Raw genomic sequence first — 144,179 nt, forward strand, 5'->3', positions numbered from 1 at the left:
TATATCTACCTAAGGAAACAAAAGACCTATACATAGAAAACTATAAAACACTGATGAAAGAAATCAAAGAGGACACAAACAGTTGGAGAAACATACCGTGTTCATGGATTGGAAGAATCAATATTGTCAAAATGGCTATTCTACCCAAAGCAATCTATAGATTCAATGCAATCCCTATCAAGCTACCAACGGTATTTTTCACAGAACTAGAACAAATAATTTCACAATTTGTATGGAAATACAAAAAACCTCGAATAGCCAAAGTAATCTTGAGAAAGAAGAATGGAACTGGAGGAATCAACCTGCCTGACTTCAGACTCTACTACAAAGCCACAGTCATCAAGACAGTATGGTACTGGCACAAAGACAGAAATATAGATCAATGGAACAGAATAGAAAGCCCAGAGATAAATCCACGAACCTATGGACACCTCATCTTTGACAAAGGAGGCAAGGATATACAATGGAAAAAAGACAATCTCTTTAACAAGTGGTGCTGGGAAAACTGGTCAACCACTTGTAAAAGAATGAAACTAGAACACTTCCTAACACCATACACAAAAATAAACTCAAAATGGATTAAAGATCTAAATGTAAGACCAGAAACTATAAAACTCCTAGAGGAGAACATAGGCAAAACACTCTCCGACATAAATCACAGCAAGATCTTCTATGACCCACCTCCCAGAATATTGGAAATAAAAGCAAAAATAAACAAATGGGACCTAATGAAAATTAAAAGCTTTTGCACAACAAAGGAAACTATAAGTAAGGTGAAAAGACAGCCCTCAGATTGGGAGAAAATCATAACAAATGAGGAAACAGACAAAGGATTAATCTCAAAAATATACAAGCAACTCCTGAAGCTCAATTCCAGAAAAATAAACGACCCAATCAAAAAATGGGCCAAAGAACTAAACAGACATTTCTCCAAAGAAGACATACAGATGGCTAACAAACACATGAAAAGATGCTCAACATCACTCATCATCAGAGAAATGCAAATCAAAACCACAATGAGGTACCATTACACGCCAGTCAGGATGGCTGCTATCCAAAAGTCTACAAGCAATAAATGCTGGAGAGGGTGTGGAGAAAAGGGAACCCTCTTACACTGTTGGTGGGAATGCAAACTAGTACAGCCACTATGGAAAACAGTGTGGAGATTTCTTAAAAAACTGGAAATAGAACTGCCATATGACCCAGCAATACCACTTCTGGGCATACACACTGAAGAATCCAAATCTGAAAGAGACACGTGCACCCCAATGTTCATCGCAGCACTGTTTATAATAGCCAGGACATGGAAGCAACCCAGATGCCCATCAGCAGATGAATGGATAAGGAAGCTGTGGTACATATACACCATGGAATATTACTCAGCCGTTAAAAAGAATTCATTTGAATCAGTTCTAATGAGATGGATGAAACTGGAGCCCATTATACAGAGTGAAGTAAGCCAGAAAGATAAAGAACATTACAGTATACTAACACATATATACGGAATTTAGATAGATGGTGGCGATAACCCTATATGCAAAACAGAAAAAGAGACACAGAAGTACAGAACAGACTTTTGAACTCTGTGGGAGAAGGGGAGGGTGGGATGTTTTGAAAGAACAGCATGTATATTATCTATGGTGAAACGGACCACCAGCCCAGGTGGGATACATGAGTCAGGTGCTCGGGCCTGGTGCACTGGGAGGACCCTGAGGAGTCGGGTGGGGAGGGAGGTGGGAGGGGGGATCGGGATGGGGAATACGTGTAACTATATGGCTGATTCATGTCAATGTATGACAAAACCCACTGAAATGTTGTAAAGTGATTGGCCTCCAACTAATAAAATAATTAAAAAAAAAAAAAAAAAATCAACAAGATTAACACCAGTATAAATCCGACTGGATTATAGGACACATAAGTAATCTTTTATAAAAAATCTCTATAGAGTGTTATTTTCTTTTAATAAAGGAAAACCTTATGGTAAAAAAAAAAAAAAAATGATATTGCTGTGATTTATGTCAGAGTGTTCTGCCTGTGTTTTCTTCTAAGAGTTTTGTAGTGTCTGGCCTTATATTTAGGTCTTTGAACTACTCATTACAAACTTTTCAAAGGGGGAAATTGAGATTCAAAAGGACTAATCGAGATCTCATACATGTGGGAAGAAATGGAGAGAGGAGAAAGGACTGAAGGGAGGAGGCAAGGGAAGAGACTAGATTTGGGCATGTTGATCAGAAAACGGGCACAATTTTCAAAATGTTGCCAAAACATACTCATGCTGCTAGATCACCATGCTTTCTGCCTGTGCACCCAAACCGGGAAACCCAGAGGGAAGTAAGTCCTTGAAGCCCAGACTTCACTCTGCCTTCTTTCTCTGCAAGTAAGCCGATCCTGCTCATGGTGCCCTGAGACCTCTGACGGCCTGTCTTTCCAGAGGTTCTAAACATGTGATCACAGAAGTCATTTTTGGCTTCAGTTCTAAAAGAATTTTCAACAATGAAATGAACATTTCTGTAGGATAAGAACTTTCAAAGGATTTCATTTCATGTTTATTTTATTTACTCTGCACAATAGTGCGTGCACGCTCAGTCGTGTCTGACTCTTTGTGACCCCATGGACCAACTGTATCCTACCAGCCAGGCTCCTCCGTCCATGGGATTTTCCAGGCAAGAGTACTGGAGTGGGTTGCCATTTCCTCCTCCAGGGGATCTTCCCAATTCAGGAATCAAACCCGCATCTCTTGCATCTCCTACATTGGCAGGCAGATTCTTCACCACTGCGCCATCTGGGAAGCCCAATAACCCTGCCAAAATAAAGAATTATTTCCATTTTTGTAGAAGAGGAATCTGAAACTCTGAGAGATTGAGTAACTGATCCAAGATCACACAGCTTGTGTCAGAACCGGAATTCTAAGCCAGGTTTTTGCCTACATACTCTTTTCACTTAATCATCCTGCTTCAAAGTTACTGAGGTCTATGAATCCCACATATATCACTCTGGCCTTACTTTTGGTTGATCCAAACATTCAGGGTCCATCAGGGGGTACACATTTTGCATGAATCAGTTACCCAATATTGGGCATTTTATTCTTATTTGGCAGATTTAATTTTTCTTTTTTGGGTGGGAGGGGGTGACTGTTGGTGCCCAGATAGCATACTGGCCTCCCTCAAATAAATTAAACTTCCCATCTGTACTGAATCATTTTGCAAGAAGTGGTCCATAGCCAGTGCAAATATAAGAAGAATGCAGGAAAGGGTGGCGGTGGGTGGGGGGGACCTGGGAGAAGTTTATAATGTGTGGAGCAATGAGAGCTTCCCAGGTGGCGCAAGTGGTAAAGAATCTGCCTGCCATTTCAGGAGGCTCAAGAGACCCTGGTTTGATCCCTGGGTGGGGAAGATCCCCTGGAGAAGGAAATGGCAACCCACTCGAGTACTTTTGCCTGGAGAATCCCATGGACAGAGGAGCTTGACAGGCTACAGTCCATAGGGTCTCAGAGAGTCAGACATGACTGACCCAACTTAGCGTGCACACGTTAGTGAAAACGTCTCATCTTTGCCTCCCACTAAAAAAACAGCACTCCCATATCACTGTTCGCCCAAGGGACCATTCAGTCTCTATTTTGAGTCTGTAGCTCCTTAGCGGCCCCAGAGCCAGCACCCCTGCCCCGAGCCTTTGGCAGTCATCCTGGGACTGGGAGTAACTCTATCCTATGGATGTGGCCCAGAGTTCCTGAAAGGAGGATGGATGGTTAACCACAGCCCACAGCTTCCCAGGGGATCTGCCCTTCTGCAAGCCGGCCGGGAGGGGAGGAACCCCGGGCTCCTGGGTCCCGGCAGTGCCCTGAGAGATGGGTGTTAGCACTGCGGAGGGTGGACAAGTCAGAACTGGAGGGAAAGGACCATTCTGGAAGAATACCTAAGAAAAAGGAGCTGTCCTCTCGGGACCCAAGGAGAAGACAGAGGGCCCCCAAAACAATCACACTGACCAGTGCTACCAGGCACTCAAGGAGGTGGGCAGAGGAGGGAGTGGAGAGATGTTATTTCTGGGACAGATGGAACAGCCCTGACAAGCAAATCCCAGAGTCAGTGTCAAAATGGCATTCATCTTCAACCCTTGGTGGTGGAAAAAAAAATGTATATATAGTTTCTCTGAAACAGCACTGAGTTTGAGACCCTCTGCGGTTCAGTGGTAAAGAATCTGTCTGCCAAGCAGGGGATGCGGAAGACGCGGGCTGGATCCGTGGATGGGGATGATCCCCTGGAGAAAGGAATGGTTACCCACTCCGCTGTTCCTAAGCCCAAAGGGTTAGGAAAGATGCTTGGCGTTCTTCCCAGGTCCAGACCTCAAGGAGGAGCCAGGCTTGCGAAGGTTTTTGGAATTCTCTAAGGGGAGGGCCCCGGGTGTGGAGGCCAGTTTCTGCTAGGAGGCGCGCTAAGAGGCTTTGTTCCGGGAGGACGCGCCGCGGCGGGTCTGGGAGAGGGCAGGTTTGGTCCCGCCCAGGAGCAAACACTGTGGCCAGCCTCCAACGATAGTTTTGTTAAAAATCAGGAATGCGGGAACGTGCCAGAGACCATTTATTTTTCTTTGGGGTGGGACCGAGGGAAAGCCGCTCCCTTTCTTGAGCGGGACGGAGTGTTGTCGCTGCTTGCAGCAGAGTGCCACTTCCCAGGTCCCCAGGAGGGAGGCCAGCTGACCACCCGCCCCTTCCCTTCCTTTCCCAGCCGCGAGCATTTTCTCTGGCGCTAAAAAGAGACGCTCAGACTCCCAGGCCCGAAACCCGGATAAACAACCCATACGGCTGCGTGGGTGTTCAGGCTTGGCTGAACTTTGCGACCCCAAGAACTGTAGCCCGCCAGGCTCCTCTGTTCATAGAATGTTCCGGGCAAGAATACTGGAGTGGGTTGCCATTCTCTTTTCCAGGGGATCTTCCTGACCCGGGGATGGAACCCGCGTCTCCTGCATTGGCTGGCAGATTCTTTACCACTGGGCCACCTGGGAAGCCGCTCTTACCCAGCTCTAGTGTCGGAAGATGGAGCGGTGGTTGGTCCCCAGAGCGGGCAATCCTGCGGGTGCTCCCAGAGGAGACACAGACGCACACACAGACACACAGACACACACATACACAGACAGACACACACAGACACACACACACACTTTGGGAAACCCCGCGCCTCCTTGTGGTGCACAGAGCGTCTCCGCTCGAAGGAGGACTCCTGGGTTCGCCGCCCCGGTCTCCGTTTGGGGGTCCTCCGCTGTCTCCAGACGCCTCTTCTATGGCTGGGGCTCGAAAGAGAAGGGGACCGAGGTTTGAGAGGCTTTCTTCCCCGGGATTGCTGTCCCCTGCGCCCGCCTCCAGGTGGCTCTCTCAGCCAGCGCAGGGGACCGAGTCGTAAGGCGACAGCCCCAGTTTGGGATCCTGTCCCAGGCGGCCTCCCTGGTAGCTCAGACCGTGAAGTATCTTCCTGCAATGAGGGGGAAGCGGGTTTGATGCCTGGGTCGGGAAGATCCTCTGGACAGGGGAATGGCGAGCCACTGCAGTATTCTCGTCTGGAGCATCCCAAGGACAGAGGTGCCGGTGGGCTACAGTCCATGGAATTAAGGGGCGATTAACCCTTTCAGCGTTAACACGAGCTTGCAGCGATTAACACGAGTGATGAACACTGTCGGTTTCCCTGCGACGCCCTGGGTGTCCTAGCGCCGCCGGCTGCTCCCGCCACCTCCGCCACCTCCGCCACCCACCCGCTGCCTGCATCTCTGGTGACACTCTTTAGGAGGATGAGCTCACAGAAGTAGACCGAGTGAAGCCGGGGCAGCCAGGTTCCCTCCCGGTGGCCGGATAGGGTCTTTCCTCCCCTCCCAAGGCTGGGCGCCTTTGGGCCTCAGAGGGAAGCTTCAGACTCTTCCCGGAAAGTTGCGCTCGCATCCGTCCAGTTCTGCGTGAACCTCGGGGTCTCCCTGGACCGGCTGACGACCAGGGTGGGGACAGAGAGCAGCCCTGGAGGGCGCGCCGGCGGCCAGAGCGCGGCCCCAGGCTGGCTCGGACGGTAAAGCATCTGCCCGCAATGAGGGAGACCTGGGTTCGATCCCTGGGTCGGGAAGAGTCCCTGGAGGAAGGCATGGCAACCCACCCTAGTATTCTTGCCTGGAGAATCCCCATGAACGGAGGAGCCTGGCGGGCTACGGTCCATGGGGTCGCAAAGAGTTGGACACGACTGAGCAATTTCACATTCACACTCATTCATTCGCCCTCATTGGCTCCTATGCGCGAGACCCGCCGCGGCCTCCGCCCGGGACCCGCCTGGAAAGGCGGCGCGGTGCTCCCGGCGCTGAGCATCCTTTAATCCCGGACGCCGGGAAAGGGAGGCAGCGGCCACACCCGTGCGTCCGCTCGCAGGTGCGGCTCCTCGGAAGCCCGCGGGGAGGCGGGAGCCGGCGAAATTGCTGGAAGACGGTGAGCCCAGAGCGGTGAAGCCGGGTGAATCTCACGTATGGGACAGAGGGCCCGGACTCTCCGCTAACCCATCTGTCCCCACGTGACCAGATCTCCCGTGAGCCCCGTGAGGCGCGTCCTTCCCGAGACCCGTGTCCCCGTCCCCCTCTTCTCTGTGCTGCACCCCCGCTGAAAGACATGCCCTCGGGTTCCCGTGCAGTCCGTCCCGCCTGCACGCGACCTGGGCACGCTTCCCCCGTGGGCTGATTTCACAGCGTCACCGGCAGAGGGCAACCCCATTCCAAGTTCTTGAGGGCCCCCAGCCCTGTTTCTATTCTCCACCGGCCCACGAGGAGGTCTCGCCTGTTCACAGCCGTCCTCATCCGGGTCTCAGAAAATTCGCCCGAGCCGGCCTTCCTCACCCGCAGTAAGGCCGAGAGGAGAGGGCCTCAGCGCGTCCGTGTCTCTAGCACAGTATGAGCTGCCATCTGTCCAGATGACTGTGCTTTTATTCTTCCCCTTGCCTCTTGTGTTTGGGTTTCCTTGGTGACTCAGAGGATTAAAAAAAATCCTGCCTGCAATGCAGGAGACCCAGGTTGTATCCTTGAATGGAGAAGAACCCCTGGAGAGCGGAAATGGCTACCCACTCCAGTATTCTGGAGAATTCCACGGACAGAGGAGCCTGGCGGGCTGCAGTCCATGGGGTCACAAAGAGTGGGACACGGCTGGGCGACTGACACTGCGCCCTGTTTCTGTTTGAAGCAGCCACAGACTGGCCAGCCAAAGGAAAGCAGGCCTGGGAAGGCAGGGAGTGTGGCGGGGTGCGCTTGGGTGTGGGCAGAGAGATAGAGCAGGACGGCTATGCAACCTCTGACAGAGGGTGAGCCAAGGCTTTTCCTGCTTTCTGACATCCCCTCAGTTTCCAGTTTTGTTGGTGTGTGGGAGCCCCTGCTCTGCCCCAGGCGCTCACTTGCACACTCTCTTCCTTAGTGGAACAAGCTCTGGGCTTGGAGCTGTGAGATCTTAACTGGATTCGGGCTCTTTCTTTCCCTATGAATTTCCTTCTAGAGAAGCACCTTTTATCTATTGCACTCCCCCACTGTGCAATTAAGCACATCGGTTTATCCATTCAAGACATACTTCTATGTGCCAATCTATGTCCCCTTGCAGAGCTTGTAGTCAGACAATAAGCAATAAATATAATAATTAGACTGTGTGTGTTAGAAGGGGGCCTGTTGTACAGGGCTTTGCAGACATTTTATGAGTTTTAATGTGAAAGAAGTGGGGAGTCATTCATTCGTTTTGCTCAGCATGTAGGTACTTAGCTCTTTACAAGGATTGCACTTGGCTGTGAATAGGGAGGAACAACAAAATGGGGACCATGGTGGTGATCCGGGGAGCTTCTTTAGGGCCAGAGGTGAAGAGAAGTGCTCAGATTCTGCATGTGGTTTTCAAGGAAGGAGGAAAAAGATTCCTGCCTTCATGTGTCAGATCCCTGGGTGGAGGAGATCCCCTGGAGGAGGGCATGGCAACTCATTCCAGTGTTCTTGCCTGGAGAATCCCATGGACAAAGCCCCTAAGGTCGCTAAGAGTTGGAAATGACTGAAGCAACTTAGCACGCCCCCCTGTGGGATGTGAGGGAAATTGGAGATGACTCCGTGCAGCTGAAGGATAGAGCTGCCGCTGGGACTTGAAGACTGTGGAGAAAAGGAGGAGTAAAGCTCAATTTTCGACATATTCAGGGTGCGGTGTCTGTTAGAAAAGTGAGCGGAAAGGTTGGCTAGGCAGACACTCATGTCCCTGGGTCGAGAAGGTCCCCTGAAGAAGGAAATGGCAACCCACTCCAGTACTCTTGTCTGGAAAATTCCATGGATGAAGGAGCCTGGTAGGCTACAGTCCATGGGGTCACAAAGAGTCGGACATGACTGAGCGACTTCTCTGGTTCACTGGTAGCCTCTCTGACTCTTGCCATCACGCCTCAAATGAACACAAACCTGGGACTCACTTCATAGGGTTTTCCTTGAGAAAAGTTAAATGAGGTAATGAAAGTGAAAATGCCTTACAAGTAGTAGGCACTCCGTGTATTTTAAAGATACAGGTTTGAGGACCTCATCGTCTCTCTTTTTTGTAACTCGGGTTTGTATGAACTTTACGGTTTATATCTCTTGATGGTGTCTTCACAATTATTAATAACTCCTGATGCATGCACGGTAAACATTTGTTACTGTCATTTTATGGATGAGGAATGTAGGTTTGGGGAGGTGGTGACTTCCTGAAGGCTCACCTCTGATAGTGACTCCAGTGGCTAGTGTATCTGGGCATGTCTGTGCAGGCACTGGGTTGCCAATTTTACTTGCATCTTGCAACAACACTCTGAGGTGGGTATTTTATCCTCTTTTGCATATAGGAGCACTGAAGCCTGCAGAGGATGGCGCGCTTAGTCAAGGTCACGTGGTGAGTGGGTGGCAGAAGCCGGGTCATGAAGCAGACCTCCCGGTCCTTGACTTGAATGATCTGTTTGCATCCTCGGAGGTCCTTTTCGTCATTGGCACCTTAGACTCCGACCAGAGCAGGGCCTCGCCGTGGGCAGCAAGAGTGGCCGTCTCCTGGCTTTGGAGTTGGCCAGATCCTCTCTCCTCACACTTCTCTCCTACCAAGCCTGCTGCAGGGTGTGAAAGTTCATTCCCTTCTTGGGAACTTTCTAGAGCAAGCTAGGGCAAAGCATTTTGGTTCATTGCTCCCTCTCTTTGAAATGTTCTTTCACTTCTTCATGTGTGGTCTTTCGAATTCTGGGGGACTCCTGTGTGTTTTTCCAAATCCAGCTCTACCGTGAAGCCTTCTCTGCTTGTACCAGACAGAGTTAGCCCCTTCCTAGTTCTCATGACACTTTGTTCATCCCTGTGTCACAACAGTGAAGAGTCTTCTGTGCATTTGACCGATGCCACTGTAAGATTGTGATCTTACCTTTTTTTTAGGAGAACTTATTTTTTCCTGTCTTTGTATCTGATAGGTCTTTGCTTCTGAAACACATAAATGAAAGAGTTTGACCCTTCAATAATCACCGTCAAAGTGTTTTTCTGGATATCAAATACTGTTTCAGAGGTGAGGAAATAGACTCACAGAAGTGACTGCCCAAAGCCATTCAGCTAATTAAATATTGGAGCCTGAGCTCCAGAGAGCTGATGAGGTTGTGTCTTGTGAAATCTCTTGACAACTGGTGACAATCTCTTGACAAAGTTTCCACACCACCCTTATTTTCTCTTTGTGATGCCATCCAGGGCCCTTGAACTCTGCCTCAGATGATCCTGCAGGTGGCAACAGAAGCTAAGGAAAGGTTCAGTGTCCTGGCCCGAGCTGGCCTGCAGGTGTTTGTAAGGAAGGCAGAGTTTTCTACAGGTGGAGCAACATGACTTGAAGAAATCCAAGCAAGCAAGAACATCTTATGCCCCATCGTGTGGAACTCAGCAGCTGTTTAGACACTTTCAGCAACAGCTCTAGTCCTAACATGGAGAAACATGCAACATGAAGAAAAGGAAAAGGCAAGAGAAATAAAAGGGCATCAAATAACGAAGTGAAACCTTATGTTTAGATGGAAAAGCCTCAGAATCCACCCCAAGTCACAGAAAGTGGGACCCTGAGGGTCAGTTTCAGGACCACTATGCCTTGTTATCTGCAGAGCAGGTTTCTGTCTGGTGGCTGAACTCAGAAGAACCAGGTGTAGGTTTGAGGACATTTGATATGACCCAGAGGCTGTTTGGTCATGAGCTGATGGCCACCTGGACCATCAGAGCTTCTGCCTTGTGAGTCTGTGTCCCCGTCTCTGGCCTTGTCACATTTACCCAAGGCTCACTGAATAGCAGAGGGAAGGTCATCGAGTTTGCCAGGACAGGAAACTCTGAGTCCTGCAGTACCCAGATGGAAGAATGGTCGGGGGGAGCTGGAACAAAGGGACATTTGCCCTGTACTCAGAATAGCTGGGAGCTTCCCAGGTAGCTCAGTGGTAATGAATCTGCCTGCCAGTGCAGGAGCTGCAGGAGATACAGGTTCAATCCCTGGTCAAGAAGATCCCCTGGAGGATGAAATGGCAAACCACTCCAGTATTCTTGCCTGGAGAATTGCATGGCCAGTGGAGTCTAGCGGGCTACAGTTCATGGGGTCGCGAAGAGTCAACCACAGCTGAGCAACTGAGCAGCCAAGCATGCGTGCAAAGTAACTGGAGAAGGGGGCTGCACGGAAGTGGCGAGGCTGGAGCAGTGGTAGATGTGGGGAAGAGCGGGGCTGAGGCCTTTGTGGGAACAACTGCGGTTTATGCGCACTTGTAAGGCACTTTCATGATCTCTCTCCTCTCCACATGCTAGGAGGTGGTGACGGGGAAACTGAGGCTGGGAGCATCTCGTCTACCTATCTGCTTACCGTGGAGCTGTAGTATCGGTTGTTTCTGTGATTGATTATTCTCTGCTTTGGCTCCACATCTTTAACCAGGCTACATGATCTGCTCCTTCTTTTTTCAGAACATTGCACATCTCCAATCTCACCATCTGCCTTAGTATAGGAGCTATTATTATCTGACTCTTTCTGGGACTGTTCAGCCTCTGCATTTGGTCTCACCCTTTCTTTCTCCCTTAGTTTGATATATGCCATAGGAGTAGGGTTGCCAGATTAAGCAAAACACAAACAAACAAAAAGGATGCTCAGTTCAGTTTGAAATTAAGAAAATTAATTTTTATTGTAGGGACATATTAAAATGTTTCTATTTATCTGAAGCTCAAGTTGAACTGGGTGTCTACATTTTATCTGGCAACTCTACATGCAGGTGACTGTCCTGAACACCATTTCCATCATTCTGAAAATGTCCAGTTTCCCAGGGATCCAGAGGGCGGGTGTCACGAGCTCCTCTGGGGCCTGGGCAGGGAACGTCCATGGGTGCACTGGGCGATGAGCAGAAGGAATAGTTGTGGAGCTGAGCTGAAAACTGAAGAGCGGTGTTCTCCCACTCCAGACTTTCAAATTCAGAGTTTCACAATATCATTAAATATTTTAAATAAAACATTAAAGGGAAAAGCAAGCCAGCACGCACACAGGCACACACATGACAATCGGAGTCTGGCTTCTTGAAGCCCGGGCTGGGCTGAACCACCGGGCTGGCCTGGTGGCCCCCGATCATGTGTTCCGCCCTCCCCTTCCTCCCTCCCCGCCTGTCCCCCCTCACCTCCCCATCAGCTACTTCTCGCTCATCACATGCCCCTGGCCGTCTTCCAACCTGCCAACCCCCCTGGCCACTCAGATCCCCAGTGATCTTTCCCTTTCCAAGGTCGAAGTACTCTTCTCCTCCCAGGAACCCTCCCTGCGATCGTATCCAGAGCCAAAGGAGGCCAGGGAGTGGCTTTGAGAGGCCCCCTACCGTATATCAAGACCTGTACATACAGATCTTTGCTTCTGCTTGGTCTCCTGTCCTCTGTAGGATGGGGAATGGCTCGAGAACCGCAACCCCGTGACATCCACCTCTGATTTCTGTATTGCATTTTGATATAAATATGTGCTCAGATTACACTGAGCAATGGGGTCAGGAAGGTACAAACTCGTGTGACCTCAGTAACTGCAGGCTGGAGGCAAGGTCCCAGTGCTTCCCCACCCCCGCATTTCCTCACCACATCCCTGTCCCCTCCCAGTTCTAGTTTCAAGCATTTTTCTAATTTGAGGCTTGCCCAAGTTGAAGCCTTGGCTCATGTATCCATCTTTTACAGAGCTGATGAGGACCTGAATTGGAAAGATATTGATTCTCTTTTTGGCCTCAGTCCAAAAAGGTTAGCTTTATTAGGAAATTAGCCGGAGCATCTTAAAGATCTCCTCTTGTGCATGTTGAACTGAGTCAGATTTGGGGCTTTGAGAGGAATGTTGTTTCATCTTGACAAAGCCCCACCTTTTTGTTTCTAAGAAGGAAAAAGTCCTGAGGAACGTGGGTGACTTGGGGCAAAGGGCCAGTTGGCCCCAGGCATGATCCGCTTCCAATGGGAAAAGGACAGGAATCCTGGAAACGCCTGATTTAGGCTTGGAAAAAGAAAAAAGGCATAAGCACTGGTTGGGCAGCTTTCCAGTCTTCCTAGCTCCAAAGATTTCTCAAAGGTTCTTTCCCCGGGATTCCTGGCCTCCCCACCTGGTGCTGGCTGAGAGGCGCTGAGCTAGGCTGGGGACCCAGGCTGCCGCTGGGGCATGCCTTTGTTGCCAGTGGTGCGCCCTCACAAGCTCCCTCCTAAGACTTGCTCTGGGACCTGCCCTGACAGGGAACTTTCTGGAAGCCTGGTTGCCTTCGAATTCTGTTATTACTAATTTTTAATATATGCTTTTTAAAAATTGGAATATAGTTGCTTTACACTGTTATTGTGTTAGTTTTTTCTGCACATTGTGAATTCTCTTCCTTTCAACAGGAAAAGAGCTCATGACAAAGACTATGTTTTATCATTAGGCTTCAGACCTCTCCATGGGGGGAAAATAGCTGGTTTTCTTTTTTTTTTAAGCTCAATAAACTTGAAGAAGCTCATTATTATTCATTAACTTCAAAGAGACAGTCCTGGGCCCCTTGGACAGGACTCAGAGCAGTTTCCTAATCATGGGCAGAAAGAAAAGGAGACAGGACACATGGGTGAGTTTTCCTGGATTAGTGGTTTTTCCTAAAATAGCCTCTGGTTTGCTGTCGGGGGGTGGGGGTAGACGGGGAGGGGGCGTTTGCACATGCCTGCGTGCCAGCTGCTGCTGGGACCCGGGGTGGCCAAAATGCACGAGGCACAATCCCTGGTCCTCCCTGCCCGCCGGAGAAGATGGGCTTGTGGGGAGAAGCGGGATAGTGCAGTGGTTACTGGCGCCGGCTCTGGGTCAGAAGGCCTGTGTCCTGGCTCGGCTGTTGCTGGGCTGTGTGGCATTGGGCAAGTTGCTTAGCTTCTCTGGGCCTTAGGTTTTGCATCCTAAAATGGGGTTCATTGCAATACCTACATCCGTTGAATGAGCTCAAATAAAGTGCTTCCCCCCAGGGTTTGGTCCTCCTGTTTATTATGATCATTCAGAGGGTGGGGAGGAAGTGTGTGGGAGCGTGGAGGAGCATGCAGCTGACTGCCTGGAGGCGGCAGGGTGGCTTCAAAGAGCAGGTGACATTTGAGCTGCACCCGGAAAGGTGAGGAGGAGTTCGGTAGACCAAGGTGATGCTGGCTGAACCCAGGGAGAGGGGAGCGTGGTCAGAGGCGTGAACTGGCTGGAAGGAGGGCCAGGGGGGCTGGTGGGGCTGTAGCCGAGGACTTGTATCTGGCCTGGGGAGGGAGTGAAAATCACAAAGGGGTCTGGATGGGGTCAGGTTGGATTGGGAAAGGCCTCCAGTTGCATTCATTTGGTTGTTAAGTCCCTGTTACCACGTGTGATGTACTTGAAGTGCTCAATCAATATTAGCACTGTTATTACTATGATGATTTTCAAATCTTCTAGATATTGTCTCTCTGAATTCTCACAAAACCCCTGCAAAGTAGGTTCTATCACCCCCATTCTGTAAAACCAAGAAGGAAGGCAGAAGAAAGTTTCAGAACCTGCCCAGCATCTCTGAACCTGTAGAGTGGAGCCAGCGGATGGTGGAGCTGGACTTTGGACTTGAGTTTGTCTGACCCCAGAGTCTAAGCTCTTCCCCATGTGTTTCTGCTTTTTCAGTGTTTAAGGAGGATGCCTTCAAACAGGGCTTCCCATGTGTGTAGTTAATGGGATTGTACATGAATGAATGGGGCTTCCCAGGTGGTGCAGTAAAGAATCTGCCTGCCAATGCAGGAGGCACAAAAGACATGGGTTCGATTCTTGGGTGGGAAAGATCCCTTGGAGTAGGAAATGGCAACCCACTACAGTATTCTTGCCTGGAGAATCCCATGGACAGAGGAGCCTGGCGGGCTACAGTTCAGAGGGTTGCAAAGAATAGGACACGACCAAGCATACACAAACACGCACACATACAAATAATACTATACTATTTACTTTGAAAGAAATTCAATTAAAGAGATCCAATAGAGGAGTCTGACAGGGGCCTTGAGAGAATAAATGCACCCTTCGGTTGGGGTGTCTTTCAGGCAGCCTTCTCAGGCTGTATCCTCAAGGCCAGGCCCCAAGGCCCTGCCATCTGACCCCTGATGCCTGTAGCCCAAAAATCACCATGGCAACCCCAGTTAGCATTTCTTTGCAGACTACTTGGCAGGGCTGAGTGGTACTTGACACCCTCTGGGGCACTCAGCTTTGAGCCAGGGCTTGGCTCCCTTAGGGGCCAGTGCAGGCCAGGGCATCAATCAGGTCTCCAGGCTCAGACAAGAGCCCAAACATCTTCTGCTTGGCGCAGGGCCTGTGACAGCATCTCTCCCACCCATTCACGGCTGGCCAGGCCTTTGTGTCCGGGGTCACAGTTCTTTGGGGAGACTCTCACTAGGTGAGGACACTTAGTCCCTGGGCCCCTAGCAACCTCAAGGAAGATGCTGGGGAGGAAAGAACATTCTCTAGTGGGGAAGTAAGTGGCAGGCCCCTGGGAATTCCCCTTCCTCTAACCCCTCCCTCATCACTGTTCACTGGTTCCACCAATGCCAAGGCTTTAAGAAATCACAGAGGATCTGGTGACCTTGGCCCTGGGACAGATGCCCCAAATTGACATCCTGTGCAAGTGAGCTAACCTGCATACACGTCACCTCCTCCGAGAACCCTGCCAGACCACAATTCACTCTTGTTCCCTGTCTTTCCCTTGACAACGTTTATTGCAATTTCTAGGCTACGATACTAAGATTTTCTTGCTTGCTGTTCCCTGCCCTCTGCTCCTGACTGTAAAAGTCTTGAAGGCAAGGAGCTCCTGTTTGTTGCCCGCCGCCGGCATTGGAACAGGCTCTGCACATGGCGTGTGGGTCCAGTCTCTGGCAGCTCCTGCCCGCCGCCTTCCCTGGCCTCCTCTGTTGGCTTTGACTGTTGAGTTTCTCAAGGTGGGCTCTTCTGCTGCACAGCCTTTCTGGAAAGCAATTCGGCAATGAAGAGCATTAAGAGTGGTTTTGCCTTCTGGTCGAGAATTTTGCTTTCAGGAATTTCCCCTTCAGGAGGGGTTTGTATCTGGAGTTTATAGTGGGGGGGTTCATTTTCACTGTGGGGAACCCGTCTCTGACACAGCTTCTTCTGGAGGCCTTGGAATTAGCTGCTTTGTTAATATGCAGTCTTCTTTGGTTTCTCTGTCATATACTGAACGTGCAGAGAAGGCTGAAGACAGTCAAACTGGATTTAACACTGTAACTCTGTGTATAAAGTTGTCCACGGGAGGGGGTGTCCCCAAAGATAGATGGTTCTCAAAAGGAGCCTCTTGTGGTGTGGAGTGCATAAAAGTTGTGTAGGGAGCTTGTAAAAAGGAACATTGTATTGGCCCCTTACCTCCCATTCTGATTCAGTAAGTTTGGGTGGTTTCCAGGAATGTCTGTTTTTAAGAAGCTTCCCAGTAAATTTCAGCACAGGGAGGTGATTTGAACACCATTCTTCAAACTTGTAATCCCCCAGAGTCCATTTCGTTTTTAAAGAATTCCCCTAGGCCTTATTTTCATGGGACTATTTTATGTCATACAGGATCTGTGCATTCAATAAATACTGAAATACCAGACAAGCACTCTTACCACAAAGTTAGAGAGAGAGAGAAGAGTTAATTATCAAAGACACCATGTAACTTGTATACCATGCTTTCAAGTGCATATAGAGACAGAGACATCTAGAATGACTTTAGTATGCAAAACTTGCTCTGCTCACAAGCAAGCATGGGCACTTGCCTTCTTTTCCTGGGGTCTTGTGAACTGCTTGTATGTGTCCATGTTCACCACCCATCTCAGCACTTCTAAGACTCTACCATAAAGAGTGATTTTAGAAGGAGCTGGGAATTCCTTTTCACCTTTCCCTAATCTGGCTCCCTTCTCTCCATTCTACCTGGAGGTCGGAAATCAGGCTGCAGTTCTTTCCACTGTTAAGAAGAGGTCTGCGTGGTGGGAGGTGTTATTAATTTCGCCCACTGGTTCTCAAAATGTGCTGGACACTGGAATGACCAGGAGAACTTTTCAAAGCCAAATGTCTTGCATGCACCTCAGACTGACTCCACTAGAACCTCAGGGTAGGATTGGAGTTCTCAGAGATCAGTGTTTTTAAAGTCCTCATGTGATTCTAGGTGCAGCGTGGTTGAGACCTAATAATTTGGCCTAAACTTCCCTTGAGGTAGAAATCAAAGTGGTACAGGAAACTTTATTGAAAAGCCTGGAGAAAAACATTTCTTTTCCTTGTTCCTTATTTATGATTATTTTCTGTGTCCACTTGTCTTCTTGTTGATTGGTTTGCTTTTTTTCTTTTCATAGACTTCAATTATTACCCTGTTGTATGACCCAACCAGTCCGTCCTAAAGGAGATCAGTCCTGGGTGTTCATTGGAAGGACTGATGTTGAAGCTGAAACTCCTATACTTTGGCCACCTCATGTGAAGAGCTGACTCATTTGAAAAGACCCTGATGCTGGGAAAGATTGACGGTAGGAGGAGAAGGGGACGACAGAGGATGAGATGGTTGGATGGCATCACTGACTCAACGGGCATGAGTTTGAGTAAATTCCGGGAGTTGGTGACAGACAGGGAGGCCTGGCGTGCTGTGGTTCATGGGGTCACAAAGAGTCAGACACGACTGAGCGACAAACTGACTGAATCTTGGGTGGGCTGTCTCACATCTTAGCTAGAACCACTGGGGCAATTCAGCTAGCTCCAAGTAGCTCATCCTCTGACAGAGTGGAAATGTGCAAGGCCTCCTAGAACCTGTGCCTGTGACTTGTACATTGTCACTTCTGACACAGTGTCAGTCAACTCAGCTGCCGAAGGAGCCCACATCCAAGAAGGTGGAGAAACAGACCATACCTTTTGACAAGTGACGTTGTCAAGTCATGTTCCAAAGCAGGTGGGCACAAGGACGACCTGTTGGTGCCATTTATGCAAATGCGTTGATCACCGAATCTTCTCCTCTTTAGGCATCACGTGGTTAGAAGGCACCAAGCTCTGAAGCATCTTACATTGGTTCTAGACATCAGAAGCATCTGTGCGCACACAGGTGGGAGGGTAAGGCCGTGCATGCCGACAGTTTGCTTCGAGTGTCTCAGGCTTCACCAGTCATGGCTTGGAGTACATCGCTGAGGGGAATGTGCAAAAGCATTCGAGAAATGACTCAAGGTATTCAGAAAACATCCCAAAGAAGGCTTCACAGTCACCTTGCAGCTCCTGCTTCTATGCATGTGTGCATGCTCAGTCACTTTAGTCATATCTGAGTATTTCTGACCCCATGGACTGTAGCCCACCAGGCTCCTCTGTCCATGAGATTCTCCAGGCAAGAACACTGGGATGGGCCGTCATCCTCCAGGGAGTCTTCGTGACCCAGGGATCGAACCTACATCTCCTGCTCTGCAGGCGGATTCTTCACGGCTAAGCCACCAGGGAGGCCCTTCTGTTTCTACACGGCCCTGAAATTCTGGTCGGGCTCTGGTTGCCAAGGAGATGCTGTTGTTTCAGAATATGGGACAACTCTATGCCAGTGCTAAACACCCATGGAAAATGGCTTCCATCTCCTTTTCCAAATGAATAAATACAAGCTCTTTAGACTGACCTTTCAGACCCTGCACAGTCTGACCAAATTACAGCTTCCAAATCCATCTTCTAATGTAGATCCTGCACATGCACACTCCACGTTGCCATGGACTCTTGTCCCTCTGGCCTCCCTTCCTAAAGGTGTAGCTCCTCAATCACTGCAAATCCAAATCTTAGCAATTCTACCAGCACCTTTTTCAATACTGGCTGCTTGAAAAACTGTCACCATTAACAGCAAACAAAAATGCACAATTCTCCCAAGTAAAGGGCGATCCACTCCAGTATTCTTGCCTGGAGAATCCCAGGGACAGGGGAGCCTGGCGGGTCAGTCCATGGGGTCACAAAAAGTCGGACATGACTGGGTGACTCACTCACACCCACACGTCTCTTTATTTGGCATTGAGGGAAAAGATGAGTGATTGAAGCCAGACAAATCTGAGGATAGTTCTACCGTCCACTTGTTTGGCCTCAGACAAGTTGCTTCATTTTGCTCTGTCTATTTTTAACTCTCTAAAATGGGGAAGAGACCCACTTTCAAGGGGATTCTGATAAAATAATGTATTTAAAGTTCCTAATGTCTAGATAGGATACACGATAACTTGATAAGTGATGGCTCTTTTTACACCACGTTACAAGTTATTATCTTCTATCCTGTGTAGTCTCATGTTGCCTCTCTTACCCACACTTCCCCCCGCTTTTAATGACAAGGACTATGTGTTCCTTCTTATTCCTGTTATCCACATTTATAGATGAGAAAATGGAGGAACCATAAGATCTGGTGATTTGTTCATGGCCAGATGGTTTGCCGTGGTGGAGCCAAGATTTGAATTTATTCTAGGACCTGCCACCTAAACCCCTGCACTGCACTGCCTTATCTTGGTGTGGACTTCCAGGAAGGAAAATCTGAGATTAAAGTTTATTTGAACTTGAGGGGCAGGAGTGGAGGACAGGGGGAGTAAAGTAGGCAAAGGAGGAAAGAGGGGACTGGTACTCAGTTACACTAGGTCCTCTGAATCTCCGAACTGAGGCCCGGCAGATGGAAAGAAGGAAAGAGCCACACTTGGTCTCCAGTTAGTCACTGCGCAGGGGTTGACTGCTAATTCCTCACCCTTGTGGTTGTATGCGAGCAGCATGGAGGTGCCGGAGAAGACTCTGGAGAGTCCCTTGGACACCAAGGAGATCAAACCAGTCACTCCCAAGGGAAATCAACCCTGAATATTCACTAGAAAGACTGAGGCTGAAGCTGAAGCTCCAGTACTTTGGCCACCTGATGGGAAGATTCGGCTTCTTGGAAAAGACCTTGATCCTTGGAAAGATTGAGGGCAGGATAAGGGGATAACAGAGGATGAGATGGTTGGATGGCATCACCGACTCCATGAACATGAGTTTGAACAGGTTCCAGGACACGGTGAAGGACTGGAGTGCTGCAGTCCACGGGGTCACAAAGAGTCGGACACGACTGAGCATCTGAAAGACAACACGGCCCCTCTGGTACCCTCCCACAGGAACTCAGAGCAGCTCCAGGGCAGGAAGCCAGACCTAAAAGGTGCTTTCCCACTGTCTCTGGGAAAACCTGGCCCCGGCCTGCTTGGAGCTAGTGGCCATAGCACAGGGCAGGAGGGGGTTAGCAATGGGCCATGGTGATGGTAGAGTGGTTGGTGTGTGAAGTGGCTGGTGTGTGTGAAGCAGTTGGCACTAACGCCTCAGCAAATAAAGGAAATAGTCAGTGGGTGGTAAGAGTGTAACCAGGAGTCTTCCTGAATTTCATGTTGATATGAGGATGAAGGATTTGTTTATTTTAGAAGTAGGCTAGTGCAAGAGGAATTATTAAGCATTCTTGTCTCAGATCCCTTTAAAGAAATCTATGGGTGAATTAAAATAAAAGAGTTCTAAGGAAAGGTGTGGACTCACCTGTGTTTTGAAACATGTCCAGTATGTGAGATTATGGGAGAAGAGACATTTTTCTGAGACTGACTTTCAATTCACAGTTAGAAAATTACCTGAGTTAGAAACTATGCCTTTGCATTGGTAACTTCCACCACATAGAAAGGTCCTAAAAATTAAAAAAAAAAAAAAAAAAAAGTAACACAGTTTTAAGTTTTTCTGGGTCTTCTTTAAGGATAGTGTCAGTCGCTCTTTGGACCCACATGAACTGTAGCTCGCAAGGCTCCTCTGTCCATGGAATTCTCCAGGCAAGAATCCTGGAGCGGTAGCCAGTCCCTTCTTCAGGGGATCTTCTTGACCCAGGGATCGCAGCTGGGTCTCCTGCACTGCAGGTGGATTCTACTATCTGAGCCACAGGGAAGCCCAAGTCTTCTTTAGGATCAGGCTTATTGTTCTCTTGGGAAAAACTTCCAACCTTGAAGCTGACAGGTGAACCTCCCCCCTAAGTTATCAACTTTTAAATCAAAAGGCTTATTCAGGACTGGAGGGGGAAAAAAATCTATTTTTTTAAATTAAAAAAAAGTTGCAAGTTAGCCAGAAAAGTAAGTTATCTAAACTTTTGTTTGGAAGCACGAACTATTCTTTAATTTTTCAAGCAAGATGTCATGTTGCAAGCATAGTCATTTATATCATTAACCAAGACACTTAGGCTGGATTAAGGTAGTGAAGTTCAGTATAAAAGTGGCGTCAGAAAGATGGAGTTCAACTCCCCACTGTGCTGATTCTAAGGTGCCAACTCTTGGGCAAAGCTCTCAAGACTGTTTCCTCTTGTGTAAAATACAATCAGTTCTTTACAAACTTATTATGAGGATTAAATGAGACCGTGTACATGAAAAGACCAAGTACACTTACATAAGGGGTTTCATTTTACTTTTAAAAATGGCCAAAGTTATTAATCAGTTCCTAGGGAACTAGGGTCAAAAAGCTGGATCTTGAATTGGGAAGAAGTGGAAATTTAGCTGTTGGCGGAGTGTGGTCTGACATGCCCTGTCCTTTATCTCCCCTGCTACTGCTGCTGCTGTTGGGTCCCCAAGTCGTGTCTGACTCTTTGTGACCCTATGGACTGTAGCTCGCCAGGCTGCTCTGTCCATGGGATTTCCCAGGCAAGAATACTGGAGTGGGTTGCCATTTCCATCTCCATGATCTCCCCTAGAGGTCACATATTATTGAAAATGGCAGACTCTAATTAGCAAGAAGCCGGTTTTTGCTGATCTCCCAGAACAGCTGGGGGCTTCCCAGATGGCGCTAGTGGTAAAGAACCCACCTGCCAATGCAGGAGTGGCAGGAGATGCGGGCTCCATCCTGGGTCAGGAAGATCTCCTGGAGGAGGGCACAGCCACCCACCCCAGCCTGCTTGCCTAGAGCATCCTGTGGATGGAGAAGCCTGGTGGGCTACAGCCTCTGGGGTCACAAAGAGATGGACACGACTGAGACAGCTTAGCAGGCATGCGTGCAGCATAGCTGGACATGGGGCACAAAGGGAGAGTTCCTGCCTTTGCTACGAGCTTTTGTGTCATTAGTGAGCTAAGAGAAATAAGAAGTTAGGGCTCTCCTTGGAATACCTTGCACAAAAGACTTTGCACATCCCCTCTAGCTTTCCCAAAGACTACCTTACATTTCTACTTGACAGTCTTACTATCATCTCATTACAGTGTATATTCACCCCCTCCTCCCAAACTCTCCTTCCTAACTCTTTATTTCAATTAGTAGTAGCACTATTCTCTGGGTTTTCTCAGGCATCCAATCAACCTCATCACTGTACTGAGTATTTCAAATCCCTTCTTACACATCAGCAATCTCAAGCAACTATCTCAAGAATACCTGTACCTCAGATTGTGGTACAGAAATCATGGTTCCTAGAAATCAAGTTACTTAAGGTTACAAAGCTTAAGTGGAAAACAATAAGCTTTGAATTCAAGCTCTGACCCCAGGTTCAATGTCCCTTTCCCCATTCTACCTTACTATTTTTGGTAAATAAGAGATAATAGAGAAATTAATTTTCCTATTGCTGAGATCACAATGGACAGTTTCAAAGGTAATAATAACTATATTTTGCACAATTTACACTATTCCATTAATGCAATATTAAGTGATTGTAATAAATGTCACAAGAAAACTGTGGGTCAGGAAGAAATAAGAGGGAAAATGACTCTTACAACAATGCAGATATCCTTCAGAATGCATATCTAATAATTAACACACAAAACCTACACAAGAATACCTCTTGAATATTCAATCAAATATATATATATATAAAAGCAAATAGTCAGTGTTCAGTTTTGCCAATTTTATTGAACCAATAAAATTCCTACTAATAACAATGAAATAAATTTCTGCAAGTATAAATGTGATACAGTTTAACAAAACCCATTGTTCTGTACCTATAAATAGATTTTCAAAATGTCATAAAAAGTGCAGTTATGAATTGTTAACATGTTAATACACAGTTGCTTTATTTCAAATGTGTTTGCCTTGACTCACCAACAGTTCCTTCTGTAGCTGTTCAAATAATATTACCCATCCCTCCAAAAAAAAAAAAAGAGTCATTAAAGCACTAGAATATTACACATAAACTGATCCATTGAGGTCAGCTTTAGTCAGAATTGTAAAATCAGCAACATAAGAAAAATAAAACCTAGTTATACATACGAAAAGCTTTCATGGGTTCTATACTCTTAACTGCTGACTCATGTGGAGGGCATAATAGTTGAAAGGCTTACATGGTTAACTAACTTAGACTACATCTACAGCAGGGTCTGATTTGCCAGAACAAGTTTAAAGTGGCTGTTTATCAAGTTTGTTGTCTTCAGAATTGAAACTATAAATGTAAGATCGCCGTTTGATGCTGAAAATTGTGTGAATCCTAAATTGCATCAATGATCTATTTGATAAAAGCTTATTCTAATTGAAAACCTTATATAGTAAGAGACTGATAGATATATAGCAGTCTTAAAGATCACGTCATCCGCCTCACATTAGTCCAAAGTCACGTGCTTCGTAAAAAAGAAAAAAATTACAGTAACAAAGCACAGGACCACGAAGGCAAAACATCACAGCTTCTGATTACATGGAGTAAAAAGTACCGAGGAACGCAGAGATAACTGTGTTAATACTGATGAAGTGAAGAACTATAACAGACATTTCACAGCATGCTACATATATCACTCACAACTCAAGGATAAAATGATGCCTAAAATTGAAAGATAAGAAGTTGGCAATCTGATTTCGTGTGCAATTCAGCTACAAAGTCTTAATATATACATTCATGATGTAGCTGCCCTGCAAAATCAGGTTCGTTTTAAAAAAGAGAGATTTCAAGTTCAAATCCTATTTCATAAGCTAAAGGATACATCCAGTTCTTCCATGACCAGGAAAGTTATTTTCAGGGTTGAAGGAGCGAATCCAAGTGGCAAGGCCATGTTCCAAGCTGACCTGACAGGGTTCTGTGTAACCTTGCTCCAACTGTGCATGTGGCTGTGAGTATTCTATTAGCATGGAGAAGATGCCAAAGTGGCTTGTGGTTTGCTTTCTGTGTCTACCTTATCTGATTGACAAGAGTAGATGTGAAAAGAGAAAAGAGGAAGGGAAAAAATGGTATTTTCTTTCCAGGGAAGATATATGCATATAAAGGGAATATCTGCACTAGATATAGAGTTGGGATGATGTCCCTTGGTGAACAAGGGTAGCATTGAACTCTTTCCCTTTATTTTAGAGAATCAGTGAAATTGAGGAAGGAGAAAACAAGTCTCAACGTTACAAAGGAAATTTCTTGGTTACCCCACTGAAGAATTTCCTTGATCCTACTTTTTGATCCTTCCTTATCAGATTTGGGAGTCAGTTGACAATTTGTAAAGACTGATTAACTTAAGAAGATGTATAATAAGTTTCATTCAGTAGGTGTCATAATGCATAAACTTAAGCTAATCAGGATTGATAAACAATAGTTTAGCATTAAAGACTAGAGAGTCTCTCTCCTTTTGATTTTTTTTAATGAGATTAAACTGAGGAATGCAAGAAAATAGACTGCTTTAGCAAATTTGTATACCCAAAATTACATTTATCATAGTTAGACTTACTACTATTTGATGTTGTACTATGAGCTGTAAAATAGGGTGTTTGTTCTAATGGCCATTCTATATTATGAATTTCATTACTTCAAAGATTTCCACAAGCATTGAAAAGAATCAGGTATTCATCCCCCCCACCCCTACCACCCTCATATTCCTTCTTTTTCAACTCTGGACCTCATGGTGGTACACTCATAATTAACTTAAACCTAGAAGGAACATTTTATAACGTAGGATTTAATAAAAACTATCCCTTCAGGCTCTATTTATTCAAGTCTCATTTCTTAACTAGGCATATATTCATTCCTGGGCCCTTAAAGGTATTTACTGGACTCTGTTTTCAAGTTGGGGTGTTCACAAATGGGTGTGGAAGGCACCCGGATACCACCTCAGATAATAATATTTTAATCTGTACTCTCAAACAGGGTGGGGTTTGACTTCAGGTCAGACGACCCTCTGCAGATGAACACACCCCAGGTTAGAAATCTGATAGCGTTTGCCTACAGACCGCACCAAACAGGCACTGGCCAGACCGGAAGCGCTGTGGCTTCTTCCCTTCTGTGCGCTTCCTGTTCCTGGATGATAATCTGGATATCCTGGAAGTACCACCAGGGGAATAAGGACTACGAAGGCAGTGCATTCCCTTTTCATCTCACAGCTCATTTTCCCCAGCGAGAAACAGGGTAGGAACAGGAGTTACAAGCTTAGTCTAACGCGGGAAGCTTGATCAAACCCTTAGGTAGTCAATTTTGTGGTATTTTATCTATATTATAAATCCAGTGGGCTTCTGTGAGCCAATGGGACCACCTAAACGCCGTTTATCGTATGTCCTTCTGTTGGAAATAAGTTTCAAGGCCCAAATGACACCCATAAAACAAATGTCAGAAACACCACCCAGGTGTATGCCAGAAATTTCCTGTTCCACTGATCGGTTACAGATTAGTCTGGACTGCTGGAGAATTTTCACTTTACATTCAAATAACTTGGACTAATGCAGGTATTTACTACCTAATATAGATCCAGGTTAGGATGGCATTTCAATCATTTTAAAATCCTGCTAAATGCTAAATTCTGCATGGTAGAAATAGTTTGATTTCTTATCATGTATAAATATAAAGATTCCTACTTTGATAGAAGGCAAACTCTTCTATGATTTATTTAAAATATGGAAGTAGTACTTCTGAACAACAGAGAGTGAATCCATGAAAATGGTTGGATACTCTGAGTTTATAGGCTCTTTGGGGATGAGGTAGAGGAGAACAAGATATTCCGGCAGCGGGGAAAGGGCAGAACAGTATGGGATGGACGCAATCACATGTGGTGGTACAGAATTTCTGGTAGGGGATCGAGGGCAAAGGTGAGCCAAAATATACCTAGATGATTGAGGGATTTCAAGGGAGTTGGGACAAGTCGTGTTCCTCATGAATGGAGAAAAAGTAACTGGGAAAAGTAAATGCTGGTGACGATCAGCAGGTGGCTGGTGATGTCTGGTTTGTGAAAAGGCATTCACACCAAGATGGGCTGAGGGGAGGGGAGGAGAGTGAGCATGGTTGAGGCTGAGGCACTTGGGAGGAAGAGCGAGCAGGCAGGAAAGGGTGGGCTGAATGTAGGCAGGAGCTCCCACAACAGGAAGGGCTCCTTTAGACTGGGTGTGTGATGCTGAGGGCAGCCACATTAGTGGAGTTATTACGGTCCATGTGTTCTTTGAAAAACTCTTCCTTCCTCACAGGGCTCTTCCTCAACAGGTACCTCTACCTCTGCGATCCATTTCACTCCAGCTGTTTTTGTTCTAGGTCTCACCTGAGCAGACACTACTGATGAAGCCAAATTAGCATGGAAGTAAGTTCCACATGGAGGGGGCACTGAAATTCTGTTGACTGAGATGAATACATTCATGTTACAGTACTGTTTTAAGGAAAGACTAATTTGATTCTCAGTCTTCAGACGGATATAATCGGGAAACAGAGTTTATGATGATGGCCACCTAAAATAGGTTCTGACTATGAAATTAGGTAACTTAAAACTCAGTCTGAATAGAGGAGCCACATATCTTTCAGTTTCCTGTTAAATTATACTATTAGCAAATTTCATATACTATTTATATAACATTATAGTTGCATAATTTTCACTCCATGCAAGACCGTCTATTTGCATAAAAGAAGAAAAAGCCCCCCCCTAGATAAAGAGTTTAAGGTCTTGCTTTCCAGAGGAATGATTTAGAATTGTCTTTAAAACGTAACATAAAACAAAAATGAAAACCTCATTTTACTAGCACAGTGCAAATCATTTTTATAACATGCACTGAAATTTATTTTTTTCCCTGATGAACTGCCCTTAGAGTTTAAAAGAATCTTACCACCATATAGGCGTGTACTCTGCATAAAAATGGTGAACTGATTTTAAGTACACATTTTTAACTGCTGGTTGATAATTTCATTTTGCTGTAGCATAAAAATTTAAGATTTTGGATTTAAAAACTCTGTAAGGTGGGAAAAAAGTTGCTCAGGAATAATGTTAACTAGGTGTTAGAAGCATTTGAAATCTTTAAGGGACTTTATAGCACAATTAAAATAGGGGCTCTGGTTCAAATATGATTTTGATATAGAGCTGACATTGAGGGTTCTATTCTAAGAGTCTTGTGTTGTTATTATTTGGGTTTAAAGCTATAATTACAGGCCAAGACAAGCCCCAGATTCCACATTAGCCATCTTTTACTTAAAAAATACCCGAAATGGGACAAAGGTTCTTCCTGAGACTGAGACAATATCCTTAGCTCAAAATGGTGAAGAAAGTTACAAGTTGTCCCATCTCAAAAGCCTGCTTTCCTCTAAAGATTTGGAGTCCATCTGAGGAAGCCGAATCTGAAGGATTTAAAGAGACATCTGTCTGGCCACTCCCACAGTCAAGGGACTGGGTTCATCATTTACTTTCAGAGAGAAGAGTATTTGGATTTTCTTAAGGTGATCCGAGAAAACTGAGCATTCTAACTCTAGCGGGAAAACTCAAACTTTGAAAGTAAACAGAACCATTTCAAGCATGTACATCAGTGGATTGTTAGACTAATTTGAAAACAATAAGCAACGGAGTCAGAGACTTCACATTCACATGTGCTTTTTGTTTTTCTCACGTACACGTGCACAGCTCAATTTGGCACAATGTGAGCCCCAGGGGCAGGTTAGCAGATCGTATCGTCACATTATGACACCAATGGAACCAGAGAGCTCTTTTAAAAAATATCACATTTTAATATAAAAAGCTATGCTATAAATTACTACATAGTAAATTCAATACTCTGAAAAAATACCACCCTGGAAAACCGCATCAGAATTTCAAGTTTGCAGTAGCTGACGTTCACAGCAAACTCCTGTACAACGGTATTCACAACCTGGAAGGCCGTGCAGGCTGCATCTTGGCAGGTGCTTTGGCACCTCCAAAGTCAACTTTTCTAGGCTGATTCAGTGAGGTTCATAAATATCTTGTTTTGTTTTTGTTTATCGTTCCAAGTCAACTGATTTTCCTGATTAGCGATAAGACACATCTATGCTAAGCTAAAAAGAAACTTCGCTAGGAAAGAGATCTAGTAAAGGCACTAATAATATTCCCATAACCCAAATGTGAACTACTTACATTTCTGGGGCGGGGAATGCAAAAACAAAAACTAAGTGGCCATTTCAGTTACTTAAACCTTGTTTCCCCTTTTGGTTTAAAGCTCTTCTGATGTTCTATGAGAATTTTTCCTCCTTTTCAATATATATATTATTTTCAACCTCTAATACAGGTCACCTGCACAAAAACATAGGGATATTAACTGAAAGAATTCTAGTTATAAAAACAAAATGTCAAGAGTAAAGGATATCCTCAACTTGAAAGTTCTAATATTAGGGAAGTCAAATGGACATGCATGTTGTCATTCGTATTTTGCCATTCCCCTAAATACTTTCTTTGTAGTTAGTACCTATCTATATAATGTGATATGGAATAACATCAACATATGGTATATGCAATAAACAAAACAGACTCGATCTGGCATGAGTTCTTTGAATAATCTTTTTAAATAAACCACCCTGTCTTTAAAAATATTAGCAGTTTTTTTCCTCACATGGAAGATTTCAAACAAGACCCTGGAATCTAAAAATGCAGAACTACCTTATATTCATAGGTGTACAGTCATCTTTCTATTTTCTTACCTAGAACAAAGCCTAACAGAAAGCAACCTAGTGGATTGTACCAGAAAAGGATGATAAATGGAAGAGGAAAATGATTGACGAGAACACTAGCCCACAATTCTTTCATGAGAGGAAAGAAAAAGTTAAGTCCTAGATAACAAGTAAGTCTAAAATGCAATCTTTGTGGGAATGCTAACGGAAAAATTTAACTATCTTCTTTACTGTGAAAAAAATGGATTTTTAAAAAAAATTAGCATGTTTGTGTAAAATTCAAGTCACCCTTAGTTAACCAAAAAGTGTTTAAGCAGTGCAGTCGTGTCCTACCGGATAGCTGTGAGCATCTCTTTAGGCACTTCACTGGTTCATTAACATAATACAAATTAAAGCTATAAATGTACAACATTGTGCTCTGTGAAGATAGTCTAATCAAGCAACCTAAACCAATGCAAAAATGTGACTTTTGGGATGTTTTTTCCTCCCTTAAGACTTGAGATCTTTTTAAACCAGTTGTCCAAAGAGATTGTTCAGGGAATGGGGATGCTTTGGCATTGTAAAAGCAACATTGTTCAACCCCAGGAAGGCAAAAGCCTTGTGCGATAAAGAAATCTAAACTAGATTTCTTTATAGCTCTGTGGTAAAAGGACACTTCTGCAGTGACATACATAATAGGGGGAAAGTTTGTTGAGTCTTTTTCTCTCTCTCTTTTTTTTTACATATTGCACTCTTGTGTTGTTGTTGTTCAATCACATTAATGCATAGAAAAACAATTTTTACCTTTGAATAATCAACTGTTTAACCTATTGTAAGAAAAACCGTGGAAAGTAAGTTCTAGAAGCCTAACAGGAAAAAAATATAGGCATATTAACCTTCCTCTGCTTACTGAAATATAGAAAACACTATGAGAAAAGAAAAATGTGCAAAGAAAATTTTTGGTCAGTCTTGTGTGGGTACATGTTTATATGTGCCAACTAAATGAACTGTAAGCAGTCCCGTGAGCACTGATTACTCTGATGACTGAGGATTACTATCAGTGATAGAAAGCAGTGTGCATAATTCCACTTTGAATATATACATCTGATATGGAAAACAGAAGCTTCTGTTTCAGAAGAGAAAGAAACTAGCTGAATTTGGCATTTCAGTAGCATGCTATAGAATTCATCATGATCAATTTCACATTAAATTATGGACAATGGCTGTATCACATTTCATGTTATCGCCAATAGCAGTAAAAAAAAAAAAAAAACAAATAAAAAAAATAAACAGTGCCTGACAAATAAACTCCTGGAGACACAGATACGTGTCCTGTGAGCAGCTTAGTTCAACAGCGCATGCTTCTCCTCCACCAGGTGTAGGACACAACCTTAAAATTCTAGAATGGCCAGAGGAGGTCATTCATTGCTGAATTCTGATATCTGAAAAACAATTGCTCGAGCAGATTGTAAGCGCTTTTCCTTATTTAAAAAAAAAAAACAAAGGAAAGAACAAAAATACACATACACACAAACCCCAAAGCACTGAAGTTAAGCATTAACAAACCAGGTTCATGATTTATGATCAGTATCCAAAAACCCAACTACAAACAATGCCAAGTAGTGCTCCTCAGTATTATTTTTGCAATTGTTAGTCATGTTAAGCATCAAGGAAAAGAAAACACATCATTGCACATTACAGCCGCCCCCAAAAACGGCTAAAACTTTGACACTAGAGAATTGAATAATGTTTGATGCTACATCACAAACAGCTTCTGATGTATATCCTATGTGAAAAAGTCTTTACACACATATGGTATCTTCCCTGGGCGATGCTTCAGGTCAAATGCCGAGTTATGGCACGAAGAGCATAGAGAAGCTCAGCTTGCATCCGTGCTTCCATTAGAAGTAAATTGACATGAACCTAGAAATCAAAGTGTTACCAATTTAGTGACCATTATAAACAACTGAAAAAACTTCATTTCATATATCAGACATTCACAAGTGTATTATAACATTAGGTATTATAATTTCATCAGTATTACAGACACACATACAAACACACATGCCTGTGTATGTTTCTGTGTGCACATGATGTTCTACTCATAAGAAAACTGTTTATTAAAAACATGTGAGCAGTAAAAATGACCCCTAGAATCTTAAAAAGTCCAGTAATTTTCTTAGGACAGCTGTAAAGCCAGACAATCCTTTGGGTTATAAAACAAAAATAATTTTTGCAAATTACAATTCTACAAAAAATACTTTCTTCCAGATGTAAAATTTTATATGGCTGAAAATCAGCCTGACATTTCCTATAGCCTGTACTTATTCCTTGGAAAGTTCTTAAAAACATTTTTTACTATTTACAGGCATTCCTAATTTTATTGAGCTTTTGCTTTAATGCACTACATAGACACTGCTTTTCTTTCTTTTTTCACAAACTGAAGGTTGCATTGCATTGAGCAAGTCTATTGGTGTCATTTTTCCAACAGCATTTGCTCACTTCTTTGTCACATCTGGTAATCCTCACAACACTTCAAACCCTCCACCACAAAAAAGATTATGACTCACTGAAGGTTCAAATGATGGTTAGCATTTTTTAGCAATAAAGTATTTTTTAATTAAGGTACCTATACTGCTTTGCTTTTAAAGACATGATGCTATTATACACTTAATAGGCTACAGTGTATTATAAACACAACTTTTACATGCACTGGGAAAACAAAAATTCCTGTGGCTTGCTTTATTGTGATATTAACTTTGCTGTAGTGGTCTAGAACCAAATCAGAATATCTTTGAGGTATGCCTGTACATGGGAGAAAGCAAGGTGAAAATCTGAAGCTTAAAGCAATCTGAAATTAGTATCTGGTAGTTTATTGAATGGTGACGAAATTTTGGTTATGTGTTTTGTCCATTGTGGTGTGTAAAGTAAAAGTCTAGTACTGGCCTTTGAAGTACTGGATCTGACCCTGATGCTAGGAGATTGAGGGCAAGGGGAGAAGGGGGCGACAGAAGATGAGATGGTCGGATGGGCATCACGGACTAAATGGACATGAATGTGAGCAAACTCTGGGAGATACCGAAGGACAGGGAAGCCTGGAGTGCCGCAGTCCATGGGGTCGAAAAGAGTCAGACACGATTAAGGGATGAACAACAACAACTTAGACATGCTTAGCATGCCTAGAGTCTTTCATATACAGCTGTGAACAAGCACCTGGGGGAATTTTTGAGGGGGATACATCTCACCCGATAGGTTAAAATAAGCACCCACAGATCTTCAAAAGTTTTACAAAGAAGTATGATATATTCAAATTATTTTGACATCTTTCTACAGGTTAGATATATCACTGGATCTATTGATGAGTAAGGAGAATTTCTAGATACCACTGAGTCAAGGGGGAAACTGTAATGCAAACTTATAAGCAGAGCATAAAGATCTATCAAGGAGAGATGCTGGAGGTAAATGGGCATTTATCTGATGTGTGACTGGCTCTAAGACTTCAAGAAAGACTGCTAGGGATCGAGGTCATAACATTCTCTATCAAAGTCATATAGTTAATTAGTGAATATTAAGACTCTAAAAAGGTTTTCCTACCTCAAGCTTAGGAACTGTGGTATAAATGGAAGATTCTTGGATTTAAAGGTCAATAGACCCATGACTTAAGGCCATACTTATACTATACTATTATATCGGTCATTTATTAGGTCTTAAATAATGTTTCCTATATATTGATATTTCAATCCCCCAAAATCCTCATATAATAATATACTTGGCTCAAAGGTCTGCATTATATTGTCAAAACACTAAATTACCAAATTGGAATGAGAACTATTGTTCTGATAGGTTAACTGTAAAATGGCTAGAATGAAAAAATCTAAATGGATATGTCTTCTGGGCCAGATTCAATTTTCAGATCCAATCTTTCAAAGGCCAATGCTAGGCTTTTATTTTACACACTACACTGGGCAAAACACATAACTAAAATTTAGTTACCATTCAATAAATCTGAATTTTAAACCATTGTAAATGAAAAAACCTGATGGCCAAATGATGCCACTTCCAACTTCTCTGATGGTGCTGATTTATTAATGTTTTCACATTTAATTTTTCATAATCATTACTCCTTACGTGGAATATATGTCTATGATACGTCATGAAACATACCTTTTCTGAGTGTTTGAACTGACGCCAGTAACTATCATACATGCGCTTGGTAGTCCTCTCAGGATAGCAGGTCACTGTCTTAATGTAAACCTTCAGGCTTCGTTCAAGTAATTGATTAACTTCTCCATAATCATAGTCATCATACCTATAAGCAATATGATAGCATGCTTTAGAATGGCAGAATCAAAATTTCTAAAGTTATACTAAGACACAATAATTATCTAGTAATTAAATACCAAAAGTTCATTCATTAACTCATTTAAATAATAAATATTTGAGTGCCTACTATAAGCCATGTAGTTTCCAAGTACTCCTTGAGGCACTGATGAAACACAAATGAACAAAATAGACAAAAGTCCCTGGTATCATGGAATCTAAAGTCTACTGGAGAAAGAAGAAAAATGAGAAAGAAAACCATATAATATATCAGATGGTGACAACTGCTATGGAGATAAAATACAGCTGAGGGCTGGGAGGAGAGTTTTGATTTTAGATAGAGTAAGCAGGAAGGCTTCTCTAAGAGACTGACATCTAAGCTGATACTGGAAGGTGAAGGAGCAAGTGTAAACCCTCAGGTAGGAGTCTACTGTCTCAGTGAAAGTGAAAGTCGCTCAGTCGTGTCTGCCTCTTTGCGACCCCATGAACTGTAGCCCGGCAGGCTCCTCAGTCCCTAGAATTCTCAAGGCAAGAATACTGGAGTGAGTAGCCATGCCCTTTCTCGAGGGGATCTTCCCGACCCAGGGATCGAACCCAGGTCTCCTGCTTGGCAGGCAGATTCTTTACTGTCTGAGCCCCAGGGAAGCCCCTAGTGTCTGAAGGAAGAGGGAATAATCAATTGTGTCTGATGCTACTGAGTAGGCAAAGAAGACACCATGGAGAACTGGTCGAGGCGAGGAGCTGTGGAGAGGCAAAGGGCAACCTCAGAAAGAGGAGTTCCATAGACTTGCTGCTGGCCAGGAGTAAAAGTCTGACACGGCAGTCGGTTCACAGGGGAACAGGGGATAAGAAAATGGTGACAGAGATACACAAAATGTTTTCAAAGGGATCTGCTGTGCATGGGAGCAGAGGTGTGAGGCAGTATCCAGAGGAAATTAAGGATGAAGAAATGATGGTTTTTTGAGATGATGAGAGAAATAAAGGCATGTTTACATATTGATGGGAAAGATCCGATTAAGAGAGTAAAGCTAATTATGCAGGAGAGAGAAGGGAGAATTGCTAGAACAGGGATCTTTAGATGAGAGGAGATGGGATTCTGTGCCCTAGTGCATAGGAGTGTAGATAGCTCATTCATAAGATGAGAAAAGAACAGCGTAAATGGGCACAGAAATAGCTATGAGGGTAAATGTAGTTAGTGGTGGGAGCTTGTGGGATTTTCCTTCTGTATTTTCAGTTTATTTTTAACCCAAGCATAATACTTAGTTTAAAAAAAACTCTGGGATTTTATATAAGCTTTATTTAGTAACATCCAGCAGAGAAATATCACCATAATATTTATTGCCTTAAATATATTATTTTGAATATAATATTAATTTATAACATGTATTAAAATCTGTTAGTGTTTATTTTTCTTAATTAGGTTGGTATGTTTCAAAATGTGATGATTTTTTCTAGAATAGTAAATGGGCAAATAGTGGAGCTACTATTTACCATCATAATAGTATCTTTTAGGTAGAATATTTCATATTAGTTGACTTTTCCAGGAAATTTGGGATTTTTTTAAGTCAAAGTTATAGAAACCACTTTGCTTAACAAATAGACTTCTAATTCCATTCCATAAGGGCTTTGTGATGCTATATCAGAAAGGATACAGTACAGAGTCAATTGAATGTATTCATAACTGGGGATTTTCTCTTTCGGCAGATCTATCTCCATAGAAGTCTTCAAACCCAGCTCAAAAAAGATGTTCTCCAAGAGCTTTCCTGATTAGAGCACTCAGTCTCATTCACTCCTTCACTCTCGGTTCTCTCAATTCTAATCTTCTAAATTTAGGTGCCACTAATTTATTCTGACTTACAGCTTCATTTCCGTATTCTTACATGAGCTTATGTAAGTTTTATGAGGGCAGACTCTATCTTAGTTTCATTTATACCCAAATTATACCATACCTTCAAAAACCAACCAACCAGCACTTGCTATAGTGATCTAACAGGATATCACGGGCTTCTCCTGTGGCTCAGCAGGAAAGACTCTGTCTGCAGTGCAGGAGATACAGGAGAGATGGGTTTGACCCCTGGGTCGGGAAGATTCCCTGGACGAGGGCATGGCATCCCACTCCAGTATTCTTGCCTGGATAATCCCATGGACAAGGGAACCTGGCAGCCTAGAGTCCATGGGCTCACAAAGAGTCAGTCACGACTGAAGTGACTGACCATGCCTGCACAATGGCATATCATCTATACTTTTGAAAGGTTCAGTTCTTCCAGGAGAGATTCTCAAATGGAGAGCTTTTCTACTGTCCCCAGTGATTACTGATGTTTTTCCCCTCCTTAGTAAAATTTTACTACTGTATTTATATGTGCATATTAAGACATTTAAACGAAGAAAAATGCTCTTCTATAAAACAGAATTAATTTTTCACAGTCAGGAGTCCACATGTAATTTTCTCCCCAGAAGTATTACACTCTTAAACAGGATAAAGGTAAGACTCCTGTCAGAATTTTCATTTAGAAACATGTAGAACTGTCTCTATATGGCTTTCCAGGTGGCGCTGGTAGTAAAGAACCTGCCTGCAAATGGAGGAGACTGAGAGATGCGGGTTGGGAAGATCCCCTGGAGAAGGGCATGGCAACCCACTCCAGTATTCTTGCCTGGAGAATCCCATGGACAGAGGAGCCTGGAGGGCTACAATCCTTGGGATCTCAAAGAGCTGGACATGACTGGAACAACTTAGCGCGCACACACAACTGTCTCTGTGACAACCATACCTGATTCCAAACATACAGTGAACGTAGTTAAATAAAGCTCTACGCAGCATGGTTGTATCCACGTCCTCATGGGTGGCCATAGTGTTATAGGTGAGACTGTAGACCATGCGGAACTTCTCGTCAAGAAGATGTCCAATATCAGAATAAAGTCTGTTCACCAGGGAGAACCCATGATTTTCCCAGGTATAGTCCTAAAAGAATAAAATGTATTACAAAATGGTCACTCTCCATTTAAAGTCTATGTTTCTGTGAAGTATAACCACTGAAGCAAGTAAGTGGAGGATATTTCAAAGTCTGTAATCCTTTCACGGATTCTAAGTTCGTCACTTTACCAAGATTGCTTTACCAACACGTCAGTTTGTAGATGGAAGGGCCGTGCTCCTTCCTCACTGGGTCCAGGATGAGGCACACTGGTGAGAAACTCTGGCTACTTCCCGTGGTCATGTACTGTGCAAACTACACCCTCATCTGGAAGGACGCCAGAAGGCCCTGGAATTTTCCTACGTGACTAAACCTGCTCAGTGACACGGATGGCTAGCAGATCATCTGAAACAAGCACAGAGGAGTCTGTCTTCGATCTTGCCTGCACTGTCTTTATGAACCACATCGCTACTGTGGCTCTTATCTAGGGATGGGGAAAAGGTGGCCCTTCAGTCCATAATTACAGACATATGGCCTTTTTATAAAAATGCCTTCTTAATATAAATGTGAACATATCACTCAATTTCCTCCCTGCTTCTCTCCAAAACATGAACATGATACTACTACCATGCAATAATGCAAGTAACCACATAAAGCAGTTTCCTTTTGCCTTCTTGGGGTTGGAGGTAGAGGGGATGCTAAAATAATAATCCATCAACTGGAACATCAAATTAGACAAGGTTGAAAAGTAGGTTAAATAAAGATATTTATAGAGTCTATCAAATTGATCTATTAGTTTCTTTGGGAGTCAACTTATTCAACGTTTCACAGTTAAAATGACAGTATCTTTCCTCCAATTTCTCTCAATTAAAGGCGTCTCATACCTGAGCTCGGAAAGTTGGCAAATGTTCCTCCCCTCGTCTGGCAAAGTCTTCATATCCAAAACCAGGGTCTTCAATATATCGGGAGACATCAGATGTTATAATCATGTCATCCTCAAAATCTACGTACAATAATGAACAATCTGGTGTTAAGAACACTGTACAGAGTTAGAACAATGAATTAACTGCACTTTCTTTTTTTTTTTTAACTGCACTTTATTTCCATTTTTCACTTTAGCTTTTCCAAGGATTTCCATAGTGACGATATTGACTACATGCCTTACATTCACACAAAATACCTTTTGCTCAAGTTTTGAATACAATTTCATTACTAAATACTGGCAACTGTAACATCTAGCTGTAGCTATTCAGGCAAAAAATTGACTAAATTAAAATATCTAAATATTAGTTTAGCCAAAAAGTTCACTTGGGATTTTCTGTAAGATGTTACAGAAAAATGTAAATGAACTTTTTGACCAACCCAATGCAAACATTTTTTCCCCTAAATTTACCTTAAGAAGTTAAAAATTTCTTAAAAAGGAGTTAAAATTAATATTCTGACAAATCTAAAACTCTAATTTTAATTCTATTTAAATAAATGTTTCAATCTCTGGACTCAAAGGAAATAGTACTTTGCATATTATCTGCATTCTTCTGCTCCTAGGAGATGGATACAAATAAAATACAGAAAATACTATGTTACAGTAATGGAACATTATTCTAATTTGAAAAGCAGAAAACTAATAAATGCTAGTCAACTCTGTTACCAAGCTATAGAATAGTACCCTTGTAGAAAACTTCAAACATTTTCTTCAAAAGACTTGAAAAACTATTCTTAGAATCTCTAAATGGAATCTGAAATGCTTTATCATACTGATCAAACCAAGAAACTTGTTATAGGGAAAAATTAAGTTTCTATTTCCATTTTAAAACACGGTAAGTCTACAAAAATAACTCAGTCACATACTGAGTCATTTTTCTCTTATCTTTGTGTGACCAGCAAATTTAGTACTGGGAATGGTGAAGATTAAAGAATGAAACAATTTATTTCCTAATTTAAAAATGATATAGCCTCTTGTTAAAATCAGAATATAACTTTCCACTAAGGTCTAAGACTTGCTGGTCAAAGTTCACTTTAGAAGGCAAAAATCCTTGCCCAAGCATCCAAGAAAGGAAAGACTGACATTCTAAAATATTCTGAATATACTGACATTCAGAACAGCATCGAAACATGTATATTATCTATGGTGAAACAGATCACCAGCCCAGGCTGGATGCATGAGACAAGTGCTCGGGCCTGGTGCACTGGGAAGACCCAGAGGAATCGGGTGGAGAGGGAGGTGGGAGGGGGGATCAGGGTTGGGAATACATGTAACTCCATGGCTGATTCATGTCAATGTATGACAAAACCCACTTCAATATTGTAAAGTAACTAGCCTCCAACTAATAAAAATAAATGGGAAAAAAAATAAAAAATAAAATAAAATATACTTTCAATAATAAGAAAAGGGCTTCCCCAGCAGCTCAGTGGTGAAGAATCTGCCTGCCAATGAAGGAGTTACAGGTTCGATCCCTGGTCTAAAAGGATCCCACACGACACAGAGCAAAAGCCTGTGCCCTGAAGACTGAATGCTGCAATTACTAAAGCCTGTGTGCCTGGAGCCCATGATCTACAACAAGAAAAGCCACAGAAATGAAAAGTCTGAGCACTGCAACTAGAGAGTAACACTATTAAAACAGCCAGGACATGGAAGCAATCTAGATGTCGAGCGACAGACACTTAGGCAAAGAAGTTGTAGGACATATATACAATGGATTATTACTCAGCCATAAAGCAACAAATTTGAGTCAGTAGTAGTAAGATGGATGAATCTTTAAAAAATTTTAAAAAGAGAGTAGCCCCCACTCACCACAACTAGAGAAAAAGCCTGTGCAGCAATGAAGACCCAGCACAGTCAAGAATAAATAAACAAAAAAATTAAAAGAAATAAAACATTTATGTCCTTCAAGCTCTAGTGGTCTTAGAGAAGCTTTAAAAAATCAATGTCTAGGGAATTTCCTGGTGGTCCATTGGCTAGGACTCTGAGCTTCCACTGCAGGGCACCTGAGTTCAATCCCTGGTTAGGGAACTAAGATCTCGCAAGCTGCCCAGCATGGCCAAAAAAAGATAAATAAATAAATAAATACTGTCTGTGCCATCTTGCACTGCCATTCAGCTCCAAATATTTTCTAATTTCCACTGCAACTTTTTATTTCCCTATGAACTATTTAGAAGTATACTGTTTTGTTTCTAAACATTTGAGAAACTTCTAGTTATTCCTGATTTCTAGCTTACTTCTGTTACAGTCAAAAGTTATACCCTGTAAAGTTTAAATCTCTTAAAATTTGCTGATACTTGCTTTATTAACAGTATATGGTTGATATTGGTAAATTTTCTATGTGCACTTGAAAATAATGGTATAGGTTGCAGTTTGGGATACAGTGTTTTATTTATGTCAGGTAAAGTATGCTAAATAAGTCTACTCTCTTTTTCTGGATTTTGTGTCTACTTACTTTTAGTTATAAAGAGATGTATATTAGAATTTTTCACCCCATGTGACCCTATGGACTGTAGCTGCCAGGCTCCTCTGTCCATGGGATTTCCCAGGCAAGAATATTGGAGTCGGTTGCCATTTCCTTCTCCAGGGGATCTTCCTAACCCAGGGAAAGAACCTGCATCTCTTGCATTGCAGGTGGGTTCTTTACCACTGAGCCACCAGGCAAACCCAAATTTTTCATACTTACAAAAATTAATGTCTAAAAGTAAATACATACTACTAACTTTAATACAATGTTTGCATTTTAAAATATTGGCTTCCCTGGAAGGTTTATCCTAGGCTCATTACTTTCTTTTGTCCCACTTGTTTTCTCTGGATGATTTTTTATAAACAGCTCTTTTGATTTTTTAACTCCCAAATATATACTGATAACTTCCAAAACTTTATTTTGGGCTTAAAACCTTCTCCTATTCAACCCTGGCTGCTCCAAGTGTGGTGTGCAGACCAGCAGCATGGGCATTACATGAAGCCATGAATGAAACGTAGCTTCTCAGGTCCTGGTGCAGACAGACTGAACACAAATCTGCATTTCAACAAGATTCCTCAGTGATTCACATGCATATTAAAGTCTGAGAGGCACTTGTAGATGTTTCCAGACTGGAGGTTTTATAGGCATCACAACTCAACGTGTCGCAAATATGGCTGCTTACGTGATCTTTAAGGCTGGAAAGGTCATCATGATAAGGCCTCTATCTACCTAACCAGCTTCCTGTTCACAATACCTACCTCATGTGTCACGTCCTAACAACGCAGAATCAATTGCTCCTGCACCCACCATCCTGTTTCCTCACCACTGTGCGTTGGCTCAGGCAGGTGTGCTGTTTGCCACCAACTCCCCATCCCCGAGCCACTGTCTGACTCCCTTGCACTCAAGTCTCTAAGGTTTAGCTTACAGCCAAGCGGCTGGAGGAGGTCTTTTCCTAGGACCCTTTCTGTCCACACTCCTCCCTCTCCATCACTGGCTCCATTTACTCCTCACTTTCTGCTTTGTATTGCAATTATTTCTCTCTCTCCAACTAGCAATGAGAGCCTGCAGAGGGCAGCAATCACGTCTCATTTAGTCTGAAAACATTAGTGCCTACCACTCTGCTGAGTCTACATGGAGTACAATAAATGTCTGTAGTATGAATAGCAAACCAATAACTGAAACGCTTCTTTATGTTTGGGATTTCCTGCTGGTCAGAAGTTCTGAGAAATTATTAATAAATATACTCAATTTGGTAAATAAAATCTTTCATAAAAAGAAATCACTGGGGAAATGATAAAAGAGGGATCTTGTTCTTCCTGGTAAAATTTCTGAGAGCTATTGGTCAATGCCATATTTAATATTAACAAACCAGTCATGGCCAAATCAATTACCCTCAGGATTTATGAAACTGACTGACCTTATGACTAGTCATTTTGAAGCCCTCTTTTAAACCTACGGAGCTCTACTTTAAATGTTATGTAGATTGATGACTTGGAAGGGTTTAAGCTTTCAAAGCCTACTGAATCCATGCTATTTTAATAACATGTACTGTGGTGTTCAATATCTTTTTAAGTTGTAATTGAAAAGTTTCCCTCCTATTTCAAAGTCTCTCAGAGTATTAGGAAAAGAAATGCATTTTAAAGACTAAAGCAAAGAAGTCTTTTGATACAGAAAAGCCTAACTTTTCATACAGGATGAATTCCTCCAAATTCAACCTAAGAAAATGACCTGAATAATACATTTTTATATAATTCCAAAGGTTTCTCCAAAGAAATGCAAATGCAAGTGCAGTGTAACTTTAGAAATAATCTGGAAAAAACCAGCAGTGTGAGAACAATCCTCCCACACACTCCACACCCACAAAAAAGGAAGAGATATTTCTTATAAATTTCATCTATTGAAACAGGATTTTACTTATCATTAAAAAAAATCACACAAGTAGGATGGGTTAAATACTCTTATCTAACTTTATAAGCAGTTGGTCTGCTCTGAATAACATTTTATCCAGGATAAGAGCATGAACTGCATACATAGCTGAAGTACCTCTCAACTGGATCTGAAATATATTTAAAGATGCAGCAACACAAGAGGGGAAACAATAGTATCAGCATCAGGTAGAGGAGAACTAAATAGAAGAAACGTGATAGTGGAATCATTCCATTATCCATGTGGAAAATATTGAAGGTGGTCTGAGGTGGTCAGTCAGGGTTCTAAGAACAACAGGGATCTTCCCGACCCAGGGATGGAACCCGGGTTTTCTGCATTGCAGGCAGATTCTTTATTATCTGAGCTACCAGGGAAGTCAAAGGCAAAGACAAAAGGCAAAAACAGTGAAATAGAAAAAGCACCTGAATGAGGAAATGAATGAAAAGTATCTCCAGAGACCACAAAAAGACTTTCTTTCTTCTCCTTCTCAAAGCGAGTGATCATTTCTTCCTGAGATGCTTCTTCATCTTCCCTTTCTTCTTGAAGCCTTTTCATTCTTTCCATTAAGGCCTCTAGCTCACTTAGAGAATCGACAATCTGGAGCCAGAGAATATAATATTGGGTGTTATTAATATTAAAAGTTGCTCTAGTAAATGTCTCCATCTCCCAATGTCACCTTATGTACAGTGGCACTAGCATAGTCATTAATTTCCTAAGTGGGCTTTCCAGTAACTCCAAAGAAAATCATATGGCAAAACCAACATTTTCAGAGGTATAGTGTTTCTGCTTCAGCCATAAACACAGAAAGTTTATATGAATGGATTTACTTAATCTAGAATTCTACTGGGTTAGCCAAAAAGTTCATTCAGGTTTTCCCATAACAGCTTTCAGAAAAATGCAAACAAATTTTTTGGCCAACCCAATACAACAGAATTTGATATATATTAGATTATATTATCACGTATTTCTAAAACTGGGACAGACTTACAAGCCTTACGATTTGTAATTGCTTTAAAAGCCTCCTTAAGACAATTCAGAACTTGAGGAACAGGTTAAATTTTTAGGATAATAAAAAAATTATACAAAATATTTCAAGCCTATAATATCCTGTTTAATCAGATAATTTCTCTAGATGTTTTTAACGTAGCAAGTTTAAAGGCAAAGCAGTAAAGAAAAACAGTTAAGAAAACGAACCCCGAAGTTGCTGCCTGTAAGGGATGCATTCTCTATGTTGTTGTCATTAGCGAGATCACACACACAGAAATTGTTGACTGGTATTAGCCTGAGTCCATTGGAGATTTCTGGATCTCTTTCTGGATTGATGCCACTACCAAAAACAAAGCTTGCCAAAGCATGATAATGAGCCAGTAGGACCACAGCATGTACCAGTTCAGGCAGAGACCAATTATTTTCTCCAGTTTTGACAAGTTTCTGAAATGAGAAAGCCAATCAAGAATAAAAGTGAAAATCACAGAATGTTACAAAGCAATTTTAGAAAGTATGGAAAAATGTATAAAATTTCACATGTCCATTTATAGCAATAATACTAAAAGTTTCATTTAAACTGTTTCATATATTAAAGATACAGCTTTGGTCAAACAATATTACATTAAACTTATCAAAACTAACAACAGAATTACATTGTGGCTTCTCTGAAATTCCTTATACATATAATGGAGTTTCTGTTTCCAAAGCACTTTTCTATATTATGCTATTTTAATAAGGTATTTTAGAGAATCCAAGAACATTGACACTAGAAGGAACTTTATTAAAGTTTCTCTAGCAAGACCATTCATTTGAAGGTTTTAAAGGTAGAGACTACCTTAAAAATAACATAAATATTTAATTCAGTAGGTCAACATTTAATTGTCTTTTAGATATCGTCTCTGACAGAGGAAGAACCTACAGCAGATGATAGACACTGTAGAAAACTACCTCACATTTGAAGGGACATTAAAAAAAAATCTGCTCTATTTAAAATGGATAACCAACAAGGTCCTCCTGTACAGCACAGGTAACTCTGCTCAATGTTATGCAGCCTGGATGGGAGGGGAGTTTAAAGGAGAACGCATATGTGTATATGTATGGCTGAGTCCCTTTGTTATCCACCTGAAACTATCACAACAATGTTAACTGGCTATAATCCAATACAAAATAAAAAGTTAAAAAAAAATAACAAAACAAAAATATCAGAGCACTTTTTTTACATGCTATTTTACTGAATCTTCCAGATGAATGGGCTTCCCTGATAGCTCAGTTGGGAAAGAATCTGTCTGCAATTCAGGAGACCCTAGTTGGATTCCTGGGTTGGAAAGATCCGCTGGAGAAGGGGACGGCTACCCACTCCAGTATTCTGGCCTGGAGAATTCCACAGACTGTATAGCCCATGGGGTTGCAAAGCGTTGGACATGACTGAGAGACTTCCACTTTCACTTTTTCCAGATGAATGTTGGAATCATAAGTGAAGCCATTAAACACAATAATCATTACAATTCTAGCTATTAATCCATTCAAGGTTTTCCCCATCAATCCTTATCTATTAATCTATCTCTCAGTGTGTGTATGGGGGTCTGTTCTCAAATCTAAAACTTTCACTTGGCTCACTTCACATCTAAAAACTAAAACCAAAAAACTGCTTTTGCTTTACTCTCCATTATTTAACTACATACAAATTTAATACATTACCAAAAGTTCAGGGGGTAAAAAAAGGAAAAATCAATCATATTCTACCACTTTAATGTAACTTTTACATATCTTATTTTATGTTTAAAAGTATAATTAAATAATCAGAGTATGCATCCATTTTTCTCTGCTTTTCAAACTTTTTGAAAAATTTGATTTTCATGTGGCTCCGCTGTCTTAAATTAATTACATTAAGCGTGGGCATATTATAGCCCAGAACTACAGTTCCATTTCCTTACACATTTAAATTGCTTCTAAATTTCTTATTTGCTACTATAAATAACACCTTTATGCTATAGCTTTGTTCATATTTTATAAACAAGCCCTAATAGATAATACAAATCTGAGAGTATACAGACTGACAAAAGCTAAGTTTGGTTTAACTGGACAAATAACTAACAAAACGAGGGAAAAAACAAAACCAAGGAAATTTCTAATGCATTAGAAGAAGGGATTTTAAGTACCTAAGGCTTCTACTGATAATTATTTAGCTGGTGACTCCTACTAACTGAATAGTGCCAAGCATGGTGCTAAGCATGAATTCAACAACCTCATCCTGGAGGCTTTTCACAGATGCTACTTTTGAAGGGCAAGTGCTCCAGCCAATCACAGTTCTCTTTCTTACCTAAGTTCTAGTCTCTAGAGGCATGTAAGTATATACACATCAGAAGGCAAATCACTTTAATTTACAAAATCATTTTTTCAAAATCTTAAAATTATGAAATGTTAGAACTGCAAAAGAGTTGAGAACTCATTTCATCTAGGCATCTCATTTATAGAAGGGTGAACTACCAAGGCCCACAAAAGTTAACTTACTAAAGGTCACAAACTTTGTAGTTAACAGAGTTAAAGACTAGAACCTACATATGTTATCCTCCTAAAGCATTTTCTTTGTTCTGCCTACTGCTTGAAAATAGAAATCAACTTTTCTTATAGCTATTTGCTAATTACTGATTACTTAAAGAGAAGTGGGCTTCCCTGGTAGCTCAGCTGGTAAAGAATCTGCCTGCAATGCAGGGGATCCCTGTTCAATTCCTGGTGGGGAAGATCCACTGGAGAAGGGAAATGCTACCCACTCCAGTATTCTGGCCTGGAGAATCCCATGGACTATATAAGTCCATGGGGTCACAAAGAGTCATACATGACTGAAAAGACTTTCACTTACAGAGAAGTATTCATTTATATTTAACTTAAACCCACTGACTTCTGTTGTCTACACATTTTAATACACTATTTTATTTACTTTTCAAATTCCTAACATGCAAGTATTTCAAATTAAGTCTTAAGCAAAATACCTAACTGAAAATAACTCTTACTAAGAATCATTAGTAAAACTTCTTTCTCCCCTAAAGAAATACTCAGTACCTGAATGTGCTCTTTTGTGATCAGCCAGGGTCGGTGTGCTAACAGCTTGTTTATTTCATTAAGATTTTTCAGTCTTTGTGGTACATATTCCAAACCATTCAACCATTCAGCAATACCTCCTGTCTTTAAAAATTCATCCACATGCATGTTTATTAAGTAGGAACACTGATGTCTAGCTGCAGCCTACAACACACAAAAAAAGAGTTGGTGGATAAAACAGTCATGGTACGGTCGTCTTATACAATTACTAAGACAGTCATTTAAAGTTCATTTTTATAGCTAATAATTCTTTTCTTAGAGAATGCTCTTCCTAAAACTTTCATCACAATGTTGTCATAGATTCTTGAATCAATACATAAAGCTGATACTTTATATAAGTAAATGTCACATGAAGTCAATTACTTCCTCATCCAGAAGTGGTAGGGGTCAATCTAGAACCTATTTTCTATTTATGTGAAGGAAGTATATGTTCATTTCATTATGGTAAATGATATCAACTGTATTCTATTTAAAACACAATGAAATCTCATTAACTTGTACCAATTCAGAATATATACTAGTTTGAATATTTTTCTTATTCCCTTTGAAATAACTGTGAATCAGCCTTATCTGTGCCCATCCTCCCATTGAGATGAAACTGAAGCTCACTGACCCTTTCTTTCCTAGGCAAACCAGAATCAGCCTTGATAAACTGGTAAATCCATGCAAAACAGACTTTTCACCGCTCGTTTCCTCAATTAAATAGCACTGTTTTACTCTATTTTCCACATCTTTTTTCTCTGTTTGTCCGTGACCATTCTAAGTTAGCTTTCAGCCTTAGTGTCGTCAAAACCTTAAGCTGACTAATCTTAGTCAAGTTCATCATTTAATAAAACACAGGATGCAGCCCTTTTTTTGTTGTTTAAAACTTCAGTGAGAGCATAAACAAATTAAACTTGATAAAAACTAACTCCTGGCTGGCTCTGATCGCTCAGCCAACCCAGATGTCCCCCTAACGTCTCCAAATACATTGCACTTGCATCTTGTTCTTTTCTCCAGCAGTAGTCCAACTGTAGCACTGTTTCTATCTTCTTATTCCTGCTGCCCATCATCCCAATTTATCATTTTCTCCCTCTCAAACATTAACTAGTTAACTAGCTTGTACCAAGTACTAAACTTCGAAGTAGTATAACTTATTTAAGAATTCTTCTCTGACAGAGTTACCTTTGGTGCTAATACTTTGCTATTATTTAGCCAAATTAGTGATATTCTTCATGTACAGAATGACGAAATGAAAAGTCACAACCAACCTGTTTTATACTGAAAGAAAACTATCGGGAGTAAAAAAGAAAATTTGAGGGACACTAGGAACATTACTTTTGACCCTATAAACATCTTTAATCATGAAATTAAACATAGGAGACGACTTTACTAATAATTAAATCAGAAACATTCAGTATATTAAGTGGGTTACAACATTCAAGATATAACCAGTGGATTTGGAACCCAAAAGGTCACAATTTTCTTGAGTTATTGTTTCCGTGAAGTTACACTTAGCTCTGCACCAAATGTAATACCAGCCGGGAGAGGGACTAAATGAGGACGAAGTCAGGCGAACACAGGAAGCGGAAGTGAGCGCACCATGATGGCGATGTAGTGCCGGTGCGGTAGAGGGAGGGGGCCGTCCATGCGCAGCATGTAGAACTGGCTCCTCAGGAAGGACTCCAGGTACTGCGTGTGCAGGCTCATGACCTGGGTGATGTTGTCCAGGCGGCCGGACGTAGAGTATTCTTCCACAAGAAAGTTAGTACGTTCATCCACTGTGTTTGCCTGGACAACCTTTCAACCAAGAAACACAAAACAAAATCACGACTGAGAAGTAAACACACCAGTGGTTTAGATGCATTATTCCACGACTGAAGCCGATGAAGGGCCTTTTGATATTAACAGACACTGAAATAATGCAGTTGTTCATACTAGAAACAGAAATGAAAACAAAGCATCATTCATTTTTGGCTCTGGGACCACAATTTATTAAACAACAAATGTCAAATTATCAAACATTATACACACAGCTATGAAATTGGAGAAAAGGCGCTTCCATCTGCTTTGCCAGGCACATAAGGCAAAAATTTTCAGGGCCTGCTTGCCTGGCTATTGTCACGCCGAGTCGTGGGGAAGGAAAGCATTCAGAATTTTCTCTCAATAGCCTATGAACACACTTAATGACTATATCTTAGGACAGACATTTTTCAGTCTGATCCCTTGCTTGTTTTCATTATTCAACGTTAAAAAAGCTTTCTGCAGTCTTTTTTGGGGACAAAGAAAAATAGGATAATTTGTAGGAAAGTGTTAATTGAAAAATTAATAGGACACTAGATTCCCATTTTAAGCTTATTATATTAATTACTAGAAACAAGGTAAGTTATTAAAATGGATGTGCAGCATCTGAAAAAATCAAAAGGACTTTCTCAAAAATAGATTATTTACATACAGGTTTATAAACAATGACAGCTTAGGCGTCATACCAACAATTGGCTTCTGAAGGTGTTAAGAGCATTATTAGCACCCTGTGGAAGGACTTGTTTCAGTGGAAATCAATGGACATCAGATGTGTATTTCTTGGCTTGGTTCATTATTTATTGGCATTTTAGAATTAGAGTTCTAGACTTAAGAAGAATTTGTCCCTTATTTTAGATAAGGTAACAGACTCAAGATTAAATGTCAGTTTATATAGCTATTTAATAGCAGAGCCTGGTCTAGAATCTAGATCTCAAATCTAGACTCGTAGTCTTTCTAAAGAGCCACACTGCTCTTAAGAAGCTCTGTTTACTTTTCAGTGCTGGCTTCACAATCTCTTCTGAAGATAAGTAGAGATTATACAAAGGCACTATTGATTGAGGAAAATTTAATCCCAAAGGAAATGTAATGTTTGAAAAGTGTTAATTGTGAGGAAATGTTAATTACAATGGTGTAAAAAAAAGGCAATTCCACTTTGGCTCACTATAAAACCAAATGTATTTCCATTTGTTCACGTCCTCCCATTTTGTCAATTACAGGGAACCAAGACGACAGTTAAAAATGGAATAGGATCATGATAAACTCTATATAATTAGAGACAGGATATTTGTTGTTTTTGTTTTCCAGCAGAAGATTCTTCTGCTTAACTGATGCCTAAAAGACATTAATAGATTGATATGATGCAACAGAGCCTGAAAACAGCCGTTGCTGCTGCAAACCAGATTGTCTCCAAATACATTTTGTGTAAATGGCAGTATTTCAGGAAGTCTTTATATATGTATTAGGCAATCTCTCTGCTAAGAGCAGCCGTGTGCTCTATGAGGGAAACAGGACAAGCCCAACAGTTTCTCTGATGCGTGGTCACCACCTAGATTAGCCACAGTCCCTGAGCTCCTGAAACGTTACAGGTAACTTTGGAGTTTCATGTAAATGGCTAGGTCACTAAAAAGGCAAAATGAACATGATGGAACTGTTGACTCTAGTGACGACCTGACATGTATTATTATTCAAATTCTACTTATTTTTTAAGGGATCCCTGAGACATCATATGTACTCTAAATATGTGTTGACTAATTTCTGAACAATATAGGAATAATGCTAGTGCTTTAAGATAAATGATATCTTTTATAATTAATAAATAGTAAATCAGTATATATAACCAATAGTAAATCAATATATATAACCATGGTTAATATGAGTTAATAACTCCTTGAAGCTGAGAAAAACGCAATTAGTGGGCCTTAAATTTTTCTTAGCCCAAGTATAAGTTAAAGGCAGCTAGGAATCTCCAGGTCCTAAACATTGCTGTGATCTTTCATAGAGATGTATACCCACTAAACAGGCACGAAAATTTTCTTATAATATCTTTTGTGTCATTTCACAAACTTTCTTTCTGCATTTACCATCTTGACTCCTCTAGCTTCATCAAAAGTGCAGCTTGTAGTGGAGATTCTCTGACATTCTGACTCATAATAGACTTAGAACCAAATGAAAAGATTAATTACTAGTGATATAATATTATGTTTTCTTCAATAGATTTGGGAAACTTACTTTTTCATTTTAAAATGTCTTTTCTTAACATTTATGTAACCTATAATCACCGTGAAACACTGGCCATTTTAATACCTTAAACCTGCATGATAATATTAAGTTTTATTACTGTTAGCAGCTTTGTTCAGAAATGTTGTACTTGAAATCAAATATGGTAAAATTTATATTTTTCTAAACTTGCAGTACTGTCTAACTCCAAATAAGACGATTATTACACATACAATCTTTCAAGTGAAGTTGAAAATACTTCTGTGGTTTTCTGACAAATAAGAGCAAAACATATGTTTATTTCCATATTAAAAAAATGCAGATATTCTTTGACACAATTGAGTTATTCTTAAAATCACTTTATATTTATTTTTTAATAATTTTAATAAAAAATTTTTTTTAAATTTATTTTTTTATATTATAAAATATATTTATATATATTAAGACAGATTGACTTACCTCCTTCTCTGGAATAAAGGCACTTGGTCCTCTTGTCAAGGGTTGAGATACTCTGATTCTTTTATCCTGTTTTTAAAAGAAAAGTTTTATGTATTAATGATGACTTTCTATGAAAAGTTAAATTGGTATAAATTGCTAAAGCATAAAATAAATGGAATAAGTAAATAGAATTATGTAAAATCAGAGTGTTAGGTCTTGGGTTCCGCCCCTTCCAGCCTTATAACAAACAACAACAGCAAACAACCTATGGGGTCATTGTATGAACAAGATAATGAGACAGAAAAGCTCCTACCACAGTGCTGGGTACACAGGCAGGCTCCTCAAATATTATTTCCCTCAGTCATATTCTATAGCACCAGAGATTTTTTAGCCCATATTTCACATGACTGGAAACCATCAGCCTCCATAATAAAATCATATCTAATAGTATATTAGGACACTGTTAAACCTCAATTTGAAAGCTAAAGGAAAAGTTAGATTCTAAGAGTATTACATATAACCTCCTAAAGCAATGGTCTTATTTCTGTTTTTCTTTCTGAATAAAATAGGAATAAGCATATCTAATATAAACTTCTGAAGCTTTAGGTAAGAAAAATGTAAAACATGGAGAAGTAGAGGTTAATTTAACCTAAGAAATGGAGACTATAACAATGTTTATTGTTCTATCGCTATTCTACTTAGTATTAATAACTGCCAGATTACCAATGGTATGTCTGTGTTCATTTTAACTTGTTTTAAAAATATTGTCTTCATGGCCCCATTTAGGTACATTCATCTATGTCAGAAAAACTCCCATCAGGAACGAACTTCCTCCTCTGCAGGCATAAGGAAGAGCAGGCAGAGTCAGAGGCAGGCTCTCAGGTTTTGAAACCCTTCTTACCAGGAGAAGAGACGGAAGGAATGGCCACTTGATTTTCTATGATAAAAGTAATAAGTTTGTGAAATAGAAGCCCTCCAAAGTCGTGCCATAAATACAGGGACTATGCTGCGGTTTATGAATATTATAACGACCGAGTGAGAGACTGAAGAACAGGGGAAGGAATGTTAACAGGAGAGAAATGTTGACACCAAGCTTGCCCTTCTCCCCGCTCCCTCCTTCCCTATCTCTTTCTCCACAAGGTAGCCTGAATCTTTTTTGTTCCTTACAGTCCAAGAATCTACCAAACACAAAAAAAGTATTTGAATCCCTGACTTCATTAGGAAGCAGTCAAGTATTCAATAATCTTTTGAGAACCGAACCAGATACTGTGGTAGCCTCAAGATACAGGGTGAGCAAGATAGACATGGGCCCTGCTCTCAGAAGTTTGGCACACAATCTCCAACAATTTTTAGGGTGCTAGTGAGATAAATATATTAAATAATGATCATCTTAAACTCCTAGTGCTTTAGGAAGAACTAATCATCTAGGTTATATTTGTCAAGGGATGACAAAGAGATCTCAATCTGCTGGTAAAGTACATTAGAAGATTCCATGTCAAAAGAAACAATTTAGAATTTCTAATATTGGTATTTCTTGCCTGCATCAACCATCATCTGGGTTTACCTAGAAAAATAATTAGGAAGAAAATGACAGACTTCTTCCCCTTGCTAGTCTTGGTAAATTATAGGAAATAAAAATTTGAATACTCTCTATATAACACAGCCTAATGCACCAGTATGTGAAAGGCAATTTCCTTGACAACTGATCATTTCAAATAAACAAAGCAGTTAGATGAACTGATTGTGAGGACAGATCACAGGTTTGAGGGGGAAAATGTCAATAGGGTGATAAGTGGAGTCTTTTATATATATTTATTTTTAAAAATACATGAAATTCAGAGAAAATATAGGGAGAGAAAAATAAACTAAAAGTGTACAAAGGGACTTTGGAGATACAGAATGATTTATTACTAATATGATTTATTTTTTAAAATCATTACTTGATATATTTATCAACTGATTTACCTTTAAAGGTCTGAAATAGTTATTTTGCCTACAAAAATATTTTCTGGATTGGCCAAGGTTTAAATCTGAAATACATTTTCATCACAAGTGGAACTGCATTCTACTATACTTAAAAAGAATATAACATCTGTTAATTTTAACCAGTTGATAAGAAGCAACTGTTACAATTTCATTTGTGTCAACACTCATTTGTTCATTTATTCAGCAGATATTCACTGAGCATTCACAATGTGCTGCTGCTGCTGCTAAGTCGTGTCAGTCGTGTCCAACTCTGTGCGACCCCATAGACGGCAGCCCACCAGACTCTGCCATCCCTGGGGTTCTCCAGGCAAGAACACTGGAGTGGGTTGCCATTTCCTTCTCCAATGCAGGAAAGTGAAAAGTGAAAGTGAAGTTGCTCAGTCATGTCAGACTCAGCGACCCCATGAACTGCAGCCTACCAGGCTCCTCTGTCCATGGGATTTTCCAGGCAAGATAACTGGAGTGGGTTGCCATTGCCTTCTCCATCACAATGTGCTAAGTACAGCCAAAGAATTGATGCTTTTGAACTGTGGTGTTGGAGAAAACTCTTGAGATTCCCTTGGACTGCAAGGAGATCCAACCAGTCAATCCTAAAGGAAATTAGCCCTGAATATTCATTGGAAGGACTGATGCTGAAGCTGAAACTCCAATACTTTGGCCACCTGATGCAAGGAACTGACTCATTGGAAAAGATCTTGATGCTGGGAAAGATTGAAGGTGGGAGGAGAAGGGGACAAGAGAGGATGAGATGTTTGGATGGCATCACTGACTTGATGGACAAGAGTTTGAGTAAGCTCTGGGAGTTGGCGATGGACAGGGAAGTCTGGCATGCTGCAGTCCATGGGGTCACAAAGAGTTGGACACAACTGAGTGACTGAACTGAAGTACAGTAAAAGTACAAAACTGTAATAGTACGAAACTGAAGTAAGAAAAAGTAATAGACTGGCAGAAATGCATTAACTGTATCATAGTTTGTATATGCATATACAAAGCAGTATGGAAGTACATCATTTTATGAATCATCATTTACTTAGTCAGTTGCTTCCCCAATGGCTCAGCGAATAAGGAAGCTGCCTGTGATGCTGGAGACACAAGAAATGTGGGCTCAATACCTGTGTCAGGAAGATCCCCTGGAGAAGGGAATGGCAACCTACTCCAATATTCTTGCCTGGAAAATCCCATGAACAGAGGAACTTGGTGGGTTCTAGTCCATGGGGTCACAAGAGTTAGACATGACTTAGCCACTAAACCACCACGGTTTATGTTGGTGTATAGTTTATGGTGGTATATGTACAGTTTCATTACTGTAAATAGTGAATAGATATGATGAATATCTTTGTATAAAGAGACTTGGGGGCATACTTTGCAGTATTTAAGATGGTTTCTTTAGAAAGATTCCCAGACGTGGATTTACTGGGGTTTAGGTTATAAATCTTCATAAAGTTCTTGTTGCATACTACCAATATGCTAATGAAAAAATGCTTTACCAATTTTATTTTCATCAGTTGAGAAAATGTTCACTTAACTCACTAACCTCAAAAGTGAAAGACAGCCTTCAAAAAATGTTTCTGAAACTTTTAATTGGACATACGGTGGTGGTGTTGGTGGTGGTGACTAGGTCACTAAATTATGTCTGACTCTTGCGACCCATGGCCTGTGGCCTGCCCTCTGCCTCTGGGGTTTCCCAGGCAAGAATACTGGCGTGAGTTGCCGTGCCCTCCTCTAGGGGATCTTCCCAACCCAGGGATGAACCCTCATCTCCTGCATTGGCAGGTAGATTCTTTACCACTGAGCCACCAGGGAAGCAATTGCATACATAGTTCAGATAAAAATTCCCAAGGCAGAGTTGTGGGTCAGATCTGTGGTTTTTTTTTTAATTTTTTTTTTTTATTAGTTGGAGGCCAATTACTTCACAACATTTCAGATCTGTGTTTTTAATAATACAATTCTTGGTGTGATACAGTCACTCCAGAGGGGGGGGGGAAACCCCAAACAAACAAAAATACCCCAAAAGAGAAACAAACCCCCAGCTAGGAAGCTATTGCAATAGCCGAGGAGGGCAGAGATGATGTGGCCTCACCTAAGAGAGCTATTTATACACTGAGAAGTGAAAGTGAGAGTCGCTCTGTCATGTCCAACTCTTTGCGACCCCATGGACTACGGTCCATGGAACTGTCGAGGCCAGAATACTGGAGTGGGTAGCTGTTCCCTTCCCCAGGGGATCTTCCCAACTCAGGGATCAAACCCAGGTCTCCCACATTGCAGGCAGATCCTTGACTGTCTGAGTCACCAGGGAAGCCCATGGAAGAGAAGGGAAAAACTAACATTTTAAAATTATAGCAACATGTAGCTTTCTTCAGTTATATTTTTAAAATGGTGTCACTATTGAAAGAAGCAGCCTACTTCCTGCTTCTGTAAAAGAAGCATCTTTTCTGGTGAGGATACTACTATATACAACTGCTTTGTATATTTATATGAAGGTAAAAAAGTTCTTTCAATGATCAAGGCAGTTTATAAATTCTCCTTAAAATTCATTTTACTGAACGTTTATTCCCCACCTACTTTCTATCTCTATATGTTTTTAAAGTCAATAAAATAAAACACAAAAGAAGTAGGATAGTACTGTTGACTTAAAAAACAGTCATAACCTAAAAGTTGAGTGAGTGAGTGAAGTGTCTCAGTCATGTCTGACTCTTTGTGACCCCATGGACTGTAGGAGCCTACCATACTCCTTTGTCCATGGGATTTTCCAGGCAAGAGTACTGGAGTGCCTCCTTGGAGGAGGGTATGGCAGCCCACTCCACTATTGTTGCCTGGAAGATCCCATGGATGGAGGAGCCTAGCAGGCTATAGTCCATGGGGTCCAAAGAGTCGGACATGACTGAGTGACTTCACTTTGTAGCTCAGTTGGTAAAAAGTTGAGAGTTATGTTTTATTTGATGGAAATTTTGAGGACTTAAGCCCAGGAGGTAGCATTTCAAGTAACCCTGAGAGAATTGCTCTAAGGAGGCAGGGGGAGGAGTCAGGTTAAATAGAAATTTGCAACAAAGAGCAGGTCTGAACATCAAAAATATTTTTGTGAATTAAAGAAAACCAGATATTTTCAAGTCAAGGAATTTAGCATTTTTCTATATATGGGAAGATGCAAGAGCCTAGGCTCACTGACATCATTCCTTTCATATGCATCTCAGCTCTCTGGGCCAGGATTCTGTGCTCACCACAGGGAGTGGCTGCAGCCGTGGCTACCAGATCAATTCAGCTTCCTGGGTGCCCTCAGGGCTCAGAAATTCACATTTGGAGAGCTGAAATCACTGATGAACCTGACATCCTTGTTTACTGATATGGTAGGAAATACTCCATTTTCTCAATACCATATCCAAAAGATTCCATTTACAACCATAAGCTGGAATTCCGGTCTCCGACAATACTTTGTAAAACCTTTCCTCATCTTTCATTTCAAATGCAAAATGCCCAAGAACTGGGTTCCTACTTTACTCGTGCTCTGATTGACTTCCCTGAAGTCTCTAGACCTGGGTTGCCTTATACAGTAGCCATCAGCCACATGTGACTGCATTTAAATTCATTAAAATTAAATATAATTCAAAGTCCAGTTGCTCAATCACACTGGTCACATTTCAAGTGCCCAACAACCACCTGTGGCTCTGACTGACTGCACAGCCTGTGGAGATATCATCACTGGACGAGGCTCCACCATCACAGACATGCTGCTCAAGACTAAATGTGATTTTTGTGAAATCACATCTTCAGGCATCTTAATGCCTTTTGAAATGTTAAATGACTCCTCTACAGAGTTATTGTTTTGATGGTCACACCTACTCAATCCCATAACCAAGCATTTTAATCTAATTGCAGAAATGCTGTCAACCATATTGAGAGTGAATTCAGACAGAAGCAATTTGGGAAAAGAAAAAAAGAAAATCAGCCAGTTCTAAGAATGTTTTGTCTCAATGTCTGCACATAGTACAGGCTGCAAAAAAGTATCAAGGACTTTGTCTTTTCCCCTTTTAAAACTTACGGTAAAAAATATATAACATGAGCTCTACCGTCCTAACAAATTACAGAAATTACTGTACAGCACATTACTGTTAACTATAAGCACAACGTTGTGTAATAGATGTCTAGGACTTTGTCATTTAGCATAACTGAAACTTCACACCCACTGAAGGGCATCTCTTCACATTCTTCAGATCCCAGCTGAGATGCTACCTCTGTGATCTCCAGCCTTCTTGCCTCCGTGCAAAACTCAGAATATCTGCCTTTTGCTAGGGGCAATTCTCCCCTAGTTTGGCTTTCCTGGCTCTGACGCACCCAACCCTCTGACTTCTTTCACCACTTGTACTTTCTTCCTAGACATTCCCTGCATCTCCTTCATCGACACTTATTCTCTCCAGTGAGTGCTCTGACCCACAGCTTCCATCTTCCTGATGCAAACAAAACTCTGCTGGATTGTGTGAGCCTCACCATACTAGCGGGAGGAGGGTGGAGTGGGTAAAGGAGAGAGAAGGTTGTGTGATATGAAAAGCAAGCAGGCCCTGTAACAGACTCCTGCACCTTTGCTAAAGAGCTCGAGTTAGCACTGCTTGGCCCTTCCATTGGACCTGGGCCGTTTTGAACTGCCTGTGACAGGCTGGAACCTTAAAATTAACATGTTTAAAACCAATCTCCTACCCTAAACCAGCTGGCCCTTACTTTCCTCTTTAAGTTATAAAATCACCACACAATAACCCTCACTCTGATTACAGAGTTATCTGAGACTCTTTATCTTAGGAATCTGCACTTAGCCAGTTGCTAAATCTGATCATTGTCTTTTCCCAACAATATCTTTCAGCTCTCCTTTCCCCAGCTAGGTCTCAACTGTAAGAGTGTCTCTCATGCTAAGAAATATTTTCCCCTCACAACTGAGAGTCATGTCAATTCTAGGCCCTAGCTTTTGAGGAGATAACACTTAAAAAAAAAAAAAAAACAAAAACAAAAACACAAAAGTGCAATACAAAAGATCTCATTTTTATCATTCTGTCAATTTCCCCTAAAACAAAATAAAACACCCCAAACTAGAACAGCTGTGATATACTTCCTCAACATATGCTACTCTAATAGAAGAATTCCAGGGTTGGTCTATATTAGAAGTGAAAATAACTTGCAGTTGCACTGATTTTGAGGAATATTTGCTAAGTTTTCCTCTCTTAAATATAAAGCTAATATCGTACCCTAGGTAATAAATGATTTTGATCATAGTAGTGAATCTTACACAATGACCTTTAAGTCATAAATCTTGTTTCACAACTGTAAAAATGAAACAAAAAATCAAGTCCTGGTTTGTTTTTTTAACTGTACTGTCCATTATAGTATCCCTTAGCCAGATGTGGCTATTTAAGTTTGTTGTTGTGTTAGTTGCTCAGTTGTGTCCGACTCTCTGTGACCCCATGGACTGTAGCCCACCAGGCTCTTCTGTCCATGGAGTTCTCCAGGCAAGAACACTGGAGTAGGTTGCCATTCTCTTCTCCAGGAGATCTTCCCAACCCATGGATTGAACTCTGGTCTCCTGCATTGCAGGCAGATTCTTTACCATCTGAGCCACCAGAGAAACCTAAATTTAAGTTGATTAACATTAAATAGGAGATAAAAACTAAGTGTCTTGATTGCACTAGCCGCATGTAAAGTATGTAACAGCCACATGTGGGTATCAAGCTGGATTCTTCTCTCATTGCCAAAGGTTCCATGGCACAGCATGGCTCCATAGCATTGATTAGTCTTGGTTTCAGCTATTTGGATAATGCAAAGATACAAAATGGTTAAAAATTCAGGAATGAACATAAGCAGAATAAACAGGTATTAAGGTAACTTCGTAGAAATAAAAATTTGACTTGGATAATAAGACTGGACAATGAAAATTCAACAAATTAATCACAATGGCAGAAAAGTTTGCAGATACCATTCTTTAGAGTCTCAATTTGATGACAATTTTCAAATCACTAACTTAAAAAGAAGAAAGGAAATTCTCCAATATGTTGACTCATTAAAAATAAAAGGAGATATAAAATATGTAAGAAACTTTAGACAGTAGTAAATTTAATTGATTTTCCTTCAAATACCTTAAGACGACATTCACAGAATTTGCTTAAAAATTTTTCCATAAAATCCAACAATTTCAATCAAGAGAAAAACTAGTTATAAAATAAGGACTCATATTTTTTATATATCAGTGTCATGTATCCTAAGAGATTATTTTACAAAGGTTATGATCTCGAGTGCCACAAAAGGTTATCATCTCAAGAGTGCTACAAAAACATATCTTTTTTCAGATATGTTATTATAGCTGAAAGAAGTTATGCTTGAAATTCATCAGCTGAAATTATGCCTATTAAGTAATTATCTACTGGAAAACAAAACACTAAAAGCATAAAGATGAATTATATTTTTAAAAATTGATTAATCTGACACTTCTCTGTTAGGTAATTTACTAGATCACTTTATATAAATTAATTCCACTAGAAAATTAAGATATGTGAAAGTTACGAATTCTTAAAATTATCAGTCTTTAGAGGTAATTAGTAAATTACTTGCCCCTAAGAGGCTAACTGTTAAAGAGAACTAATTGCTGCATTTTAAGCTACTAAATATCTTTAAAATAAATTATTGAATTTAATTTTTACATTTCTCTTCTTGAGTTTATTTCATTAAAAAATTGAAAAGCAAAAAAAGTGCAAATTCTATCCATTAAAATGTAAAAGAAAAACATACAAATTCTATCCATTAAAATGTAAAAGTTCCTTATGAATTTATATCTATAGGAGAGAATAATACTGAAAGTAATGTGTGTAATTAACTTTACATACAAACACTTTAAGAGGTTAAAAAATGTGTTTAACATATAAAAAATTCTGGCAAAGCAGAAATTTTTGATTCCACTGAACATGTAAAGGTATCCTTAGAAGATAGTCTAATAACTTAAAAAACAAATTTAACACACTGCAGTGACAAAATATCTTAAGTATAAAAAACATGCTCAAACAAAAATTTTAAATGTGACTGTAAGAAAAGTAACTGCAATTATCAATACAAACAGTAAATTACGGATGCTGACTCTCCTCTCCTTTTTAGATGTTCCATTTTGCCAGAAGCCACTGCAAAAAGGACAGAGATGGGCAGGTGGCTCAATGCTTTGAAATAATACTGATGTCATCTTATTTCCTGGCAGACAATTGCAGAAATAAAGACTGGGTTTATAGAAATTGATGACATTACATATTTCAGAAGAAACGGACAAATGGAAAGGAACACAGAGATGTTCTAAAAACTCTCTATCCCTAAATGAGAAAAGAATGGGCTTTAAATTAGATTGTCATAGATGTGTAATTTTATAGTAAACTTATATTTAAATGTCTGCCATTACCTGAATATACATATTTCCCACTATTCCAAAATGGCCTAAAAGATTATAAAATTATTACTTCTCCTACTCTAGATTAAAACATGTATTGACCATCCATACAATAAAAATATGTATTGTAATAAGTAACTGAGATCAAAGGTCATTTAGTGAGAAAAGATTGGGAAGCAGAAAGTTGTAATACCATCTGAGGCAAGATTCTTGCAAATTACACATCATCTCCTCTAGTCCTTGGAGCCTGAGTGGTATAGGGACCCCAGGAGCCTCAGAAGCCCAGCCCCGGACACAGGGTGTGGCAAATATTCGCTGAGGATCCAAAGAGCACTGGAAATTCCCCTTCATAAGTGGGGAATCCAGTTGTCTTCTAAAGGTCTGAGACTTCGGTTCCCCTTTCTAACTGAGCTCTTAAAACCAAGGCAACCAAGCCCTTTCTGCAAGAGCTCTACCACTGAGTATTTGAGGAACTCAAACTTCAAAACTTCAAATTCCTCATTTGAGGAACACTGCAAAAAAGATCTTGTAACTAAGAGCATGAATTTCAGCTTTCTTCAACAACACATACCGCTTAAGATTTTTAACTTCCTATCTCAAAACATTTCCACTATAAGGAGTGTATTTGTCAGCTTCTCTACCTCCTTCTGCCCCTAGTAAACTGTCAGGTGTAGTGGACTGGGACAGTACCTTGTTCATTTTGCAGTACATCAACTTTAGTATGGAGATGGTATCAGGTAAACTTCAGTTTCATTTTTTAAAGATTTACATAAGGCCACATTAGCTACTCCTTTAAACAGTAAATCTAAAATCAAGTTCAAGTCCAGTGCCATCCAGAAGCAAGCAGCAAAGAGCACACCTAATTTCCCACTTTTCATGTAATACACCACAGAGTAGCATAGATCAAGTTAGATTCACTTGTAAACGAAAACTTGGGAATTCTAACGTGGCAGATCTTTTCTGTGTTGTGCAGAATTTAGATATTTGAACCAGTATTTCCTGAGGCACTGTCCTCCCTTTTTGAGATCTATTGAAATACTACCTATTCTTCCTTTAAGACCCAGTTCAAATACCAACTCCTTTGGTCTTCCTCCACTCACACCAACTCCCAAGTTCTTCTAGGAAATTAAAATGATTCTTCTTAAGGTTCACAATTATATTTAGTTCTTCTCTCTCTTAGAGCTATTAAAGTATATCATTATCTTACTGCTTTCTCCAGACCATAAATACCTTAAACAGCAGGATCAATTTCTAACACAGTATCTGTACCTTCATAGCACAGCAACATGAAAATAGTAGACCCCATGCATATGATGAGTTGAACTGAGGAGACAGAAGTCTGGTACAGGCTCTTCCATCCCTTTTCCTTCCTTCAATGAGGAAGAGTATCCTGTGGACTTGAGGCAGTTCTCTGTACTCTTATTGAGACATACCAATAAATTAAATTAATAACCACAGTCCTAGACATCAATCTACTACCTTCCTTGTATCATCTGGGTTCCCTATGTGACAAATATTCCCTTTTCTCTGTTTATCTTCTAGTGTTATTACAACAAGCAGTACATGCAATTTCCTGTAGTTTATGCTTCCTTCTTAAAAATCAGTAATGATACTTCATGCCTTGACACTGATCTTGAGCAACAAAGACTCTATACAAACTTTTAAGTGTTAAACACTTTCTTTAGAGATGCAGAATGACAAAATATACTTGTTGAATATATTAAAATTTTGGGCTAAGTCCCCCGAAAATGAGATTTCTCTCAGGTACAGAAAACTCTGCACCTGACACAAAGTCCATAATAACTACTTAACTAAATGCTTCCCTAATAACATATACAAAATATACTTTCCTACCACTAATTATAAAATTGCTCCCCAGCTCCTAATGAAGTATTAAGAACTGCTTTACTTTTATACAATTTTTAATGTTGTCTACTGTGTAGTAGTAAAAACTTGGCTTTAATTTTAGAAAGTTTTACCTATTAAAATTATGTCCCAATTAGATTAAAAGAAATTAAAAAATGGGAGCTTTTGAAATTAAGACTCCTATTAGAAACAATTACAGTTACACAGGCCCGTGGACAGCAAAGAGATCAAACCAGTCCATCCTAAAGGAAATCAACCCTGAATATTCATTGAAAGGACTGACGCTGAAGCTCCAATACTTTGACCACCTGATGTGAAGAGTCAACTCATTGGAAAAGACCTTGATGCTGGGAAAGACTGAGGGCAAGAGGAGAAGGGGGCAACAGACAATGAGATGGTTGGATGGCATCACTGACTCAATGGACATAAATTTGAGCAAACTCCGGGAGATGGTGAAGGACAGGGAAGCCTGGTGTGCTGCAGTCCCTGGGGCTGCAGAAAGAGTCAGATACGACTGAACAGTTACAGAACATTCTAATATTACTCAGTATATGGCTGATAGTCTTTTGGAGAAATAAAAAAAAAAAATGCTGTGAATGTAGCTACCTGGTGTATGAAAGAAAAGTAGGGCTTTAAGTCAAACCTCTGTACTTAGCATCTACTACCCAGGTTGTAACAAAATCAAAAGGTCTTCTAAGTTATTCTAATGAAACAGAATGACATGACAGTTTCCAGTTTTTTCAAAACACAATGATTAACAAAATAAAGGTCACTTGCTCAGCTTAGAGAAACTGTGAAAAAATATTAAAGCTGTGTTTTAATGTATACAGGCAAACTCAAAACCCATTGTAATCAAAATTGGAACATGACTTATTATGCTCATGGAAGTAGATGGTTCTCAAACTTTTTGATATTAGAAACTCTTTATATTCCTAAAAATTATTGATCCCAAAAGCTTTTATTAATGTGATTTTGTTTTGTTTTGTTTTAGTTGCTAAGTTGTGTCTGACTTTTTTTGCAGTCCCATTGACTGTAGCCTGCCAGGCTCCTCTGTCCATGGGATTTCCCAGGCAAGAATACTGGAGGTGGGTTTCCACTTCTTTCTCCAGGGGATCTTCCTGACCCAGGGATCGAACCCGTGTTTCCTGCATTGGTAGGTATATCCTTTACCACTGAGCCACCAGGCAAGCCCAATGTGAGTGATATCTATCAATAATTATTATATTATAAATTAAATCAAAGAAAAGTGTAAATAATTCATTTAAAAATAAAAATAGAATAAACCCATTACATATTAACAGAAATGAATTTTTTGAAACTGTAATTTCCAAATCAAAACAAAAATTTTACTGAGAAGAGTAACATAATTAAACAGTTGTGCAAATATCTGGCTTAATTAAAGACAACTGGATTCTTACATCTAATTCTGCATTCAATGTTTCTATATGTTTTATAACATGAATCAGCCTCACAAAAGTATTTTAATAACCTTTTAAGATAATTTTGAATATTCTATGATACTACATTGAGTGAGTGAGTGAGTGAAGTCTCTCAGTCGTGTCCGACTCTTTGCAACCCCATGGACTGTAGCCTACCAGGCTCCTCCCTCCATGGGATTCTCCAGGCAAGAATACTGGAGTGGGTTGCCATTTCCTTCTTCAGGGGATCTTCCCAACTCAGGGATCAAACCCGGGTCTCCTGCATTGCAGGCAGACGCTTTAACCTCTGAGCATCAGGGAAGCCATGATACTACATTAAGACTTGACAAATAGTAGCTTTCAAGTTTGGTGGAATGTGGAATCTGAAACCACATCAATAATCGTCTTACTTTGTTACATTAAAATCCATTGGTTTATCTTATACTTTGAAGAGATTGATTACTCATGTGTGATTTTGTATTATTAACTATTAGCCATTTAGAAAATATTGGATCAGGGATGTGGGAGGGGTGTTCAGGATGGGGAGCACATGTACAACCGTGGTGGATTCATGTCAATGTATGGCAAAAACACTACAATATTGTAAAGTAACTAGCCTCCAATTAAAATAAATAAATTTATATTAAAAAAAAGAGAATATTGGATCACTGAGTTTGGCAGGCTTTCCAAATGTTCATACACTGAATATATTATTTAAAATATGTTAATGTCACCACTGTTCATATCAGAAAAATTTTTAAGCTTTGAGAAATGGACAAGCCTGTGGTAGAGGATACCAGTTTTCCAAAATTGTTTTCTCCTCAAAGTCCAAATTTTATTTTGGCAGTAAATCCTATTGGTTGTTTTCCTGGAAGTGATGGATTCACTTTGTTTATTTTTGTAGAAATGTCTGCCAAATACCCGTCTGGATAACCATAACTATCAGTCAGTCATTTTTTCATATAAAATAGTGTTCAATAAAAAGAGACTAGTTTGGCTCACAACTCAGTCACACAGCTGCGTTTTCTCAAGACAACCACCATACTTTGGCATGAAGAAGAGCTTTATGTATACTCTCCATTTTGAAAATGATTAAGCATTTCATGGTCAAGATTTAATAAAATGCCTGATTTTTACTGTTTTACCAAGGATATTCTTCAGTGAAACCAACTTTTTTAACTGAGAATACAGAGCAGAGAGGAAAAGAATGATTACTGCGTCAGGAGAATGCCACTGCTTTGTTTGTGCTGAACATTTAGCCAGAGTTCCACAGCCACACTTTGGGAAGCACTGATTGAAATGAATGTTCCAATATACTCTGCCTCTCTTCCTTCTAATTGTGTATCCTTCTGAAACAGCTTCAGTTGCAAAAAGATTGCTACAATTAACTTTCATATGAAGACAAGGTATGAATGAATCATTATGAACAATTATTTTTTTTTTTTTTTTACTTTTCTCATTACTGCCATGGCCATAGAACTTCTGTGGAAGTGTTCATTTTCTTATTTGTAAAATAAACTTAATTACAAAACAGTTAAGCACGAATGATCAAGAAGACCCTGTAAAAGCAATGTAGGAGGGGTGCTAGCCTTACCGTATAGTGAAACATAATAGTTCTATATTTAAAGGAGCTGTATTAGCACATAAATAGACAACAAATGGAACTTCCCTAATTATAACTCAAAATTCGGAAACAACAAACAATTGATAATTCAACTACACATATACACACACACACTTTAAAAAAAATTTTCTGTATGGTACAAAAATATGATAAAAATCAGAAGGCAAATGTTTGCAATTTAACACACAATGGCTAATATATTATATTAGGAGCTCCTGAAAATTAAAAGAGAAAAACCAACAACCAAATCAAAAAATGAACAAGGAATGGGCAATTAACAGAAGAAACAACTCATAAAAATAAAAACAAATGTCATATTTCACACACCAGACTGGTAAAAATCCATTAGGCAACATATTTTTTGACAATACTACAGGGAAACAGGTATTCTCAAAAACTGTGGGAATACAAAATTAAACAACCCTCCTGGATAGGGATTTGACAATGTCTAGAAAAATTACATATGCATTTGCCCTTTGACCCCTAAGTCTCACTACTGGGGCTCTAATCCATCAACACAACCATTAAAATAGGATGAAGAAAATATCTATACACAAAAATAATTTGAACATGATCAGTCATGTCAGACTCTTTGCAACCTCATGGATTATACAGTCCATGGAAGTGTCCAGTTCAGAATACTGGAGTGGGTAGCCTTTCCCTTCTCCAGGGGATCTTCTCAACCCAGGAATCAAACCCAGGTCTCCTGCATTGCAAGTGGATTCTTTACCAGCTGAGCCACAAGGGAAGCCCGTTTAATCAAGCATTTAGCCCCAACTACAAATTCATAGGAAACAGAAGGTTAGAGGAATAAATTAAATGACAACGTGAAAGCGTAGAAAATGATCCAGGTTATGAAATATTCTAGAGGAGAGCTGACAACAACCAGTTAAGGGCCTGAAAAACAAAAAGTGATTGGAGGAACAACTCCTAAGACAGACTTAAAAGACATAACTACCAAATGGAATGGTAAACCTAATTCAGAAAAAGTTACCTCTAAAAAGACACTAAACAATTGGGAGGAAATTGAATAAGATGAGGTATTAGATGAACGAAAGTGAAAGAAATTGAAGTCGCTCAGTCATGTCCAACTCTTTGCGACCCCATGGACTGTAGCCTACCAGGCTCCTCTGTCCATGGGATTTTCCAGGCAAGCATACTGGAGTGGGTTGCCATTTCTTTCTCCAGGAGATCTTCCCAACCCAGGGATCAAACCTGGGTCTCCTGCATTGCAGGTAGACGCTTTACCATCTGAGCCAATTTCAATCAATAATTGCTGTTTGTTAGATGTGACACTGGCATTGTAGCTATACAAGAATGAGTCTGTATATTTTAGAGATGCATACTGACATGTGTAGGGATAGAAGGAAAAGAATTTTAAATTATTTCAGCAACAATAACAACAACATGCATGCTCGGTCTCTTCAGCCATGTTCGATTCACAAGATTGATAAAGACTGGCAAAATCTTATCAATACTGAATTTGAGGATGGGTTTTGGAGGCTCATTACACTGTTCTTTTTGACTCCGTGTAGTTGGACATTTTTCACTATAGTTTTTTTTAAAGGTGCATAGCAAAGTCCCTGATATGAAACAGGCATTTAATAAATGGCATCTATTACAATAAAATTTTAGTACTTTATGAGTTTGGAGAAAAAATGTGTTAAGTATATTTTACACCTTACTAAGATTAAACATTGCAACTTTTATAAAGAAGAACTATTAATGCATTCAACAGATTTTTTTTTCCTTTTTAAAAAATTTGTTATCTGGGAGTTCTTGGGCTAAAAATTGGAAGTGTCAAGATAAATAAAGCATAGGCACTGACCTCAAGAAAACATGAGGTAAATAAATTCGGATGCATAGTTACAAAACCTGTGAGGAGCTTTAATAGAGTTTAACAGGATAGGAAAGCCTAATTCTGCAAGGGGATGAAGCAAAATTGCCCTCCAGATGGTATAATTCTTTAGGAAGAAATAAAAATCTGCCAGATTTCTTAGAAAAGAATGGCTAGGTCTGGAAGAGTACAACATCCCAGGCAAAAGGAATAGAAAATACAAAGACAAGACACATTTGGGGAACTATATACTGGTTCTACAGGATCCCTGAAACTGTCTCAGGGACTAAGATTGATACATAGGCAAGAGTCATATCATGAATGTCATACTAAAGAGTTTCAACTTCATAGAAATGATAGACAATATCAAAAAGGATATTTGTCTTTTGAGAAAGCATTTCTGACATCAGTTAGAAAATGGACTGGGATGGGGTAGCTGAAGGAAATCAAGTCTTTTAGAAGGCTACTATATGTTCTAGGAAAAAGATGCGACATAGCTAAGCAGTATAAATTAAGAAAAGGTATTAGGTTGAGAGTCATTTAGGAGATAGAATAAACAGAATTGGCTGACCGTGAGGGTAGTGAGAGACGTCTAAGATGCATCACAGAATTCCGCACTGGATAAATGGATGATGAACAATGGTGACACCAGCTGGTATTAAAGAAATCAAGAGACTGAGGCAGCTTGGATTTAGGTTGATTCTAATAATCCAGGGATATATGTTTATAAGGTAGATGTATGGAAGGATATGGGGTTCAGGGAGATGAAATTGCTGCCAAGAGTCAAGAGCTTTATCCTTCTAATCTGCATCTAAAGTCCCCAATTCCCTATCATGAATAACATCCTAACATCTAATAACAACTTCACATCAGGTTCTTTACTCCCTGTTCACAAAGTTTCTCTCCGTGACTCTAACATGCTTTCCATTCCCAGCATCACTACTCCATTCTGGGCTATGATTTATCCCCCAGCTACGGTGGGGGACTGGAGGGCACAAGTGCAGTAGAAGCAAGAAACGAAGGTTCTCAACATTCTGGCCCGTACCAAGCTTTCCCATGTTTGTTTTCCAAGCATTTCTGACATGAGCACTTCACTTCACCTACACCGATCTACTGATTCCCCAAAACTCCCGTACTTCTGCTCCTTCATCCTTGGAACCCCCAGGTAGAATGCCACATCCCCTCTTCATATTTATTACAATGTTACAGCTCATTCATCTCATATGACCCAACTGAGTTCCTACATTCACCATACTGAGTCATTCAAATCCTGTAAACTGTCTCATTTCAGGTTCTCACTTATACAGATACCTCATCATATCCTTACATATCTTTATCTTCTCTGTCACCAACTTGATTATGAAAGAAGTGTTCCATCTTAATTAACTTGAATAATTAATTCAAATCAGGTGCTCAATAAATGTTGGTTGATCACAATTTTTCTATATTACTGAGTCTATTACACATTTAATGATACTAAGCAATAATTTTTGGACAACAACCACCTTAACAATTGTGTTTTGACATTCTGGACTCATTCTTGTCCTAAAAAACACACCACACACAGAGACATATTATAAATGAATAGGATTATTTTACAACATCCAAGGTTTTGAATTTGTTTTGGCAACAAAATTCTCACAGTGTAGTTTCTGATGGAAAAGAAAGAAAGTGAAGTCGTTCAGTTGTGTCTGACTCTTTGTGACCCCATGGACTGTAGCCTACCAGGCTCCTCCCTCCACAGGATTTTCCAGAGAAGAATACTTGAGTGGGTTGCCATTTCAAAGAGCTATAATTATGCTACAGTTGAGATCTGTGAAAATGATCATTTTCTAATAATCAAAAGACTCTCCTTAATTTGTCATTCTCCTGATAGCTCCTCCCATTTTACAAGTTGGCTTATATACAGATGTTATCCATACAACTTTTTGTCCTTTCTTATTCTATCTGAACTAACTTCACTTATTTTAACTAAGGATGGCCTGTACTTAAGGTGTCAGTATTAGCAGACTGGGTTCAGTCTTCTAGTTACCTCGAAATAAATAACAGTCATTCATATAATTTAAGCATTACCAATTTTTAAGCACTGAAGTGATATTTAATGGGAACCAGAACACTGCACTAAGCATTCTAAGTTAAAAACATGTATTCAAATCAATCAACCACCCAATCAATATGCACTAACTGAATTGTTCATTGTTAAACAGTTTATGCAATAGCTCTTTTAGGAATATACAAAGTATAAAAGCTACCCAAAAGAAACTTACAAACTAGCTGGTGAAATTAGGCATATATACCTCTAACAATAATAGATATGTAACTGAATGGTATAGGAAAAGTGATACAATGAAAACAGTACAAAAAACCTGAGTTCTTTTCCCTTCTCAAGCACTGAGAGACCTTGACCAGTTTCTGGGGCATCAATTTTCTCATTTGAAAAACAAAAAATGAGAAAGATGATCTCTAAGGGCCTTTTTGCATTAACACTTTCTGGTTAATCACAATGTGATGACAGGTTCTAAAAGCTGGTAGAAAGTTTTCAGAAGAAAAACAACCAATTTGCTTTAAAATTGCTTTCTCATTGTTTTCACTAGCTTAAAACAAATATTGTTTTAAAAGTAACCATTTTTCTCATAGTCTATTAATAAACTGAGAAACAGTTTTTGGTAAAATGTTATAAAGCCAAGATAACCTATAAACATACACTATATAATGTATACATCTTTATAACAGAATGACTTTAAGTATATCTAAGATTCTTTTCAATGATCCAGTTAAGAAAACATACCATACTCTAAAAAAGCTAAAGAGAAAAAGACCCATTTCTTGTCAGGATCCATGTTGCTTAAAGGTTTTCTTCTTTCTCTCAGTTTTTTTTCTGGCCAAATCAATCAAGAGATCATGATAAACTCCTTTGTGTGAATGATGAAAGTAGTCTTGTAAGTAATCCTCATAAGATTTATAATCTTTTATAAATATCATAAATAATTTTTGAAATTCATCACAAAATATTACATGGATTTGTTGACTTGTTGTTCTCATATAATTCTACTTAACAACATATTAGAGAGTTTTGGCTTTGGCACTAAGAATTACTATGCCTGTCTACGGGGCTTCCCTGGTAGCTCAGCTGGTAAAGAATCCACCTGCAATGCAGGAGACCCTGGTTTGATTCTGGGGTCGGGGGTGGGGGTTAAGGGTCCCTTTGAAGAAGGGATAAGGGATAGGCTATCCACTCCAGTATTCTTGGGCTTCCCTGGTGGCTCAGATGGTAAAGAATCTGCCCGCAATGCGGGAGACCTGGGTTCGATCCCTGGGTTGGGAAGATCCCCTGGCGAAGCGTATGGCAACCTACTCCAGTATTCTTGCCTGGAGAATCCCCATGGACAGAGGAACCTGGCGGATTACAGTCTATGGGGTCACAAAGAGTCAGACACGACTGAGCGACTCAGCACAGCACAGGCCTGTGTATATTCATAAATTCTAATTTTCCCTAATGTATTTTTAGGAAATTTACACAATCTTAAGAGGTCTTCAGCTGTTTCTTCCCTAGAACACAATCTCCAAAAGATAACAGGATTTTTCTCTTCTATGTTGTTGCTGCTATTTATTTGCTAAGTCATGTCCAACTCTTTGCAACCCCATGGACTGTAGCCCATCCGTTTCCTCTGTCCATGGGATTTCCCAGGCAAGAATACTAGAGTGGGTTGCCATTTCCTTCTCCAGGGGATCTTCCTGACCCAGAGATCAAACCCACGTCTCTTGTTTGGCAGGCAGATTCTTTACCACTGAGCCACCTGGAAAGCCCCTTTCTCTTCTATAGGAACAGTCATGCAATCATTGATATGCCAAACACGTATACAACTATCATCACGTTGGCTGACAGGTCAAGATGTCTCACTCAAATGCTGGCACCTGTGCTGTCTAACGGGTGTCCTGCTTCCTCTCCACTTGGGCTGCTTTTGCTTCCTCCAAGTATGGCAGCTAGGTTCCAAAAAGAAGCCTACGAATGGAAAGGTTGAAGCTGCAGATCTTCCTCATGAGTTTTTAGTGTTAGCCCTTCGAAGTGTAATTTTACTTTGTAAAGCAAAGAATTTTAGTTTTCCTAGTCATGCTCCAAACTATCTTTTCTCTAAGAGGAGGGTACAAGAAGTGGGAACAACTCAAAGTTTCTTCAGAACAATTATATAAGTGATTACAAGATCTAAGGATTAAGTTTACATGACAAAGTATATGTCTAAATCAATAAACTAGTCACAAAGATAGCTTTTAGAGGATTTAAAGAATAATCAAATGGTGATTTTATGTTATGCTTAAGTGGAAGTGAACTTAACGAAGCTAAGACACTTACCCATGTGAATACAGTTATTTTCAATAACATTTGAATAGACAAATATGATTATCTAATGAGTAGAATTTAGTTGGCAAATATTTTTAAACAATTTCAAGGTACCAAAGAACAGCTGCATTTCCAATAGCCAACAATTTCGTTTATATTTTGTTAACGTTATTACTTGATTTCTCAGAGAAAAATATGAAACTATCAAATAAGAATGCTATATGGAACAGAGGCCCCCGTTCAATGTCACAGATAAACACTGAAGTAGTATTTATTCCTATTGTGGCAAAACATGAAATAAAGATTCATGAGTCTTGAGTGGCAATGTTCTACAATATTTTAAGGCAATGAGGTCCTTTGTTAGAAAAGTTAACAACAATTTTAACTCAAGTAAGTGTTTTTTTCTAATTTAGAGAACAATATGATAGCATTTTTCTTATTACAAATAAAAAAACAAACAAGTGTTTCAAAAATACACTTTTCCTCAGAGAAAAAATAATGCATTATAATGATAATAGTGCAGCACCCAAGGCAGCAGGTAAATAATGTCAAGCCTTATATATTCTTTGGTCAAGTGGGGATGGAATCTCAGCTTTATAAGATATGTTATGAGGATTAAATGAGATGAGGTACAAAGAAAAAAATCTAGTAATGTGTCAAGAATATAGTGGGCACAAAATAAAAAGTAGCCCTATATTTAAATTTTGAATAGAATTCCTGGCAAGATTTACTAATTTCCTTCCATTCTGGATTATGTCTTCCTTAAGAGCTTCATGAAGAAATATACTGCATTACTGTTAGTACAATACCCTCCCCCATTTTTGTGCTCTCCCCACCTCTGTAGTTTTTCTTTTATTTTTTAACTTTTTATTATCACTTTTACTCATGATGGAAAAAAACTATAGAGAGCAAACAAAAGTTCCTCATAATTTTATCATACTAAAACTACTACTACTACTAACATGGTGATTTCTATCCTTCCAATATGGTTTTCTAGGCTTATATATGCAGATGGATAAAAGCAAATGTACTAGAGATCATGATTTTTTATAATTTTTAAATTTCTTTTTACTCCAAACATATATTTTAATAATAAATTATGCTTTCAGCCTTTAATTTGGTTGATGGGTTCATGACAGTTCCCTCTGGGCCCCTCACAGGTGACATACTTTAAAGACATCTGTGATCTCTAATGGTCCAATTATTTTTAAAAGTCTACTGAATTCCTATATGCAATTTATCACATCTATAATTAGTAAATTTACTAAATTAATCACACTATTACAATGAATTAACTAAAAGCCAAGGGTAATTTGGAATGAAAAAAAAAAGAGGATAACCTTTTCAATTACAGTCATTCTGTTGTATCACAATATATGTGCCCCTAAAAATTTCATTGAACTGTGCAAAATCATGCAATAAAACTATCAGGTTATGGGGAAAATGAAGTTAAGGGCACAATACTTAAAAAACTGCATCAGTTTTACATTTTAAAAAAGTAATCTAATAAAAAATGGTGTCAAATTCTTCATACATGTTAAATTGCTAAAAATGACATAAGGAAATGACATTTAAAATAAATATGGCACATTACCTTGAAAAAGATCTGAAGGTTGTGGAAGTGGGTTGTTGGAGGGCCTGCAGCTTGGGAGTTACAAAGCAGTAAGGAGGAGGAGGATCTGAAATTGGATGAAAAGCTGTGACACCAGACCTGGAGGGTGAAGGTTTGAGCAACACGTGTGTTTAGGGTATTCCTAGGCAGCTCAGGTCAGCTGAGTGTGATTTTCTGAATTCACTGAACATTCTCTCTGATGAAATTGCCCATAAGCAAATGCAAAATTCACCATCATGCTCAAATTATTCCCTGATACATCAGTTGGAACAAATTGACGTGTTACAGTAGAACTAACAGCATGCTGCACTCTGACACTACATCAATGAGACACAGCTCTCATTAAGACAGAAAGGAAGACTAAAAAAGTTTATTACCCCTGTGGACCAGATGACTCAATACTATTTAATAAGTAGATGTGAAGTTGTTTTTATTTTCTTAAAAAGTTAATTTGACAATGTTCACAGACAAGGGGAAGGCAATGAGAAAAACTCAAATGTGGAAATTCTGTTTTTGATTGTCAGTTCATGATAAGTAATACTCAATAAATATATACTTATCTTCCTTATATCAAAGATTTGGTCATACCAAAAAAAAGTAAAAACAAAACTAGAGTTAATTCAGGCAGTTTATAATTTGATTTGCATTACTTGAAGACCAAATCTAGAAAAATATATCTAATTTTATCAAGAAAAATGAGATACTCTGATATGATTAGAGTGATAAAATAAGATGTACATCACAGATAACCATTAACTACCTCCTGTTGCATAGTCAAAGTATGTTTGTTAAAAAAATAATGACAAATCTCGTTTGGGGGACAATGGATACATGTATGTGTATGGCTGAGTCCCTCTGCTGTCTACCTGAAACTATCACAACATTGTTAATTGGCTATACTCCAATATAAACTAAAAAGTTTAAAAAATAATGATAAATGGGATTTTCAAATTTCAAAGTTGTAACCCAGTAAAATTTCTATTGATCGAAGCTATTTTTTTATAAGAAGTATAGCTAAGTTACTCATACAAACACTAGATCAGTGGACTGTTCCCTCTGATGCTAGACAGAATAAAATCCAAATAATCTTAATATTTCTTCTGCTTTTAAAGGCCCTAGAAATAGAAAATCAAATCTATTACCTCTCTTGATAATCACTGTGTCCAGCAACTCTCAATCAAGAAATGAAAACATATTTACTTAATTTCAGAGTTTATACATTTATAAAGAAAAACAAAAATCATCATGACAGAGATGAAAACTCCTTGACAACTAGTAAACAAACAAACGTGAAGCCAGTTCATTTCTGTTCACGAGATAGACATGGGGGTGACCCATTGATTTTCTATATGCCTTCCTTTTATTTCTGGATATTGATCATTTCTAACTACATTGAGGGAAAGCAAATATATAAGGAATAGTTGGAAGTAGTCATCATAGTGTTTAGCAGGTTAGCTTGTGTACCTGCTATCCTCATCTATGAAATGGGGTTAATAATTCTACCTATCTTATAGGGTTGTACTGTATAAAGTATAAAATTAAGGCTCAATATTATGTGCTCCTTAGGCATATGGTGAAATCAGTTCAGTTCTGTCACCCAGTCACGTCCAACTTTTTGAGACCTCATGGACTGCAGCACGCCAAGCTTCCCAGTCCATCGCCAACTCCCAGAGCTTACTCAAACTCCTCTCCATCAAGTTGGTGATGCCATCCAACCATCTCATCCTCTGTCATCCCCTTTTCCTCCTGCCTTCAATCTCCCCACCACTAGGGTCTTTTCCAATGAGTCAGTTCTTGCCATCAGGTGGCCAAAGTATTGGAGTTTCAGCTTCAGCATCAGTCCTTCCAATGAATATTCAGGACTGATTTCCTTTAGGATGGACAGGTTGGATCTCCTTGTAGTCCAAGAGACACTCGAGAGTCTTCAGGAAGACTTCAAATGGCCCAATTTGCAAGTTCTTCTCCTCACTCTGCTCATGAACATAAGATCTCTTAGCCTTATAACCCTTCTTATCAAGAGGACCAGGTGCAATTCCTGCTGATCCCTGAGTAGCAGGTTTCAGTTCCCTAGCAGCCCGTGGAATTACTCAAGCAAGACACGCACAGATTCCCACAGGAACCAGGAGGCAACTTCCTCTTTGATCCTACAAACTCTCCCTCCCATGGCCCCTGGGTGCTCACTCCTGAACACAACCTCCATATGGCCTGTGCGGCATGCAGTGCTGTCTTCCCTGGGCTGTGGTATATGTAACTAATAAGCTGTTGATCTCATCTGTCTGGTTTTGGGTGTTGTTTCTTTGGTGATCCCCATGACCTAAAGCTAGGCATCCCTTCCTCACTAATAGGATGAATAGGAGGCTACTGAAACAGGTAGTAAAAATACTATATGAGTTAATACCTGTCAAGCTCTTAAAACAGTGTCATATTATCTACTGTATATGTGCTTGCTATTAGAATTATGCAACACTGAGTTCACAAACTTCAATGTAACTAGTCAAAGAGTTTAAACATTAAGTTAAAGAAAAGATTGATAGAATGGACTGGATTTAGAAAGCTATTAATTGACTCACAGTAGTCCCTTAGGTCAATATTTTGCTCAACAAATAACCAAATTAAAAATGGAAAATAAAATTAGAAAATATTGCTTCTTAAGTGAGAAACACTCATTTACAAAATAACTGATTATACTCTATAATGAGATGATCACTTTCAAGACTTAAAATAATTAAAAATGTAGAAAGTCATCAAGATCACATCACTCTACCTTAAAGGTAAGAACAAGTATTTGATATTTAATACTTGACTAATCTTCTTGTCCATACACCACCATATTTGGGTAACTGAAGCTTTATTCATGCCTTCATAAATAATAAGATAAATAATAATCTATGAAAATCTATAAAAAACCAAAAGCATATATATTTTCTATTTTAACATGCTTTCATAATAATTTAGTAAAGGTCTTCCTTTCCAAACACATAGTAAGTTCTCTAAAATCTAGTTCATATTCTGTATACTTTTGTATTCTTCAAATGCCCTAAAACATAAATACTAATTAAATACTATTAAATTAATACATAAATACTAATTAAGCTGTAAATTAAATTACTTCACAAGTTAATTAACTTTTCTTATCTTCAGGTCCTAACTGAAAACACCTCTAGATGAATATATAATGTTCCAATTACAGATTTCACACATTTCTTAAAATTATAAAAGTCTCATTTATCATGCAGAATACAATTGTAGCTATCTTTTGAATTCTAACTTAAAGAGAAAAAGTAGTTTTCTGATTAAATAGTAGTAAGAACATAAAAAAGAAAATTCTGGAATGACTGCTATAACATAAAGGAATATGGTATAGAAATAGCTACAATACTGTCATTCATTTCCAGATTGTATATATTTGTGTCTACATATCTGAACACTCATTAGTGTCAACTACAACTACAAATTGGCACTTATCAAGAGCATTGCCGATGACTGAACTATAAAGGCATTTGCCATCTGCCATGGAGATTGAACCCCATGCTGCTATAGCTGTTGACCTTCGACATCCCCTGAGGGAGATCAGGGTGGAGTGAGGCACTCCGGGCTCCAGGGTATCCGGTGGGACAGGCCTTTAGATAGCTGGATGTTTTTAGGAACAGATTTTATGTTCTCAATCCTTGCATCTCCTCAGATCTAGAGAAGCACTAAAGCCCTTCATGGTGACATCAGATCCTCATGGTTAACAAAAAACCTTTTCTAAAATAAGTGCTTCATGGTATTGAACTTCCTCTTCACCAAAACCTTATATATTGACTTTCCCCCACTGCCACTTTGGAGCAGCCTCTCAGAGCTATCTGAGATGCTGCCTTCCAGGCGGCAGTCCTCATTTTGCCCCCAAAAAACTTAGCTCACAACTCTCAAGTGGTACATCTCTTTTAATCGACATGAGCCACCTACACACATTATTATTCCCTCAGCAATCTATCCATAGCTTCTATGAGCTCATTTGCTCATTTGTGTCTGACTCTGAGATGCCACGGACTGTAGCACACCAGGCTTCCCTGTCCATCACCAACTCCCAGAGAGTACACAAACTCATATCTGTCGAGTAAGTGATGCCATACACCCATCTCATCCTCTGTCGTCCACTTCTCCTCCCACCTTCAATATTTTCCACTATCAGGGTCTTTTCAAATGAGTCAGTTCTTCGCATCAGGTGGCCAAAGTATTGGAGTTTCAGCTTCAACATCAGTCCTTCCAATGAACACTCAGGACTGATTTCTTTAGGATTGATTCGTTGGATCTCCCTGCAGTCCAAGGGACTCTCAAGAGTCTCCTCCAACACCACAGTTCAAAAGCTTCAATTCTTTGGTGCTCAGCTTTCTTTATAGTCCAACTTGCACATCCATAGATGACTACTGGAAAAACCATAGCCTTGGCTAGATGGACTATTTGTTGGCAAAGTAATGTCTCTGCTTTTTAATATGCTGTCTAGGTTTGTCACAGGTTTTCTTCCAAAGAGCAAGCGTCTTTTAATTTCATGGCTGAGGTCACCATCTGCAGTGATTTTGGAGCCCAAGAAAATAAAGTCTCTTATAGTTTCCAATTTTTCTCCATCTATTTGTCATGAAGTGATGGGACCGGATGTCATGATCTTAGTTTTCTGAATGCTGAGTTTTAAGCCAACTTTTTCACTCTCCTCTTTCACTTTCATCAAGAGGCTCTTTAGCTCTTCTTCACTTTCTGCCATAATGATGGTGTCATCTGCATATCTGAAGTTATTGATATTTTCCCAGCAATCTTGATTCCAGCTTGTGCTTCATCCAGTCTGACATTTCACATGATGTACTCTGCACATAAGTTAAATAAGCAAGATAACAATATACAGCCTTGACGTACTCCTTTCCTGATTTGGAAACCAGTCTGTTATTACTTGTCCAGTTTTAACTGTTGCTTCTTGACCTACATACAGATTTCTCAGGAAGCAGGTCGGGTAATTTGGTATTTCCATTTCTTGAAGAATATTCCACAGTTTGTTGGATCCAAATAGTCAAAGTCTTTGGGGTAGTCAATAAAGTAGAAGGTGTTTTTCTGAAACTCTCTTGCCTTTTCGATGAACCAATGGATGTTGGCAATTTGATCTCTGGTTCTTCTGCCTTTTCTAAAACCAGTTTGAACATCTGGAAGTTCATGGTTCACGTACTGTTGAAACCTGGCTTGGAGGATTTTGAGATTTACTTTGCTAGCACGTGAGATGAGTGCAATTGTGCGGCAGTTTGAACATTCTTTGGCATTGCCTTTCTTTGGGATTGAAATGAAAACTGACTTTTTCTAGTCCTGTGGCCACTGTTGAGTTTTCCAAATTTGCTGGCATAATGGGTGCAGCACTTTCACAGCATCGTCTTCTAGGATTTGAAATAGCTCACCTGGAATTCCATCCCCTCCACTAGCTTTGTTCATAGTGATGCTTTCTAAGGCCCACTTGAATTCGCATTCCAGGATGTCTGGCTCTAGGTGAGTGATCACACCGTCATGGTTATCTGGGTCATGAAGATCTTTTTTGTACAGTTCTTCTGTGTATTCTTGCCACCTCTTCTCAGTATCTTCTGCTTCTGTTAGGTCCATACCATTTCTGCCCTTTATTGTGCCCATCTTTGCATGAAAATTTCCCTTGGGATTTCTAGTTTTATTGAAGAGATCTCTAGTCTTTCCCATTCTATTATTTTCCTCTATATCTTTGCATCGATCACTGAGGAAGGCTGTCTTACCTCTTCTTGCTATTCTTTGGAACTCTGCATTCAAATAGGTATATCTTTCCTTTTCTTTGCCTTCAGCTTCTCTTCTTTTCTCAGCTATTTGTAAGGCCTCCTCAGACAACCATTTTGCCTTTTTGCATTTCTTTTTCTTGGGGATGGTCTTGATCACTGCCTTTTGTACAATGTCATAAACCTCCATCCATAGTTTTTCAGGCACTGTCTATCAGATCTAATCCCTTGACTCTATTTGTCACTTTCACTGTATCATCATAAAGTATCTGCTGCTGCTGCTGCTGCTAAGTCACTTCAGTCGTGTCCGACTCTGTGCGACCCCATAGACGTCAGCCCAGCAGGCTCCCCCGTCCCTGGGATTCTCCAGGCAAGAACACTGGAGTGGGTTGCCATTTCCTTCTCCAATGCATGAAAGTGAAAAGTGAAAGTGAAATCGCTCAGTCATATCTGAATCTTAGCGACCCCATGTATTGCACCCTAGCAGGCTCCTCCGTCCATGGGATTTTCCAGGCAAGAATTCTGGAGTGGGTTGCATTGCCTTCTCCAAGGTATCTGATTTAGGTCCTACCTGAATGGTCTAGTGGTTTTCCCTACTTTCTATGATTTAAGTCTGAATTTGGCAATAAGGAGTTCATGATCTGAGCCAGTCAGCTCCCAGCCTTGTTTTTGCTGACTGTATAGTTTCTCCATCTTTGGCTGCAAAGAATATTATCAATCTGATTTCAGTGTTGACCATCTGGCGATGTCCATGTGTACAGTCTTCACTTAGGTTGTTCGAAAAGGGTGTTTGCTATGAAGAGTGCGATCTCTTGGCAAACTCTGTTAGCCTTCGACCTGCTTAGTTTTGTAATCCAAGGTCAAATTTGCCCGTTATTCCAGGTATCTTTTGACTTCCTACTTTTGCATTCCAGTCCCCTATAATGAAAAGGACAACTTTTTTGGGTGTTAGTTCTAGAAGATCTTGTAAGTTTTCATAGAACTGTTCAATTTCAACTTCTTCAGCATTACTGGTTGGGGCATAGACTTGGAGTACCATGATACTGAATGGTTTGCCTTAGAAATGAACAGAGGTCATTCTGTCATTTTTGAGATTGCATGCAAGTTCTGCAGTTTGGACTCTTGTTTACTATGGTGGCTACTCCATCATTACTTCTAAGGGATTCCTGCCCATGGTAGTAGATATAATGATCATCTGAGTTAAATTCACCCATTCCAGTCCATTTTAGTTCATTGATTCCGAAAATGTCGATGTTCACTCTTGCCATCTCCTGCTTGATCACTTCCAATCTGCCCTGATTCATAGACCAAACATTTCAGATTCCTATGCAATACTTTTCTTTATAGTATTGGAGTTTACTTCCATCACCAGTCACATCCACGACTGGCTGTTGTTTATGCTTTGGCTCCGTCGCTTCATTCTTTTTGGAGTTATTTCTCCACTAATCTCCCATAGCATGTTGGGTACCTACCCATCTGGGGAGTTCATCTTTCAGGGTCCTATCTTTTTGCTTTTTCATACTGTTCACGGAGTTCTCAAGGCAAGAATACTGAAGTGGTTTGCCATTCCCTTCTCCAGTGGACCACATTTTGTCAGAACTCTCCACCATGGCCCATCCATCTTGGGTGGCCCTACATGGCACAGTTTCATTGAGTTCGACAAGGTTGTGGTCCATGTGCTCAGTTTTGTTAGCTTCTATGGATATCTATTAAAACCATGAACTTCTGTTTTCACCTCAAAGCATTTTTAATTTTCCATCTCACTTGGACTTGCTCTCTGCACTATACTTCACTGAATTTGTTCTAGTCTATCATTTCAAAATGCTAAGAGCTCTTAATATTTTTTATAAAATACACATTCATTGTTAAAAGAAACAAAAGGTAATGAAGAGAAAGATATGGTAAAAATAAGCTTCAGTAACCTCACTACCCAGAAATTAAGTCTATTCGTTTTGGAGTCTGTCCTTCTGTATTATATTTTTACATTTAAAAAAAATTAAAATGAAAAAAGAAAAACCTTAATATCCTTTAAAAAGTCTTTTCTACTCGGTAACCTGTTATGGACATCAGTTCATGTCAACACATCCTAAAAGTTGTCCAGTATTCCATGGTACTTATGCCACAGATTTTAATCAATTCCCTTTTAATAATAACATCAGGGTATTAAGTATTTAATGATGATATTTTACAAAAAAGAAATCTATATGCAAAAAAAGATCTTATGACCCAGATAACCACAATTGTGTGATCACTCATCTAAAGCCAGATATCCGGGAGTGCAAAGTCAAGTGGGCCTTAGGATGCATCACTATGAACAAAGCTAATGGAGGTGGTGGAATTCCAGCTGAACTATTTCAAATCCTAAAAGATGATGCTGTGAAAGTGCTACACTCAGTATGCCAGCAAATTTGGAAAACACAGCAGTGGCCACAGGACTGGAAAAGGTCAGTTTTCATTTCAATCCCAAAGAAAGGCAATGCCCAAGAATGTTCGAACACCGCACAACTGCACTCATCTCACATGCTAGCAAAGCAATGCTCAAAATTCTCCAAGACAGGCTTTAGAAGTATGTGAACCAAGAACTTCCAGATGTTCAAGCTGGATTTAGAAAAGGCAGAGGAATCAGAGAACAATTCCCAACAACCGTTGGATCACTGAAAAAGCAAGAGTTCCAAAAAACATCTACTTCTGCTTCATTGATTATGCTAAAGCTTTGACTGTGTGGATCACAACAAACTGTGGAAAATTCTTCAAGAGATGTGAATACCAGACCACCTGACCTGCCTCCTGAGAAATCTGTATTGACCTGAAAGCAGGTCAACAAGCAAGAGTTAGAACTGGACATGGAACAACAGCCTGTTTCCAAATCGGGAAAGGAGTACGTCAAGGCTGTATATTGTCACCCTGCTTGTTTAACTTATATGCAGAGTACACCATGTGAAATGCTGGACTGGATGAAGCACAAGCTGGAATCAAGATTGCTGGGAAAAATGTCAATAAGCTCAGATATGCAGATGACACCACCCTTATGGCAGAAAGCGAAGAGGAAATAAAGAGCCTCTTGATTAAAATGAAAAAGGAGAGTGAAAAAGCAGGCTTAAAACTCAACATTCAAAAAACAAAGGTCATGGCATCCAATCCCATCACTTCATGGCAAATAGATGGGGAAACAATGGAAATGTGACAGATTTTATTTTCTTGGGCTCCAAAATCACTGCAGATGGTGACTGAAATTAGAAGATGCTTGGTTCTTGGAAGAAAAGCTGTGACCAATCTAGACAGCATATTAAAAAGCAGAGACATTACTTTGCAGACAAAGATCCATACAATCAAAGGTATGGTTTTACCAGCAGTTATGTATGACTGTGAGAGTTAGACCATAAAGAAGAGTGAGTGCCAAAGAATTAATGCTTTTGAACTGTGGTGTTGGAGGAGACCCTTGAGAGTCCCTTGGACTGCAAGGAGATCAAACCAGGCAATCCTAAAGAAAATCAATCCTGAATATTCATTGGAAGGATTGATGCTGAAGTTTGAATAGTTTGGCCACCTGATGTGAAGAACCAACTCAATGGAAGATACTCTGATGCTTAGAAAGATTGAAAGCAGGAGGAGAAAGGGACAACCAAGGATGAGATGGTTGGATGGCATCAGTGACTTGATGGACATGAGTTTGAGCAAGTTCTGGGAGTTGGTAATGGACCAGGAAGCCTGGCGAGCTGCAGTCCATGGGGTCACAGAGAGTCTGACATGACTGACTGACTGAACTGAATTTTGAGAGATGAGTCAACTGGAAATTAATCCCATAGTTAGGTAAGGCTTAGTCAAGGAGGAAATGAATATAGTAAAGGACAAAGAATTGCAAAGGATAATGTGGTTTTTTTCCTTAGCCTCTAATACACAGCACACTAACTGACATTTCCTGAAGGCTAGGTGGCCTAGCAGTGAGAACTATACGGCTTTTCCTCTTCCATGGGTATGGACACAAGAGGTAAAAAGGGAGGCAAGTTGCCAAGGGTGTCTTTAACAAGAGAGGTAACCTATAAATCCCAAATTGTAGGAACTAGTCAGAAAAAAAAAAATCACATAAATTGTTAAATTTTTGTTTTTAATCTCTTGCCATTGCTTCCAGTGTTCCAGAGACAATTCAGTTTAAATAGAATCAAGAACGGCCCATAATTTAGTCAGTATTTTTATTCTCTATGAGAATAAAATTATAGCCAGTCCTAGGCAAGTCTTTTTTCTCAGGGTCCCAATTCTAATCTTGGATCTGAGCTCCTCAAATTTTCTATTAATCTGAAAATAATAATTATCACTCATTAATTAAGTGAAGGAATTGTTCTATAGCATTTTGAAATATTCAGACAAAAAGTGCTATGTGAAAAAAAGATATGTTAGCTTAATCAGTCATGCAAGAACTGACAGGAAATATTTTCATACCTTACTTTTGCTGTACTGCTATTTTAGACCATGAAAATGCCTTTTAAAATTTCCTTTTTTATAAGTCTCAGAGTCAAAAGCTGACTGGCCATTGCCATGGAGACAGTTCTATTTAAGGTACTATATTAGTCCTTTCCTCACAGAGGAGGATAAAAAAGTGGTCAATAAAAAAGCATCGCTCTCCATGGTTGAGAATTAAGTCAGTAAAAATGCTTCTTGGGCAGGCAACATAGAGAAATTTGGGAGTGGGGCGGGGACAATTTAATACAGTCCATTACTTTTCCTGAGTAAGATCAACATAGGTTAAATTTTAGTATTAAAAGCAGAGAAAGTATGAGGAAAACTCCATTACCTCAAAATTAGATGCAACTAAATAGCAAAATAAAATTACTTATATTCACTATACTAGATAGAACTGCAACTAACTGAAATGATCTTTCCTTTTCAAAGAGTAATCTTTTTTATTCTTCTCATCTAGCTAGGGCCCATGTATAATTCCTTAAGTTTGCTTTGTTTTAATTTTCAGGCTTCCAGACTTCCCATTTGTAATTGAAGAGTAAGCTACCAGTTTACAAGTAAAAAAGAATAGTTATAATTCATATACATATTTAGTCTTGTCTAAGAGACTCAAAACAATTAAAAAAAATGTGCCTATTCTAAATCTGTCTTGGAGACAAATATAGTCATTTCTCCTTCTATTTAAGAAAAGACATTCAAGATAATTTTATTTTCCATAAAAATAAAATATCAATCTTCCTTGAAATACAAGTAACCTAAGATGATAAAACCCATACAAGTCTACCAATGTTAGCACTAAAACACTTATTTTCAAGTAGAGGAGGGATTCCAAGAGATATTTTCACTTGGTTTCAGTCATAAACAAGTTTACAAAATCCATCTTTTTTTCCCTTAGAGTTCAGTATCTAGCAACAATATAATGATATATTTTTCTCAAGGTTAAGAGCATATTGTACTTAAAAGTCTGAAATCTATTTTTTAAAAAGGCAAAAAGAAATCTTCCTGATTCTAGAGCTGGTACTTGTCATTATTACCTCTAAAGAGTAGAGATTTAGTATCGATTTAATTGGAAACAATTTCTTCCTTTTACGATATATCTCAAATAATTGATAACACATACTGAACATAAAATGGATGTATAAATTTTAATTTGCAGAAGTATTTAGTTATTAATCCTAGACTAGCAATTTTCAGTCCAAGAGTGCTTCATGATCACCTGAGGGGCTTATTCAAATCCAGATTGATGGGTCCCTCCTCCAGAATTTCCAGTTCAGCAGGTCTGGGATGGGGTACAAGAATCTGCATTTCTAACAAAAGTCCCAGGTGATGCTGATACTGCTGGTTCTAAGATTACCCTCTAAGAACCATTGTCATAGAGCTTAAACAAACTTCTCAGACTAGGGAACTGTTATTCCTTATTAATAAAATACTTCAATCTTTCCCTAAATGAACCATTTTAAATAGAACAACATCTTCAGTCCCTGGGGGAAAAACAGTTAATCACAGCAATTTGGAGAGGCTATTCATTCAATCAAGACTATGCTAATTCCTAAAAATTGCTATGTAGTGGCTGGATAACTGCTGTGAGGTTACAGTGACATTCAGGAAAATAATCCCCTGACCAGCAATAAATGGCTTGTGTTCCCTGTGAATTCTTGAAAAACAAGTATCTACTATTAAATCATGCAGAGGAACTTAGTACTTGAATGTAAACTTTTCTTAGAAATAACTGCAAGCCAATTATGCCAATTACACAGGTTCCAGAAAAATGTATGTGTATTGAGTTTCTGTGAGTCCCATGTAGCTTTTCCACTGATTTACATATCCAGTTTAGAAATCCTTGATCTTGGATTGACTGATCCACAACTGACACATTATAAATATTTTTTTGTGTGTCTCATTTTAATGTCATGAAAGACATCATGGATATAGACAGAGACACTGAGGCAGGCACAATTAATATGAAAATGGACTTGTTCCTTCTGTGACACTGTTATTGTTGGCATTTGGGCTTATCTAGTTGGCGGCCCACTCCAGTGCTCTTGCCTGAGAATCCCAGGGATGGGGGAGCCTGGTGGGCTGCTGTCTATGGGGTCGGACATAGACGACAGACACAGACAGAGTCTATGTCAGACACAGAGTCGGGCACGACTGCGGCGACTTAGTAGCAGCAGCAGCAGTTAGAAGATAATCTAGGTTTGGCTTTGTTGTTGCTTTGGTTATCCTTCAAGGTACTGCATGCTTCACCCATCTCTAATAATGCTTAGGACAGCACTTTATATTTTAATTTTCACGTGCTCTACAGCTCTGTCAGACAGTTAATTACCCATAAACACTACAATGCATTAAAATGACTATAAAGATAGAATAAAAAGAAAAGACCTTTTTATGGTAACAATGTACTCCTCTCCTTTTTTTATGGTCATGAAAAGCATACCTGTCACTGAACAAAAAAGTGATGGACAAGTCAGGAGTTTTAGAGGACAAATTACTTCATTTTTATGACATCAGAGTACCTTTCAGGAAAGGTAACACAGTGGTTTGTTAAAAGCTAAAATTACTAAATGCACACTGCCACATGAGACTCAAATTTTACTGGCAACACCCTGTAGCACACTGACGGTAGGATCCTCAGTTTCTTAGTCAGTTAAAAATGGCTTCTATAAATATCTGACGTTAAAGGAAGCTATCATCCAGGTATTCATTCATTTTCAATTCTTTCCATTCGCCATTGTGACAAATGCATTCCCTGCAGAATCTTTAATACAGACCACTAATAAAGGAAGAAGCAGAAAAACACATAGATGTCATGTACTTACCACTAGAAGTTTAACATCAATTAAGAGTAAAATATTTTCCATTAATGGCTGCTTAGACATTACGGAAATTTGTTTTTTTTAAATCAAGTGCATAAGACTCAGGATTCCTTTATAAGATAAACAAGAATGATCATCTCATATCAATACATGGGCTATGTAATTTAATTCTCCTGCATATAATCATAACCAAGCAATCGTAACAGGGTTGGTCAAGAGAACTCTCTACCAGATCTAGTTTGAAGGACACATTTTAAAATGCATAGTTACCAATCATCATTTCAATGAAAACTCTGATTGACTAAACAGGGTTTGAATCTTGCCCACGACACTGGCTGTGTCAATGCTGTGGGTATCAATAGGTCTCAACCACTGAAAACATCATATACCGATGCTTTTAAAATGCGTGACTTGGATAAATGGTGTCATATTATATTCACTGATTAAATGCTCAGTGTGAAATTTTTTTTAAAGTTCATCTCCATTATAAATATTCTGAATAGCTAACGATTTCCCATGCTTAAATTATTGACAGTCATCACCTCCACTCACCATAGAAGGGTTCTATTTTGATGGAACCATCCTCACACTCCCTCCAACACCAACATTCAGGTATCACTGCATTCAGATACCACCCTTGTCAGCTGGGGAGCATGTGTTTATTTCACTTATATGACACATTGCTCGAGTGTTGCTATGTGCATGTTTGTGGAAGGTAGGTAGGGAATTAGGACTTTAACGGAATAAGACAATGAGTTCAAAACTTTAAAATTATTTACTATAAAAACTACAGTGCTAGTTGTACTGCCAGTTTGTAGTCATAAGGAACAGACCTATGGAATTACCATATATGCTTTTCATGTGAGACCTCAAAGATGGTAAGAGTAACAGAGCTCTGAGATCCTAACACGGGTTTTCTGACCAGCACAAAAAGAGATTCTTAATTAGTTGCACATTAAGACATATCAATCCAAACAACTCAGATTTTGGAAAACTCTTGAAATGTACCTTCAATTAAGATGTAAGCCTCTGTAATATATAATGGCACTTGCACTGAATTCAAACAAGGCATGACAACTTCAAAAGAGGTCAACAGCACTGTTGACAGATGCCAACCGACCTGACAAATATGCTTTCAAGTATATTCAATATCTACAGATGTGGATCCATCCAAATTACATGATATCTTTCCAGGTGTAAATAGGCAGGGCATCCTAGTTAGATGTTTTTACAAATGGTAGTGCTTATTACATAGTTGGCTTCTGATTAATTTTGTACACCAGTGAAAGTAGATAGAATTACATAGAAAAAAACTTTAATAGGTCCTATTACTATTGATATTTTAATAATAAGCAAAGCACAATTCAGAAAGGTCACCTAACTGAGGTGATGCAAAAATGCCTTGTACTGATTTTATACCAAGAGGTCAGCAAACTCCTAACTGCTGTCTAAATCTGGTCTGCCACCTGTTTTGCTACTACATGTGAAGTGAAATCACTCAGTCATGTCCGACTCTTTGTGACCCCATGGATTGTACAGTCCATGGAATTCTCCAGGCCAGAATACTGGAGTGGGTAGCCTTTCCCTTCTCCAGGGGATCTTCCCAACCCAGAGATTGAACCCAGGTCTCCTGCATTGTAGGTGGATTCTTTACCAGCTGAGCCAAAAGGGAAGCCCAAGAACACTGGAGTGAGTAGCCTATCCCTTCTCCAGTGGATCTTCTGGCCCAGGAATCAAACTGGGGTCTCCTGCACTGTAGGTGGATTCTTGACCAAACTGAGCTATCAGAAAGAAAGTGAAGTCAATCAGTCGTGTCCAACTCTTTGTGACCCCATGGACTGTAGCCTACACCTACCAGGCTCCTCCGTCCATGGGATTTTCCAGGCAAGAATAATGGAGTGGGTTGCCATTTCCTTCTCCAGGGGATCTGCCCGGCCCAGAGATCAAACCCAGGTCTCCTGCATTGTAGGCAGATGCTTTACCGTCTGAGCCAAGGAAATCTATCAGAGAAGCCCCTTTTTTCTCCCTACTGCTTGGGTGCTAAGCATGGGGTTTATATTTGTAAATAACTGGAAAAAAATCAGAAGAATGTTTACGATGTCAAAATTACATAAAATTAAAATTTCAAGACCCTAAATAAAGCTGTATTGGAATAAAGTCATGTCTATGGCTGGTTTCACTGGACAGAGGCAGGTCTGAGTAGCTGTCACAAAGAGAGCTATATAGGCCTTACTCTAGATCAGCAAGCTTCCAATGCTTACTACCCACCTCTTTGTAGAAAAAGTTGCCAAACCCTGATCTATACTATCTGCCAAGTAAGGGGAATAATCTTGAGGATGTCTTTGTGAGATCCAGAGGTGTGACGTGACTGATCACACTGCTAAGGCAAGAACCTTCATGTCCTCACTTTGTGCTTTTTCTGTGTCTAACAGGCAAGGGCACTTAACATCTTCTGAATGAATAAATACATGAAAGATATTCACATGGTATGTGAATGGTTTCTAAATGTTTACAGCTTTTACATATCTTGCCTGCTTAAGAATATGGAGGCCATTAAAGAATAATATCAGTGAGACCTAGAATAAGTGTAAAATGGCAATCCATACATTTTTACCAAAAAAAGACAATTGTTTCTACCTTCTTATTTGCCAAAATAAATATTTTCCCTCATTTTAAGGGCACTGAATACTAAACAGTTCTCTTGCATAGTCAAAAGAATATTTATAAGTTCATGCTAACTTTGAGTTAATAATCAATCATCAATGTACTTCATATAAAGAAAATTAGAACCAGGACCTTGTAGCCATTTTAATAGCTATACAATATACAATAACTAATATCTCACAAGATTATTAACTATATTGTCATATTTTTTTTAAAAAAAGGTTTTTTTGAAACTCAGGTTATCTCAACACCTTATCACCCAATTTTTATCCCTTCCATCAACTCTTACTTGAGTGTTGGACAAAACTACATTAACACAGCTTTCTTATGAGACACAACAACCAATAGCCAAACATAGCCTCAGTCAAAGTATTCTTTTGACTATGCAAGAGAACTGTTTAGTATTCAGTGCCCTTAAAATGAGGGAAAATATTTATTTTGGCAAATAAGAAGGTAGAAACAATTGTCTTTTTTTGGTAAAAATGTATGGATTGCCATTTTACACTTTTACACTATAAGTAGGATTCCACACTTCAGCTGAGAATTCATTAATTTCAAGTAATATATTAAACAAAAAAGCTTTGATAAAAGAATTTGAACATTACTTGGAGTTTAGTGCTAAGATACCTGTAGCTTACATGATTTTTTGTTTTAATTCTTTCTGAGTGGAGTAAACTTGCTGGTGTAATTTGTTTTATTTGTTTACACCAAAAGAATAAAGATACACACATTAAATTCCTAATTGCAAATAAAAAGGAAACTTTCTTGGAAGTTAAATTATTTGCCTCATTTATATTACTTTAAAGACATCAGCAGGTAATGATATGCCATACCATATGCCTGCATATGCCACCCAGCTTGTAATGAACCATTCTGGTCCAGTCTGACTGAGTGAGCAAAATAAGCAAAAATGGGTAAGCTTGATGGTGGCCCCTGGTTATCTCAACACCCTGATTATCACCCAAGTTTTATCCCTTCCATCAACTCTTACTTGAGTGTTGGACAAAACTGCATTAACACAGCTTTCTCATGAGACACAACAACCAATAGCCAAACATAGCCTCAGAGTCAACATACTAAATCATTAACCTTCTTGGGGTTAAGCATACAAATTAGGAAAGATAAGCAGTTACTTGGATTTTGCAATGTATTTTTTCCCCTGGAAATGATGTTACCTCTAGTTGTTAGGTTTCTGGCCTAAACAGTAAACACCTATTGAATACACTAGTTATATTAATAGTCCTCTGGAACTAAATTAGATATCTTACTGTGTTTCTATGGAAAATTCTCAAGAGTTTCAACTAAGAAATAGCAAAACCACATCTTCCCACATATCCTCTCCCTAACATAAGCCCTTTGTAAGATTAAAAAATTCTTCTGGAGACACAGTATTGTAGGGATACTGGTAGGGAAAGGATAAAGTTCCAGGGTTTCTTTGCTTTTTTTTATCATTATTTTTTCCTTAACACAGAAAGCCAAAATGAATAGCAGGCATAAACATTCATGCTACTTCTTATCTCTGTAAATTAACTCTTTTTTACTGCAAAAAGTTTACCAAAAAGTGAGACTGTTTCTTAGAGGTCCTCTTTAAGAGATACAATACTTAAGCTCAAAATGTTTCTAGACAGCATCTTTTGCCACAGACATCATAGCAGTATTGAATGAATCAGTATCAGTGAACTAATGAATGGCTGGTTGGCAAAAAGAGTGGGTCAAAGTTTGCTAGGAAATTAGGAAGAATATATCCTAGGATCAGGAAAGTGGTCACATGATTAACAACAGATTTACATAGATAAAACAGCAAACTAGATAGGTCAAAATTGTTTGACTTCAATTTAACCTTATAGAGAGAAAAATTTACATTTTTCATGTAAAATTAAAGTAGTAGACAATATCCAAACTTGAAATCACTCCTAGTAATCTCTTAGTAACCAAGTCCTATTAAATTTTATTAATTTTTACATTTTCTGAGTCTTGTACATAAAGAAAACATGTGGAGGATGAGGGAATGCAGGGTTTATAGGTGTATAAAAGCCAGGCTTTGGAGTCAGACTGGTTTCAAATCCTGAGCCTGCCACTTATTGGTACTATGACCTTTAGCAAGTAACCAAGGTTCTCCGAGTTCCAGTTTCTTCATCCATAAAGTATGAGTAATAATTCTTTATGGGTTAGTTGTGACAATTAACTATAATACACATGTAGGGCTTAAATACTTAGCACAGTCCATTGCACATACATGATATTCAATAGAAGCTATTATTGTTATTGATATTATAAAATACATTTCAAAACTAAGAGTTACAGTCTCAGTAATTATCATAATCTTCCACAAAACCCGGTTTTAGTTCCCTTTGAGGTAAATTTGACCTTTTAAATTCTGCATATAAAGAAACAGATATTTCACTTAAGTGCCAAGTTTCATCTTTGCAACACAGGAAGATGCAAAAATAAAATATAAATCAAGAAATGTGAACATATACCTCTAGTACAAGTAGTTCAAAGCTATACTTTAAGAAATCCCTGGTACAAGAAATAATATGGCCCTAGTCGGCTAGTTTTATGGCTATACTTGTTATACACAGGATATGTTCAATACATTCTTTGTAAAACATAGGCAAATGCCTGTCATTCCTTATTAACTCTGAGCAGCAAAATTCAAGATGTTTCAATCCACTGTTGAATAACCTATAATATTCATGTGCTCCTTAAGTGGTAGTCAATATCCCGGTCCATGGACCAACAAATGACTTCTGGTAGGATCTAAAAAGCAAAGGCTAGCTGAAGGGTAGTCCAGGCCAACAACAAGTCTCTGGTTCACAGCTGCCAAGGGAGTGCCTGCTGGCTGAAGGGATCACAGCCGACTCTGGAATATCCCAAAGTAAAAGACTCCTGGTGAGGAGGGTGGCAGGAGAGGGAAAGGCTTAGCCAGAATTACCCAGTAAAGAAACCCCAGGAGGAGACTTGCTGTGAATCTGGAGGTTTTAAGATCACACCTCTAAAATAGCCTTTTCTGAGAGAGCTCTAGCTGACTCCAGGAGGTGCGGGATGTGTCCGCATCAAAGTAATGGCCATTTCATATTTCTGAGAAGGACCAGTCCCTAAGGGAAGTGTCCTGACCCTCTTAGTGAATTAACATTCGGACTCCCTCCAAAAAGGGGTATGATATTTAATAGAAACAGTCTCATGGTCACAAAGATGACCATGGTCACGACTTCTCAAAGTGGAGATGTCACAAGAATTTTGAAGAAAACTTTTGAGCAGCAAATAGAAAATTTGAGCAACAAATAGAAAATTTTAACTTTTGTTATTAAAATTCTCAGTGTTCAGATAAACCTTATTGATAAAGAGGGCAAAGTATGGCTATAAAGAATAGATATATCCTAGAAAATGAGAAAAATAATTGTCATTTTCTCAGATTATACTGTATCCAATATAAATGTACTGCCAATATTTGTTAAAAACAAGCTTTCCAATAACTAGATCACAAATAAGAGGCAACCTAGTAGAGAAAGATATATACATATACATGCAAAACACAACAAATGCAGTATACTTGAGTAGCATGGCAGTCCAGACCACAGAAGAAAAAAAGAATTTGAAGATGAAAGACTTTTGGAGATGTCACAAGAGTTTTGAAGAAAACTTTTGAGCCACAAAGAGAAATTCATGTTAACTGTAGCTTTAGATGGTGCGTGTGTGTGTGTGTGTGTGTGTGTGCCCAGTTGCTCAGCTGTGTTCAATTCTTCGTAACCTATGGACTGTAGCCCACCAGGCTCCTCTGTCTATGGAATTCTCCAGGCAAGAAGACTAGAGTTGGTTGCCATTTCCTACTCCAGGGCATCTTCCCAACCCAGGGATTGAATTCACGTCTCCTGCATTGGCAGGCAGATTCTTTACCACTGTGCCACCTGGGAAGCCCTTAGATGGGACAGGATAGATATTTTCAAATAGTTTAAATGCAGCTTCTGATAGATTTAAGGTAACTGTTATGCAACACAGGACTAAATGTCTTGGTTTGGCAATGTATATATTATGTATTATGAATTCCACCTCCTCCTTCTATCCCTACTCCCACAACAGTGATGTCTAAAAGGAACAGGTCAGCTACTGGTAATCATTTGTAGGTCTCACCAGATCTAATCAGGTAGATCCTTATGCCATGCCTTCAAGACCACGCTGAATTACAGCTGCCCTAGCTTTGTGTACAGTGTAAACCAACCCCCCAACCACACACCCACACCCTAAATAGAAAATGCACTATACCTTAGCGGGCTGCAAAATTTAGGGACTTTCACATTTACAGCGGTCCTATCTCCTATTTACAATACTGGTTTTCTTTTTCTTTATTGAAGCAATCTAGTTATCAGTTGTCTACAATGATACACCTCTTTCTTCTAATTATTTTCCCTTCTTCTGTATTGCTTCTCCCACACTTCTTGGCTTTCAAGAAAAATAGGCTACCCTTGCTACTTAGGGCCTTAATTTCCTCTCCAGTCAAAAACCGACCAATTAGAGCACAATGGACATAATCTTTGGATCTGACCATTCTTTGCTCATTGAATAGTAAGTACTAAGGAGAACATTCCTTTAGAGCCAAAGAGCTTTGTTTTTGTCCATCTTTGGTTTCTACCAGGTAAAAGGATGCTCACAAAACTTAGAGAAAGATCATCTCTAGCTAGTCTAAGCTTTTACTCCACTTACTGGGATACATCCCAATAAACTCATTGCAAGTTGAAATATATCCTAAGTCAAGAATGCATTTAATATACCTAGTCTACCTTCAGTGTGCTTAGAACAATCATCTGAGTCTACAGTTGGGCAAAATCAGCTAACACAAAACCTGTTTTATAATAAGGTGTTAAATATCTCATGTAATTTATCAGACTCTGTACTGCAGGTGAAAAACAGAATGGCTGCATGGGTCTGAAAAGGCTCCACAGTAAGTGAGCTGGTTAATTTATGATCACATGGCAGACCTGAAACTCCACTCAGCGCATCATAAAACACATGGCTATCTCAAGAAAAGATCCAAGCTCAAAATTCAAAGATACAGTTTCTGTTGAAAGTCTATCGCATTTTGTTGTTGTTCAGTCGCTAAGTCCTGTCCAACTCTTTGTGACTCCATGGACTGCAGCACTCCAGACTCCTCTGTCCCCCACTATCTCAAGGAGTTTGCTCAGGTTCATGTCCATTGAGTTAGTGATGCTATCTAACCTTCTCATCCTCTGCCACCCCCTTCTCCTGCCTTCAATCTTTCCCAGCATCAGGTTTTTTCCAATCACCTTTGCACCACAAAAACCGTATCGAACCATCCTCAGTCAAGGACCATCTGTACTCTGGTACTAGAGAAGCTTCCACTGTGTCGCTGACAGGTGCTAGGCAGCATCTGGAAGTGATTCCCACATAGATCAGAGATGGCTGGGTGGGTTCATCTGTGCTTCCTGCCAGTGGTATTAGCCTTTTATTTCTCCCATAGTCACTCCAGAGAATTACACGCATACGCATCATACGCTGCTGCCGGGAACTGACTCAGCAGTTCTCAAATGTTCTGGTCTTGGAACTCCTCCACACTTTTAAAAACACCTTAAAAAACATTTCTGCAAATCTCTTCAATGTCTGTTTAACATAAGACAGCTAGATTTCATCTCTCTTCTACATTCAATCTGTTGTGATAGGTTTTGATTGAAGGTATGTAAGGAAAATCTTGTCTCCCACAGATATATTAGTTGGATGATGCAAAAGATAATTGTGAATGTTCTGCTTTGATACTACACCAAAACTTGACAAGCAGAATTTCTGAAAGGTTAGCTGCAATGTGGAATCTTAGCCCCAATCAGTAAACTTAATTTTCTATATTATATTAAAATTCATTTGTCTATCTTGTACTTTGAATGGATCTTTTACCCATGCATGATTTTGAAAAACTAAAGTCAGCCTGACAGGTGTTAAGTAAAAATGAGGTTCATATTAAAAGTGGCTAGTTTAGCCTGCAGCTGAAACAACTACACAAATCCTTTCCCTAGAGACAATCAGACTGCTGTGCAGTAGAAACACAAACAAGGATCAGGATTTAACAAAATTTAACAGTGATTACTGTTTGGTGCCACTACCTTTACTTATTCTAAGGCACCAGTACAGTTTTACGTCCATTGCTTTTGCACAGTGAAAAAAGCTATAAAGTCCTGTATGATCATAAAAGGGCCTCCCAGGTGGTGCTAGTGGTAAATAACCCACCTGCCAATGCAGAAGATGCAACAGACATGTTCAATCCCTGGGTTGAGAAGATCCACTAGTGTAAGAAATGGCAACCTGCTCCAGTTTTCTTGCCTGGAAAATCCCATGGACAGAGGAGTCTGATGGGCTATAGTCCATGGGGCCACAAAGAGTTGGACATGACTGATCAACTGCGCGCACACACACACACACACACACACACACACACACACACACACACGATCATAAAAATAGTTTTGACTTCCCAGATCCTCTGAAATGGTTTTGAACACTCTCAGGATCTGAAGATTGTATTTGAGATTTGCTGCTTAACCAAACAGCAGTTAAAGAGATAATAAAGATATCCAACTAACTCTTCTCCTTCCCCTCCAGTTGGTCTGCAGTCATGCGTCAGAGTGGCTAAAAGTCAAATCTCTGGCTAATATTACCTGGAGAATTTTAGGACCTATAAGCATTCCACAGATGCTGAAGTTGGCAGAGCGGGGATAGATGTTCTCTGAGAGCATCAATACAGCAGGGGACAATTCGAACGTAGTTTTAGTTTATCACAGAGGCAGTATTAAAAATTAAATGGACTTCATACTAGTTGCATGACAGAGTTCATTCCTCTTAAATTTTCTCAGTTTGTGAGACCCAACTGATAATGTGAAAACACTGTAAAAATTGTGAAAAGTCCAAGTCTCTCAGTCATGTCCGACTCTTTGCGACCCCATGGACTATACAGTCCATGGAATTATCCAGGGCAGAACACTGGACTGGGTAGCCTTTCCCTTCTCCAGGGGATCTTTCCAACCCAGGGATCAAACCCAGGTCTCCTGCACTGCAGGCGGAATCTTTACCAACTGAGCTACTAGGAAGCCAAGGTCTACACAAACATAAATTATAATCCAGTCTGTTCAAAGGTGAAAAAAAGGATGAAGAGATGGGGAGAAAAAGGTTAAAGCATTTTATTTCCCTAGCTCTTCTCCTAAATTAAAAGTTAAATATTCTTTGCTTTACCCTAGATTTGCCCCAAATTCTAGTAAGCACAGTCTTCCTTAACTCTTAAGTCTTTTCAAATCAAATACCAACTTCCCTCATCTGCTGAAGTGTCCAAAAGGCAATTTTCTTATTTGAAATGCCAGAAATACATTAGATTATTATTTAAGGGACGGGTAGAATACAAATATAAGTATGCAAATAAAAATTAATAGTTGATCACCCTAATTAAAAGCATAATGTCATTACGTCTCATTTGTAGGAAATAATTAGTTAAGACAGAAAAGTGAAGACTAACCAAACTACTCAGTATGTATTGATATATATTGCCACAACATACAAAGGTCCTACTCTAGGAATAGGGAAAACACATAGGCTTGTCCTCTTTATATTTGTAGTTGTACTTTATGGTTTACGAAGTACTTTAACACACATTACCTCTCCAGCTATGCAGCAACCAGCAAGGCAAGTAGAAATGATCTACATTTTCCAGAGAAAACTAGACTCCAAGAGGTTAACTAAGTTGCCCAATACTCACAGACCTATCAGAGACCTAAGGATGAGCATATCTGGTGACTTCCAGTGTTACTATATGTGCAGTTACATTTTAGCAATTTATTTATTTGGTGGGGGCTTCCCTGGTGGCTCAATAGTAAAGAGGCTACCTGCTAAGCAGAAGACTTGAGTTCGATCCCTGGGTCAGGAAGATCCCCTGGAGAAGGAAATGGCAATCAACACACTCCAGTATTCTTGCCTGGGAAATCCCATAGACATAGGAGCTGGTGGGCTACAAAGTGTTGCAAACAGCAGGACACAACTTAATGACTTAACAATTTATCTGGTGGTGGAGAGTTTGTGGAAGCAGTACCATCCCTTTTATAAATGAAATCTTATATTGAACCTGAACTGTGAGACACATAAATACACTAAAGGGCTTTCATAAGTGTTTAATTATAAACTAACAAATACTGATAATAAGTTTGTGTTCACACAAATGAAAATTGATCATGAGCAGATATGTAGAGGAAGGTTTTTCTAAAGGTCTGTGCCTTCATAATCAATGAGTCTTTCTCATCAATGTCTTATTAGCAAAAGTGTTCAAATACATGTACAAAGGGAGCAGAACAAATTTTTCAAGGCCTGCACAAGAAGAGTCTTGTAATGAAAGATTTTAGGGTAGTTGTAATTTTGTACTTAAAATTTAATCCAATTCAAACATTTCTGAATACTGAAGCATCATAGGGCTCCATAAAAAGCAGTCTGAAAACCACTGCATAATGACTTGCTGTCATAAATTCACTTGCTTGAGCTCTGCTTGGCTCATTTTGAGATAAAACTAAAACCTACTTTGACAATCCAAAAAATGCATATAAGAAACCTGATTAATAAAAACAAAATATGATTACTATTTCACAGTCAAAGCAATACCACTCTTTTGGTTGGACCATATAAAACTGCCATTAACTGACAATTTTGACTATAAAAATAAGGTTCATATGGTTTAAACTAATATTTCTCATTTTATTTTCCCAGTCTCTTCACTCATAAAACTATCAAAAAATTGTCAAAAATAAACAGATGTATAAGCAAAGTGGAAAAAGTACAATATCCAACAACAACAAAAAAAAATCACTGGAACTACCTAAACATATTAAGCATTTTAAATGCTAAACCCTCTAACATAATGTGCAGAGTTTTATTCACTTCAGTAGCACTAACTGCTCAACACTCAAAATACATTGTCATATGCCCCTTTTTATTTACTGGAGGATGTGTGGGTTGACAGTTACCTACCTTTCTTAATGTAGATTGGCACTCCACTTTGAAATGTATTTAGTTGTCAGTGGAATTTCTTCAAGCAAAACCTATAACACTTCCGAACTCATCAACTTTTCCAAAGTAAATAGAAGCATTTCCTTTTTTATTAAAAACTTTATTGAATTACTTCATTGATAACAGAGCAAGTCAGAATAAGTAGGAGTTAGAGATTTGAAGAGAGTTTTGTTTCTTCATTTCTTTCCCTATCTGGTTTACCTCTCCATTCTTCCCACTGACCTAGGGTTACCAAATTAGGTATATTCAATACTTGAAGAAGTCTCTCTTTTTTTGGAAGACATTGAATCAAAATTATAAAGGTACTTCTAAGAATAAAAGTGATTCTCATACAACACACAATTCAATTTTCAGATATGGGGTTGAACCAAATCATTTACTTTAATGGAGAATCCAGTTCCTTTGTAAGTTCCCCCTCAAGTTCAATACATTGCAACAAATGAAGCCACTTAAACAAAAAGGCCTCATGCCACATAAATAAAGGTGACTCTTTCCCCATCATTAGTGAGGATTATACAGCAAAGAGTAATTCACTCTGGGTGTGCATGAGTTTCATTCTTCCATCATGAACTACACTGAACTAAAATTCAAAATGCTGTGACTCACATGGTTATTACTGAACACTTATATTAAGGTGAAAACACAAGATAAATCCAGAGAATCCCATTTTGAGAGTTACAGATGAATTATGCTTAGTTATATACTTTCTATCAAAAAAAAAAAAAACCCATTTCTTTATTAGAAAAGTCTTACATGCTATTTTTAGAATGATAAAGAATTTAAAATGCTAAACACTTGATATCTTTTAAGAGCACTTAAGGCACTCTTAAAAAGCTACAAATGTTGCCAAGTCATGTCATAACTGGCTCAAACAATCCCATTCCCATCTAAAGTTATTTCATGCTACTGCATGAATCAATATTAAATACCTTGGAGTTACTAAAAACTGGAAATTGGCATAGATGTGCACAGCAATTGTAAGATATGAAAATGGTGAATATTCATTTTCCATATATTCTCTCTTTTAATAATAGGAGGATGTTTTCCTTCTAAGTAAAAAGAAATAATTTCTTAAAAGCTAAAGAATCCGTCTGCAATGCAGGAGACCCCGGTTCCATCCCTGGGTTGGGAAGATCCCCTGGAGAAGGGAAAAGGCTATCCACTCCAGTATTCTGGTCTAGAGAATTCCATGGACTGTACAGTTCACCAGGTCGCAAAGAGTCAGACACAACTGAACGATGTTCACAAGAGAAAGATAAAAAGATGTCTTGAAAGCTAGCAAAATGTCATGCATGGATCATAGCCTTGGTTCTCTCAAAAGAAAAACAGATTTTGAAACTTCAATACTACCTTCAAACATTTTATTAGTCTACCAAATTGCCAGAATCATTAAAAAAAAAAAAAAAATCCAAGTTAACACAAGTCTTCCCCCCCTTATTCAGTTAAAAAAGAAAAAGCTGTTTTTTTAAACCAGGCTTGAGTTTAATCAAATGTGCCTCAAAAAACACTTCTTTTTTCATATTAAAGACATAACATCACTTTTAAAGCTGGAAAATCATCATCATCATTTTTTAAAAAGCTAAGTTCAGATGACATCTGACCCAGAAATGAAAGAGTTAACATTCAACTAAGCTGCTCTGCACTTCTGATCCTTTACATTTCTCACAAGCTGCCCTACAATGAGCTGAGCAAGTATCAACTGTAATTTGATCCCGGAGTTTATGGAAAAAAATAACTGCACATACTCAACATGCACATTTAATAAAAATCTGTTTCAAGAAAAACATACCCGATAAATACAATTTAAGGCATATTTAACTGTTTGATTAACTTTAAATATGCGATCCCTTTGCTTTCTTCAAGCTCTCAAATAAAACTGGGCGGGGGGGGAGGTGGGGGGAAGCAGCGGCTCTACTGCAGGGAAAAGAGGCTTGAAAAACAACTTTGATTGGCACTTGGCCTGACCCACAGAGGAAGAAAAACAGTTTTTGGACAAAGAGCGCAAATATTTGAGCTTACTTACTTACATGTTTCTTTCTTTCTTTTTTTTAATATAGAAAGAACAATCTCAATTGAACTGTAGTTAAAGAAATTGACTAAAAACGGTGCCGTATTCATCTTAGCCTTTCAGTCTCGACGCATTTGCACAGCTCAGCAATTTTAATTCATTTGTACTGGACAAACAGAAGCACCTCAACTACTGTTTCCACTTAATGAAATGTTAAAATAGTCTCGAGAAGAATAAGCTAATTATAATATAACCTAGTGGCGGCTGTTAAAGTCTGATTAAAAGCTTTTCTCGGTCTAAAGCGACATCTTTTCATACCGCACCACCCCCCCACCCCCGCCCCAACCCTTAACGGAGCGATTAAGCCAAGTGAGCGAAACAAAACTGGAGTAAACTTTCTATCAGTCACTCTGGGAAGCAATAAACTGATTGCGCGTCTGATTTTTCTGGAGCAACACCGGGTGCGGGGGATGGGGGTGGGGTGGGTAAGCGCTAAAAAGGGACAATTCACGTCCACCCTCGTCTCCACCTCCCCCAGCCTCAGCCTGAGGAACTGTAACGTCGAACAGCGTTTCCCATGGGCATAAAGTTCAAGCTGCTTTACCAGTTTCCTTCGGGATCGACCCGGAGTCACAAGACGACCATCAAAAAGAAGGTTAAAAAAAAGAAGAGTATTCGGGTAGAGCGTGGAGAAGCAAAAGCGAAATAAACAAAAACAACACTCGCAGGAGTTAGGCGCAGCCGAGAGGGAACCAGGTTCCTCTGGACCAGATCAGTTCTGATTTCACACCGACTTGCACCCAGAACACCGGGAGGAGGACCGAAAAGGTCCGTCACCCCTCCGCCCGAGGAGCCGGAATGGGGGGGTGGGGGGTGGGGCAAGGTAGCTAGGTGAACGGAGAGACAGGCTGCAAGCACCCCCAGACCCCCGTCCCCCAAGCCCCCAGCCCCGGGGGGCCGGCGCTGCCCCGGCAGGAATCAAAAGCCCAGCAGGCTAGCGCCTCCGCTCGCGGCTCAGGCCCCCTTCTGGGGGCCCGGCGGAGGGGCCCCGGGGTCCCTCGGCCGCCGCGAGCAGGAAGCGCCCCTCGGGGCCGGCCCCAGGCCGAGCCCGTACCTTCCGCAGCACTTTCCGGCAGTTGGTACAGAGCAGGTAGCTGGCGGCGGCCGACGGGCTGCTGCCGCCGCGGTTCATCGCGGCTGCGGGCGCGCGGGCACCGCGGGCGGGCGGCGGGCCGGGGCCGGGCTGTCACTGCGGCCGCCCGCGCCGCTGCGGGGCCCAGACTGTCCCCCTCACACGCCCGCAGGCCGCGCTTGTAGCCTCAGCCTCCTCGGGGCGGGAGGACGGGACGGGGGGGGCGACGGCCGGAGAGCGGGCGGCTGCCCGCAGCGACCCCCGCGGCGGCTGCCGGAGCGACGGCGGAGACGGCGGCGGCGGCTCCTCAGCGGCGCGTCGTCCCGCCCGCCCCCATCCCGCAGACCCCCGCCCCCGCCCGGCCAGGACCAGCAGCCGCCGCCGCCGCCGCCGCCGCAGCCGCCGCAGCCGCAGCGCCTCAGCGCCTCCGCGCGGCCCCGCCCCCGCCGCCTCAGCGCCTTCACCACCTCCGTGCCCTGGCACCGCCCCCTCCCGCCAATCGGGCCGCCCTGGCCACGCCTCCCGGCGCCAGCCCGCAGCCAATGAGCGGCTGAAGCCGGCTGAGGCGCGGCGCCGGCCAATCACAGACACCGAGGACTCCTCGAATCTCCGGGCAAGTTAAGTTTGTCTCCGAGGTTCCGAACTGCAGGGAGACGGCGGGTTAGTTCGGTAACCGGGTGGGAGGGAACCGAGTTTGTGCTGCTCCGCCAATAGGAGGAAAGGGGTGTGTCATATGCAAATAACCCCGTGAAACCCGGCCCCTCCTCTAAGGCCAGCCACAGCCCCTGCGCTAGGTCCGTGCAAAAATGGGAAGGGAATGAGATAAATAGCTGGGAGCTAGAGCTCGCTAGAGGGTCTAAGACTCGACTAAATGTTTCCTGATTTCTTGAGAAAGACGGTGGGAATGGAGGTGGGGGGGAGCTAAAAGGTTCATTCCGATCCACCAGGGCAGTGGTTAGGCTTTTTCTTAGCCAGAATCTTAGCTGGAAAGAAGACTGCAGTCCTGTAAGCAGTTGGCAGCCAAGGATCTCAAAGAACTTTATGCATCGCTTATCCTTGTTTTGCAAAAGACCAGTTACCTAAAGCTTCGGCAGCGGGTGGGGGATAGATGTTTAACTACATTTACACCATTAGTCGGTTAGAGGGAAACAAAAGACTCAAAACCTGTGGGTTAGCGGTTTCCTCCTCCGTCTAAAGCCCCTTCTCATCGTAGTCTCTCGGCAACGAAAATTCTCTTATTTGTTCAGCTCGAAAAGGCCAAAGACACAGGTTTGTCTTCCACCCCAAAGTCCTTCTGGGGCAGCTGGTTAGATAAACGCAGAGCACGGAGCCATGACTGGGAACGAAGCTTCAGAGAACAAATTGTCATTTAAAGCTGTTGGGCTAGACCTGACTCTTGCAAAGCTACAAATGAATTCGGGATTTTGATGTTCACGCTCTGGGGAGAGAAAGCAGATGTAACTGGGGGAAGTTCAGGCTGGCAGGGTGTGGGGCGGACAGGCAAGCGGGAGAGTACGGTCTCCGGAGGGGCTAGCAGCGCTCATGCTGGTTGAAGGCGGGTTCCGACGCGAGACACCCCGAAACCTGCTCCCCCGTGAGAACAAAGGCAGGTGCCAAGCGAGAGTCTGGTTGGTGCCGGGCGCTCCCCGGCGTCCTCCGGGCCCCGGTGATTTCTTGCTCTGCCCACTGGAGCCGAGTTCCGTGCACACTGGAACCCCAGCTCCCCACCCGGCCCTGGCTGAAACCACACAGACTGTGCGTTATGACATCACCTGTTTTCGCGCTGGAGAACGCGATCGGTATTCTCGGCTTCTGCTTTTCTTAAAGGTCGCTAGCGTACGAGGATCTGTGAAGGCCCGCAGTTGGCTGAATGAATCTGTGGAGATGATTTACATGAACGATCTCACTGGTTTGCATTTCTCTCTTTTCTTTCCTTTCTTTTTTAATTTAAAAAACTATCCTGGTTTCCTTAGGGATTCAGTGTGGTGTTGTGATGCAAAATCAGAAAGGTACACTTGGAGGAGCTAGTAAGTTTAGCATATCAAAGCTATTAGACCAAATTATGTGGTTAAAACTGCCAGTCTCCTCATTTTTCGACAGCTGCCCCTTCTCTGTCCCTTTTAGAGACCAACGGGCATAAACCAAGTCTACACAAGGAACAAAGGAAGTGGAAATCTGCCAGTGTCAGGTTTAAATAGATTAAAATAGACTGGAAAATCCCCAAAGGGTCTAAGTGATGTGGTGGGGTAAATGTGTTGATCCATTTAACTAGTGATAGCTAAAGTTCTCTTGGTGTTGTATGGATTTATACAGCCTAGAAGAGCAATGGCATGGGGAAGGTGTATAACATTGTTAGAAGAAACTAGAAGATTCAGCAGAGGGAGAAATGACTTCCACACACTTCAATGCAGAGAACCAAGAAATCCAGGGAGAAAGTTAGGAAGGCACAGTTGTCCTCAGAACTGAAACACATATGTGTCCCCATTTAGTGGTACATTTCTTGAGTTATATTCCTGGCTTGAAAAGCAGATTTTATGTGAATACATTTTAAAGGCAAGTTGAAATTAAAGGATGAAGTGAATTTTTGTGCAGAGATTGAATTTTCTCAAACAATATTTTAGCTTCAAATTATTTTCTATCATATACTTTTTATATCCTTTCCTTTTATTTAATAGCTAAAATTCTTTTACAGTGAAGACCCTTAAGTTCTTCAATAACCCAAAGAGGAAGGCCAAGAGAGGCCAGCCCCATACAATTATACCTTCTAACAAAGATTGCTAAAAGGAGGTTTTAGAGGAATCTCTTCATTGATTCATGGTCATGTACATGTATGTGACCAAATGATGCCCCTCTCCTCCAAAGTTTTATAAAATTGTCTACACTGCCATTTATTTGGCAGTCAACCATGTAACATTTCTCTTATTGAATCACGATATATATGTAATATTTCTTCTGTTAAACCACAATATATGTGTTTGTGTCCCACCTCTGAAATTTCCAATCCAGTAACTCATTCTCAATACACAATGACCACCCTTTCCTCTGGTTTCTCACACGCTCAATTCCATCATTCTTCTCTGCTCTCTTGGTAATGCTCAGCTTCTGGACTCTTCCTTTCTTTTCCATCCCTCACCTGGCCTCTTTTTCTTTCCCAGCCAGCCTGGATACTAGGAGACTGTGACTTAGAAAATAAGTGACTTGCAAATCCTGGACCACATTGTTAGTTAGAAAGAAGGAAACAAAAGCCCATTCTTTGAACTTTGTACAGAGCAAGGAAAAACTCCACCCCTTTCGTTGTCTGGTTGTCTAAAACAAGAAAGAACTTTAGGAAACTAAGACAGCGGTGAAAATTAACAACCAATGTTGAGCACTCCCTTTTAAGCTTTTAATTACAAATTGAGCATGATAACTCCGTTAAACATTTTACACCATTTAAAAATAATTTTTGCTTGTTTTGAACTATTTTTTCAAGTGTGACCTTTTTTTTTTCCTAGTCATACATAAAATCACATGGCTTGAATGTACCGTAAATTATTTAACCATTACTCCATTATGGAACATGTAGATTATTTCCAGTTTCTCGTGATTACAAATAATACTCTGATAAGCTTCTTTATATGTAAGTTTCTGGCAGCATCTTTGGTTCCTAGATATGAAATTTCTAACCAGAAGGATGTGAATATGTTTTAAGACTCTTGATATAATTTACTAAAAGATTTTGTGGAAAGATTTAACCAATTTGCACTCAGCTCTCCATAAGAGGGCTTCCCAGGTGGCTCAGTGATAAAGAACCTGCCTGCCAATGGGGGAGACACAGGTTCAATCTCTGGGTCAGGAAGAGCCCCTGGAGCAGCAAATGGCAACCCACTCTCCAGTGTTCTTGCCTGGGAAATCCCATAGATAGAAGAGCCTGGTGGTCTACAGTCCATGGGTCCTGAAGAGCTGGATACAACTGAGAGCGCGTGCACACACACACACACACACACACACACACACACACACACACTCTCAACGAATAAGCACAGAGGGGAGAGATCTCTTGGTAGATTAAGCATTTGTCAAAGCATCCTTTCCTATACTTCTTCCTTAGCATCAAACTCAATACTGAAATGACTGGTTCAGATTCTATTTTCTCATTAGACTGTGAACCCCTGAAGGGCAGGGAATGGACTGCATTCACTTATTCACTCCCAGCTCCTAGCTCAACCCATTTTAAGAGAAATGCTTTAAAAATCTTGGAGAAAATAAGGAGTTTTCGCTCTGACTTTTCTCAATATACTGTAAGTCTAGGGCATCTCTTTTTAATCTTTAATAATAGCTACAGGATCTTACAAAAGTATCCCAACACGTATCTGTGAATTGAATGATTCAAAATGACTATTGCTACAAAGCAGAGATTGGATTCATGTCCTTACCTGTCACCAAGTCCTTCTTGACACTGAACATCCTGATCATAACTGAGGCTGCTCTCTTATAAAATGAAAGTTCTTACCACAAACCAAGAGTATAGGGAGAGAGGGTTGGGCACATTTTTCTGTTCAGCACTTTTGAAAGAAGATACTGTGTTAATAACATGCTGTGACTTTTGGACTTGAAATTGTTTACTTCTCTAGATAGTCTCATTCTACTGACCTAAGAACTGGGCCCCTTTATAGTTCCTAAATAAGGATTCAATTGAAAAAATAAATTACTGAAGATATTTTAAAAATTCCAGTTCTGGAGACAATAGGTCATTTTCAATATTTTGCCTTCTCAGACTTCTTTGTCTTTCCCCTGGGGGCACCCAAAGCCTTGGATTGCAGGGCAAGTACTGCATTATTTACAAATTTGCAAATACTGTAATTTGTTTTGTGCACAACGGAATTCACACAATTGTAAATTGATTGCTCCCTTTGAGCTGTTAATTAGATTCCTGCTAATTTTTCCTAGGGCCCAAGACCAGTACTATTCCGAAAGAGGAATTAAAAAGATGTGAGCCAAAAGCTGCACTGCTTGAGAGCCCCTTCCCCTTCTATCCTCTCCATCGGCCACATTCACCAGGAAAATTATTCTCACCAAAGCTCATTTTCCAAAGAACAAATATTCCATCAAGATCTAGATTTCTGCCAGCTTTCTCTTCTAACTTCCCCTTCCAGAGTTTCCTGCATTAAATCCTGTAGAAAGCAAACTACAAAGGAGAGGCCTACAGATGTGGGCTTGTCATTGTTTGGCCTGCAAATGTTAGCCAGCACAGTCCTTTTTAACACTGAATTACTTAAAAATACTTGTTGGAGGAGATTTTTGCCGCCACTCCCACCCCCACCCGCCAGCAAGTCTAGATTTCTTGTGTCTCTTGAAAAATGGTTAGATCTGGTTACACTGGATGTATACTGGTATATGGGCACCATCTGCTGGAGCCCAGTACCTGTTATCTGCATTTGGACATGCGTTTTCTAGTTTACCAACATCTCTGTCGCTCTTCTGGGGTTCCATTTTGCCACTTTATGTACATTATCTTCTTGAACTTGTAAGGATTTGCCATCTCTAAACTTTCTCCAGCACTCAAATTACTGATCTGCTGACTGATCCTCTTAACTTTATCATAGAATATGACTTAAAAAGAAACTTGTCATCTCTTGGCTATAGCAAAAGTTGAGGAAAAGGACCCAATGTAAAGAATATCATGATATGCAGTTGCCCGGGTGATAGTAAATAAGGGATGGATTGCAAAGTGGCCTGAGGAATCTTTCGTTGGTGGTGGAAATGGTATGTATCTTGATTGTGCTAACACTTTCACGGGTGTACATAACTGTCAAAATGCAATAAACTGTACAGTTTTATTATGCAGTTAACTGTGTGTAAGTTATGTCTCAATATAGTGGATTTAAAAAAAAACAGAATAATGGTTGTATAATATTTTAACATTTGTATGTATAACAATCTATTCAGTCAAAATTCTATAATTGGATATTTGTGGGAATACTTTTAGTGAAAATAATAATATCAAATATGCAAAGTCAAAAAAAGAATATCATAATATATATATCAATTATACATCAATTAAAAATAAAGAGAGAATACTCTGATACTCTGACACATACGTGTGTGGGTGGGTGTATACACACACTAGGGGAAGGACAGTTGTCTAAGAAGGGACTATTATGTCCTTTACACTGGTAACCTCACTCCTTATTCTACCTCTATCTAAATTCCCATTCAAATTGTAGCTTTAGGAGAAAGGGACCAAGGGGAACGTGGCAATAGTAGAAGGACCACAAGAGTGTTTTCTTTGATAAGCGTTATCGTGTGGGGACTAGTAGCCTGGGCTCTGGAGTCAGATGTGGATTTGAGCGCTGACTTGGCCCCTTACTAGATATACGACCTTGGGCAAGTCGCTTACTGTCTCTAGGCTTCAGTTTCCTCATCTGTGAGATTGAGTAATAATGGTACTTTCTCAAAGGGTGATTGTAAGATTGAATGGGACAATGCACTGTAGTGTTCAGGAAGCGACTAGAACCTTGCAAGCCCTCAAAAAATGTTTGCCACTGGCTGCCACAGTACAAAGGATGTTATGGTCTGACATTGGTCTAGATACTTAACTTTTCTTTGTCTCAATCTTTGTCATCTAAAAAGAAGATATTAATATTGGCTTAGTTATAGACAGCTGTTTTGAGGATTAAATGAGTTATATGTGCAGCACTGTAAGACAATGTCTAGCACATAAGAAATGCTATATGAGTATTTCCTCTTATTGTATCCTGTGGTCAGGAGATCTTTTTTACTTTCTTCTTTTTTTTCTGTGGAGATTTGATTTTCAAAGTACTTCTCAAAAGTAAGGTAACATAGTGTTGTAGAAGTAGCAATGGACAGAAAGTCAGAAGACCTAAGGTTTAGTTCAGTAGTGCTGTAAACTAAGTGATTTGGGGCCTCAGATTCTTTATCTGTTAAATGTGGCAGGGTCATTAAGTGGGGTCAGGACCAATCCAGATTGTAGGAAAATTGAAGCTTATGTAATATGGAGACCTTCCTTAAGAAAAAAATATGAAACTATGGATACAAAATTATTATGAAAGTGAATACTTATTTAAAATAAATACTTCTTTAAAATCAATAAATGGAATCAATAAACTTTAAAAAGCTGAAAATACTATAAACATCACAAAATCCAAATAAATAACAAAACTTTATCAATCAACTACCTGACACAACCCTATATTACTTTTTTCCCCTACATATTTTCAACTGTATATTTTGATGTCCTTTTCTTGTGAGAATAATTTTTGCAATAGTATCTTCTATGGAGAAAATAGAAGGATGATTAATTTTTTTCTCTGGTCTAGTGCCCTAGGACACTGATGCATCATAAACATTTTCCAGCCTACATGTTTGTGACATGATGCATGTGAATTGGCCTGGTGGCAGTAGAAATATTCCTAGAATCCATTCTTACATTGGGACAACTCAAAACCAACAACCACACATGAAATGACTATTATCTCTCTCTATATATATAACCCACCAAACATAAGCTAAAGGTATCTCCATCTCAACTTCCCCTTACCTAGAATAACAAAAATACCCATGGCTTCCCAATTTCTCCAGCATGAGGGAGAGCTTGAAAGAGGTAACTTGAGTGCAAAGAGTTTGTGGTCCTTCCCAGTAATGGTTGATAGCTTGTTTTTAAATTTTAATTAAGAATATGACTATGTGAACACATTTCTCTGGCCTCTCCGAAGGGCCTAGGAAGGGACCAGTGCTAGTGATGGACACTAAGGTTTAAATGTCATTAAATTTGTGGTTAATTCGTATCTGAGAATCACAAAGACCTATTCAAGCTCTAAAATTCTGTGAATTTGTTTTGTCTTACAATTTCCATGAGAAGCTAGTGCAAGCAGGATTACTAGGACAGGAGAAGCAGGAGAATATCTGCAAGTAGGCAGGGAGAAAGTAAAAGCAGCTCAGTCTTAAAAAATCCCCAAAGTTGCCTGGGTTTTCCTTTGTTCCCTTATTTCTTCTGTGAGCCTATTCCTTTTTTTGTTAATCTATTTGTACTCTGCCTAGTTCTTAATATCTTTCTTATAGATGTGAGGAAACTAAGACAGAGAAATAGTTTTATGTAAAGAAAGATCATTGTGGAATACGCTAGTTGTCTGTGTGTTAAAAAGGAAAGTGGGTGAATAAAACAAAAATCCACATTACAGTAAGGGAGTTTGGAAATAGGATCCTGTTAATCGGTGTATAGAGAAGTTATAATTTTTAGACTCAAGTGTCTTAGATAACATATAAATGGTATTTATTCTATTGTGAAGAGTTTGCAGGAAGTCAACACATAGTTGAAGGGACCCTTAGAAGGCAATAGCCTACACTTCAATTTTCATGCCTTCTGAAAGTGACAGTTACATACAGATTTTGAGCGTCTTCAAGGATGAGTATGAGTATTCAAGTGTCTTCATCTGAGTATGTCAAGTACTGGGAACCTAAGAGGAAGTGCTTGAAAAAGCTTGTTGGATGAAATAATTGGATGTATTAGAGTTTGTTAACTAGAAAGTAGATATATTTTTACCAACAAAAGTTCCCAAGTTGTCTTAAAATTGTAAAATGATTTTCATGCAAAGGTAAAATTTGCCTTGGTAGCAAGAAGCAACTTTCAATAATTATATAAATGGTAACAACAAACAGCAATTTCAAAGATAAAATGTCGGCATTCCTACCTGATCTGCCAGCTTGGAATCACAATAGCGTCTCCTAAGATTTTGGAAAGCTAGAAGCATTTTGGAAGGGTATGCTTTGAGATACATGCTGTTCAGATATTCTTTTATTCACTCATTTATTTATTTATTGGATACTCAGCAAGTAGTAAGTCCTGGTGATTAAAAAAATAGCAAAAGATAAGTTTACAATTTAATAGAGAGACTAAGGTATAATCTCTGCACTGGTGTAGAAGATAAATAGAAAATGGAGAACAGAGGGTAAGAGAATTATTAGCAAAGAATTCAGGAAACTCCTTTGAGTAACTGTATGGCTCTTAGTGGTAGTGTTGGAAATTCATTCCTGAGTTCACACGTTCATTTGCTCAATGTGTGTCTGTGGAGTACAAGTACCAGGTTCTTGGCTAGTTAGGGAACATGGCGGGTCGGGGTCTTACAGAACAGATAATCTGCCAGAGAAGATGGACTTCAAACAAGTAACACCAATATGTAATGAGTATTTTTATTTTTATTTTTGGCCACACTGTGTGGCATGTTGGACCTTAATTCCCCAACCAGGGATCAGACAGGTGCCCTCTGAAGTGGAAGCTTGGGTTCTTAACCACTGGACCACCTGGGAAGTTCCTGTAATGATTATTATAGTCGGGATAACACAGGAAGGAAACATACAGCGGAGGAATCTAACATAATCCAGGCTTCCCTGAGGAAGTAAAATGCAAACCCAAGTAGTGGACTGTCCACAGTTTGTGACAGTGACTACCCTGTATGCCAGCCAGTAGCTCCTTTCCATCTGCAACTCACATCTTGATGTTTCAGTTCCTCTTTTAATATAGTTCCTGTTACAATTATAAAACTCCCATTAATCTTGAGTTTTTACTTTACAATAAACAAACTTTGGGCTTCCTTGGTGGCTCAGATGGTAAAGAATCTGCCTGCATGCAGGAGACCCGGTGGGACACCCAGGTTTGATTCCTGGGTCAGGAAGATCCCCTGGAGAAGGGAATGGCACCCCACTCCAGTACTCATGCCTGAAAAATCCCATGGACAAAGGAGCCTGGTAGGCTGTAGTCCGTGAGGTCGTGAAGAGTCGGACACGACTGAGTGACTTCACTTTTGATTTTCACTTTCATGCATTGGAGAAGGAAATGGCAACCCATTCCAGTGTTCTTGCCTGGAGAATCCCAGGGATGGAGGAGCCTGGTGGGCTGCCATCTATGGGGTCGCACAGAGTCCGACACGACTGAAGCGACTTAGCAGCAGCAGCAGCATCCTTATTTAAGTTGTTTTTCTTAATTAAAGAATATCATTTAACATCATTTCACGCTTGATATTTCTCACTTAGCCTACCACCTTGCTGAGTTCCATCCGTGTATGTGCAAGTTGAAGAAGTAGATCTATTTTATCTCTCAAGACTCTCGGGTATTTGAAAGTAATCCTCCTATCTCTAATCTATATTCTCTAATCCCCACAACACCCATTGTAATGATACTATAATCATAATAGATATAGTAATAGAAGCAACTACTACCATTTACTGAGTGCTTACTGTGTCATTTCACAATATCCTTTATATGTTATCTTACCTAATATTTACAAAATGCCTATGAATGGCTATTAATATCTTCATTTTTACAAACAATTTATAGGGATTAAAAGTTTGGTCAGAGTTATTACTAGACATTTGAGATATGAACCCAGCTTTGCTTAATGCCAGTATTTATAGATAGTATTATGCAATCCTGTCTTTGCATTGTACAATCAGAATATTGTAATTATTCTTTGAAATAATTCTCTGTGATAGGTTACCAAACTATAAGGTCTGCTGACTTAGGTCTCCCCATGTCTACCAAATACAGTGCAGGCATTTCTGGAAGCTGGATTACTATTGAAATCAATGCTATGGGAGGAGAAAAAGCAACATGCATTATTCTCTATTCTAATATTTTATTGCCCATTGGCATGTTACTGTAAAATAAAACAATTGAATGATCGTGGGATTTGAAAAATCCTTTTGTTGACACTCCAAATGCTGAAATTCCAAATGTTTTTGATATTTTAAGTCTGACAATCCCTAGGCAAGTGGTTAGTCATGGAGGTAAAATGGTGTATATACTGGAGATAAAGTTGAAGGAGAGGGGAGGCGAAAGAAGTTACCCTTGTTCCTCTTACATGCTGTGTCAGGGATGATCCAGGCCCACTGTAATTGGTTGAAACTAGCTCTTCTAATAGAGAAGATGAATGAACTGGTTTCCATGTAATCTGCTGGCGAACTAGAGGTATTTATCTCAGTCTGACCCATCCAGATCCTCCTCTAAGGAAATCTTCCTGCCTGTGGGCTCATTCTAAACAGCCATGCTCTATACTATGTGTTTGCTCCCTGTCTCACATGAGTAGACCAAGGAGTAGGGACTTGGTGGAAAATAGCCATTCTGTGACCTGGCCAACCATCTGGATGGACTAGCTTAAGATGATGATCTGGGCCAATCAGTTCCCTTTCTGGGAAATTCGGCAATTGGAAACTAAAACACCAAGTCAGCTGGCAGCAAAGTCAGATTGTGAGAGGATGCCATGAACCAAAAGGAACCTAAAACTATGAAGGGCAGAACAGATACTAAAGGTTGAGGAAGCAGGCTGGACAAGAAGGATGGAGGCAATGCACAGAAAGAAAGCGAAGACACTAAGACCCTGGCATTTATCTTGGCTGTTTCCAGTTCTGGTCCCTGCCATGTATCCTTGTGACAATCCACCCCCACGCCACTCCACCCCCTCCCCCATCTAAATCTCCTTCCACCACTAATTTTTGTGAAGTAACTTGAGTGTGCCTGTTTCTTTCAATCAAAAGAGATGGATTGAAATCATCTTCCTTCCCTTGCATGTCAAGTACTTACAAATATGAAGTATTAATCTTAGTTCTCATTAGCAAATGGATGTGAAAGTCTGACATTCAAAAGAAAGAACTAGAATGCACTGAGCCAGAAAACCCCATTTTGGTTTTTGCACATAGAAAAAAATCTTCCAATGTACATTTCATTAAGAAAGTCTGCTCTCTAATTTTTAGGAACTTTTGTGCATCTAGCTGTAGAATGAAGATCAGTAATCTATTACCTAAACTGCTTCTCTCCAAGTTTAACATCAGTGTGATTCTAAAGTGTCTACATGGGCAACTGCCCATGAAGAAAACTTTGAGAGATAAAGGCTTTCCCTCTTTTTCCTCTTTATCCTTCATTTAGACCTCATGCCTGCTGGCCCAGTTTAATGATTTTCTAGAGTTCTTGAACCAAAAAAGATTTTTTTTTCTTTAAAAAGTAAAAATAGACAGAAATGAGAGTTAAATGTCTCTGAACATTTCCAAGAATTAAGTAGTGAAGAAAAAAATAAAGTAAATGAGGGCAACTTTGAGTCAATTTGCACAGTTAAAGATAACTATGGTGGTCTTTATGAAATAATGAAGAGGACCAGGTATGTAACTATGAACAGGTATAAATATTTTCATTTGACTCAACCTGCCAGATGAGGAATATGCCTGAACAAGTGATCTGTTACTGTAGGGCCAATCACTACCTTCGGAGGAGCTCAAGCTCAACTCAGGCAGCCACGATAAATCTGGAATAGTCTTGGTTTCCATTCCTGTTCCTCACACACTTTGTCTCTGCAGAAGCCACTACTTTTTCTCCCTTTTCTAAGTGTCTCTCTCCCCCTCCCTCCTCCCCTTCCCCATCCTTCTCCCTCCTCCCCCTTCCCTCCCCCTTCCTCCTCCTCCCCGCTTCTTCCCTCCCCTCCTCCTCCACTTCCTCTCCATCCTCCCCATTCTTCTCCCTCCTCCCCCTTCCCTCCCCTCCTCCTCCATTTCCTCCACGTGCTCCCCTCCGTCCCCCTCCTCCTTCTTCTCCTCTGCTTTCTCCTCCCCTTCCTCCTCCTCCTCCATTCTGTCTTTCCTCTTCTCCTCTCTCTTTCTTTCTCACTTATATTGGGTTTATTCTAATATAAACTCTGCCACCCTTGAACCCATTCTCTCTCTTGTAGGTACAATAGTTCTTGGGGTTTGCTAAGATCTTGGAAAATAAAGGAGATGCTTCACCTGACCAATGAGGTCCTCTCTGCCACACCTGTGGAAACGTTGTGGATGGGGAATTAAAGAAAGTGGTGCTCCCCCTGGGGCCATCCCAGAAGGACTGTGGTTGTGCTGGACTTGCTGTAGATGCGACAGCTCTACTGTTCTTTCTGTATATTCGAGACCTGTCACTTTGCATTTTCTTTCTCCAAGAAGACCCAAACATCTAGAGGTTTATATGTCTGGGGGGAACTGGAATGCCAAGGGATGGAGACAATTGGAAATACATTATACCAGTGGAACTTCAGCTATGACCTGAAATGTGTTACCTAAGAGCTCTGTAAGGGAGAAATTAAAACTTTTTTTCTATCTTAATATTATATAATCTAGTCACTGTTGAAAAACCCTTCAAATTTCATTTTTTTTAGTAATTACTGTGTAGAGCTTTTTGAGGATTAAATGAAAAAATTTATGTAAAGTGCATAGAACAGTGTCCCTCCAGGTATGAGCACTCAATAGATGTTAGCTATTATTATTACTTTTAAAAGTTTTCCTACAGCAATAATATATTTGTTCAACTGCAATTGAAATTTATTTGTATTTTAATGTTTTGGGCTCCCTGGTGCCATTTACCACTGTATTTGATTTAAAAGGGCTCAAGTACTTGGTAACATGCAAGGTGGATCATCAAGCATCTTTACTGCAATTGTGTTTGCAAAATACATTTTGGTCTTCTATTAGTCTGTTCGGTCACATTATAAGATAGAGAATTCTGTGTCAGAGATCCTGTTGGAAAATGAAGAATCTAAGTGTCGGGAGAAATTAAATGACAACAATTGAATGACCACCTTCTAACCTCTCTCTAGATGAAGACAGACCATCTTCCCTGGAACTTGGGCTTGTATGTGAGGTATATGCATCCACACTGGAGTAGGAAGTGGCAACCCACTCCAGTACTCTTGCCTGGGAAATTCCATGGACAGAGGAGCCTGGCGGGCTACAGTAGTCCATGGTGGTTGCAAAGAATCAGACACGACTGAGTGATTAGATAATAATAACAGTGCATCCACACACATGAATATATATATGCCTTTATGTGTCCTGCTCGCAACAAATTCTCTTTTTCTTTTTTGGCCATGTTGTGCAGCTTGTGGGATCTTATTTCCCCAACCAGGGATTGAACCCAGGCCCTCTGTAGTGGAATTGAGGAGTCCTAACTCCTGGACCACCAGGGAATTCCCAACAAATTATTTTTCCTAGAGTTTGAAAAGGCCAAAAGCTAGCGCTACTGAGTCAAAATCATTCCTTAAGCTTTTGACAGAAGAGCTGCAGCTTGTCAGTTAATGAAAAGGAAGTATTATTCCCATTTAAGAGCTGAAATCCTGAGATAGAGTGCCCTGGCTTTGCCATCAAGATCTTTGCCTGCTAGCCAGTAGCTAATGTCTCAGTTTTGCTCTATAAGAGGCAACTAACTACCTTTAGGAATATGGACAATATCACAAAAGATAACATGCCTGATACATTTTGTATGACTCTAGTAAGAAGCTAACCATACTATAAATAGGTCTGGTTTTTTATAAATATAGGTCTGGGCTGAGAGGGTCTTCTGGGAAGTGTAAATGGGGAGGATATATAAAGCATGGACCAAGCCATGGGTTATTTCATCTTTGCCTTTTACAATTGCCCTCTGTTTACAGAAGTCTATTTATGAGTCTGCCTTGGTCATCAGGCAAATGCCGTATTTATTTCCTGGCTGTTTACAAAACCAAGGACCCAGGCTACAGGATATTTATACTGTTGTCTATCAAAGCATTCACTGGGAGAAGAGATAAGCGATTCATCTGCCAAAAATATTGCAGCCTGCAAAATAGGAGCACCCATGAAAGAAGTCACCACATTACCATGTCATGAGAAAATAAGTGTGTTCTCTTGGATGATGTAGCTCATTTAGGTCGATTTCACCTTCCTCAGATATCATGTACATAATTTTTGCTTTTTCACTATAGTTCTTCGTTGCTTAGACAGGGACATCTCGGGTGGAAAGTCCCTGAAGCCAAGTCTGAGTGGATCCTCCTGAGAGCATCAAGAAGAGTTTTCTTCCCTTTTTTTTTCCCCAAAGAACTGAGGAGTATATTTAGCCAGACAAACATAAGCTTCCAGATGTGGAGGATTACGAGGAGCGGTAAGATTTTTCTAGGTGGAAAAAGCAAAGGGAAGGTTGATGCTTGGGTGTGTGCAGGGGCTTATAGCCCTGGACTGCCCTAAAGAACTTCCAGGTAAAGACCAGCCATGTGACCCCCAAGTCAGGACAAGGGCCTGGGGTGAAGAGCAGTTCCAGCCCCACCTGTGGGTTCCTGAGCCGGCTCGGCACCACCTCAGCTTTGTTCTATTTGCTCTTTGTCTTCAGGGCTTCACTGACATCATTTGACCCTATTTCTGAGTGAGATCAGGTTGATTCCTCAGAGCCCAAGGATCCCAATGACATGTTAGCCTCATCAACCTTGAGTCACCTCTGCTTCTCCAGAAACACATGCAACAAGATCATTATGATTTTTCAGAGCCTTTTAATATCTCTTGCCTTTGGCATGTCACTTATCTGACCTACTTCTGACTTTTCATGTGCCAGTGTCCCATCCCTTTAATTTCATCTAGCTTTTTTTCTCCATCATCAGCCCTGCTTCCTGGTCCCTTTTCGCTAGAGCAAACCGCCAACCCCAGGGCTTTTGCTCTCCTATTCACATTCCCGTCAAAAGTCACCCAAAGTATCCTGGAAGCAAAGTAGAAGAGCTAATACTATTTTTGCAGTGGGAAGCCTCGAGACGACTTGTCTAAGCATGGCCTGTTTGCCAACTGAAGTGGTTCATGCTCTGGCTGGGGGAAGGTACTGTGGGATTTTGCCCAGGCACATTTTGGCCATCCTGTGTGTTATGCTGCCTGTGCTAAGTCTGCTATTGTTTTTCCTTGAAGAAAAGTGTTGGGAGGCACGGGTGGAGTTCACATAACTGTAACCTTTCAGGTTGTCTCTGGTCCTGTCTGAGAACAGACTCTCAACTCCAGCCAAATACTCCCAAAAGCAAAGATCATTTGTCATAGACTGTAAGCCCCCTGAGAGCACACATTTCTGTCTGGGTTCTCTTCATTCCAGGCACATCTGTCTCTTAGCCTGTCCGGATACGTCATTGTTAATTTGAATTCCTGCCTGATGAAATTATTACTGTTGTACTCTAGTGCTGCATTGCAGCAAGGCTCTGCTCCATTAAATACTGCAATATCAAATGAGTATGGCAGGGTAGATTTTAATATGCCAACTAATATGCACAAAGGAGAAAAAGATCTTTGTATGTATCATGGGCTTTGAATGAACATGAGCTTCTGAAGTCTGTAGATATCTTTCAGAGAACAGGACTGAAAATGGGGGAGAAATATAATAAATTTTAAGGAGCGTCTTGAACATGAAAGACAGTTGATAAAGAGAAAGTTAAGCTTTTTAATTATAAAAATATGAAATTGATAGATTTCCCTGCTTGTTTGAAACACCAAGTTTTCCTAGGGCCTTAGTATTGCTACTTTCCAAAAAAGGAAGGGGGTTGTTTATACTAGGTAAAATTCCCTCCAGTTTTAAAAAGTTGAGAGACTATAATTATAAATGATCAAAAATCATAAAGAAATAAATATAACTGATGTCTTTATTCTCTCTCGGGGGAATGAGTCGGCTGCTGCTGCTGCTGCTGCTAACTTGCTTCAGTCATGTCCGACTCTGTGCGACCCCATAGACGTCAGCCCAGCAGGCTCCGCTGTCCCTGGGATTCTCCAGGCAAGAACACTGGACAGGGCTGCCATTTCCTTCTCCAATGCATGAAAGGGAGAAGTGAAAGTGAAATCGCTCAGTCATATCTGACTCTGTGCAACCCCATGGACTGCAGCCTACCAGGCTCCTCCATCCACGCGATTTTTCAGGCAAGAGTACTGGAGTGGGTTGCCATAGCCTTCTCCAGGAATGAGTCTAGCCCTAGAAGAAAAAACCTGAAATAACCTGAAGTCTATGGTTGTACTCTTTTGTGTATTTGAATTCCTTAAACTATGTACAAATTTTTTTTTTCCCCTTGAGGAACAAGAATCCACAGTTTTCATCCAATTCCCAAGGCAATTTGAGACCCCCTAAACCTTATAAGCTACTGGATTATAACATTTTAGATTGTTTCCTTATAAGGCTTGAAGTAACCCATTCTGTATGTCAGGCATTATGCTATATATTTTATATGTATTTCCTCATTTAACCCTAACTTCTCAAGACTGCTGCTTTTCTAAGAAATGAACTTTCTCAAAGACTTACAGCTGATAACTGGTGAAGCTGAGACACCTACCCAGGCTGAACCAGGGTGCCAGGCTTTAATTCATTATATAGAACTACTTTCTTTTTGGGAGACAGAACATCTTCTGCAAACCAGAGCCTTTTCATTCTTAGCCATTATTTTCCCTGTAATTCATCTTTTGTATCTATATAATAACTGCTTTCTGAACACCCTAACACCTTTATATACCCAGGAAGCATTTCTCTGTAGAACCAACCTTCTAAAGCACTGAAGCGACCCTCTCCAGACCTCTCACCTCCGTTTTCTTCCATTGTACAACGAGGGCAGTAAGCATAATTTTGCCTTAACCATCTATTCTAGGCTCAAGTCTGGCCACGTGGCACTAATGGACAACCCATACATTTGGAGAGACTCCAAGAAATCCATCCCAAGCCCTGAATGGTCCTGGCCCCGTTCCAGAATTTTACTAACTTTCCACAAATTGTGATTCCAGACACGTTCATACCTTGGCCCCCAGGATAATGGAAGCCACAAAAGAGACAGAAATTAAAATGTCAGCCCAGCTGGGCCCACAGCATGGGCCAGTAATTACAATGGAACCCTTTGCCTCTTCGATCACCTGAGTGGAGCACATTTGTGCTTCCTGCAAAAAAGGATAACAGAGTAACTCAGAGCAGTTTTTTTTAAAGATATCCCTTAACTCAGTGTAAGTATAGTGCACCAATTAACAGTGGCAACTAAGGTTTTAATAAACCACAGGAAAATTTTTAAAAGCAAGGTGAGAAGCAGAGATCAGTCTTCTGATGAGCTTTGTAATTCAGTGACTACCGTCATCACTCAAGACCTAAATTACCTGAAATGTGTCACCAAGGCCTCAGCAGCAAGTAAAAGAAAGCGTTGTTATTCTCTGCCTGAGAAAGGAGTTACCGCCCAACCCTTTCAGCTACAGCAGATTCTGAAGGACGAGTTTTATGCCACGTCACTACGGACAGAGAAGAGGATGTCCTCAGCCAAGGGGACACTTGAGAGGTCATATACTCTGTGGGATCATGATAGAAGTTCAAAACATCAGCCTGAGAAAGGTAAGTGAAACTGACCACCAAGTGTGAAGTGTGGGAGGCACAAGGGATTAAATGGTGTGGGAATCAGGACATTGGCTATCCTCTCACTTTCTCCTTTTTTTAAAAAAGATTTTTTTATAGACCCAGCCACCGATAGGAATGGCTCATTTCGCATGAAGTGATCTGTTGTTTTCTATGCCCTGAAGGTGCTGATTTCCAGAGTCTGTGATGTTACATCCATGAGTTTTTCCAGCTTTGAAACTGAGCACTCCAAGAACTTGGATCCCTTTTCTTCGGCTGCCATGCCAGGGAAACACTGAGATAACTTCAGCCAAAATGACCTTTCTGCCAATTTATATCCTAATCCAGAGAGGCAGCCGGGTGCGTTACCAAAGGAAACTAATGTTTGGTCATGAAGGAGTGTGATGAAACTTTCCCTGTATCTCTTTCTCTCTCAATATGACAAGATGGAGATGGGTTGTTTTCTTAAAGTGCCTGTCACCTACTTTTTGATTGTTGTTTTACTTGGCTGCTTTCTCCAAAGCAAGATTACAGGTTTCATGAGGACAGTTTCCCCCCCTCAACCTATCTTCAATACAATAACAACTTTTTTTTTTTTTTGGTGAGACGAATAAAGAAAATCTTCTGGTCTATGTTATGTGAATAGTGACATCTTTTCAGGGTAGTAAAATATGGGTTGAAATGCTCAACCGGTGGTTGTCAGCTGAGTTTATGTTATGGGTGAATGTAATAGTGAATGTACTTACAAGTTCTAGAACAGGGACGACAATGCAGTTACAGGTTCTAGAATGCACAACAAGCTCAGGCTGTGGTGGCTAAGTGCCATTTTTGCCCTCCGGCTCTTATTTTGCTTCAGGTAACTCTTGGCCAGTGTTAGCCTTGGAAATCGCCCCCTCCTTCATCCTCACTCCCGTCCTGTTCTCCCTCAGGTACGCTGGGTCCTACATGGGAGGTGGTCCTCTGTGCAGCAGAGAGCCGCCTTCCGGGGCCACTGGGCTTTGTTCAGTCACGGCCCCCGCTGGTCCTGTCAGCGGAGCGGGTCCTGTCTTTGCTTTGGTGAGAAGTGAGTGGAGTTCTGAGTTCCTCTACACTGAAGCCGACACAGGGGAAACTGGGGGGTGGTGAGATCGCGGGGGAGAGAGAGTCATGATGACGTTATTGGAGACAATAAACTACCCACAACTTAGCTCCCTGGTGCCTCAGATGGTAAAGAATCTGCCCGCAATGTGGGAGACCTGGGCTCAATCCCTGGGTTGGAAAGATCCCCTGAAAAAGGGCATGGCAACCCACTCCAGTATTCTTGCCTGCAGAATCCCATGGACAGAGGAGCCTGGAAGGCTACAGGCCACGGGGTCACAAAGTCGGACACGACTGGGCAACTAACACACACGTCCACAACTTCACTTTTTTTCATGTCATTTGCCACAAAAATAACTCTAACTTGGTCCAGAGACTTTTTGTGTTATTTTGTTTTTATCTTTGTAAAAGAAAGATAAACATTTAGATGGCTCCCAAAGGAAGTACAATTTGGCTCATCTTGGTCTTGTTAGGAAATTCATTATTTTCTTGGACAGAAACCTCTGCCTCAGATATAATGTTGGAGCCTCTGGAACTACAGCTGACTCAGATGCATACTCTTCTACCTGAAAGCTCCATATGAAGAGAGCTATTATGACTCATTTGTTCACTCATTCAGTAAATAGATATTGAGCACCTACTATGTGTGGCCACATTTTTTCTTTAGGATTTATGTTTAGATTTTTCTTTGAATTGTTTCTCACATCACAGGGATTCTGGCAATGCTGGAGTTCCTTCCTTAGAAGGACTCCAGTGTATCAAAGGCTCCCCTTTAAAATGTAGCATCTGGAGCAAAGCATGACATCATCCATTCATATATTTTACACATGACTTAAGTGTCAACTGTGTGCCAGGTGTGAGGGTAACAGTGAATGAGGGACAGTTGTGTGCTCAGAGGTCTCACTACCTAGAAAGAGAAGTGCATGCATGCATTCTAAGTCACTTCAGTATTGTCTGACTCTTGGCAACCCTATGGACTGTAGTCCACCAGGTTCCTCTGTCTGTGGGATTCTCTTGACCCAGGGATCAAACCCAAGTATCTTATGTCTCCTTCATTGGCAGGCAGATTCTTTACCACTAACTTCACCTGGAAAGCCCCTAGAAAGAGGAGGCTGCCCTGTAAATAAGATAGGGAGCTACAGTGAAACCCAAACTGTAATAGGGAAGAGCAAATTATTTTAACCTTTGTATTCTATTGCTTTTGCTACAGGTTACTCACTAAAGAAGGGCTTCCCGGGTGGCGCTAGTGGTAAAGAACCTGCCTGTCAATACAGGAGATGTAAGAGACTTGGGTTCGATCCCTGGATCAGGAAGATCTCCTGGAGGAGGGCATGGCAACCTACTCCACTACTCTTGACTGGAGAATCCCACAGATAGAGGAGCCTGGGGGGCTACAGTCCACAGGGTCACACAGAGTCAGACACAACTGAAGCAACTTAGCATGCGCACACACCATCAGTAAAGGGATGTTGCCTATAGCTTAAAGTATACATAATGACCCCCTTGTAGGACCCCTGCCTCCTGTGTAATGAGCACTAAGCTAAAATACTTTTGTTTAGCTCACAGGAATCTTCCTGACCAGACCCACCTGCAAATGGCTGCAGGAAGGAAGAAATGAACACATCTCAGATCCAGGATTTTATCCCATCCATTCTAGCTTGAATTTAACTCAGGAAAGATGGTTCTTTGGGACATTAGTCCACCATCTTCTTGGCCTGCCAACTTTCTGAATGAAGTCCTGATTTCTTGTCCCAACGACTTGTCTCTCGATTTGCTGGTCTGTTGTGCAGTGAGCAGTATGAGCTTGGATTTGGTGAGGGAACCGCCAGTCTTCCTTGGAGAGGGGAATCCTTGGAAATGCTTCCCACCCGGGGAAGTAAGTCAGAGTGTGCATGTGGACATCTGATAGGCAGTTGGAGTTGGGGGATAGTCTTGTAGGGAGAGTCAGCAGCCTGAGTAAAAGTAGGGAGGAATGAAACAGCCTAGTGAGTTCCAGGAACTGCAAAGGCTTTGATAGGGCAGGAGTGTGGGGTGTGAGAGCACCCTACGGAAGAGTTAGGGCCAGAAAACTCGGCAGGGTAGAGTCTTGAAAGCCATAGTGAGGAGCTTGGATTTTTTTCCCTACAAGGTGACAAGGAATCTGAAGAGAGACAACATGATTGGGTTTAAATATCATCCATAGAAAGATGCTCTGAAGCTGTATGAGCCAGGTGTCGGACCTCCAGGAAACTGAGGCAGGAAGAGCAGCTGAGAGATCAGATCATCTGGATAAGAGATGTGAAAGGATTCCAATAAGGCAACAGCTGTGAGGATGGAAAGAAGCAGATGTACTGCAAGCAGAGAGGACACACGGGCAAGCAGTGTGGCAGGACTTGGCTACTCAAAGTGGGTCAGAGGACCCATAGCATCAGCATCCCTTAGAAGAAAAGCAGATTCTCAGGTCCCACCCTAGACCTACTGGATAACGATCTGCAGCTTAGCAAGATCCCTCAGGGCATTGACTCATAGACACACTCAAGCTTGAAACACTCTGGTCTGGGTACTGGGGATTCAGTGGTGAAGACACAAGGCAGCTGAGATCCTTGCCCTCATTAACACTGCATGGTGATGATAAGTACCAGAAAGGAGACATATCAGGAACCGAGACACACCCTGGGCTCAGGGCTCAGGGGAGGTTTTCCCATGTAGGTATCAATGATAAGTCATGGTGAACCAGGAGGAGCAAGTGGAACGTGGGTTCGTGTGAGGGGTTGGGGAGAAGTCTCCCATCAGAAGCCGGCACATGTTCAGGCTGGAAGGGACACCAGGGCCTTGGAGGAAAGAGCTGGGGCAGCACATGAGGAAGAAGGAGGGTCCTGGGAGGTGGGGCTGGAAGTCAGGGGGGATCAGGTCAGCTGCTCAATCATGCAGATGAGTCTGATTTTCACTGGAGAAGAAGAAGAAATCTGGAGGAGAAAGCCCAGAGCAGTATCAGGAAGGTGGTATGTAGGAGGATAGTTGATAGCCTACCCTAATGGTCTGACCAAAGCCCCTTGGTTCACGAAGCCTATTGCTTTGGGCTTCCTTAGTTTTCACCCCACTTAAAAAAGTTTTATGGAGCACACGCTCTATATTAAGCCTTATGTGAAGCAAGGGAGGGCTATTCAATGTTTGAGATGTGATTCCTGCCCTCAAGGATACCACAGTTTAGTAATGATACTTTGCTTTATTAAAGCAGCTTAAAGTCAAACCAAGAACTTCTGGTTAATCATTCCCCAGGTCTTCCCACACAGGCTGCTTCTGAGACAGCTTTCCCTCTTTCTGTTCTTATATATTTTTTATACAAAATTTTACATTTTTGTTGATTTCAGGCCATCCTCCCAAACTGTGATATCCTTTTAAATCTTGCTTCAGTCATCAGTTTTTCAGCTCTCTCCCAACTTTATGCCACATGCAGAACTGATGAACATATCCTTTAAAAAAAAAATTAAGATGCTATGTTAAAAATTGGTGACAGATGTCACCCGCCCTTAAGCTTCTTAGCATGGTCATATTAGAGTTTCCTTTCTGAGTGATTATTGATAAGTTGATCAATACATGCTGGGCACTATATAGTATTTTCCCCCACCCCTGGGAAGAGTCTCTCTGTCTTATGGCTAGAGATAAATGCATTCTTTATCAGAACCCACAGCATTGGTGAATACCAATGTTACAGTATTTGTAACACTGCATTTTAGTTTTGTTACCTCTCTGACCATCAGTATGGGGCTACTTTACTCATCACCCTATTCCCAACACTGAGTACAGTGTGTTGCGTATAGTGGGCACTCAATACACACTTTATTCAGTGACTTAGCCTGCATAAAATATTTTATGAATTTGCAGAAACAGCTAGGCTATTTGATACATTTCAAGGATTGAAATATAAAGTTTAGCCCTCCAGACCTTTCCCAGGTCTGTGGCCAGCTTAGCTCTATGTGGGTCAGTAACAAGGCCTCACATTGATTCCCCAGAGCTGGCACCACAGTACCATGCCCTTTGCTTTCTGGAACATTTCCTGATACTTCACAAAACTTTTTAGTGTCTTCAGCTTATCCTAGAGATTCTGCAAGTGATGCAGTGAAATCTGGAGAAAAGAGATGTGTAACCACTTCTACACATAACTGATCCCCCAATTTCATGGACAGGGTATGTCAGCCCCATACTGAGAGTTAGAGAGGTAACAAAATGAAAACTCAATGTCACACATATCGTGAAATGAGGATTCACAAGAGCTAGGCATTCTTGTAAAGAGTACACTCACCTCTAGCCACAAGACAGGAAGACTCTAGGAAAGAAATACCATATAGTACCCAATATATTGGCTGGATTTTGCCAATAGAACTCTGTTAACGGATATACCAAATCTAATAACAGCCATGATTTAAGCTGGCAAAAGTCATTAATAACAACAATCAAAAAATCCTTCTTTTTTGATGTTAATCATATGGACATATTTCTAGTTTTTCATATTATCCCTACATGTTTCACTTTATTTTATCTGGCCATGCTGCACAGTTTGAGAGATCTTAGTTCCCCAACTATGGATCAAACCCAGGGCCTGGCAGTAAGAACACTGAATCCTAACCACTGGACCACCAGGGAACTTCCATTTGTGTTTTTTTAACCATGGGATACTACAGATAACTTATTTTTGAAATTTGTTTTCATTAATACCTTGATTGTTTTCTTCTTGTGTCTGAATTTCTGTCAGTTTGACAAAAATACTTGGCAACCTGTTGTTGGGAATGTAAACTGGTACAGCCACTGTGGAAAACAGTACGGAGGTTTCTCAGAAAACTAAAAATAGAACTACCATATGATCCAGCAATTCATCTCCTGGGTATATACTCCCTGCCCCCCCCCAAAATAAAACTCCAAAACACTGTTTTACAAAGATACATGCACACCAGTGTTCATAACACCACTGTTTACAATAGCCAAGATATGGAAGTAACCTAATGTCATTCATCAACAGATGAATGGATAAAGAATGGAGATATATATATACACATGTACACACACAATGGAATATTATTCAGACATAAAAAAGAATGAAATTTTGCCATTTGCAGTGACATGGATGGACTTAGAGGGCATTATGCTAAATGAGCTAAGTCAGACAGAAAAAGACAAAATACTGTATGATATCACTTACACATGGAATCTGAAAAATAAAACACACTCAACAAAGAAGCAGACTCACAGATACAGAGAACAAACTAGCGGTTACCAGTGGGGAGAGGAGGATACAAACTATTAGGTCTAAATAAGCTACAAAGATGTATGGAGAATATAGCCAATATTTTGTAATAACTGTAAACAGGATATAGTCTTTAAAAATGGTATAAAAAAATACTTGGTAACTTTTATTGGGAATTTTCTACATTCCACACCCCAGTTCTGCAATATGAATTTCACAGGCATTACCTTATTTAATCCTCATTTATAAGAGGTATACATATGACTATCCTTGATTTATTTTTAAAAAATGACACAAATAGGGGAGATTAAATTGCCTATCTCTAGTCTTTCCCATTCTATTGTTTTCCTCTATTTCTTTGCATTGATCGCTGAGGAAGGCTTTCTTATCTCTCCTTGCTATTCTTTGGAACTCTGCATTCAGATGGGTATATCTTTCCTTTTCTCCTTTGCTTTTCAATTCCCTTCTTTTCACAGCTATTTAAAGGCCTCCTCAGACAGCCATTTTGCTTTTTTGCATTTCTTTTTCTTGGGGATGGTCTTGATTCCTGTCTCCTGTACAATGTCATGAACCTCATCCATAGTTCATCAGGTACTCTGTCTATCAGATCTAGTCCCTTAAATCTATTTCTCACTTCCACTGTATAGTCATAAGGGATTTGATTTAGGTCATACATGAATGGTCTAGTGGTTTTCCCCACTTTCTTCAATTTCAGTCTGAATTTGGCAATAAGGAGTTCATGATCTGAGCCACAGTCAGCTCCCGGCCTTGTTTTTGCTGACTGTATTGAGCTTCTCCATCTTTGGCTGCAAAGAATATAATCAATCTGATTTAGGTGTTGACCATCTGGTGATGTCCATGTGTAGAGTCTTCTCTTGTGTTGTTGGAAGAGGGTGTTTGCTATGACCAGTGCGTTCTCTTGGCAGAACTCTATTAGCCTTTGCCTTGCTTCATTCTGTTCTCCAAAAAATGGTGGGGACCTAACAGAAGCAGAAGATATTAAGAAGAGATGGCAAGAATACACAGAAGAACTGTACAAAAAAGATCTTCATGACCCAGATAATCATGATGGTGTGATCACTCACCTAGAGCCAGACATCCTGGAATGTGAAGTCAAGTGGGCCTTAGGAAGCATCATTACAAACAAAGCTAGTGGAGGTGATGGAATTCCAGTTGAGCTATTTCAAATCCTAAAAGACGATGCTGTGAAAGTGCTGCACTCAATATGCCAGCAAATTTGGAAAACTCAGCAGTGGCCACAGGACTGAAAAAGTTCAGTTTTCCTTCCAATTTCAAAGAAAGGCAATGCCAAAGAATGCTCAAACTATCCCACAGTTGCACTCATCTCACATGCTAGTAAAGTAATGCTCAAAATTCTGCAAGCCAGGCTTCAGCAATATGTGAACCGTGAACTTCCAGATGTTCAAGCTGATTTTAGAAAAGGCAGAGGAACCAGAGATCAAATTGCCAATATCTGCTAGATCATCAAAACAGCTAGAGAGTTCCAGAAAAACATCTATTTCTGCTTTATTGACTATGCCAAAGCCTTTGACTGTGTGGATCTCAATAAACTGTGGAAAATTCTGAAAGAGATGGGAATACCAGACCACCTGACCTGCCTCTTGAGAAATCTATATGCATATCAGGAAGCAACAGTTAGAACTGGACATGGAACAACAGACTGGTTCCAAATAGGAAAAGGAGTCCGTCAAGGCTGTATATTGTCACCCTGCTTATTTAACTTCTATGCAGAGTACATCATGAGAAATGTTGGACTGGATGAAGCACAAGCTGGAATCAAGATTGCGGGGAGAAATATCAATAACCTCAGATGTGCAGATGACACCATCCTTATGGCAGAAAGTGAAGAAGAACTAAAGAACTTCTTGATGAAAGTGAAAGAGGAGAGTGAAAAAGTTGGCTTAAAGCTCAACATTCAGAAAACTAAGATCATGGCATCCAGTCCCACCACTTCATGGCAAATAAATGGGGAAACAGTAGAAACCATGACTGACTTTATTTTTTGGGGCTCCAAAATCACTGCAGATGGTGATTGTAGCCATGAAATTAAAAGATGCTTACTCCTTGGAAGGAAAGTTATGACCAAACTAGAGAGCATATTAAAAAGCAGACACACACACACACACACACACACACACACACACACACACACACACACACACACACAAAAGCAGAGACATTACTTTGTCAACAAAGGTCCCTCTAGTCAAGGCTATTATTTTCCAGTAGTCATGTATGGATGTGAGAGTTAAACTACAAAGAAAGCTGAGCCCCGAAGAATTGATGCTTTTGAACTGTGGTGTTGGAGAAGACTCTTGAGAGTTCCTTGGACCGCAAGAAGATCCAATCAGTCTATCCTAAAGGAGATCAGTCCTGGGTGTTCATTGGAAGGACTGATGTTGAAGCTGAAACTCCAATACTTTGGCCACCTGATGGGAAGAACTGACTCATTGGAAAAAACCCTGATGCTGGGAAAGACTGAGGCCAGGAGAAGGGGACAACTGAGGATGAGATGGTTGGATGACATCACCGACTCAATGGACATGGGTTTGGGTGGACTCTGGGAGTTGGTGATGGATAGGGAGGCCTGGCATGCTGCAGTTCATGGGGTCCCAAAGAGTCAGACAGGACTGAGCGACTAAAATGAACTGAAATTGCCTATACTCATTTATACTGGTTTCTGCCCCTCCTCCCAGGCTCCTGGTGTGTGCAGAGCTGAGGTCTGAATGAGGCTTAATTCCAGGGCTCAGACTCGTAACCCAGCACACACAACTTTGCAAAGGGCCCAGAGAGCTTAGAATGCTGTGCTAGAAGTGCCCTTTGAGAATGTCTAGCTTAGAGCATTATACTTGTGGACCTGATTCTGTCACTTTCTGGGTAGAATGACTCTCCCAACAGACAGTGAAAGGCTGAGTGGGGATGGGAGGAGTGGGTGAAGGGGGAGGGTATGACTCTAACTCCTAGGATCCCAAGAGAGGACTTTCATGTTCAAAGCTCTAGAAGTGAATGGATATAATACAAATCTTTAACCTACATAAATGTATTACACTTCATCACGAAAATATTCGTTGAATAATTAAGTGAGGTTGGAATCACATTTTAGCTTTAACCACCATATAACTAGCTATGTGGCCATAGCATTTAAAGGAACTAAAGAGCCTCCTGATGAGAGTGAAGGAGGAGAGTGAAAGAGCTGGCTTATGACTAAATATTAAAAAAACTAAGATCATGGCATCTGGCCCCATTACTGCATGGCAGATAGAGGGGGAAACGACAGAAGTAGTGAGAGATTTCCTCTTCTTGGGCTTCAAAATCACTGCGGACAGTGACTGCAGTCATGAAATCAGAAGACGATTGCTTCTTGGCAGGAAAGCGACAACAAACCTAGACGGTGTGTTGAAAAGCAGAGATGTTACTTTGCTGACAAAGGTCTGTATAGTCAAGGCTATGAACTTCCCAGCGGTCAGGTACGGTTGTGAGAGCTGGACTGTAAACAAGGCAGAACGCCAAAGAATTGATGCCTTCAAACTGTGGTGCTGGAGAAGACTTCTGAAAGTCCCTCGGAGAGCAAGGAGATCAAAGCAGTCAGTCTTGAGGGAGATCAACCCTGATATTCACTGGAAAGACTGATGCTGAAGCTGAAGCTCCAGTATTTTGGTCACCTGATGCGCACAGCCAACTCATTGGAAAAGTCCCTGATGCTAGGAAAGATTGAGTGCAGAAGGAGAAGAGGGTGTCAGAGGATGAGATGGCTGGATGGCATCACCGATGCAATGAACACGAACTTGGGAAAACTCCAGGACATGGTGAGGAAACAGGGAAGCCTAGCATGCTGCAGTCCATGGCGTTGCAGAGTTGGACACGACTGAGCGACTCAACAACAACAATTTATTAGTTCATCAAGAAAATTTTCGTTGAATAATTAAGTGAGGTTGGAATCACATTTTAGCTTTACCATAAAACTAGCTTTGTAGCCATAGCATTCCCCCACTCCTGCCCCCGCCGCCCCAACATTTGCTGAGTCTTAACTGTGCATTTTTAAAGACATACATTTCGGGCAAAAGGACAGCAGAAGTGAAGGTGTGACATGTTCATGGAACAGAGAGGGGAGATCTGGATGTAAGAACTGTCTTGGTTCACTCTGGAGAGTCTGTAAGAGTGAAATGCTATTTTTTCAATATGAAAAATTATTCATTACTTTAAAATAACACACCAAGACAAAAATCAATAGTTTTGTACCTCCACTGGCAGTGAAAGCGTGAACATCTGAGCAGTGTGAAACGAAAACAGTTTCTGAGAGAGCATTTTGCTGAAATCGAGAGTGACGTGTGTGTATCAGTCATACACAGCAAGCGAGAGACAGGAAGATGGAGGAGGACACACAGCCCCACAGTGTCCCCAGAAGGAGAGAAGGCAACTCTTGGAAAATGATGGGAGCACGCAAAGTCCATGCAATCAGCCGTGTCAATTGTGAAACATAAGTCCTTGTGCTACGTGTTTGGAGACTGCAGCCACAAAGATCAAGAGAGAAGATTAAAAACCTACACTTTCATGTCTGAGTCATCTGTGCCCCTCACCCGCACAATTCCCTCCTCCAACATTTTCATCTGTCTTTTGTTGAAGGATTCACTTTCACTGAAAAATAAGGATGGGTGAGGCAGAATTTTCACCTGAGCAAATCAGATATGGTTTGGCTCCATGGCAGGACTCCATGTTTTACTGGTTTGCTTATGTAAAAGTAACTGGGGGAAGCTGAACTATTTCAAACGGGTATGAAAAGTTGAAGAGAGAAGGTTTTATAGCAATGAATGAGATGAAAGAGAAATCTGTGCCAGGCAAACTGAAAGCCAAGCAAAGGGCAGTTAATCATCCCAGCTGGAGATGGACAAGAGAAGTCCAGTGTCTCTTTAGAGATGAGGAAGAGCCCCACTTGTCAGGGCAAAAGCGTCTCTGACATCTAAGTGCCTGAGTGGGGTACTAAGCCTGCTATTTCTGCTCTGTCAAAGTCATTCTATTAAAAGTTAAAATAAGCCTGCAACTAGAGAATCTTACCTCTTATAGAAGCCTTATGTAATGTATGCAAATGTGCATCTAAATTATTAGCCTTCTATTTTTTTCCCCTTCAAAGCTGCACTTAATAAGTAAAAGCCTGTGAAAGCCTAGAGATTTCTAAAATAAAGTGTATCTAAGAACATCTTTAAGGAAAACTCTTGAGAGCTAGCAAGAGATCTAGGAGAAAAGGCCCTGTATGAAGAGAGGGGATTGCTGGGTCCTGGCACTGGTTTAGCCCCTTACTCTGCACTGGCTTTTGCAAACCGCTTAAATTCCCAGGACCAAAAGAGGCTACATCTGAGTGGGAAGAACTAGAAACAAGGATCCGAAAGTCTGGGTTTGAGTCCCCACCTTGTCATGTATGGGCTACGGAGCTGACAAAGAATGTAATATTTGGAGGCTTGTTTCCTAATCTATCAAATAGAGGAAGTAATAGAACCCAATGGCTGAGTGGGTAAATAAGCCGCCTGCAATGCAGGAGATACAGGAGACGCTGGTTCTATCCCAAGGTGGGGAAGATCCCCTGGAGGAGGACAATGGCAATCCACTCAGTATTCTTGCCTAAAAAATCACTTGGACAGAGGAGCCTGATGGGCTAACAATCCAAAGGGTCGCAAAGAGTCAGACAATCGAGCACGCACACAGGCCCAACAGTACCTCATTCATGGGATTGCCGTGATGGACAGACAATGTACATAAAAGGGGCTTTGCAAACTCTAAAGGGCAAGAGACAAGTGAGCCTTCATTTCCCTTGGTTATCTGTGCCTCACAGAATACTAGGAGAAAAAATGAAAACTAGAAAGGGTTTATTATAGGAAGCCCACAGCACTACTTCACAATCATTATAGCGAGTAAGGACATACTTCAGATCTGTTGATAAATGTAAACGTAAACCAGTCAGAAAGCCAGCCTCAACTGGGAGATGTTTAAAACACCTTCCACCTACACTCAAAGGAAAAAGGTGTTCCAGAGGGTGCTGGGGGTTGGGTGGCCTGGAGGAGACAGCGCCACACAAAAGAGGTGGCGAGATGGCGGGGCATGGGGAAGCACGCTATCGTCTAAGAGGCCTAAGGGAGCTGGAACGATCGCACAAAAAGGAGGTCTTCTAATTCCGTTTGAGCTGTAATCTGATTTCACGCTGGGTACACCGTCCCCTCCAAGTCAGCGCGGAGGGCGGTGCGGCAGAAGTTTTCCACCCAGCAACAGGATGACGTCAGCGGCCAGGCGCCCCTCCAATCAGGAGGCGGCATGAATCAGAGCGCGCTGGGGTTCTGCTCAACGGTCTCCTAGCAAAGCAACCTCGGGTCTGAAGCGCCGAGGCTGTTTGCACTTCCTGTGCACTTGAAGCTGAGACGGAACGGCTCCTCGGCTGAAAGGGTACCAATGGGTGTGCAGGACGTTACGATTACTCGCATCCAAACGGCCAGTCCACTGGGTCTTATAAGAGTCATACCTATGCTTTCCTGCGAGTATTTTTGGCAATTAAAAATTCAGAATTAATAAATATTTTAAAGACTTGATTTCTATGGCATACCTTATAATTGTTTGAAACCTGCTTCATTTCATGCATTATGTGCTGTGGGGTGGCTCTTGGCCCGTGAGCTATATATACAGGTAAATACTGTACCTTACAGAGCTTGAGCTTGCTTCTTAGGTTTCAAGTCTGCTCTCCAATGACAAGCAGTCTGGAAGTCAACAGCTGTTTCATTTCTGGGTCAAAAGCTCCAGTTCTCTAATTGCACTAAAATGTGTTTTGTGTATGCTTTAAAAATAAGCATAAGTGGGAAGGTGATGAGGTGACTGGCAGAAATGGGCTCACCCTGGGGAGGGTAGAGCTTTGTGGTACTGCTGAGAACATGTGGTTATATCCTGGCATTTTATTAGTTTTTCTGACCTTAGTAAGCAGTGACAGCAGTCCTGGAAAAGGGCTCAGAAGGTTAAACCTTCCCACCCAGCATCGCAGTCTCTTTCTTACACTTCCCAGGCGGGCTCCTCACCTACCCAGCATGCCCTTTGCAAGGACAGTGTACACTAACTCTGTCCTAAAGCCAGAGGACTCTCTGCTGTGAGTGGAGGAAACATCTTCCCTAAAGCAAAATATATGTAACCCAGAAGGAGTGATTTTCCACCTTGTCTCCTTTCAGAGTCACCGGTCCCAGGAAGGAGCATGGACTAGGATTTATAAGCCCAGACCTGGTACAACCTCTTTCCTTCCACAGCTTGCTTCTTGGATGAATGCCTCTTCTTTTTTCCCTCATTACTGAAATGAAGACAGAGTTTACAAAAGCTAGCTAATTAGGGCTAATTAGGGGCAAGTCATTCTGAAATATTGAGAAGACTGACTTGGGAAATATATTTTAGAGAAAGGCGGACCTAACATGTCCAAAGGGTGGTGCTGCTGGAGGAAGGCACATGGGTTCTGGGGATCAGGCTCATGCAAGGTTGAATCCCAGTTCCAGGACTTACCAGCTCTGCCCTCAAGGGCCAAAGCTCCCTTCCACAGGTGCAGACTGGGGCAAGGCGTAGCTCCAAGGATGGCAGTGAAGAGAAACAAAATCGCACTGAGCACAGGCAGGCACGTTGTAGCTACTCAATAATTCATAGACCCAGCGCCCCCTTTACACTGGAAATAAACAACTTGTTGGCAAATAGAAATCCCAGAGGGACTTGCTTTCACAAATACCGGAGGGTTTGTAATTAGCATGAAAAAGGGTTGTTTCCAAGCCTTGAAAGCAGGTCGTTCTTTACAGACTCAGGCTTACTTGGGAAGCCTTGTTTACATTCTAGCATTAATTTGCTCAGCAAATCCTTATGGCTAGGGTGAAATTAAATTTCAGTTCAGGCTCTGTTTGAATGACCCCAAACTCCAAATGAAGGTGGCTTTAGTGTGATCTAAGTTTCACTTTTCGGAAGCCTTGAGATGAATTTAGTGGGCTTTCTAATACTTCTAGAAAGGCCTGACACTCTTGGCAAGAAAGATAAAACTGTCAAGTGTCTGACCCCATCCTGTTCATCCCCTTCTTCATCTGATATCCCTGAAGGGTACATGCTCCTGGTGCCCAAAGGAGTTTAGAAAAGATTTCTGCTGACTGGAACAGACTGGGAGTCTGGGGGGGTGGTGTGAAAACCCCAGGGCAGGTTAGAGGTCAGAGCAGCTGTGATGCCCGGAGGAGAAGGCAGGAGGAAGTCGGGGTGGGGGATGTATTTCCTGGGCGAGACTAAATCAGCTATTTTAGACTCTTTGGTTCCTCTTTAGTCAGCAGTCAAGAAGACTACAGAAATGGTAACATTCTATTATTTCCACAGGGCCTTTCTCTTGAAAAATGCATTTGCTGTCTAAGATAAAATGCTGTAGATTTTCTGTTCCCTTGAGGATTATTGCACCAGAGAGAAGGTAATGAGAAGACACCTTCCCACTTGACAGAGAAGGAAACTGATAGCTCGTGGGTGAAGCTCAGAGATTTGGGAAAGATCAGTCCATCTCTGAACAGTGGAGTGGAGATACTGAATCGGGAAATAGTGAAACAGAAATGTGAGCTCTCCTGACCTTTCTCTGCTATTACAGTCATTTCAAATCCAAGCAGAAAAGTTAGAAATGGATAAAATTGTAGCTATGCTTTAACCAAGAGTCCAGACTTGGCTGTTTTTGATTGACTGAACCTCTCTACACATGCACACAGGGAAAGCAAATCTTTCCCTGTATTTAGGTGCAGGGAAGCCAGTTTATTCCAAGTGCCAGTTTGTGTCAGAACAATTTGATATGGGGTTATAGGTTGAATCCTGTCTTCCCCCTCCAAATATGTTGAAAATATGTTGAAATCCTAACCCCCAGTACTTCAGAATGCAATATTATTTGGGAAGAGGTTAATTACAGATGTAACTTGATTCCCAGGTGGCTCAGTGGTAAAGAATCCTCCTGCCAATGCAGGAGACACAAGAGACATGGGTCCTATCCTTGGGTTGGGAAGATCCCCTGGAGAAGGAAATGGAAACCCACTCCAGTATTCTTGCCTGGAGAATCCCATGGACAGAGGAGCCTGGCAGGCTATAATCCATAGGGTCACAAAAGAATCAGACACGACTTAGCGACTAACAGCAACAGACGTAATTAGTTAAATTAAGTGAAGTCATCCTGGAGCAAAGCTACTCCCTTATCAAATATATGTGGTGTCCTTATAAGACAACAACAGTGTAAAGACAGACATGTACAGGGAAAATGCAATTCGAAGACAGAAAATTGGAGTGCTTTATCCACAAGCCAAGAAACACTAAAGATTGCCAGGAAATCGCATTCTTCCACAAGTTTTGGAGGGAATACAGCTCTGCTGACACCTTGATTTCAGTCACACTCTAGCTTCCAGAAATGTGAGGTGATAAATTTGTTGTTTTAAGGCACCTAGCTTGAGGTACATTGTTGCAGCAGCCCCAAGAAACTAAGGTGTACGGCATTAACCAAAATTACTGATGTCACTTTAGACTGGATAAAACTGGCAGCTGCATGCTTGGGCAAGTTGTCAACCTTTCTGGAAGAAGGTTTTCTAATCCATGAAATAGAGATGGAGTAGATGATTCAAAGGGCTTCCCTGCTGCCTCAGTAGTAAATAATCCACTTGCCAATGCAAGAGTCATGGGTTCGATGTCTGGTTCAGGAAGATCTCCTGGAGAAGGAAATGGCAACCTACTCCAGTATTCTTGCCTGGGAAATCCCATGGACAGACGAGCCTATAGCCCATGAACAGTGGGCTGTCACCCACGGGGTTGCAAAGAGTCGGATATGACGTAGTGGCTAAGCATGCACACACATGGTTTAAAGGAACTCTAATGTCCTTTGAGACTTAGGTAGTATCCCCCCAAGATGATAGCTTTTCTTCTCCTGATCTAGTTCTTGAGTCCTTCCCCATCTCTCTCTACACGTGCCCATGTCTAAGGTCAGGCCGTCACTGCTTGCTTGGAAAATTGGAAAACTATTGTCCCCTGCAACCTATACATTAATACAAGTGGCTGAGGGTTCTTTGTAGACATAGATCCAATAACATCATTCCTCTATACACACATGAGACTTTTCACATCCAGACCAAACCTCTCCCATCAACTCCCACCGAGTTCCACACACCCCACATTTCATATATTCTAACCAGCCTACAGTACTAAACAAGCCATGGACTTCCCTTTCCTAAAATCCTGCACCCATCTGCTCCCCAGAGACTTTCCACCTACCCTTTGATTCTCCACAAGACTGTGAGCAATTTAAAGGCAGGAACTGTGTCTTATTCACCGTTTCTCTCCATTACCTTGTACTTTGCTTAGCATAGAGTAAGAGCTTAATAAGTATGAATTGAAGAAAGGAATCTGTTATTCCTCAAGACCCATTTCAATGTTTTTTTTTTCTGTATAACTATCTAAATTAGGAGTCCCCCCACCCCAGCTCCTGTGGTGCTCTGTCAAGATTTTATAATATCCTTTCTCCCATCTGTGAATCTGCTTTGCACATGATACTAAACAAATGATTGTGGAGTAGATGGACAGATACGTAGTGGACACCTTATTACCATATATGTGTGGGTGAATTTCCCTTGCTTAGTGTGAAACTCTGACTCATTTATAGTAAGTAGAAAAGGTTAACCCTAATTTGACTGATTCTCCTTCTTTCATCAGATTGTGATCATGACAGTTTAGTTCACTTGGTCAAGAGATGTGCTTGTGCCCTTGCTTGGGGTCAGACACAGCTAACTCCCATACCCCGGGCAACACTAGGGAGCTGCAGGGCTGGGCCTCTCCTCGGTCACTAGAGTCCCAGAGTGAAGGAGGGCAGAGGGGTTGGCACAGGTTCATGATGAGGATCAGTAGCCTAGCCTGAGGGTGATGGCCAGGAACTAGGGTGAAACTAGAAATGAGCTCCATGCAATGTGGGTCTCTCCTTTGGGAAGCTCCCCTTTCTCCTTCTCTATGGCTAAGTTTGGCCAAACAAGACCCTGAGTGAGTGTGGGAATGACACACACCCTCCTCTGCAGGCAGCTCTTCAGAGCAAACAGGCCCAGTGCAGAGCATCAGATGCTGGGCTGAGTTTCCCAGAGGTCAGGAGATTCATCTTTTGAATTATAATACCTATAGTGATAACGACCAGGTACTGGACGTTTACTGTGTACCAAGAACTCTCTCTCTCTCTCTCTCAGTCTTTATATATAGATACAAAATACAAAATAAACATAAAAAATATAAATAAATACATACTATATAAAATATATAGTATAAAATATATGTTCCATTAAATATATATGCCATATATACATATACACAATACAATAAAATACATACAATGTGATATAAAGTGGGTATATATGATGTTGCATATCTCTATATATGATTAAAGTAAATTCTAATAACTCTGTCAGGTAGATATTATTATTCCCATTTTCCAGATATGGACATTGAGGCAATGAACCCAAGTTTACAGTTAGTGAGTGGCAAAGACAGGAATTTAGGGGCTTCCCTAGTGGCTCAGTCGGTAAAGAATCTGTCTGAAACACAGGAGATCCCGGTTCGATCCCTGGGTTGGGAAGATCCCCTGGAGAAGGTAAATGGCAACCCACTCCAGTATTTTTGTCTGGGAAATCCCATGGACAGAGGAGCCAGGCAGGCTACAGTCTATCGGATCGCAAAAGAATCAGACATGACTTAGCAACTAAATCACCACCACCATTTGATTTAACAGACTTTGCTTTTGACCACTGAACAACTGCTTTCTCAGTCGAGTGCAGTTTATCAGATCAATTAATTAATTAACCAAAAATATTTGTTTAAAACCTCCTGTACAGTTGAGATTCTGAAGATAATGTGGCAAACTCCCTGACCTTATGGAGTTTACAGTTTAGAGACGGGACATAGACGACAAAAACCATAAGCAAATAATTCTAGCTGACAGCAAGTGCTTTGGAGAAAATAAAACTGTAAAGGATAGGGTTTCCCCGGTAGCTCAGTGGTAGAGAATCCATCTGCCAATGCAGGAGACACGGGTTTGATCCCTGATCTAGGAAGATCCCACAAGCCACGGAGCAACTAAGCCCGTGCACCGCAAGTAGTGAGCCTGTGTCCTAGAGCCACGGGCTGCAACCACTGAAGCCCACGCGCCCGGGAGCCTCTGCGCTGCAGGAGAGGCCACTGCAGTGAGAAGCCCAGGCACCGCCTCTCAGAGTAGCCTCTGCTCTCTGCAGCTAGAGAAAGGCCATGTAGCAACGAAGACCCAGCACAGCCAGAAAATAAACAAGTAAATAAAATTACTTTTAAAAAGTTGTAAAGGATAGAGTGTGACTGGAAACCTCTGAGATAGTCCCCAACAGTCTCCACCTTTCAATAACCATGTTCTTGCGTGATCACTTGGGTGTGAGCTGGACCTACTTGCTTCTTACTAGTAGAATATGGCAAAGGAAAGGGGATGCCATTCATTTCTGAGAAGAGACTGTGAAAATGCTTTTAAAGTACTTTGAGATATTTATGCATGTAAGATTCAGTGAAATGCATGTTCCATTAACTAATGTTACTATGCTAATTTTTGTGCTAGAGTATTAACTAACCTTAGAGACAAAACCAAGATTTAAAAAAGATTTTGTAGAAAGAACACCAACTATTAAGACAGTTAACTTCCTTCAGTCAAGAGACCAACAGATTTTATGCTTCTGCCCAAATTTGTTTAATGTCCCTGGTCCAGGCAATCCTAAGTGTTCACTTCATACAAGGGGCCCATTTTTTTATGTTTTCCAGTAATCCAGATTGCTGAGAGTTAGTTGCATTAAAAGTCTGACCTTGACTATTATGAGTACTAAAAGGCAACATTAAGGCTTTCAGGGATCATTTTAGCATTTTCTCATGCTATAAAGAAATATGAAATGAGAAGTTTCTCCAATTAGGTTAGGCCTGAGCAAGAATTTAAAAATTAAACATCTGTGAACAATAAATATACCAGAAGGGATAGCCTCATTCAACATCAAAGAAACACAGAGGCAACAATGAAATATAATTATCCTCTTTCAAATTGGAAGATATGATTCTTAATCCATATAGGATTCAGTGAAATGCAAGCTGTCAAACAGCTCACGTAGGGTCAATGACTAGAACAACCATTTGAGTGAAGCACTGAGTCCACGCACCAAGATTCTTAACCATAGTCCTCCCCTGTGACCCAGTAACACCATAGTATATTCAGCTCCTAAACTACAGCTAGCACATTATAGATATTTTAGTATTTGTGGAATTAATTAATTAATTAATCAAATCTGATATAATCTTAACAAAGCCGAAGAAAGTAATATCAACTATAAAATTGTATCTAGAGGTTTTGTTGTTATTTAGTCTCTCAGTCGTGTCCGACTCTTTTGAGACTCCATGGACTGTAGCCCACCAGGGTCCTCTGTCCATGGGATTCTCCAGGCAAGAATACTGGAGTGGGTTGCCATTCCCTTCTCCAGAGGATTTTCCCGACCCAGGGATTGAACACACATCTCCATGTCTCTGCACTGTAGGTGGATTCTTTGCCGCTGAGCCACTGATACACAACACATACATTTTTATCAGTTGTAATAATGTTCATAGATGTTTATTGAAGCATTTATTTTAATTAGGAAAATGGAAGCAGTCTGAATGCTTAAAACTGAAGTTTGATTAAATGAATCAAATAATATACATTTGGTGGAATATTTTCCTGTCCTCAAAATGAGGCTTCTAAAGAATTTTTAGTAAAAAGGTACAACATGGACAAAGATCAAGATTCTCAACTAGGTATAGCATTATCCTTAACATGCATATCTAGAAGGCAAAGCTGGAGCTTTACATGAGAAAAAATAATTAAGCACAAAATACTCCAAAGTGTAAATAGGGGTTATTTCATAAGAGATTTTTGTTTTTTTGTCTCTTCTGTGTTTAAAAATATTACTTCAAGACCTTTGTTTACATTTTTAGTCAGGAAAATAGCAATGTGAATATTTTTAGAGTAATTTTTCTAAACCTTCACGATTGAGGCCACTAAACTATGACTATGCATTGAACCAAAAGTTTACAGTAAAACAAATGAACAGGCAAAAAACACACTTTGAGTTTTCCCCAAACATTAGAATTATGCAAGTTTTTCTTCTTTCATTGGTATTAAACCAGGTAAATCAATCTTGGTCAGCATAGAATGTAGGCCATATGGAATAGTGGTGATGAGCCCGAACCAGGCTTTGTCAGTTTATTCCTGGGCTCTGACTCTTACTAGCTTGGATGACCTTTGGCAAATTATTTAATGTCTTGGAGCTTCATCTGCAAAATGAAAATATTAATAGTATCTGCCTCATAGAGTGATTGAGCTTATTAAATGAGAATAATATGTGTAAAGCACTTAACACCATGCCTGGTGAATACTGAGTATCTGTGTTTTTGCTGTTGCCATAGTATGAATTCTAGCCAAGCAAAGCTCTGTTTAGTGTCAAGGGTTTGAAATCCAAAGTCTGTGCCCTCCACAAGTCAAGAGGAGAAGCTTGATGGTAAGATTTCTGTATTATCTGGATGTCCATGTGTCCATGATTTATGGAAGAAATGACAAGGATGATGAATTGAAGAATTTAGATGAACTGAACCTTAAATGTCATGGCCTTTTACAGCAAGCATTTTGAAGTATACTTTATTATGGGCACTTGGAGTTCTCTTGCTTTTAAATTGTCCAAAATAATAACAAGTTCTCAATTCATAGAGGAGTTCTCTCAACCTGAATGGAGAAGCAGAATTAGCTCGGGAGTTTCATCCCGTGAGAAGGAGAGTCTCCTGCTTTGGACACTCAGTAGACAGTTGAGGTCTAGATGAGGCTCTTCCTTCACCAGGAAGTCTCTTTTCACCTGCTCAGCAAGACCAATTCCTTTTTCTTCTAAAGTCCCTGGGGCCTTCTTCTAGAGCCCCTTGCAGACTGTCCCTGCTTCTATCTTGTCTTATTATTATGTGTGTCCACAGAGATCTTAAATTTCACATTTTATTCTTCCTGACATCACCCAACTCTACCTAGCATAGTGTGTTAGTCACTCAGTGGTGTTGGACTCTTTGCGACCCCATGGACTGTAGCCCTCCAGGCTCCTCTGTCCACAGAATTCTGGAGGCAAGAGTACTGGAGTGGGTTGCCATTCCTTTCTTGAGGGGATCTTCCTGACCCAGGGATCGAACCCCAGTCTCCTGCACTGCAGGCAAAATCTTTACTGTCTGAGCCACTAGGGAAGCCGTATCTAGCATAGTAGAATTTCACATTTTTTGAAGGAATTAAATAATAAATCACTAGATATTTAGAGGAAAAGATTTGAAAATGCCATTTTAGAGCTGAAGATTTGGAGGTATTGTGCTAGGAACCATAAACTGCAAAAAGACCTTAAGTTTTAATCAGGCTATGATTAAAACACAAGGTATGTGATCTTGAGGAACTTTCTAACTTTCTAATAGCCATTGTCCTTATCTGTAACCAGGAGGATAACAATACCTATCTCAAAGAACTGATAAGAGGTAGAAAGAGTCAGTTATCTTCCAAGTGGTTGTCATTCAGTTACACAGGTGAAAAACATACTCAAGGCCACCCAGTCTGGTAGCTGCTAAAGCTACTACCTTGCACTCTCTTGTTTTTCTGTCTTTGACCAACATTTAGGTTTTGCCCAAATACCATGGCTGTGATATGAGAATCTCTTACAGGAGAGAAGTGAGGAGTGGCAGTAACATTTCTTGAGAGTTTGCTCTGTACTGGGGACCTGCACCCTGAGCTATAACCTATAGTTCTTGAAGCAACTCTATGGCAAAGCCTATGGAAATGGGTGAAAAAGTCAAATGAACTGATATTACATTATCACATTTCAAGCATTCCTGAGCATGTTTTCAAGATCTTTTTCACTTTAGTCCCTCTTATTTGGATTCTGGGATATCTGGAGATAAATCAGGTAACTGGACTGAAAACCTCTGGGAAATGAAAGTAACATTCACTTATTTGGAATAATTGGAATTTCTGGTTACTTGAAATTCCTTCCGTTATGAAACTCTTAGAACTAAAGTGCCAAGGAACTTACAGTGTTCCTGGGAATCCCACAGCTGTTTCAAGCAGCACAACAACTTGGCCATCATGAGATAATGTGCCACGGCTAATTTCCCAGCAAGTAGTGTAACTCAGCATTTGTCACTGGTCTATCAATGGCTTTTTAAAATTATAGATACCTGCTTGCCTCCAAACAACAAGAAATTTCAATGGAAGATAAGAGTGCATATCAGATCTAATCTAACTCTTTTCCATCTATGTTTTACAGAAAAGTGAATCCCAAACAAGTGGATTTTCTTTTATTTTGGAGAAAAGAAGCATTTTTGAGGACCTACCATGTACCAACAGTGATACGTGGTATGCCATGTTATTCCATTTTTTTCTTCTCAACAACTGAGCCAAATAATATTATCCTCACTTTATAGAAATTGTAAGACTGCTTATTTACTTGCACGATGCTACACACAACACAGGTCATAAGTAATAGAGCCTGAAATTAAACATTTTTTTTAAAGTTTTTTTAAACTTGCAAGATCAATGTTCTTTTGGTCACACTAACACACACCTTATCTTAAATTACCTTCAGAGAGATTTAAAAAATCATTTACTGATACATTCATTCAACCAATATTTATGAGGAGTGTTGATATTGAATGAGGAGTGTGTTCTAGACGTAGAGTAGATAGGGGATGTAGTGAATTTGAAAGACAGTCATTCTCCACTGGGGGCTGGGTCTACAATGCTTTACATTAAGGACTACATGAGTCTGTAAGTTTAACTGATTCTGTTGGATCTGGTTCCCACAGGTATTGTATTGGATAAAATCATAAAATTTCAGTCAGGGCATCTTATGTTGAGAATTGTGAGAGTCTTAGAAGATGATTTACAAGTTAATCATTGACTCCATATATGGAGAATGAACATCTTGTGAGTAGCTTGCCATGTTAGGGGTGTGAGGTGTGGCAATCTTGTCCAAGGAGTTAAACTGTTGCTGCATGTGACATGGTGAACTCCAGGTTAAAGATGGCTGATGCCCCAACCTGTGATCTTTGGAGAAAGGAGCTGCTGGAATCATGTTCTAAATGTAGCAGTTGAGCTGGTTGACATGTAGGGTGAAAATGTTTCCAGTTGTTAATGTATGTTAGAAGGGGTGTGCAAAGCTTTGCAATGAGGGCTGGTTTCAGGGAAACTTTGCCTAGTAGAAGATCAGTAAATGCAAACTGTGGGTCATATGGTTTATGGCACCAAGGCTAGTGTGCTAAAGTTTATGATGGAATGACACAATGGTTGAGAGGTGGTGTGTGTGGAGTCGAGTAGAGTGGGGTTCAAACCTCCAGGTTTTCATTCCCTTATGCTCTTGAGTTCAGGTGGGCTATTTAGCCTTCATGAGTTATTGTTTCCTCAAATGTAATACTAGATTCTGTTTCTTAGCCTTGCAGTGAGGATAAAATGAGTTTTCTCTGAAGCACTTAGTAGAGTTCCCAGTTAATACTGAACCATAAATGGTAGCAATGTAAATCAAATATTAGTAGATGGGAAAATCAGGAATAACAAAGAGGGTATATATTTGCAATGGTTTCTTTTTTTTTTTAATTTTGCAGTACTTTCTTGTCTTGTGATAACACCAAGGTTGGTATTTTTGTTTAAGCATCTCTTGCCTTTACTTTAAAAAAAAATCTATTTATTTATTTGATGGTGCCAGATCTTAGTTGCAGTCTGTGTGATCTAGTTCCCTGATCAGGGATTGAATCCAGGCCCCCTGCGTTAGGAGTGCAGAGTCTCAGCCACTGGGCCACCAGGTAAGTCCCATTACCTTTACTTTAAGATAGCTCTGGAATTTATTCATGCAGCATGTGAGACAGTTCTGGAATTTACTCATGCAGAATTTGAGCTCCCAAGAATAAGGGCTTTGTCTATCTAATCACTTCTCTATCCTCCACCTACAACAGTGCCTGGCCAGTAGTGGGCAGTCAATAAATATTTGTGGAACGAATGAATTCACTCAATCACTCAACCTTCAGGGTCCACAGTTAAGTTCCATAAATGTCATGAGAGACACAAAGACAAGTAACAAAGATTTCTCTCCCAATGTATTACACTGAACTAGGAGAGAGAAATGTATACATGGAGAAATGATACTCCAAGTAACTCTTTGAATAAGAAGAGGATTTAAGCTGAGAATTTAGAGGAGGAAGGTTGAGTGGTATTTGGATTGACCTTAAATCAAGTGGGAAGAACGTTGACAAGTGGAGATATCAGGGTTAGGGAGGGAATGGAGACTGTATTCCTGGAAGTGAAACAGCACCAGTCAAGGTCTGGAGGTAGGAAAGAATCAGGTAGGTTTGGGGACAAGGAGAAGTAGAGTTTTGCTCACAGACAAGACTGGAAGGGAACTTAAGGACAGGGGCTGTTTCTGGAACACTTTCCATGGAGCTCAGAAGCCCATCCAAGGTTCAGTAAACAAGCTGTGAGTCAGCTCCATGGAGGGCTGTGAAAGGGAGCATCCCCAAGGCCCAGTGAGACAGTTCCACGCTGTGGAATTAGCTACAGACAAGGGATGAAGCATGGGATTGATTAGCCTGTTGTTTCCAAACCCACCCACCCACAGTTTCTGGGACGAGTTCATCAAATTCTAGGAAATTAAGACTTTGGAACCCTGGGTTTATTGGCTTGGAACTAGCCTGTCTTTGTATTCAGATTCTAAATAAAGAATAATGGGACTTCCATTACATGAGTCTATTTGTTTGGCAAGGCACAACACAGACCTGAAGCACATCTGTGTCTAGCAAGTGGTTCAGCCCCGTCTGGACCACCTCACCTTGGCGGTTAGAGCTGCTGGAAATTCTGTCTCAATTCTGCACCACCAAAGAAGATACAGAACCGGGGCACAGAGGACAAACTTCAGGTTTTCTTTATGTCCAAGATGTCTCTATGAGATCAACCCCCAGATGATTCCCTCCTGCCTGGATTAGTGGCAGATGTAGGGTATGCTTTATTGAGCATATGCTATGTGCCAGACACAGCATCATCTCTGAATTTAATCTCCCCGACAACCCAATGAGGTGACTTTTATTATTACCAGTATTATACAGCTGAGACACTAAAGTTCTACGAGGTTCAATTGCTAAAGTAGTAAAGCACAGCTCAGCCTCAAAGGCAGGTCTGTTTGTTGAGTTAATTGCATTTCATTGCAACTATAGACCACTTTTCTCTAAGGTAAAGAACATTTCCTTTGATGGGTACAAAGAGGTGAGGGAAAATGAGAAGCTTCCCAGAATTGGGGTTGATTGAGTGGGGGTGGGAGGGCGAGTTTCAGAATGCCTAAGAGGCAGAAGTCAAAGGTCAGCAAATGGAGTGGAGAAAATTACAGAACTAACAGCTCCTGCTTTTTCTCCTAAGGTGACAATAGCTTCCTCCCCCGACAGTGAAAGAAGCTGGTGTCTTAAGACTGGCGTCACAGTCTCCTTGTCAAGGAGCAGGTATTTTGAACAACATAGACATAGTGCAATGGCCCCCTGTCTGTGGCCACAGGAGCAAGGCTGCCAGGCCTCCCTGAGGCGCACTTGTGTTTGAAGCTTGGGCACCCACCTTGAGCTGGGCTCCATTATGATTCCAATGAGTCATTCGGCTTGGGGTTTTGCATACACCAGACATGAGCTCTGTGCATGACCTGGGAGCTGAGTTTCCCCGGCCACACCCAGCCTGGGGTACTTCCCCTGGGGTACTTCTGCACAACAGCCCAGAGATGCAGTCACTACTGGAGTCCAGGGAAGGGAGTTGCTTCTCCGAATTTCATGGCATCCAGGGCAAAAGGCAATCCAGAAGGAAACAAAGAAGGCAAACTGGAGTTAGCAATTCCCAGATTTCCCTTTTGGAATGAAGTCCCCTTTGGACTGGAGTAGAGGCAAACCCCTCCACTCTGACAAAGAGAAATGTTTTCATACGGTCTTCTGGTGTGATATTGAAATTTAAGCTCGTCTCTAAAACTTCCTGAGTGCTCAGGCATACCTGCTCTGCAAACCCCATGCTCTTAATAATGTCAGTTTCCTCTAAGGACGGCTGTCACTAGTTGGTCTGAAAATTGGAAGGGGGAGAAGTAGAAGACTCTCCCAGACAAAGTGAATTGTGAGGGTGGAAGGGAAGTCAAAATGCAGGCCTTGCTCAGCAATATTTAGAAGAGTAAAACAAAGCAAAACAAAAACCAGATCTGTGACTGATCTGCCAGCTGAGAGATGCCTCACCAGGATAAACAACTGGATAAGTAGTCAGAAGCTGAGGTATATCCAGGACTGGCAATCTGCTCATCAGTCTCCTGTCCAAAATGGCTTCCCTTTGTTCTTGGGAGAGA

The 144,179-nt window shown here is 40.6% G+C and overlaps 1 protein-coding gene across 1 annotated transcript; it reads right to left on the reverse strand.

Moving 5' to 3' along the window:
- Window positions 1-22,283: 22,283 nt before the first annotated feature.
- Window positions 22,284-99,616, reverse strand: SESN3 (sestrin 3). The gene is made up of 10 exons (XM_065943990.1): window positions 99,281-99,616; window positions 49,360-49,425; window positions 46,483-46,680; window positions 44,863-45,045; window positions 42,010-42,246; window positions 41,238-41,412; window positions 36,328-36,446; window positions 35,303-35,493; window positions 32,379-32,523; window positions 22,284-30,137 (listed from the first exon to the last, which is right to left on the reverse strand). The coding sequence occupies exons 1-10, from the start codon at window positions 99,356-99,358 to the stop codon at window positions 30,051-30,053; spliced, it is 1,479 nt and encodes a 492-aa protein (XP_065800062.1). The 5' UTR covers window positions 99,359-99,616; the 3' UTR covers window positions 22,284-30,050.
- Between the last annotated feature and the right edge of the window lie 44,563 nt (window positions 99,617-144,179).

Source organism: Muntiacus reevesi, chromosome 9 (genome assembly GCF_963930625.1).
Source record: "Muntiacus reevesi chromosome 9, mMunRee1.1, whole genome shotgun sequence".
Classification (NCBI taxonomy): domain Eukaryota; kingdom Metazoa; phylum Chordata; class Mammalia; order Artiodactyla; family Cervidae; genus Muntiacus; species Muntiacus reevesi.

Bases quoted from the DNA above. Each gene is read 5' to 3' on its own strand.
- SESN3 (XM_065943990.1), bottom strand. From the start codon at position 99,358: ATGAACCGCGGCGGCAGCAGCCCGTCGGCCGCCGCCAGCTACCTGCTC. The intron at 45,046-46,482 runs GTGCGCTCACTT...TGTGTGTTGTAG, and splicing joins GGCACTACATCGCCATCATG to GCTGCAGCTAGACATCAGTG. The intron at 32,524-35,302 runs GTATGGTTGTCA...TATTGCTTATAG, and splicing joins CACTGTATGTTTGGAATCAG to GTATGATGACTATGATTATG.